This window comes from Cervus canadensis, chromosome 14, assembly GCF_019320065.1.
Source record: "Cervus canadensis isolate Bull #8, Minnesota chromosome 14, ASM1932006v1, whole genome shotgun sequence".
Classification (NCBI taxonomy): domain Eukaryota; kingdom Metazoa; phylum Chordata; class Mammalia; order Artiodactyla; family Cervidae; genus Cervus; species Cervus canadensis.
The window spans coordinates 13,364,056-13,477,156 of record NC_057399.1 but is presented as its reverse complement, the minus strand read 5'-3'; the positions used below and the strand labels follow the sequence as shown (position 1 = coordinate 13,477,156).

At 49.8% G+C, this 113,101-nt stretch overlaps 8 protein-coding genes across 18 annotated transcripts; 2 read left to right on the top strand and 6 right to left on the bottom strand.

The window, feature by feature from the left end:
* The first annotated feature begins 23,087 nt into the window (after window positions 1-23,087).
* On the top strand, window positions 23,088-40,723 carry NPR2 (natriuretic peptide receptor 2). 8 transcript variants are annotated; one of them, XM_043486843.1, is made up of 23 exons: window positions 23,088-23,764; window positions 24,133-24,234; window positions 24,602-24,807; window positions 30,681-30,794; window positions 31,087-31,222; window positions 31,463-31,557; window positions 31,790-31,922; window positions 32,149-32,233; window positions 32,817-32,937; window positions 33,100-33,174; window positions 33,386-33,463; window positions 33,697-33,801; window positions 33,918-33,989; window positions 36,602-36,761; window positions 36,935-37,090; window positions 37,168-37,336; window positions 37,496-37,642; window positions 38,135-38,258; window positions 38,450-38,518; window positions 39,562-39,736; window positions 39,808-39,906; window positions 40,158-40,249; window positions 40,380-40,723. In XM_043486843.1, the coding sequence occupies exons 1-23, from the start codon at window positions 23,098-23,100 to the stop codon at window positions 40,443-40,445; spliced, it is 3,246 nt and encodes a 1,081-aa protein (XP_043342778.1). In that variant the 5' UTR covers window positions 23,088-23,097; the 3' UTR covers window positions 40,446-40,723. The 8 variants fall into 8 exon arrangements, with proteins under 8 accessions (XP_043342778.1, XP_043342777.1, XP_043342782.1 ...); XM_043486842.1 differs by having other exon boundaries at window positions 32,808-32,937; XM_043486847.1 differs by lacking the exon at window positions 24,133-24,234.
* A 99-nt stretch (window positions 40,724-40,822) lies between these two features.
* Window positions 40,823-43,487, bottom strand: SPAG8 (sperm associated antigen 8). 2 transcript variants are annotated; one of them, XM_043486851.1, is made up of 7 exons: window positions 43,099-43,486; window positions 42,166-42,991; window positions 41,890-42,064; window positions 41,652-41,697; window positions 41,453-41,567; window positions 41,247-41,309; window positions 40,823-41,138 (listed from the first exon to the last, which is right to left on the bottom strand). In XM_043486851.1, exons 1-7 carry the CDS (start codon window positions 43,134-43,136, stop codon window positions 40,962-40,964), a joined length of 1,440 nt encoding a protein of 479 aa, XP_043342786.1. In that variant the 5' UTR covers window positions 43,137-43,486; the 3' UTR covers window positions 40,823-40,961. The 2 variants fall into 2 exon arrangements, with proteins under 2 accessions (XP_043342786.1, XP_043342785.1); XM_043486850.1 differs by having other exon boundaries at window positions 40,823-41,309; window positions 43,099-43,487.
* Window positions 43,488-44,166: 679 nt separating this feature from the next.
* Window positions 44,167-46,381, bottom strand: HINT2 (histidine triad nucleotide binding protein 2). The gene is made up of 5 exons (XM_043487295.1): window positions 46,232-46,381; window positions 44,853-44,993; window positions 44,651-44,755; window positions 44,474-44,546; window positions 44,167-44,352 (listed from the first exon to the last, which is right to left on the bottom strand). The coding sequence occupies exons 1-5, from the start codon at window positions 46,310-46,312 to the stop codon at window positions 44,261-44,263; spliced, it is 492 nt and encodes a 163-aa protein (XP_043343230.1). The 5' UTR covers window positions 46,313-46,381; the 3' UTR covers window positions 44,167-44,260.
* Window positions 46,382-49,631: 3,250 nt separating this feature from the next.
* On the bottom strand, window positions 49,632-56,704 carry FAM221B (family with sequence similarity 221 member B). Its single transcript, XM_043487014.1, has 7 exons — window positions 56,518-56,704; window positions 53,970-54,621; window positions 53,678-53,821; window positions 50,697-50,807; window positions 50,371-50,568; window positions 50,060-50,179; window positions 49,632-49,704 (listed from the first exon to the last, which is right to left on the bottom strand). Exons 2-7 carry the CDS (start codon window positions 54,619-54,621, stop codon window positions 49,682-49,684), a joined length of 1,248 nt encoding a protein of 415 aa, XP_043342949.1. The 5' UTR covers window positions 56,518-56,704; the 3' UTR covers window positions 49,632-49,681.
* Window positions 56,705-57,284: 580 nt separating this feature from the next.
* TMEM8B (transmembrane protein 8B) lies at window positions 57,285-81,353 on the top strand. Of its 3 annotated transcripts, none has more exons than XM_043487010.1 (13): window positions 57,285-58,049; window positions 62,356-62,545; window positions 62,912-63,119; window positions 69,456-69,589; window positions 69,883-70,151; window positions 70,750-71,075; window positions 73,954-74,047; window positions 74,203-74,326; window positions 74,423-74,565; window positions 74,774-74,952; window positions 79,842-79,988; window positions 80,121-80,237; window positions 80,486-81,353. In XM_043487010.1, the coding sequence occupies exons 1-13, from the start codon at window positions 57,524-57,526 to the stop codon at window positions 80,957-80,959; spliced, it is 2,931 nt and encodes a 976-aa protein (XP_043342945.1). In that variant the 5' UTR covers window positions 57,285-57,523; the 3' UTR covers window positions 80,960-81,353. The 3 variants fall into 3 exon arrangements, with proteins under 3 accessions (XP_043342945.1, XP_043342946.1, XP_043342948.1); XM_043487011.1 differs by having other exon boundaries at window positions 57,287-58,049; window positions 80,482-81,353; XM_043487013.1 differs by lacking the exons at window positions 57,285-58,049; window positions 62,356-62,545; window positions 62,912-63,119; window positions 69,456-69,589 and having other exon boundaries at window positions 69,901-70,033.
* A 3,029-nt stretch (window positions 81,354-84,382) lies between these two features.
* LOC122453297 (olfactory receptor 13D1-like) lies at window positions 84,383-85,222 on the bottom strand. The gene has a single exon (XM_043487283.1). The coding sequence runs from the start codon at window positions 85,220-85,222 to the stop codon at window positions 84,383-84,385; it is 840 nt and encodes a 279-aa protein (XP_043343218.1).
* Window positions 85,223-96,015: 10,793 nt separating this feature from the next.
* On the bottom strand, window positions 96,016-96,831 carry LOC122453298 (olfactory receptor 2S2-like). The gene has a single exon (XM_043487284.1). The coding sequence runs from the start codon at window positions 96,829-96,831 to the stop codon at window positions 96,016-96,018; it is 816 nt and encodes a 271-aa protein (XP_043343219.1).
* Window positions 96,832-105,271: 8,440 nt separating this feature from the next.
* On the bottom strand, window positions 105,272-106,249 carry LOC122453302 (olfactory receptor 2S2-like). Its single transcript, XM_043487289.1, has one exon. It carries the CDS (start codon window positions 106,244-106,246, stop codon window positions 105,272-105,274), a length of 975 nt encoding a protein of 324 aa, XP_043343224.1. The 5' UTR covers window positions 106,247-106,249.
* Window positions 106,250-113,101: the final 6,852 nt, after the last annotated feature.

The following is a 113,101-nucleotide window of genomic DNA, read 5'->3' as shown; positions in this document are numbered from 1 at the left end:
AGAATTACATTCCCCCGAGAACTGATGAGATTACAAGCTTGGAGTCAGGCTGCTTCCATTTATTTGTATTATTTATACTTGTTTCTTTGGAGCTTGAGTCTTAAATCTTTTTGAATCCCTAGCTAGATGTTTTCACAGTTTGCTTTGGGTTAAAAGATTTAGCAATCTACTTCTGATACACTGGGACCAGCTAATGTTTCAGTTCAGTTCAGTTCAGTCGCTCAGTCGTGTCCGACTCTTTGAGACCCCATGGACTGCAGCACACCAGGCCGCCCTGTCCATCACCAACTCCTGGAGTTTACCCAAACTCATGTCCTTTGAGTCACTGATGCCATTTAACCATCTCATCCTCTGTTGTCACCTTCTCCTCCTGCCTTCAATCTTTCCCAAGATCAGGGTCTTTTCAAATGAGTCAGCTCTTCTCATCAGGTGGCCAAAGTGCTGGAGTTTCAGCTTCAGCATCAGTCCTTCCAATGAACACCCAGGACTAATTTCCTTTAGGATGGACTGGTTGGATCTGCTTGCAGTCCAAGGGACTCTCAAGAGTCTTCTCCAACACTGCAGTTCAAAAGCATCAATTCTTCAGCACTCAGCTTTCTTTATAGTCCAACTCTCACATCCATACATGACTACTGGAAAAACCATAGCCTTGACTAGATGGACCTTTGTTGACAAAGTAATGTCTCTGCTTTTTAATATGCTGTCAAGGTTGGTCATAACTTTCCTTCCAAGTTTAGTAAGAAAATAATGGTTTCCAGATAATGAATGTAGGTTCTATTTACACTTTATTATAAAGCTAGTCATTTGTTTCAAGGAAGACCATCTGATTTGATTAACTCTTTAAAGCCTTGAAGAAGTGCAGATCTCCTTTTAGGTAGATGCTTAGAAATTGCTGATTTGATCCAGAAGTGGAGCTGGCCACCTCTGTGGAATATTCCTGGCAGGCCAGAGCAAGAGAGAATAAGTGGGGTGGTGGGGGGCGGAAATAAAGTAGACTTGAGAGCTCTTCTCAAACAACTGAAGGACTGTCCTATGGGAGAGAGCTTAGATTTACTTGGTTTAGCTTCACAAGGTGGAATAAGGACCTTCATTTCAGATGACAGTGATGGGGAACCAGTTTTGACTTAACAGGGAAGAACATTTGAACAGTTAGAGGACCTCAAGTGGAAGTGAGCTGAATTGTTAGGCAGTGAATTATTTGTGACTGTATTGCTTGCATAGAGGTTAGATTACCATTTGCACAAGATTTAGATGAGATTTTGGAAATTAAGCTGGATTTGACCTGTAAAGAGAAACAGGTAGATTTATCAGAAGTCAGTTCATCCTTTCTAATTTGATTCTGTGGTAACTATTAAAATCATTACTGTTTTTCTAGACATCTCTGCCAAACTTACCCCCTTGAGTCATTGAATATTAGAGTTGATAGTAGAGCCTTTAAAGATTTCTCAAATGTTGTATCCTAGTCCTTTCTTGATTCCTCAAGAATGCCTCAGAGTTGCAACAAAGTGGCTGGGAGGTATAATGAAGGAGAGCTGGGGCTCTGAACCTTGTCCCTATGTAAGGAGCGGGTGTTTTGCTGGGGAAAAAATCCCTGAAACTTAAAGCCCTGATATTCCAGGTTCTTCATTTTATTGACAGAGAAAAAGATATGGAGCAAGGAAATATATTACCAAATATCACATAGCTAATAAATTTCAGTCTTGGAATTGAAATCTAGCTCTTCTAACTGCAATCATTGTTTTTTCCACTCTACTAGTCTACCTTCTTAATATTCAGTAAAGTTTCTCTCCATTTTTCTGACCACCACTGTAATATAGAGTGTTATTTCTTTAGATCTACTCCTCTATTAGCCACTGAACTAGTCTCTCTGCTGTCCAGGGTCTCTGTCTTGTCTCTTATACTTGCTGTTGTGATGTTATTCTTCATGAAACATTGTCTTCATCATGAGATTTCTCTGCTCAAGAACCCTTATGTTGCCTGTAAGAACTTCAGAGCCTCACACATAGTTGGCATTCTTTAGAATCCTTGTTCAGCCAGATGAACTTGAGCCCATTCTCTTATTAGTAATAAATGGGCTATGTAATAGATTAACTGAGTCCCACCCTGTCCATAGACTCCAACTTTGGTAAGATTTTTGTGTACATCTTTAATCAGAAATGATGAGACAATACAAAAGAAGTAGAAGATCACAGCTCAGGAAAAGCATGTTGTGTAACAACATGTATAATATAATCCAATTTATATGACACATACATGCATTTTTAAAAAATGGATATATAGAAAATGGGATATATAGAAATTGAAAAAACCACCACCACCACCACCAAACCAGACATTAACTCTGATGGGGGGATATTAAAAAAGGATGAGGGGTAGGGGAGGGAGGTGGGAAACTTAAAATATGTATTTCTCCACGGAAGAAAGCCTCACAGGATGGATGGGAAACCTAAGGATCCAGGCTTGGAACTGACAAGAGAAAGAAACTGCTTGGTTGTCTTGCCTGGCTCCACTGCAAGCCATGTCTTTGCCTCTTGCATCACTCTGAAAGAAATAAATTTCCATGAGATTATTTGATTGGCCAAGCTTAAGTCAAGGGCCATCTATGGCTCCATCAGGATAGAGAGAGAAAGGTCTAGGGGAAGGAGTCCCTAGGATGTCCCTTGGTTTCTGGCAAGGGAGGTCAGACATTTCATTTTATTCTCCCAGCAGGGCTTTGCACAGAGCAGAAGAGTTAATCGCTGGATAGGACATTCGTGTGCTATTAAGATGCTGGAACTAGAAATGAGAACTAGAAATGGAACTAGAAATGAGAGTTCATTGAATGCAGTCACCCTCCCCCACTTCTTATCTATCAAGTCATCCAGATCCTAGGCCTGCCTTTTCTTTTGGTTCAACCAAGCCCCCTGGTGTGGTTTTAACCTTTGCTAGTGATTGAGGGGTATTGAGTTAAGGGGATGGGGGAAAGGAGAAGGGTAAGGGAAGGCAGCTGGAGAGGGAAGTTGGCAGATTTACTTTGCTTTCTTCCCTTTCTGTGTTTGCAGAGAAAGCCTTTTCAGTGACTGACAGTTAAAAAAAAAAAAAAAAAGACCATAATAATAAACGTTTGTGAGCCCACTTACAAATAAAAACCTTATCCCTCTGGCTGTTCTAACAACCTGCTCCTCTGATGGAGAGGCTATTCTTCCACTGTGTGCCTCATAGAGTGTGGTCAGGGAGGCATTTCTGTCCATCTGCCTGCCATGCGTGTGTGCTGCCCTCTTTGGAAGGTCCAGACACCAATCAGAGTACATGCCAGAAGTTCTTTGTTTTCTCACAGTGGGAATTGTTTACTTTTGAAGCATTAACCTGATAAAAAATACCTTTCTTCACTTTTTAACATGGGCTTCCCTGGTGGCTCAGCTGGTAAAGAATCTACCCGCAATGCAGGTGACCTGGGTTCGATCCCTGGGTTGGGAAGATCCCTTAAAGAAGGGAAAGGCTACACTCCAGTATTCTGGCCTGGAGAATTCCATGGACTCTATAGTCCATGGGGTCGCAAAGAGTTGGACATGACTGAGCGACTTTCACTTTCACTTTAACATAGCTTAGGCCTGACTTTTTGAAAATTAATTCCAGTTAATCACAAGAGGGTGTACAAATTCACACTCTAACTTCTGTGAATTGCAAAGCAAATTCCTTGATTTTCTGCTGGTAAGAGAAGCTGTTCCTCTGATATGTTTCAGAGGCTGATGGATCAAGGATACTCTTATCCTACAATGGACTGATTAACCTTTGTAGTAACTTGTTGGCCAGCCACTATTGATAACAAAAAAGACTTAACTCCTTAACTGTTGTAAAATAATTATTTTTTCAATTTTATTGAAATATAATTTACATAGAAGATGTGCCCATTTTATTTATTTTTTAATTTTATTTTTTTGCTTAAAAAATTTTAAATTGTCTATCAGGTAAGTTTGACAGAATTATTGTTAACTTTGTGACAAAAACATGCTAGTAATATCTGGTGGCTCATAGCCAACTTTTAGTGATTATAGTCTGTTTATATAATTACTCACAGTAATCCCTTTTATATAAGCATCTTAAAAACCTGCTTCTCTCACTAACCAAGCCTGACCAGTTAGAAGAGTTTTAAAAGGACAACAGATCTTTTTAAACTACAGAAGTAATACACATCTGTGAAAAATTCAAACAAGATGAACCCATTTGAAATGTGTGATCAGTGAGTTTTGACAGGTATCTACATCTGTGTAATCATCTCTGCAGTCAATATGTAGAACATTTCTGTCACCCTCCCAAAATCCCCCTTTGCCCATTGCAATCATCTCTCTCTACCCACCCCAGACATCCAGTGATCAGATTTCTCCATAGATCAGTTTTGCCTACTCTAGAGCTTTGTATAAATGGAATCGTATGGTATGTATCCTGTGTATGGCTTCTTTAATTCAGTGTTGTTTTTGATATCCATCCATGTTTCTGTGTATATCAATGGTTCATCCCTTCTGTTGTGGGGCAGTATTTCATTGTTGAATAAACCACAGTTTATCCATTCACCTGTTGATGGACATTTGTTTCCACCTTCCAGTTTTGAACATTCCCATACAAGTCTTTGTAGATATGTATGCACTTTCCTTGGACAGATACCTTGGAGTGAAATCTTAGGTCCTGTGGTAAGTGAATGTTTAACTTGATAAAGAAAAAACTGCCAAATTTTTCCAAAGTGGCTGTACGATTTTATAGTTACCAGCATTCTGTGAAAATTCCAGGTTTCTGCATCTCCTTCAGCACTTGGTATTGTCAGTTAAAAAACAATTATTTTAGTAGGTGTGCAGTGGTATCTCATTGTGGTTTTAGTTTGCATTTTCTCAATGACTAATGATACTGAACATCTTTTCATGTGCTTGGTTGCCACCTATCTTAAATTTGGTGAAGTCTTCTTAAATCTTTTGCCCATTTAAAGAATTGGAATGTCTGGCTTCTTGTTATTGCATTGTAAGAGTTCTTTATATATTCTTTTTATTATAAAGGTTTTAAAATAGTTTGGATACAAGTCTTCTGTGAGTATATGAATTGAAAGTATTTGCCCATGTTAGTGACTTGCCTTTTTTTTTTTTTTTTATGGTATCTTTTGAAGACCAGAAGTTTAAATTTTTGATGAAGTCTAATTTCTTACTTTTTCCTTATCTAGTTAGTCCTTTTTGTGACCTGTATACATTTTTTTGTTTATACCAAAGTCACAAAGATTTTCTCCTGTGTTTTCCTCTATATGTAGACGTTTTATAGTTTTAACTTTCACATTTGAGTCTGTTTATGTTTATGATCCATGTTGGTCACTTTGTCCTCACTGCACAGCAGGTGCAGCAGGAAAGGAAGAATCTAAAATAAAGACCTCTCTCAAAAACTGATACACTCTAGAACAGAATTATTAAACTTTTCTTCTGTGTCTTCTCTTCATCTAATATTGTGTACTATCTGTTCACTAGTAAAATATGTATCATCACCTGCTGTGTGAATCGGGCACTAGAGATACATTAGTAAACACACTAGACAACATCCTTGCTCCACAGAGTTCACGTATTAATGGGAGAGGCTGTGTTTTAGTGAGTAGCCACTGTGTGCATGGCAAAGTCAAGAAAACATTACTGCCTCTATCTCTGATTCCCCAAGTAGTAGATCCTTGGCAATATACTCATTATATGATTGAGCAAGAACCTCTTTGCACAAAGGGTCACTGATCTGTAGAGAAAAGGGAATCTCAGGCTGTGTACAGCCTGCTATAATGCAATACAGGAAGCGGTGTCGCAGTACCGGATGGAAAATCGTAAGTGGGCTCGTGCTCCTGGTACTACTAAGGTACAGAGACTGTGTTTTACGTTATCTTCCTTGGTTTGAGCTAAACAGTATCTTGGAGTATCTTTGTCTCCAATCCTACTTCTGATGTCTTTGCCAAAAGAGTTCAGTAATTGTATCTTCAAAGAACTCCTCAATCTCTTTCCTGATAACCAGAGAGCCAGATATCTTCTATAACGAACCATTCATATGTTCTTTAAAACTAGCCATAATTTATTTCTGTTAACTATTCCACCATTGTTCAAGCCACCGCAAACATCAGTAATAATCACTGCTTACTATGAACATTTATAAACTAGTACTAACACTGGATAACCAGAGAGGAAGTGGTGTTAATCCAGAGCGGAATGAGATCAGTGTGGCTTGTTGTTGTTTAGTCACCCAGGCATGTCTGACTCTCTGCGACTCCGTGGACTGTAGCACGCCAGGCCTCCCTCCCTCACCATCTCCCGAAGTCTGCCCAAGTTCACGTCCATTGGGTCAGTGATGCCATCCACCCATTGCATCCTCTGACACCCCATTCTCCTCCTGCCCTCAATCTCCCCCAGCATCAGGGACTTTTCCAATGAGTTGGCTGTTCACACCAGGTGACCAAGACACTGTAGCTTCAGCTTCAGCATCCGTCCTTCCAATGAGTGTTCAGGGTGGATTTCCCTTAAGATCGACTGGTTTGATCTTCTTGCTGTCCAAGGGACTCTCAGGAGTCTTCTCCAGCACCACAGTTCAAAAGCATCAATTCTTTGGCACTCTGCCTTCTTTATGGACCAGTGGCTTAGGCTGATCTTTAAAGAAGAAACAAATCTTGAACTAGACCTGAAAGGTAAGTTGGAATTTGGCAGATATGAATGAGGAGGGTTGATTAACTTGGATAAAGGATTCAAGAAAGAAGAGATTAAGGACCAGCACACACATCGTGTGTATCATCAGTCACCTTCATCTATCAATAGCGGATGTCTAGACCATCATGGCCCTCGTTCTTACTGAGCCTGGACGCAGCCCAGTAAGACTGGAACTGGATAATAAGTGGAAAAATGTAGACATTAAGTGGAGAGAAGCATCAGTGAAAATGTTTGACCCTGGAGGTTAAGATGTGGGACAGGGAAGCCCTTGGTACAGAGACTGTGAAGGGTTCCTGTTGCATCTGTGCTGAAAATACAAGCATCTGAGAAGTGTGATAGGCTTTACAACGAGGTTCAGGAAGATAGTGCTGGGAAAGACAGTGCGATTTCATCTGCCAGAGGGTGCTACCCAGGCTATTTCTAGGCTCAGGATGACCCAAGAGTTGTACCAGCCAGCAGAATATGCAGCAAACAGGGGCAAAGGAACGTTGTCCTAGAGATGCAGGAAGCCAGAGGATCACCTGCTCAAGGAGTTCAACTCTATCCTGCTGCTACGAAGTCCCCTTCCCATCTAGCATCCAGATCCATCCCTGATTAGAGAAGCAGGGTGAGGCAACTGTGTGAGAGACGGAGATATTTTCATTCAAGAGAGTCTCAGCAGTATCTTTGTCATTGCTCAGTCGCAAAGTCGTGTCTGCCTCTTTTGCAAACCCATGGACTGTAGCCCACCAGGCAAGAATACTGGAGTGGGGTGCCATTATCTGCTCCAGGGGATCTTCCCCATCAAACCCGTGTCTCCTGCATTGGCAGGCGGATTCTTTAGCCCTGACCCACCAGGGGAGCCTGAGCAGTGTGGGACAGTGTGGAATGATGCAGGCCTGCGTACGTGTTTCTGAGAGGGGCTGGTGCGGCCCCTCCGAGGGAGGTTAGGATGGATGCTCTGTGCACTCAGGTGCAACGGGACTGCCTTCCCATGTGCGCCTGCCTCAGCACCACCAGTGACTCAGCCCTGGGGCACCCATCTCCAAGGAAGAGCCAGACAGCTGGAACACATCCACTCACCTAGCCTGGTCAGACACGGGAGGACAGAGTCCTGTGATCTGCTGTTTCCCCTGGCATCTGCCTTTGATCTGATCTGACTCACCTTGAGGAGCCCATTTTTTGAGGAGTCATATCCAAATTACTTGGATTTTGTCACTGACTCATTTTCTCATTTATTCTAATACTAACTGAGTCTTTTATGCCATACAGTGTGCTGGGCGCTGAGGATATAACCTTTAGTAAGAAATAAGGGAATAAGCACAAGTAACTATAATAAAGTTTGAGCAATATTAGGTTTGGAAAATATTACCGAGAAAGCACAAAACATTACTGGAAAACACATTTTTGGGGGGATCTTGTCCACAAAGGAAGCAGTGATGTTTACTCTGTGATCTTAGGAGTGATTCTGAGGTGATCGGGTGAGAGGTGGAAAGAACGTTTCAGGAAGAGAGAACAGTATGTGCAAAGGTGACAGATATGAAAAGAATGAAAGAAGTTCAGCGCATCTGGAGCCTAGACAGGGAGGGAAGGGATGTGATGTGAGATGAGGCTCAAGAGGTAGGCAGGGGCTGGATCATGGTGTGCAGTGAAATCCATGAGTAGGTGTTTGTAGCTCATCCTTGTTCTACGCAGAGGAAGGACATTGCCAGCACTGCATTTTGGCTGTTTTACAGACAGAGGACTGGAGAGGAGCAACACTGGATGCTGGGAGACAAGCTGAGGGGCTGTTACGTCAGTCCATGTGAAAGATGATGGTGGTTTGGACTCTATAGGGTAGAAGCAAAGGAGAAGTGGGTCGATTTGAGGATATATTTGAGGGTATATCCAGCAAGACATGGATTTGGAAAGTAAGGGAAGTGGAGAATTCAAGGATGACTTGGGTTTTTGGTTTGAGCATGTGAGTGGATGGTAGTAAAAGAACCATCCTTTTTTTTACTGAGTAAAAGAACACTGTGGTGGGAAGATATCTGGGGAAGAAATCACATGTCAGGTTTTGGACATCAGAGTTCAAAGTGCTTGCAAGGCCATCAAGCGAAGAGATCCAGTATACAACTGGATATGTTAATTTAGATCTGTCAGAAATGGACTGGTGATTCATCCTTAAGATGTAGAAATGGTCATTGGATTTATGAGTATAGATATAATTGTAGACAGAGGGTTGGGTAGAGAAAATCCAGAGTAGAGCCTCAAGAAACACTAATTGACCCGAGAGAAGGAAGAGTCAGTTAGAAACTGGGAGATAACTGCCTGTCAGTTGGAAGAAGCTCGAAGTGTGGTGTCACAGAAGGTGTGCTATTATAGTTTACTCTAGAGACGTGTTAGCGTTTGGCTGGACTTGTGATGGTGCTGAAGCTACCTATGATGTTTGATGGGGTAGGTGGCCGACAGAGGACCAGGGGAGCACAGCTGGAGCTCCTTGGCTGCCTCAGTGACCTGGCAGCCTTCTGCCTGTCAAATCTGAAGCTAGCAGGGACTCAGGAGAAGGAAATCGTTCCCACACAGATGTGTTCCTCTCAAGGCTCTGCCTTCAACCTGGTGAGACATTCAGAAGAATCAGAGTGAATCCCAGTCAATGGACCTGAGACCTCCCACAGATTTTGTTGTGTTCTTATCACTTCCTAGAATTTTATTCTCATGTTTTTCTCTGTCTTCACCACTCTGATTCTGATGCCCAGTTGGTTCCCCTTGATTCTTTTTTTTTTAAAATAATTTTATTTATTTATTTTGCACACGGGCTTAGTTGCTCTGTGACATGTGGGATCTTCCCAGATCTGGGATCAAACCTGAGTCTCCTGCATTGGCAGGCAGATTCTTTACCACTGAGGCACCAGGGAAGTCCTCGCCTTGGTTCTTGATCTTTAATTTAGTTTAGCTAGCTTGCCCTTTCTGAGAAGTAGCCTCCATATATACATACTTCCCTTTTTTAAAAAAAAATTATTTTATATTGGAGTATAGTTGACTTACAATGTATTAGTTTCAAGTGTACGGCATTCAGTTATACAGATACATGAATCCTTTTTCAAATTCTTTTCTCACTAGGTCATTAACAGTGAGCAGAGTTCCCTGTGCTAGACAGTAGGTACTGTTGGTAGTCTATTTTAAATGCAGCAGTGTGTACAGATATACATATTTCTAATAACCCCTCTGCTTGGCCTGGCCAGCCCTGGAAGGCACCCCCTTATGCACCCCTAATGAGCAGTCACCACAGGGCACTGCCCAGCTTCATAGGCCGAGGTGATGTAGGTGTTTCCTTTACCCTCTCTGGGGCGCTGGTGGCTCTGGGCCTTGACAGTTCTATTCTCAGTCGTCATCTTCTCTTGCTTGACTGAAACATATTCATTATGTTAAAGTGGTTCTACCTTTCAGTGAAGCTTGGCTTTTATATCTGTTATTCTGGACTCGTATCTGGGCCCAGTCTTCATTTCTTTTTTCATTTGTTTCTGCTCTGATCTTTGTGGGGGGTGGTGTTGCGCTTTTTCTAACTGCTTTAGGTGCAAGGTTAGGTGGGCTCAGTCTCGCTCATGGCCTTAAGGCTTTTGACGACTTTTCCTGTGTAGTAGTATTCTGTGGCACTTTCTATCATGTGCTTTCTTTCCTGCCAGGATTATTCAAAAATTGGCCCCAAATTGCCATCCTCCTATTCCAAAAGTCTATAACCTCTATGTTCCATGTACTGGGTCTGAGGGATGCTTGTAACCCTTAGCTTATTTCAGGACCTATGATCTATACATACTCTGGGTCTAAATAATGAATCTATAAGCCCAGTGGTGGCTTGCAATTTCTATATAGAATCTTCAGGGAAGAAATCTGATTGGAAGGGGAGGGAGGCAGTTAAGGAGATTTGTTTTGAAGCTGAATCCATAAGAGTAAGATGGTCAGCCAACTAGGACCAACCACCAGAAAAATAAAAAACAGAGTTATGATTAATAAAAATATATACTTTGTTCATATAAGTGAGTTTTATAAATAGAGAATCTAAGGCCTTTAAAAAATATTTTGTTGGCTAATTGTTTCATTTACTTAGTTTCTTCCTTCTCCAAACAAAGTATGATACCATTATCCTGAGAGTTTTAAACGCATGCTTTGCTGACCTCTTCTATTTGTGTATTGTTATTTGGTTTACTTTATGGCATGGAGGAAGGAGTTTACGGCCACTGATGCCAACAACTCCTCTTCAGATCCTCCAAACAGTCTTCCCCTTGGTGAGTTACACTGTAAAATTCTAATCATTAGTGTTGCACAATATCAAAATGCCTTGTATATGTCACAATGACAGCACACTAGCGCACACCCAGGGAAACAAGGTCATGTTCCTCCTGAAACTCAGGTGGTAGATAATGCCATGACTGTGGATGAACTCACCGAGGAAATGATTTATGGGGAGAAGAATGCAGAAAGCGGCAGGCTAGTGCATGGGGGTAGTGTGGAGGGGACGACCACAGTTCCGAGGAGGAAGAGGATCCCCAGCACAGTGAGTGATCAGTGGACACTGAAACGGAAGGATGACTGGGAGGATGAGCTGCGATGGAAGCCATGGTAAGAGATTTAACAAGAAGGTGATGCTGACAGACAGTGCCAAGTGTGTCTGAAGTAGAATGGAGGAACTTGCTTCATCTGTAGAGTATGAACTTCACTGGGCTCTTCCTCCTCTCAACCATTTATAAAAATTTTACACTAGATGATTCAGTTCTAGTCAACAAGTATTTATTGAACTGCATACTAACTGTGGTGGGGTTGTATAAAAGAGGCGGAAGGTGTCTTAAAGTAATATGTCTTTTTTTAAAAAAAAAAAAAGGTTATTTTTACTTATTTATGGGCTGTGCCAGGTCTTAGTTGTGGCATGTGGGATCTTTAGTTGTGGCATGTGGGATCTAGTTCCCGGACCAGGGATTGAACCCAGGTTCCCTGCATTGAGAGCTCGGAGTCTTAACCACTGCACCTCCAGGGAAGTCCCAAACATATGTCTTTATAAATAAATCTCCTGGTTAACTTGTAAATTAAAAACTCCATCAATTTTGACTGGTGTATTGGTTAAATGCAAACTAGAGACATAGTTCAGTGACATTTAAAGAACATCTTTTGGTATCCTTTCATCCCTATGATACCTTTTTTTTTTTAAAGAAAAGCCCTCATATAATTTTTTCTTACTACAAAAGTGATACATAGTCATTGAAAGTTAAGTTATACATAAAATTATAAATTATAACATAGTATCCCCCCAAAATAGTCATCCTTAACATTTTGATTTATTCATCCCGCATTTCTACTAGATATGTATATGTGTGCATGTTTAATGAAACTGGGCTCATTCCATACATTTTTCAACTTTCTGTTTTCATGTAGTGATGTATGGTCAACAATTTTGATATCATACATCTCTGAAACAGTGTTTAGTGGGCTGTGTGGATTTTAATGTTTGAGTATAGTATACTTTTTAAAAATTTTTATAGGAGTATAGTTGATTTACAATGTTGTGTTAGTTTCAGGTATAGAGCAAAGTGGATCAGTTACACATGTATCTACTCTTCTTTAGATTCTTTTCCCATTTAGTTCATTACAGAGTATTGAGAAGAGTTCTCTGTGTTATACCATAAATCATTATTAGTTACATACTTCATATTTTAATGTATTATATTATACTATTATATTAATAGTATTGTATATATGTCAATCCCAATCTCCCAATTTACCCCTCCTCCCTCCTTTCCCTCCTGGTAACCATAAGTCTGTTTTCTACATCTGTGACTCTGTTTCTGTTTTGTAAGTAGTTCGTGTGTCCAGCTGTGTTTTAGATTTCTCATATAAGCGATATGATATGATATTTGTCTGTCTCTGTCTGACCCATTCCACTCAGCGTGACACTCTCTGGGACCATCCATGTTGCTGCAAATGGCACCATTTCATTCTTTTTATGGCTGAGTACCCGTAGCTGATTCTAAGAAGATGACGGTCAGTGGTAGTTTGATGGATGGTGCGTGGATAACCTCTTGGAGACACAGCCGCTGTCCACCTCACCACCAGCGGATGAACCCGTGCATCCTCTTGCTCTTTCAGAGACTCCTAGGATTAGTGCTGCAGCTCACTTTCCCTTCTAAAGCCTTCAGTTTTCCTGGGCACATATGAATTTAAGAATTCTCTACACTCCTGGGTCCTCAGGACACTCAGCCTCCAGCACCCTGCATCCCCGTAATAGCACATGTACCATCCCTGAGAGGCTGGCCACTGGAGCTCCGGACAAGGCAGGCTGCCCAGGCCCGTCACTGGATGGGCCACATCCAGTGGGCCCACTAGGTGTGTGCTTGGGACAAAGCAGGGCCCCCAAACAGATTTGGAGGAAATTATTTTGAGATAGAGATATATATATATATGTATATATATATATATATATATATATTTATTTTAATGTGCAAGCAGTTACTATGGGCAAAAGTCAAATTTATTGTACTTAATATTTACACTTACATTGTGCTGTATTATAAGTATAAAGGATTGACTTTATTTTCATTGATTTTTTGGCAGGTGGAATACCATAATCTAAATTTTAGTTTCTAAAGACCCTAAGCTAGCTGTATGCAGGTCCATTCTCCTCTTTAATTTATCGGAATTTTAGGAGGGGGGAGGATATTCCTTGTCCTTGTCAGCAGCCTTTTCCCCATATTATCCTGAAGACAGGGAAGTAGTCAGTCCATAATGCTTCTTCCTCTCTCTTTCCCCCAATTCTTTTTCTCTCTTACTCTTGTGTGTTCTTTTGGGAGAAGAGGAAAGTCAATTCTGTCTCTTCGTTCCTCTGTGTAATTCAGTCTGGACCTGTACCAATAGCAGTGGGTTTGAATTTAGCAATGGTGACATCAGGGTCTTTGCTCTTGATAGCAGTCAGTTCACTTTTGGTTTAGCTGCCACATGTTGTGTTCAGCCAGGAGAACAGAAACTACTGTAAGTATTTAAATTAGAAGGAATTTCATCCAGAGAACTAGCTATACAAGTGAAGAGAGACCTGGGAAGTTATTCAAGGGAAGGCAAGGCACGCCAGAGACTAGCAACAGCAGGAATCTTCTGTCATCCCTAGGCTGGGGGAACAAGGATGAGTTGGAAGCTGGAACTCGGGAGCGCCTACCTGAGGGCAGCAGCAGCTACCGGGAACACACAGCTTCTGCAGGAGATGCTGGCCAAGGTGGAAGGAGAAGGGGAGGCAATACTCTCGCTCTCTCACTTCTGACTGAGTTCTGTTCTTCTGCCAGTGCCCTTTGTTGACGGGATTCAGCGGGGACTCCAGGAGCCAAGGGCCCAGTCTGTGAGTGTCAGACTTGCTGGAGAGGGGGAGGCGTGGATCTGATAAGAAACAGGCCAAGGACGAAGGCGTGGGTAGGGCAGGAAGGAGCCTGTCAACACTTTGCCACGGCAACTGGTGTTTGTCCTTCCTAGTCCGTACACTTCTTGGGGGGTGGGGGTGGTCAGGCAGGGAGCTATATTCTGACTTATTTTTGTGTCCTCTGAAGACCTCTCAATAAAATATTTGTTATACTGAACCAAATTTAAACTAGAGTTTCTAACTCCTGGTCACATATCACTGACTGGCTCCTCTTCTTAGGCTTTTCAATGAAGAGATGAACATTTTGAAAACCTTTGCACATTTGTTATGAAAACAAGCAGACACATTCTTTTCAAAGATTTCACCTTTCCAGAATATGACCTCAAACTGCTGATGCTGGGGTCTAGTTCCTCTTCTTTGGGTAGGAAACATCTGTAATGATTACATAATAATGAACATGTATATCGTGTTGTACAACTTACAACACACTTTTACATTTATTTTCATCATGAGTAGGTTTTAATCTGGGGATCCTGGAATCTGTTTATTTGTCCTCTGTCAGATTACCATAAAGTTTGGTTTGAAAGAAAAACATCAGGGTTCTCTTCTTGTTTTCTTCTGAATCACAGGTACTGGACCATCTTCTTGCCCTTTTGGACAGACAATCTGGTTACTCTCAGTAGTTGGTGGGTCATGTCCTCAGCTGCTGTTTGGTGGGAGAGACTGGCATCACATTACCGCTCCATCTTTCTCTCTCAGATCTAGCAGGTGTTTGAGGGCAGTGACTGTCTCATATACTCACATAGAGTCTCTGCAGTCATATATAGCACACCTGTTGTTTTTAGAGCCCTATTCTCATCCAAATATGTATATATGTTGACCCTTGAATAATGCGGGGCTTTTGAGCGCCAACCCTGCAGGCAGTCTAAAATTCATGCATAACTACATAGTTGGCCCTCTGTATGTGGTTCCTCATCTGTGGTTTCAACCAACTGTGTAGTACTGTAGTACCGATATAATTGAAAAAAAAATCTGCGTGTAAGTGGATATCATGGCATGATACTGAAAAATAAGTTGAATAGTGTTAAGTAATCAGAATAGTTTGGATTAAACATTTCATTTAGAAAACTGACATCTAGCACAGACTGCTTCTGAGTGTATGCCTGTCGCTAAATGTCTGACCTTCCAGGATTTGCTTTATCTGCACAGATACTACTCCTTCCTCTTACATTACAACAGTGAACTGTCTCTTCCTGACTGCTTTCTCTTAGCTTAAGACTTGTTAATCTGGGGTCCTTTGGCCTTCAAGGGTTTCAGAAGATCCTGGGTCAATGTGTCCCCAAAATGATAATGCAAAATTTTGTGTGTAATATGTATATGTGCCTTTTTGGGGAGGGTGGGGGTGAGGAGAGAAAGTGTCCATGGCTTTCATCCAGTGTTCTGCCCCCAACCTAGCTCTATCTTCTTTCTTTATTCTGCCTAAACCTTCAACTCCCAGTTCTTTCCCTCACTCAGAAGATAGCTTTGCACCTTCATCTTGGAATGCAGTTGAGTTCTTTCTTTCGTCTAACTTTTCCTTCACTTCAGCATTCTGTAGAAGATATTGAGTTCCTATTGCCCTGGAGTTGGTGACAAGGGTCTAAAAATGAGGACAGAGAAACACTAAGCATCACACATTCTGGAGAGAGCTGCTAATGGCCTGGGTCAGTCAGCCTCTCGAGGTAGCAGAACTGGTCCTGGTACCCCTAAGCACTAACCCCACCCATCCCTCATCACCTCATCACCTCACCTCGTTTCCAGTCTGTGCAAATTGTATGATGACTCAAGGGAGGGAGTCATGAGCCTAGCAGCAAGTACCTCCCCCTTCTTTTGCCCCCCAGACCAAGCAGGAGGGTATCAAAGAGAGTCTACAGAAAGAGACTAATTTCTGTTTCCCTGGCTAGACTCTCTGTTTGGACAATGGACTTATTTAGCTCTGCATTTATCTAAGAAGGAAGGCAATTAAGCGTGGACAGACAGAAGGGGCTTAGCAGTAGAATAGCCTGCTTTCCTCCTGTTTGTCTTAGCATGGGAATGTGAGTTTCTTGTGGTTCTGGGGACATGGAGGAAGATAGCTGGACTTGAGCCATTCTGCTGGTAGTCCATGCAAGAGGCTCCCTGCCGGACAGAGGCTAAGAGGGTTAAAGGGGCAGGATGGTCTACACTGGGGCACAGCTCAGTGGAGAGGCCTCGCAAGTGCCATAAGAGATCTGGCATTTTGATGTCTGTCAAACAACAGGCTGGGCTGGCCTGTCACCCACAGCCAACAGTGGTTTGTAGTAACAATTACCTAGAAGCTAGACCCCCTTCTAGAGAACCTTCTAGAGAAGCAGAAGAGAAGATGGAGAAGCCATAGGAGGGAACAGGCTCTCCACTTCAGGCTCCTTCAGCCATGGCTCAGGTTGGGCTGGAAGAGGGAAGGACATGATTTCTGTGTTGGATCTGAGACTGGAGTTTAAATGAGTTGGGTTGGACCAATCTTTCACATAACTAAAAGGGAGCAGAGAGACGTGGAATCTGTTTGTGCTGTTGTGAGACATGTCAAGGCACAGAGGAAGACTCTTATGGGGTGGGTGGGAGTGTTTATACCCATCTAAGTTCAATGCTCAACCAACAGTTACATTGATCTATCACTAAACCCATCCCTGAATCCACTGTCCCATCTTCCCCTGCAGTCTAAGAGGAAATAATTCTTTTCCTGTAAAGTGAGTTCCTTCACCTGTACTCTTGTTTATTCATTGAGAGAACATTTATTTGATGTCTTAAATTTATTGCCAGTGTTGAGGTACAAAGGTTGAACATGAAGGAATTCTTTCCCTTGTGGAATGCACAGATTAGTGGGGTAGAGTACAAGGTAACTACCTGCTGTAAAAACAATGTGTTAAGAGTTATTAAAAGGGGCCTGGAAGGTCTCAAAGAAGAATAATAGTCAGAAAGCAAAAGAAGACAAGACATTTCAGGCTGATGGAAAAACAGTGGGTATGGACTACAGGGACTGTGTCCACTTGGGGAACAACAGACGGCTCAGTGTGTTGGGAAGGCAGACTTGGCAGCAGACGAGGATGGGGAGAAAGGCAGGAGGCAGATCCTGATGGGCTGACCTGCTTGTTCTCTATCCTGTAGATCATGGTGCTTCATAGCAATGGTACTGCCCCGGGAGGGGCATCATGGACATTTGTGGGTCATTTTTCACTGTGATGTGATAGAAGGTGGGTGCTGCTGGCATTTCAGCAGTTAGGGGCCACAGATGCTAGACTCTACAATGTGAGAATAGTTCCACACAGTTAAGAATATATTGTTTTAAAGTAGATATCTGCTTATCCCCCTAGGTCATATATTTTATGAGAGAAGTACTTTTTTTTTTTTTTGCCACACTACACAGCATGTGGGATCTTAGTTCCTGACCAGTGATCAAACATTTGCCCCCTGCAGTGGAAGCCTGGAGTCTTAACCACCAGGCCACTAGCACAGTCTAAGGACTTTTATCCTGTTAATCTTTGTACTTCAACACTAGCAATATGTTTTTGATGTCAAATGTGCTGAGTTCAGCATAATTTTTGAATCTGGGCTATTGTTACTAAGCCTAATATTGATGTATAATCTAGTACATTTTTAAATGATATGGTTTCTGATCTTACTTCTTTTAAACCCTAACTTACTCATTCCGTACAATTAGGTACAAGAAACTGAGTGTTTCAGTAAGTCTTCCGTATTTCATTATAAGCTATTGTTTTTTATGTCTCTTTTGTATTAGATTTAGGGCATTGTAGTGGTGTTTTGAAATTATGTGTATAGACCACTTATGTATTCCATTCTAGGATAGTAAGGGTGCTATTATTTAAAATATTTATTAGAAGAAGGGAGACTTAGGTCTGATAGGATCAAGAGCCACCATCATTGGTAGCCACTGGTTTCCAAAGTATTGTTTGAAGCCACAGAGCTCAGATGTTTTGCTCATGAGCTCCCTAAAATAGCAATAACCTCCTCACACAGCTTTACACTGAAATCTAACATTTACTATTCAAGTTAATAGGAGACAGAAAATATTAATCACTTCATAAGTTGAGGACTGATTGTAATCATAAAAAATATTTCATGATGATTTGATGAAGTAGATTTTAACTATCTTATGGAATAATGCATGCCAAATATAAAATAAGTTACTGGATTTTTTATCCATGGATATTTTTCAGTGTATCTGCATTTTTTGGTGGCCCATAAAACTTTCCAATTACATTTTTTTTTTAAGTCAGGTTATTGAGGTATAATTTATAGATGGTAAAACCCAAATGTGTACTCTGGTTACTTTTAGAAGAAAGTATGTCACTAATGTATTTTCCTTTGCCTATGCCAATTGTAGGAAATCTCAGAATGGGCTTAACACCCCATTTCCAATGCCAGGTTTTACCCATAATAGAAGTCTGTATCTGGTGGGAAAGACAGGAAGCCCCAGTAGTTTAAGGCATTAGCTAGCCTTTAAATGTCTCCCTAGACCAATGTGTTCATTTATATATCTGTTTGTTGGGTGTATTGACACTCTAGAACAATTCATCCTAGTAAAGTTTGGTGGAGTGAGGGACAGGCCTTTCTTTGTCAAGTGAGGGAAGGACTGTGTGAGTACCAGTTCATTCTCCGGCAGGTGAATTTTTGGCAACAGTACATGTGGACGACGAGGATCTGGAAATGAGTTCCCTTGAACCATCTGTAAATACATGGCCCGTGGAACATCCTTCTGTTCTCTCCCTGTTCAGAAGCTTCTGCCCAGGGGTTCAGGGCCTAGGAGCTCTGTCTGAGAGAGTGCCAAGGGCAGAGGGTAAGGATTGGGGGCTCACCTCTGCTACTTCACTGGGGCACCTGGGCTGCTTTTCTGTTTTACATTTAAACTTGTGTTTGAAGGCAGGGTTTTGCTGCTAAAAACAACATGTTGCAAAGCACAGCTTCCATGGAGAATCAGAGATCAAAGCGCATGGTGGCTTCTCCTGACAATTCTTAAGTGGCTTCTTAGGAAATCACTGGCTCTCCATGAAAAAAACTACTCTTCTGCGCCATCTTTTCACAAAATTTGTGTTTGTGACCCTCGCAGTATGTACCACTTCAGCTTTTAGGATACATATCCTGATAGGTAAGTTAGAAGCCGGGATTTGATTTGAAAATATTTTAAAACATTTAACTTAGAAAAATGTGTGTAAACTCAAAGTAAAAAAACCTTTGACCCTTTAAACAATAATAGCAGCTCTTTGAATATTGAATATGATGAGAAGGTGACCTCAAAGTCTAGAACCATGCTGTATGGAGGGGCAGGGGAGTCAGGAGGGGGATGGGAGTGGGCCACATAAGCAATAATGGGGGTTTGACTTGTTTTCCGGATTGTCTCTTTCCCTCACTGGGGCTATAAGAAATAATGTAGAATTTTAGTGAGGTCTTTTCTGCCTTTAATATGTTTCACTATTATTTTTTTTCTTTTTTTTGGTTTTTCACTGCAGCCACAAGGCGTGTGGGGTCTTGTGGGATCTTTGTTCCCTGACCAGGGATTGAACCCACACCGTTGCAGTGAAAGTGTGGAGTCCTAACCATTGGACTCCCAGGGAATTTCCACCATGTTTCTTTTTTATACTGCCTTCTCCTCTCCCTTACTGAAATGCTGCATTTGCAAATGTATCTTTCCTGTCTTGTTTTATCTTACTTTCCATAACTGCTCTCTGTCCTCTGTTGGCAAGTTCCCTCGGACCTGTTTTGTGTGCAAGCGACAAGCTAGTATAAGTCAAAGCCTTTTTCCGCAAGTGAGGTTGGTTAAGCAGAGAAAAGGCGGCAAGGTGTTTCATTTCTCTGGTATCCTATGGGCTTGGAGGCACAGTCTGGTGTATAGCAAGCCAGAGGGTCCAGAGTTAGCTGTGAAATCAGGTAAGTTACAAGTGTTACAAGTTCGGTACTAAACCGGGAGTCTGTTTGGGGCATCAAGGCTTAACATGGAGATTGTCATGAGCCCAAATCCCATGTTGGTCTCAGAACTCAGCAAGGGTCTTGAGGCTCCTTTGGCCAGAGTGTGACAGGCCTCAGGATTTCTTCGTGCTAAGGAACAGAGCAACTTGGAAACTACCTTAACTTCTGTTGCTGTTTAGTTGCTAAATCATGTCCGACTCTTTGCGACCCCATGGACTGTAACCCACCAGGTTTCTCTGTCCATGGGATTTCCCAGGGAAGAATACTGGAGTGGGTTGCCATTTCCTTCTCCACTAGTTGGGGAACTAGATCCCATATGCCATGCTAAGAGTTCACATGCTGCAACTAAAGATCCCACATACTGCAAGGAAGATGAAAGATCCTGTGTGCCTCAGCTAAGACCCTGAGCAGAAAATTAAAAAAAAACAAAAACAAAAAACCATGTAGGGTTGGGGGAGAGGGGCAGGAGAGGAAGCTATGGGATTTCTCTCTCAGAGACTCAGTTTTCAATTATCTTTAAATAATTGAAGTGAAATATCTTGAAATATTTGAAGAGGAGTGAACAATATATTTATAAGATTCCTCCTAGCACTGAAATTCTGTGATTCTGGCAGAGACTGTGTCATTTGGATTTGCTTCTCTGATTAAAATGTGTGTAGTTGCTTGAAAAGTATTTGGTTGATTGTATGTGAAGTTAAGAGTCATGTCTTTTTCGGGTTGTCTCATTACCCGTTTGTCTGGTCTATCCTTTTCCTTGCTCAGATAGGATGAAGTTTCTTTGCACTAACAGTGTCAGGAGCTGGAACTGGAGTTACATGTCTGTATTAAAGAGCTATCCAAAGGTTTCCATTTCTACTGGCTTGAGGGCAAAAGAGGTTGTTGGGGGGCTTGCCTTTGGCCTCTGAGCCCAAGGGGTTCCAAATGAATGCTCCTCAAAGGTAAGCCTGTATCATTCAGCTTTGTGCATTCACCCCCATAGCTTGTGCAAGGCAGACAGTGTTCAATAAAGAAATATTGTACCTGAGAATAAAATGGCATTGTTCTTTAGTTCCCTCCCCAAACCACTAGGTGTCGCCTCCACCTCAGAGAAACTGGGCCCCTCCTCCCCCTGCACACCCACCCTTCTGGCTCGTCCGGGAGCTCTCAGCTTCTTGGCATCGTGATTGCTGGAGAAGTGGCCTGAAGCAGGAGATGCCCTGTGGCTCTCGGCAGGGGGAGGGAAATGGGTTGATGTGCATCTCCTCAATGACAATGTGAGGAAAACGCCCTAAGGTCCCATGGCAGTTCCTCCCAGCAACCGCGATTTCACCCCTCCCAAGCTGGTCCTCGCAATCAGATCCAGCTCCTCCAGATCTGGGGTGTCTGGGGTGAGCCTTCCACGCTGGACGCTTAGGAGGGAGGGTGGAACCCGAAGGGGACACAGTGGGCTTCTACTGCTGGAAATGCTCTGCTGAGTCATCCCCTGAGGTTTTCTCTGGTGCGAGCCTGGGCCGTGAAGGGAGACAAAGAGAAGAGGCTGTTCTGGGGTCCTGCCCAGGAGCAGATGGTGTGATGGAAGCCCCGTGGGCTGTGGTGGCCTCTGAGGACCCGGGAGGGCACAGACGGGGCGTAGGGCCAGCAAGAGAGAGATTGGAGAGTTGAGTCTTAAGGAAAAGGGAGACTTATGGACTTCGCAAGGACTCAGGAAAAATCGGTCCTTGGGACGCCCTGGTCCTGGAGGGGCCTGTTCTTCCAGAGAGCAAGCATGTTTTGCTGGTGACGGGGAGAGAGCGTTCCCGGCAGTGAGAAGGGTGGTGTGGCTCGCTAGGTGGAGGACAAGTGAGGATACCAAATACGTGGGGGTTCCAGACTTCTTCCTGAGACTGGAGTGTCTGAGGGACTCGGGGGCATTGAGAAAGGAGACCCTCAGAAGAGCAGGATGCGCGAGGGCCGTGTAGAGAGGCCCCGGCTCCTGGGAGTGAGATGGACAGCGCGCGCTGGGGTGGCCCGGGGGGCCTGGAGGAGACCGGGCAGGCCTCAGAGTGAGGGGACGCCCGGAACCTCGCCGGCCTGGGAGGCCCTTGCGCGGCGCCCCCTGGGTGGGCGTGAGACCTGGGAGGGCCCCGGGCGGCCGGGTAGGGGTGGAGGGTGCGGGGGGCCGGGGGTGCGGGTTGGGGGAGACAGCAGGCGCCGGAGGGTGGGGCCGGGCGGGGAGAAGGAGGGGCCGCGGGGCGGGGGCGGGGACGGCGCGGGGCGGGGGCGGGCGGCTTGCCCGGGGAGTCGCACTCGGCCGCCGCCGGCGCAGCGAGCGGAGACGGCCGGGCCGCGGCGACCTGACCCGGACGAGCGGCGCGCCCGGGGGCCCAGGCAGGGGGCGGGAGGAAGCGCGGGGCTGCGCGGGCCGCCCGGGCCCAGGAGAAGCGGAGCAGAGAGGAGCTGGGACACGGGCGGGGCCGCCGCAGCTCCGGATGGGACCAGCGCCCTGGGCCCGTTAGTCCCAGCAGGAGCTTCGGGAGAAGCCTTCTCAGGGAGATTCACCCCTGCCTTCCTTCCCCTCGGGCCCAGGCCTCGCTTCGCTCCCCGCCGCCCATGGTCCCAGTCCTTCCGCCGCGCCAGCCCCCTCCCACCTTATCCCCCTGGTCCTCCTTTCCGCAGCTCTCTGCCCTCCTAGCCCCTTCGGCTGTGAGGTGCCCCCCAGGCCTTCTCTTTGTACCAGCCTGCCCCCCACCCCCACCCCATCCCAGTCTCGGATCCCCTTTTCCTTCTCAGCTTCAGATTCATCAGCCGACTTCACCCCTCACTGTCCACATCCCAGTCACAGGCCCCCTCGGCCCCTCCGTCCCCCTGCCACCCTACCCTTAGTCCTCCTCAGCCCGAGCCCGGGGCTGCTGGACCCAGTCCTCACCCGCTCCCCGGGGCTCCCTTCCTCCGTCCTCTTCCTCGCCCATCCCTGCCCCTCTCCTGTGTCCCAGCCCTCCTGGCTCATCATCACTTCTCTTCTGGCGGTCTTCCCCTGGTTCCAGGCTGGGTGGTGCTGGGGCCTCCCCCGTAGGCCCGCCTGGCCCCGGCTTCTGGGGGCGGTGGGGCCCCCGCTTGCTCCCCATGGCACTGCCATCTCTCCTGCTGGTCGTGGCAGCCCTGGCAGGTGGGGTGCGCCCTCCCGGGGCGCGCAACCTGACGCTGGCGGTGGTGCTGCCCGAACACAACCTGAGCTATGCCTGGGCCTGGCCGCGGGTGGGTCCCGCTGTGGCCCTTGCCGTGGAGGCGCTGGGCCGGGCGCTGCCCGTGGACCTCCGCTTCGTCAGCTCGGAGCTGGACGGCGCCTGCTCTGAGTACCTGGCCCCTCTGCGCGCTGTGGATCTCAAGTTGTACCATGACCCCGACCTTCTGTTGGGCCCGGGTTGCGTGTACCCCGCCGCCTCTGTGGCTCGCTTTGCCTCACACTGGCGCCTTCCCCTGCTGACCGCCGGTGCTGTGGCCTCTGGGTTTTCGGCTAAGAGTGAGCATTACCGAACCCTGGTGCGCACTGGCCCCTCTGCTCCCAAACTGGGTGAGTTTGTAGTGATGCTCCACGGGCACTTCAACTGGACCGCCCGTGCTGCCTTGCTGTATCTGGATGCTCGCACAGATGACCGGCCTCACTACTTCACCATCGAGGGCGTCTTTGAGGCCCTGCAGGGCATCAACCTCAGTGTACAGCACCAGGTGTATGCCCGTGAGCCGGGGGGCCCTGAGCAGGCCACCCACTTCATCCGGGCCAACGGGCGCAGTGAGTGTGGCCGGGGCTGTGTTAGGGCTAGGCGAGGAGGGTCGCGGTGTCCCTGGGGCTTGGCACTGGGAGGCTGTAGATGGACACGGGTGTTGAGGAGCTGATTGATGCTGGTGGTTGGGATCGAGAAGCAGATGTGGATGGAGCCCCTGGGAGAGGCCTGAGGCATTGTATTGGGTGGCAGAGGGGGGCTGCTGGTGGCTGTTCACAGGTAGATGTGAACAAGGAAGAAGATAGCATGGAGGGTGACGCTTGGGTCAGGGAGAGTGTGGGGCTGGGGGAAGTTGAATCTGGACAGCAGTGTGAGTGCCCCGGAGTGGTGAATGTAGTGGATGGTCACTCCAAAATGTGTGCCTGTCTGTGAGCAGAGACTTCTCAGACTGGGCTGCCAGGACCCCTTGGAGGCATAAGAAGAGTGAGGACTCTGTTAATGGGCTTTGAGGTACAGCAGATTTGGTGGGGAAAGACAGGTAAAGCTCACACTGAGAGAAATTCTGAGCCATCCGTGCCTTTGAGCCTAGGGAGAGGCAGGGCAGAGTGGGGGAGTGAGGAGGTCGGGTGGGAGGCAGACGGCGGGGCTCTGGGAAGAGGAGGGGCTTGAGGGATAGCTCCCTTCCTTTGGAGTCTGGAGTCAGGCTCTGACTTCTGCCAGATGGTCCTTATGGCCCCAGGGTACTTATGACATAGACTCCCAAGGGGAGGGCTGGGGGACATCTGGTGGGTGGTTGGTAGGTCAGGGCCTCTGCTCCTCGCCAAGCACGGAGAGGCAGCTGGTCAGAGGGGGGCTGTCGGGGCCCTGGCCCCTCTCTCAGGCCCCCCCCGTGTGCCTGCTCCCAGTTGTGTACATCTGCGGCCCTCTGGAGATGCTGCACGACATCCTGCTGCAGGCGCAGAGGGAGAACCTGACCAACGGGGACTACGTCTTCTTTTACCTGGACGTCTTTGGGGAGAGTCTCCGCGCGGGCCCCACACGCTCCATGGGCCGGCCCTGGCAGGATAATCGCACCCGGGAACAGGCCCAGGCCCTCAGAGAAGCATTTCAGGTATCATCTGAACCAAACTTGAAGCAGGAGAGGAACTTTTGGGGGAATTCTCTTTCACAAAACCCCACAGAAGCCCCAGCAATAGGGCGAGAATTGTAAACCATAGGGGTGAAATGGACAGGGGATTTTCTAGCCTAGCCTCACCTTTGTGGCTCTCTCTCCGTGTGCCTGCCAAGGCAACCTCTTAAGATCCTGGAATGGCTGGCTTTCCTAAGTACCAATGGTAGATATACTGTCAGGGAGAAAAGTTCAGGAGAAGACTTAGTCCCAGCCCCTAGGAGGGCTTCCACCCTTTCTGCAGAGGTGAGGCATGATTCCAGTACGGTTAGATATAAGTAAGAGATAGGATGTGATTACAGGTCCTGGAAGAGATGCTAAGAACATGAGTGGTTCAGAGGAGAGAGTCACTGTGGGCTGGGTTTAGGGAAGGCTTTGATAAAGGAAGCAAGACTCTATTGTGACTTTAAAGACAGATGTTGTTTTCCTAGTTAGAGTGGGAAAGAGGATCCAGGCAGCTAAGAGAAAAAGACAGGAATGGATCTGTTTGGGGGTTCAAGGCAAACTGACCTGACAAGAAAGAGTGGTTCACTTGGGGACAGATTATAAGAAATAATGTTGCAGGGGTAGCCTCAGATTAAGAAGAGCCCTGAATCTAAGACTGAGGTGCTTGGACTTGAATGGCCAAGTTTTCGAGTTTTTTTGGTGTGTGTGTGATGAGAAGTATACTGACAGAATTCAGGTTGGATTGGAAGAGGAGAAGACTGGACGCAGTGAGACCACCTGTATGTAACAGGTTAGAATGAGGCACAGAGGTGTGGCTTGAGCTGTGATGATGTGTCTGTGCTTATTTGTGTCTGACTCTTTGCGACCCCATGGACTGCAGCCCACTAGGTTCCTCTGTCCACAGGGTTTCCCAGGGCAAGAATACTGGAGTGAGTTGCCATTTCCTTCTCCAGGGGGTGGTGATGGTAGCAGGAATGAAAAGAAATGGATGTGAGAAACAACTTGTAGGGAGAACTGATATGACTCTGTTCACGTCTCTGCTCAGAACTTTAAATGACTGATTTCCCACTGAATGAAGTCCTGACTCCTTTTCATGACCTTTAAGATTTCCTACAGTCTGTTCTCAACCCACTTTTAAAATCTTACTTTCCAGTACGGCTGAGTACGTCGGCGGCTAGACCTCTCTCAAACCCGCGACCAAAAGCTTCCCCTTGTCTTGATGCTCCCTGCTCCTTCTGTTCACAGGGCTCTTCCTGCCTTCACCCCAAATCTCTGCCTGTTAAAATCATACCCGTGAACTGCTTCCCTCTCCTCCCACCAATTTTTCACTGATTTGTGTGCATAAGTATTTTTTTAAACTTATTTCTGCATATCCCTCCTTTTCCCAAAAGGATTTGAGGTGGCATATGGGATAACCTTAAGGTCCTTTCAGCCCTTAGATTGTCTGACTGTAAGTAGGTATGTATAAGTGCTGGACTTGTTTGGCCACCTTCTCCAGTAAGTGAGGTTTTAACATGACTGTTTTTTTTTTTAATTGGAGGATGGTTGCTTTCGCTATTTGTGTTGGTTTCTCCCACACATCAGTAGGAATCAGCCGCAGGCAGACGTGTATCCCCTCCCTCCTGAACCCCGCTCCCATCTCCCTCCTCAGCCCACCCCTCTCGGTGGTCACTGAGCGCTGGGTTGAGCGCCCCGTGGCTGTGGCTGTGATTTTGTATTTGGTTGTGTCTGACTGTGAATGACATATCTGTGTGCACTTGTGAGCATGAGTCTGTGACTGTCACACGTGAACACAGGCAGGGGCAGGACAGGTTTTGTTGATGCTGTAACTTTTGCCTAAAATGGCCCTCTCACCTTTTGTCTGTCTGAATAAGGCGTTCTTTAGGACTCGGATCAGTTATCTTCCCTTCTGGAAACAATCCCTGAATCCTCAGGCTGGACTGAATTTCCCACTCTTGTGACTAACTTTATCTCCTCTGGAACTTACTCTTCAGCCAATGTTTGATTCATTTGAAGACTGACTCATTCTATTAGAGTTTATTGAGCACCTGTTACGTCCCAGTCACTGTGCTAGGTACTAGTATACAGCAGAGAACATAACAGATATAGTCCCTGCCTTTTTGGAGTCTACATTCAGTAGAGTAGACCAACATAAACAAATAAGCAACAATACTAGCATAGAACAAATTGTGATGTAGTATGGTACTTAAAAAAAACCAATGGAGTGGTTTGAGAAGAGAGTAACAAGGGAACTGTGCTTTAGCTACCGTGGTCAAGGAACGTCTCCCTGACCCTCCCAGATAGCAAGATTCCACAGCCTTCTGGGCCACATTTTCTTTGTGGAGGGAACAACTTTCTCTCTTGTGGGAGAATTTCTACCAGCCAAGAGGCCCCAGCATTTAGGATAGGGGAGGAGGGATATAGTCCACTAACAATTAGTTACAGACAATTGATCTTTGAACGTTGTGGGAATCAGGGACACCCACCCCTCCATGCAGTCAAAAATCTGAGCATCACTTTATAGCCGGGCCTCCCCATCAGAAGTTCCACATCTGTGGATTCAGCCGACCATGGATCATACAGTACTGTGGTCTGTGTTTACTGGGAAAAAAAAAAAAAAGGCCGCATTATCAGTGGACCCATGCAGTTCATACCCATGTTGTTCAAGGGCTGACTGTAAATTAATTCTCAGCTCTCCCACTCACTGTAGGCGTTATTCAGACAGAAAAGCAAAGAGGGAGGTTTTGCTACAGTACAAGAGAAGGGGCAGTCAAGAACATGCCGAATGGACCATCAAGGTGGTGAGGTGGGGAGCGGGGGTGATGGGGTATCCTCTGACAAAGCTGTTCTTTGCCTTTTCTGATCCCAAAGCCGGGCAGGGGGTTAGGGAGGTTGTGTGGTCAGTTTCAGACAAGGATGAAAGAGCAGAGAGGCCTCACCCCAGACATACCTGGCCCACTGTGGTCCCAGACTGGGCTAGCCTGGAGAAGGTGGCAGCAGAGATGAGGAGCCCCTGATACAGATGTCCACAGCCTTTCCAGGTGGCTGTCGTGCCCGAGGAAAGGGTCCCAGCTTGTGCCGGATACTAGCTAGCGTGGGGGAGAGGACCCTAAAATTGAGTCTGTTGCTATGATTTTTCTCCCTCATTAAACCATAGCTGTTAAAGGGCAGGGATCATGCTTACCTGTGTAGTGTGTGTGCCCAGCACATGTTTGCTGAGTTAAATCAAGGTGTGTGTTGGGAAGAGGGGGACAGAGTCAGGAATTCTTCTAGATAGAAGTAGAGCTGGCAGATACTATAAACCGAGATGATCAGTCAGGAGAGGGGAAAAATAAGTAGATATGGTAGAGCTAAACAAGTGACTCAGCTCTAAGGACCCAGAGCCTCTGTCTGGACATTTTAGAACATTGGACAGACTGGCCCAGAAATCCAGGCAAAAGCCACCACCTAGGTGACCAGCATGAGACTAGGTTACAGAGTGGGGACTCCAGCATCTAGAATGGACGCCAGCACTAAACCAAGGGCTGTGTGGGGCAGCATCTCCTCTGGAGACCACCATTCTGTCCATTGATCGGGGTTGGGTGCGGGTGGGCCCATGGGCTGGGCCAGGCGTCTGCTGCGCTTCCACATTTCCTGGGTGCCCTTCGGGCTTCCATCACTGCTGCACTCATTTTTGGCAGCCTTTGCTTGTTTTTTTTTTTTTTCCCAGCTGGGGTCCCCTATGAAACGGGACAGTGACCTACCTTTACCTTCTCTCTAGCCCCTGAGCAAGAACAGCAATTCTTTGGCGGTTCTTCTGCTTCTCTCTCTCTTTTTTAGTAGCTAGTAACCACAGCAGAAGAGTCTAGCAGAGCAGTTTTCGATGTGTGGTCTTGGGATCCTGGGGGCCCCTGGAATCCTTTTATGGGGACCATGAGGTCAAAACTATTTTAAAAATACTGAGATGTTATTTGTCACTCTCATTCTTCCATGATTGTACAGTGGAGTTTTCCAGAGGCTACGTGATGTGAGATGATGTCATCACTCTGGCAGCTATAGAAGGTGTGCTTGTGTATTCTTGCGCTTTAGAACTTTGTCAGTTTTTATTTCTCCTCTGGCAAATATTGATAGATGTAATCCACATTACGGACTCCTGGGGGTCCTCCGTAATTTCTAGTAGTGAGGGGTTGTGAGACCAAAAACATTTGAGAACTGCTGGTCTAGCAAACAAACCAACCTAGGGAATTACTTTTTTAAAAAGCACTGGAAATCTATCATCAACATTTGTATTGAAATATAAATTGTGTGAAGCCTGATCTTTTCAAGGTTTTTTTGGTAATGTTTAAAAAATTGTATTTATTTATTATCTTTGGCTGTGCTGGGTCTTCATTGGTGCGAGTGGGCTTTCTCTCGCTGTGGCGAGTCGGGGCTGCTGTTGAGGTGTGCAGGCTTCTCATTGCAGTGGTTTCTCTTGCTGGGGAGCACGGGCTCTAGAGCGTAGGCTCTGTAGTCGTGGCGCGTGGACTCAGCTGCTCTGTGGCACGTGGGACCTTCTCGGATCAGGGCTCAAACCTGTATCTTTTGCATTGGCAGGTGGATTCTTAACAACTGGACCTCCAGGGAAAGTCCCTCGAGTCTTTTAACTAACTTTTTACATTGTCAGCCATGTCCTACCTTTCTGTTCTTATTTTATTCATTGAATACGTGTTCCTGAATGAACCCTTCCAGCCCCACCCTCAGTCTCCCTCTCCTTTTTAATTCTGTCTGACAGTGGAAGAGTGTTAGCAATGTGCGGTCAATCATCCGCACACTCCAGTAAGAATAACTACCTCAGTAGGCAAACTCTAGTCTGTATACTGAATATGTGTTATGAGCTGACTTCACTATTTCGTACCCGGAGTGAATTGATCTAGAATGGATCATAAGTAATATATCTAGTATCTCTATGATACTTTAGGGATTAAAGACACGGATTAACACAATTGCTAGAAATGACTTGTTTTAATCTACCATTTCAGAAAATATATTGATCTACAGTCTTTCCCCAAAGTTGTCATGCCGGTTTTCTGACCAAGGCAGAGAGGCTAGTGATTGTGGAGGCCCGAGGTGCAGGCAGAGGCCAAGAAGGGGGACGTGTGTGAGGGCGGTGGGAGCCAGGCAGGCACCCCCGTGGAAGATGGAGAAATGCTGACTGTGGCCAGGGAGAAGTGTACACAGCTAAGACCACATGTGTCACTGGCTTACCTGTGAGGTGTGTGTGGGCGTGGGCCCGTGTGCTTTCCTTGTGACTCATGACTTGTGGGACTAGGCTGGTATGCAGGGCAGTACTACACACAGTGGGTGTTCTGCACACGTTAAAGGGATGGGCTCGTGGCTTTTTGCAGATGGAATCATTCTCTCAAAGTATTTCCCCCACTTGTCACGGGACCTGAAATCTCTTTAACTCGCTGGGTGGAAGCACTGGGCCAACATTCTGCTGATAGCATTAGCAGTATTAGCACCAGGGAGAGGAGCTGTTGCTCAGGGTTGTCCTTGCCGGTAACAGGTACCCAGAGGGGAAGGGACCGAGGAGCTCTGAGGGACAGCAGGGGCTTCAGGGAGATGAAGAGCCCGCCTGGTGGGTGGAGTCGGCTTTGTCTGTTTCTTAGTCTCCACATTCCCGGAACCATCCACTGACAGATGGTTCTATCTATCTTGTGTGAGGAGTGCCCCCCTTCTCCCAGATGTATTAACCACACACACACACAGTGTTTAGCATCCTCTCAGCCTTCAGGGTCACCCACGTACATTTTATATCATGTGTATTTCACCACGTTTCTCTCTCCTGCCTCCTCTCTTCCCCTAATTCCCATCTTGAATCCTTTTCACTCTCCCATGTGCTGTGGGTCCAGACGGTATTGGTCATCACATACCGAGAACCCCCGAATCCTGAGTACCAGGAATTCCAGAATCGTCTTCTGCTTAGAGCGCGGGAGGATTTTGGCGTGGAGCTGGCCCCTTCCTTGGTAAGCAGATCTCTCTTTCCCCGAGAGTCAGGCCAGGCTTTGAGGAAAGGCTCTTCTCCCTAACTCAGAATACAGCCTTGGCCACAGAGCCAGCCCTCCTGTGGGGGCTGACGGCTTCCATCTGGGTTTTTCCCTTCTGCCCTGGCGAGGCAGGGATGGCCCCTTAGCTATGGGAGGAGGGAAGAAAGCGAGCCAGGAGGAGGGGAAGAAGGAGACCCCAGAGATGGGAGGGGGGCTGGAGAAGGGGCCTGGCGGGACCTTTGGAGAGCACTGCTGAAGTTACCACCCCCAGATGAACCTCATTGCTGGCTGCTTCTACGATGGGATCCTTCTGTATGCCGAAGTCCTGAATGAGACCATACGGGAGGGAGGCGCCCGGGAAGATGGACTCCGAATTGTCGAGAAGATGCAAGGACGAAGATACCGTGGTAATGGAGAGGGTCAGATGAGGGCCAGAGTGTGGCTGGCGGGCTCAGCAGTGGAGTGGGCAGAGGCAAACGGACATCAGGGGCAGGAGAGAAAGTTAGCTGGGGTCAGAGCACCGGGCTGAGGTGGACACATGCTAGAACGGGGGCAGGGGCGGACCGCCAGGTAACTAGAGGGCTTGGGAAGATGGGAGAGGGGCCAAGGGCAGATCTCCAAGTAAGGGGTGCTCCTTTCTGTCTTAGGTGTAACTGGACTGGTCGTTATGGACAAGAACAACGACCGGGAGACCGATTTTGTCCTGTGGGCCATGGGAGACCTGGTTTCCGGGGACTTTCAGGTGATGGGGGAGGAGGCAGGGAAGAGTGTGGGGCCTACAAGCCCAGCTTTTAGGGTTCTTACGGGGGCAGAACCAAAGGCATTGGAGGCAGGGCCTTACTTTCTCTCCTGGAGCTGCATGACGGTGGTGGGGGGAGCGGCAGGCTGGGGAGAAGAGCAGCTGAGGAGCTGGGGATCGGGGGAGGAGGCTGGTGGGAGCAGGCCCGTGGGCCCCGTTCTCTCCATCCTCACAGCCTGCAGCTCACTACTCGGGAGCTGAGAAGCAGATTTGGTGGACAGGACGGCCCATCCCCTGGGTGAAGGGGGCCCCCCCCTTGGACAATCCCCCCTGTGCCTTTGACCTGGACGACCCGTCCTGTGATAAAAGTGGGTGTGTGCAGGGACTGGGAGCAGCCCTTCCTCTCTCTGCTTTCTGTTCCCGTATTTCCTGCTCATGCCCGCCTGCCCCCGACTCTCGGCTCTGTCTCCTCCACCCGCTCCCTCCTTCTCTACCTCAAGAGATGGGTCTGCTCCCTGCACCCAAGAGCCTCGCCCTCTTCTGGCTCACAAGGCCACACACAGTCTTTCTCAGGGACCCCCCTCTCCCCTTCAGCTCCACTTTCAACTCTGGCCATTGTGGCGCTGGGCACAGGGATCACCTTCATCATGTTTGGTGTCTCCAGCTTCCTCATCTTCCGGTGAGTTCTGGGCTTTCCGCTGACAGGCCCCCTTAGCTGTAACTCCGCCGCCTCTAGCCTCTCTTGTCAGTTGTCTTTCCGCCTTGGTCTTGTTTCCCCCTCCCCGACTTTGGTTCTAGACTGGGTGCACTAGCCTAGAATTAGTGACTTTGAGTGGGGTCTTCTATGGGCAAAGGTGAACTTTCCATGGATGCTACCATGGCACTAGTGGTAGAGAACGCACCTGCCAATGCAGGAGACGTAGGAGATGTGGGTTCGAGCCCCTGGAGGAGGCTATGGCTACCCACTCCAGTATTCTTGCCTCGAGAATTCCATGGACAGAGGAGCCTGGTGGGCTATAGTCCATAGGGTTGCACAGAGTCGGGCAGCATTTTAAGAAGGTACTTTATCTTCAGTCTCTGTGTTTTTACCTAAGCACAGGGCTTGTGTCCGACCCACAGAAGCTCTTCACTCTCTCTCTGTCCTGTCTCTCGGGTGTGACAACTGCAGCCTTGAGAGCTGCCGGGAAGCCCCCGCCACCCCGCAGCTGGCTTCTGGGGTAGGATCGGGCTTGCCAGTCAGCTGAGGGGTGCAGTCCTTACAGAAAACTGATGCTGGAGAAGGAGCTGGCCAGCATGTTGTGGCGCATCCGCTGGGAAGAGCTGCAGTTCGGCAATTCAGAGCGATGCCACAAAGGTGCAGGCAGCCGCCTCACGCTGTCGCTGGTGAGCCCTGGTCTCAGCTGTCCCTCCGCTTCCCTCTGAGTGCCTGTCCTTTCGTCCCCTGGACCTTTCCCAGCACATCAGCCTGTAATGATAGCGCCTGCACCGCCACCACCTCCTAACGCTCCTTTCATCCTTCCGCCTCCATGTTGCCCTTGGCCCCAGCGGGGATCCAGTTACGGCTCGCTCATGACAGCCCATGGGAAATACCAGATCTTTGCCAACACCGGTCACTTCAAGGTGAACAGTCATCCGCTTATTCTGGTCCCCACCATTTCATCCTGTCTCATCCGCATCCTTCACCTCTTCCCGTGGCCCTCTGTCCCTCGCCAGCCTCCTCTCTCTGTCTGGCTGAGCTCCTGGGTGCTCCCACAGTTCTCTAGTCTTTCCCAGCACCCAGAGGCTCCTTCGGAGATTAACGTTCCTCTTCCCCTTTCACTCCCACCCTCAGGGAAATGTTGTGGCCATCAAACATGTGAATAAGAAGCGCATCGAGCTGACCCGGCAGGTTCTGTTTGAACTCAAACATGTAAGTCACGGTGTATGGATTGAGGGCCCAGGATAAACACGGATGTGGAAGGGGAAGGAGAGGACTAGGGAATGGTAATACTGGCTGGGAGGGCAAGTGGCTCATTTATAAATGACTTTGAGTTGTGAGTACAATTAAGAGAAAGGTCCTCTCCTGTAGTGATAGATTTCTGTATCTAATTTTTAGCTCTTTTAATTCTCTTTTCTTCCTTTCTTTTTTCCCTCTTTGGCTAGATGAGAGATGTTCAGTTTAACCATCTCACTCGCTTCATTGGCGCCTGCATAGACCCTCCCAACATCTGCATTGTCACCGAGTATTGTCCTCGTGGGAGTTTACAGGTGTGGGATCTAGGTGGGGATTATGGGGGCAAGGGACACAGACCCAAGATTACATCAACTGTGCGGGTGACGGTGGGCTGGAATAGTCACATCATCTATTCCATGTCACTTACCAGGATATTCTGGAAAATGACAGCATCAACCTGGACTGGATGTTTCGTTATTCACTCATTAATGACCTTGTTAAGGTGAGTCTTCCCTACTCCTTGAGCTCATCCACTTTAATAATACCTCCTTTTTTCTGTCTTTGCTTAGGATTTCTCTTCCTGGTCCTCTAAAAATTCTATTCTCTCCACTTCCCCTTATTCTGAAGGTTGGGTAATAATGGGTAAACAAGGGATCTGGGGCTTTTAAATTGGGAGGAATGAGTTTTACTTGCCACAGAGAGTCTTTGTAGCAAATTTTTGTTTTCCCACACTAGACACCTCAAATCTCTCTCCATCGTCCTTTTATTTTTTTAACCTCCAAGAGTTTATATTAAAATCTCTTAGCAGGGAAAAATGAATGTGGTCTCCAAACATACTTATCGTCTGGGTTTTTTAACCCTTATTTTTCTCTGTCATTTACTCTCTAGCCAATATTTGGCATATCTGCTCTTTTGTTCAGAAAAACTGAACATTTTCAAAAAGAACATTTTACGAAGTAAATGTAAAGTTTACATTTACATAAAAAAGTAAGTTTTACTTACTTCTCTAAATAAAACTGAGAAGCCAAGGAAAACTATGCTAATCATTTGGTATCTTCTAAGATACTAGGCCGGAGAAGGCAATGGCACCCCACCCAGTCCTCTTGCCTGGAAAATCCCATGGATGGAGGAGCCTTGTAGGCTGCAGTCCATGGGGTCGCTAGGAGTTGGACACGACTGAGTGACTTCACTTTCACTTTTCACTTTCATGCATTGGAGAAGGAAATGGCGACCCACTCCAGTGTTCTTGCGTGGAGAATCCCAGGGATGGGGCAGCCTGGTGGGCTGCCGTCTATGGGGTCGCACAGAGTCGGACATGACTGAAGCGACTTAGCAGCAGCAGCAGCAGCAGCAAGATACTAAGCTTCAGCTATTTTCAAGTGACCCAGAGGTCCATGGATTTGTGGAGGTATAAATTTACATCTTGCCCAGGTGTTTAGAAGCAAGTCCCTGGGTTAGTGAGCTAGCCTAGTGGATCACCTGTACAACACCTGAAGCTGGCTTTGGTTATTCTGCTTAGTTCTAATGAAGTTATTTTAAAAATTTTGTGTGTAATGTAAAGTTTGCCATCAAATGAGAGAGAAATTATTAGGTAACGTTGATGTGGTGCTCAACGGGAGGTGTGATGATAAATTATAAGAAAAACATGACTCTTAAGAGAACAATGATTTGATGGAAAGGTTTTATAACAAATCCAGAAGCCTAATCATATCTACATTCACGAATTTGGAGATTTCCAAAGGTTTGCTGATGTCAAGATGAAACAAATAAGAAGAAAGAGTTGACAGAGACTAGAGTTTTGAATTGTTTAGGCCCAGAGCTAACCATTTAGAGGAGTTTTGGTTAGCGCTGTGTCCTTTTTCTATTCCACCCGAACTGACTTCCCAGGGGAAGCACCACTGTGTCTTCTAAGGACCTGCCTTAGAGTCCTTCACAGGCAAAGGTTCTCTCCGCTCTGGCCCTGTGGGGTCAGAAGTTTCAGGCTTCTGCACTGACTTGGCAGCTACCTCCTACCTTGGTCCATTTTCCAGGGTTTTTTAAAAAAAACTATTTATTTATTTTTGGTTGTGCTAGGTCTTTGTTGCTGCCTATAGGCTTTCTCTAGTTGCCGTAAGCAGGGGCTACTCTTTATCGCAGTTCATGGGCTGCTCGTTGCAGTAGCTTCTCTTGTTGTAGGGCCCAGGCTCTGGGTGCTCAGGTTTCAGTAGTTGCGGTTCACAGGCTTAGCTGCTCTGGGTCATGTGGGATTTTCCTGTACCAGGGACTGAATCTGTGTCCCCTGCCTTGGCAGACAGATTCCCATCCACTGTGCCACCAGGGAAGTCCTAGGTTTTCCTAATTTACCATCCTCTCCACTTTCTCTCTGGTCCTCATTCCCTCTAGTAGATCACTTTTCTCCTCCATCTCGACCTGCCTGCCTGTTCACGGTTATACGTTAAAGTTTCCAACTGGCTTATCTTCCTTGGTGCATCTGGGTACTCTTAATATCTGAATCTCAAAGCACGCCTTCCTGAGCAGTGGCCAAGCATTTGAGGCCATCGTGGGTGTAGTATTCTTGGAGTTCACCCTCATAGTTCTGTTCCCTTCATTGCTCGGAAGACAGACTGCCCTTTCCAGGGTAATGACTGATAGCTCCCTTCGTCCCTCTTCTTACGCATGTCTCCTGTCCCTGGTGCTTAGGTGCTGACATACTGCTTAAGGTACCAGGAAGACATGGTGGTGGTTTAGTTGCTAAGTTTTGTCGGACTCTTGCAACCTTATGGACTATAGCCTGCCAGGCTCTCTGTCCATGGGATTTCCCAGGCAAGAATACTGGAGTGAGTTGCCATGCCCTCCTCCAGGGGATCTTCCCAACTCAGGGATCAAACCCAGGTCTCCTGCATTGCAGGCAGATTCTCTACCATCTGAACCACCACGGAAACCCATGGAAGAGATGACTCTCCTATTTTTGCCTGCTTCTTTGAGTGGAAACTGTACAAAGGATGCCTTCCAAAATTAGCATATTGTTTTTATGGCCCCGAGATCTTTAGACAGCTAGCTAATGCCCATCTCGTGGAGAGGGGGTATCCTAAGCCAGATATGATCCGATCCTCTGACTTGATCTGTGTCCTGCAGGGCATGGCCTTTCTCCATAACAGCATTATTGCATCCCATGGGAGTCTCAAGTCCTCCAACTGTGTGGTGGATAGTCGTTTCGTGCTCAAAATCACAGACTATGGCCTGGCCAGCTTCCGATCAACTGCTGAACCTGATGACAGCCATGCCCTCTATGCCAGTGAGGCCTTTCCCCACAACCCACTTCTGCATTGCCCTCCCCGGCCCTGATCATTTCCACCTAGGGAGGGTGGGAGAGGGAGATGGAGTGACAGCACTGTGGCGAGCATTATGCGAATGAGCCCACGTGGGCTTGGGGATTCCATCTTTGAAGACCTGGTTTCCTCTTTTCAGAGAAGCTGTGGACTGCCCCAGAACTGCTCAGTGGGAACCCCCTGCCGACCACAGGCATGCAGAAGGCTGATGTCTATAGCTTTGGGATCATCTTACAGGAGATAGCACTTCGCAGTGGGCCTTTCTACTTGGAGGGCCTGGATCTCAGCCCCAAAGGTAAGAGTCAATCTACTACCCAGCGCTTCCCCTACCTGGAGGACCTGTTCTTCAACCAAGCCTTTGATCACTCTCAGAGATTGTCCAGAAGGTCCGGAATGGTCAGCGGCCTTATTTCCGGCCAAGTATTGACCGGACCCAACTGAATGAAGAGCTAGTTTTGCTGATGGAGCGATGTTGGGCCCAGGACCCAGCTGAACGACCAGACTTTGGACAGATTAAGGGCTTCATTCGCCGCTTTAACAAGTGAGAGGGCATGACGGGGCAGGGGCTCCCCAGGGATAGAGGCCTCATCAGTCTTAGTGGATGAGGTGGGGCTGGAGGGGCCAAGAGGGTGGGCTGGGTAGAAAGCCCTGGGAGTCTTGAACATCTTGGAGCAGGTACCATATCCTGGCCTCCTTCCAGGGAAGGTGGCACCAGCATTTTGGACAACCTCCTGCTGCGCATGGAGCAGTATGCCAACAACCTGGAGAAGCTGGTGGAGGAGCGCACACAGGCTTACCTGGAGGAGAAACGCAAGGCTGAGGCTCTGCTCTACCAAATTCTACCCCAGTGAGACTTCTGACCCCTTCCTGAATTTTCCTTTGGTATCTGCTCTATTGCTTTCTACCTCATCCAGCTTCTGACAACTCCCTTCCCAACCCTCAGAACAAACCCTGCTTTGTCACATCTTGCTACTGTGAGCCCATTCTGGCTCTAGACCGTGTTTTTCATTCTGTCTCCAAATGAGCTGTGCTGCCTTCTTCCTGGCCTCCTATCCCTTCTTCTTAGGATGCTGCTCTACCAGAGCTTCGCTCCAGTGAATGTAGGCAGAACCGTCCCATCTTAGGACATTTGGCCTGCAGCCCAGGGATCCTCTTCCAACCCCCACCACGTGTCTACCCTATCTTGCTCTGGACTGTCATGACTTCCCAGCCACCTTCCTTCTCCTCCTCCAGGCTCAGCTTTCACGTTAGAACCCATCTCTGCTCCAGCCATGCACTCCTTTCCTCTCCCTTTGCCCCCTTCTCTGAGTCTGGCTTGGACTGTACCCTTGCCTCCTAGTTCAGTGGCAGAGCAGTTAAAACGGGGAGAGACTGTACAGGCTGAGGCCTTTGACAGCGTTACCATTTACTTCAGTGACATCGTTGGCTTCACAGCTTTGTCGGCAGAGAGCACCCCCATGCAGGTGAGAGACAGGTTAGGGGCCAGGGGCAGTGGGGGGGCACCTAGGGGAGCTTAACTGGGGCATAGAGATCCTTGATAATAGGAAAGACTAGCTTGTTCTGGAGTTTCCATATCTTGTCACGGCTCGTATGTTAAAAATTCTTAGAAAGTCAGTCACAAGTTTTAAGCCCTCTTCTTTCCCATCCCTGTTAGGTGGTGACACTTCTTAACGATCTGTATACGTGTTTCGATGCCATAATTGACAACTTTGACGTCTACAAGGTGAGAGCTGGGGCTGCCCTTCCACTGACACCTTTAGAACCCAGTCTCCCGAACCCCACGTGCCTTACCTGCCCCGTGGTCAGTTTTCCCGCTTGAGTCTCTGGCATTGTAGTGCTGGAGTGCCCTTTATAGACAGCTGAGGCTCTGGCACTGTAGTTGTACATCCCAGTCTAATCCCTTGTGAATCCTTGAGCCTTCCCTAATCAGAACCATCACAAGATCTAGTCTGCCACTTTTTGACTGAGGGTATGGTCAGTCTAGCCATCTTTTCTCTTCATCCCCTCCAGACCTGGAGGAAGTATACAGGATGTGGGTATAGAATGATATATTGGGGTGAAGGACAAGATACATAGTGAAAGCTTTTTGTTGAAGTCATTGAGTCATTTAAGGTAGGCTTTATGGTGCTTGGGAATAAAAAACGATCCGACTTTGTGGCTGTGTGGCCTTGGGCAAGTAAGAGAAGCTCCTTGAGCCTCAGATGTTTTATCTGTATGATGGGAATAATAGACTTATTGTGAATAAGTGCCTAACATTGTGTAGATAATAAATACCCACTCTTGTCCCTTCCCTTTGGATTCACTCTGCCATCTCTTATTTACCATAATGAAGAATTCCCATAAACCCTTTATTTGGATTTACCAATTGTATTTCCCATTTGCTTTATTTTAAAAAAATCTATCTATATATCCATATAATTATTTTCTGAACCTTGTGCAAGTAAGTGGCAGACACAGTGGCCCTTCATTCCTAAATAAGTCTCTGTGTAGTTCCTAAAAACCAGGGCCTTCTCTTATACAGCTTCAGTACAGTTAACAAAGCCAAGTGCCTGCTTTCTTTCCTTTGACACTTTGGGCTTATGTAGGGCTCACTTCATTGGGCCTGCTTCTCCCAGATTCTCAGGACCGGGGCACTTATTTGCCAGTCAGTATCTGGCTTCCCAGCTGCCAGGATGACTCATGGTGGTACTCAGCTTGTCTCCTCTTACTCTTCCCCACCCCCATTGATACAGATAGAGATGACCTTTTTATCCCCCTCTCAATCAGGTAGAGACGATTGGAGATGCCTACATGGTGGTATCTGGTCTCCCAGGCAGAAATGGTCAGCGTCATGCCCCAGAAATTGCTCGTATGGCCCTGGCGTTACTGGATGCAGTTTCTTCCTTCCGCATCCGCCACCGACCCCACGACCAACTGCGGCTGCGCATAGGGGTCCATACAGGTAGCGCTGACTCTTCCTCCTGCCCTCGTACCCACCTTCCCCAGGCTCTTCCAGCCTGTTTCTTCTAACAGGGCCCGTCTGTGCTGGGGTCGTCGGCCTGAAGATGCCCCGCTATTGTCTCTTTGGAGACACAGTGAACACTGCTTCCCGAATGGAGTCTAACGGTCAAGGTGAGACATCAGCCTCAGCCTCCATCTGGGTTGGCCTTTTCTTCCTTTCAGACTTCCTCCAAATCTCTCAATTGGATAGACTGCAGTTCCTGATTGCCCTGCCCTTGGACATATTTTGGTTCTAGTGCATGTGCCCCGGGAACACTGAGACCCCCCTGAGGGATGGTGGTCGGGTAAAGCTCTGATACTGCAGTTCTTCGGTTGCCTTTTCTTTGATTCTTCTTTCCGTCATCTCTCCTGTCCTGCCCCAGCCCTGAAGATTCATGTCTCCTCTACCACCAAGGATGCCCTGGATGAGCTCGGATGCTTCCAGCTAGAGCTTCGAGGGGATGTGGAGATGAAGGTGATGGCAGGCCACAGGGAGGGAATCATGGAAAGGGAGGATCAACGTGACTGTGGAGGCCATGGGGGAAGAGAGGGAGGTATGAGGAATAACAGAAGAATCTGAATTATCTCTGCTCCCCCAATTCCAGGGAAAAGGAAAGATGCGAACTTACTGGCTCCTAGGAGAGCGGAAAGGACCTGCTGGGCTCCTATAAACCCTACTTCTTCCCAAGTCAGACAATCCCCTGCTGCTGGTACCTGGGTGGGCAGTAGCCATCATCTCTCCACACATCAGAAGTGGACATTGTCACATGAGATGGAAACCAACATGCATAAAACCCCCACCTTATATGGAAACTGTTGCCCTTTGCAGCTCAGTCTTGTACATATACCTGTCCCTCTCTGGCCTGGTCCCCTTCCTCCCTACCTTCTGTAAATATCTGTATCTAAACCAGAATATTTTGGCCAAATATAAAACAAACAAACAAAAACAGTTATGGGTGACACAGTCTGCGTTAGGGGTGGCTCCAAGGAAAGGTTCTGGGGTATGGACACAGTAACTCACAGAATCACTGAATCAGCAGTCTCAGGATGAGAGAGAACACTTTTTATGTAAAACCCTGTCACCAAGTACAGACCAAATTCACTTCCTCCCCACCTCTCCAGCACAGAGAGAAGGAGATTCCATATTCCATAGCTACCTGCCTCCTCAGCCCTTAGACAGAAGTAGTTCAACCCCCTCCACCACCCTGCCCCCCTCCCTGACAGGCAAGGGAAGATATTTCTCCCTGGTGGGAATAACTCTCAGGTTCAAAGGGCAACGGCTGCCCCAGCGACAGAGGCACGGGCGTTGAGAAACTGCAGTTCTTCCGGAACGGCGTGTCTAGGGTCCTGATGTTACTGACACCCTGGAGGGGTGCCAGAATGAGGACGGGGCCCGCTCTGCACCACGCCGGGACAGAACAGCCCCCTTCCCTCCTCTCACCCGCACCCAGCACCCGGTCACCCTCACACACTGGAAGCTGTGGTGCCCTCTCCAGCCAGAAGGTTTCAGGCTGCTCTGTCCGGTAGTCGTGGAGCTGTGAGGGAAATACCGCATAACTCCGGGCCTGAAGAGTTAACTCTTCAGCGTCGGGGCTGGCTACTTTCCCACAGCCTGTCAGGGCCGGGCTGTGCGGGGGTGGGGGGTGTGGGGTGGGGGGTGGGGTGCGTGCGCTCTCACCTTTGTCGGCGCAGGAGGCCCTGCCCGCACCAGCTCCTTCTTGTAGTCGTGGTGTGTCACAGACTCGACCTCAGGCTCCTTCCTTGTGGGTTCCTGCTCTGCCTGCACCTCTTTACTACACAGGCCTGGGGGGTGTCAAGGGCATTCTCCCCTGACTTTTGTCCTCCCCCTCCCCATTTCCCTTCACCCAGCCTCTCACCAGATTTGTTGGCGCAAGAGCATCTCCAGTATGGCTTCACGCTTCCCTGGGGGAGGTCAGGGAATGGACAGAATAGAGGAGGCTGCTTAACAAACAGACCCAGAAGAAACAAAGTTGGGGAAATGAGGAAAAATTGGGTTTTGTCCTTATACCCCTCGGACAACCACAGGCCCACCTGATATTCCCCTCTTTTTTTCTCTATTGGACTCATTCTTGCCCATTCTCTCATGTTTCATTCCTCGAATTGGCTGAGAGTGGCTTGTTGGGGGCTGGTATGAGTCTTTCTGGGTGGTGCAGGAGCACATAGGTGACTGTGGCTGCAGGGTCAGCAGTCCCCGGTGTCCGTGTCGGAAAAAGAAACTCTCAGAGCCATCCTGCATGACTGGGACTTGATCCAGGTAGTTGGTGGCTCTCTGTAGGCCCCAAGTTGAGTGACAATGATATCCTTCCTTGTACCCACCCCCATCAACTGGGGGCAGCCTTCAAGAAAAGGGAGCAGGTCAAACCTTAATACCTCCTCCTCCCAGTTGTAGAGAAGGCACTGGCCCCGTGGCAGTGTTTCACTGAGAACTGTACTCTTCCCTTCAACTTCGGGGGGCTTCCACAGTCCTCGGGCACCAGGTTCTGAGACTTTCAAAAATTTCCAGGATTGTTTCTGCGGCTCCCAGTGACAGTGGTGTTTGCAGCCGGTATAATTAGGGATAAGATCTCCCCTGGGGTTTCTGTAGCCTACAGGAGCAGAGAAGTTGAACCCAGGGCCATGCCCATGGCCTGGGCTGTGCCTGGAATCAACAGCAGGACCAAGATCAGTGCCTTGACCAGAGCCACCACCAGGACCCTGACCAGAGCCACCACCAGGGGTACCACCAGGACCAGAACTGGAGCTAGGTCCAGGGTCAGAGCTGGAGTCAGGACCAGGGCTAGAGCTGGAGCCAGGAACAGGGCCAGAGCTGGAGCCAGGAACAGGGCCAGAACTGGAGCCAGGAATAGGGCCACGGCTAGAGCTAAGGTCATTTGTAGTATACGGATTCCGAGCAATACGGGAAACACCGACAGGCTGAAAACCGAGTCTCCCACGGCTTGTCTTGTAGGTAAATCTGGGTGCAGTGTAGCGCTCTGTCTGACTGTCAGAGGAGGGCTCCGCGAGCAGGTTCCCATGAGAGTAGGGGGCTGGGCTCTTGGTCGATAATGCAGCTGCTCTGGCAGTGGAGGCGGCTGTAGCAGCTGCTGAAGCCGCGGCGGATGCAGCTACCAGGGCCGATCTCTGACGGCCATCCCAAGAAGAAAAGCGATCGGAACTGGACCCTAGTCCGTCCGAGCTGGGCTGTAAGTCTAAAGATCTGGAAAAAAAAAAAAAAAGTGAAAGCGACAAAGCTGTCAGAAGCGCAGCAAAGTCTGTTAACTTTCCTTGTCCCCTTCCACCCACAGCCAGAGCTGTGGCTCTCACCGCGACTGCGATCTGTCAGTAGACTCAGAGGTCTCCATCTTCCAACGCCAGCTACCGGGTTGCCATAGAGACGGCAAATCATGCCAGGAGACTGCGCAGAACTAGAGCTGGGCGGACGTGGAGGGTGAGCGTGCTGGCAAGTTCTCTGCGGGGCGGAAGTCTTAAACCCGCTGTGGTTTGGGAGGGCTGCCTTCCGTCCGGATTCCCTTCCGCGTCAGCCCGGCTCTTAAAGTTCCGCTGGCTTCAGTACCTAAGCAGACCTTTTTAAGGTTTTCTAAGGTGGTTCTTTCGGAGAAGGCAATGGCAACCCACTCCAGTACTCTTGCCTGGAAAATCCTATGGACAGAGCAGCCTGGTAGGCTGCAGTCCATGGGGTCGCTAAGAGTCGGACACGACTGAGCGACTTCACTTTCACTTTCATGCAGTGGAGAAGGAAATGGCAAACCACTCCAGTGTTCTTGCCTGGAGAATCCCAGGGACCGGGGAGCCTGGTGGGCTGCCGTCTATGGGGTTGCACAGAGTCGGACACGACTGAAGCGACTTAGCAGCAGCAGCAAGGTGGTTCTTTGTGTTTTAGAACAGGCACAGGGCTATGGTATCAGTCAAAAGCCTTCTTTGTGTGTTTATGCAGGGGCATTTTTTCCAAGCTTTTAAGGATGAAGAGACATCAGACAGTAGCTCAAAAACAAAATGGTGAGACATGGAGATTAGCCAAAGGGTTGCCACTTTTTTTTTTGGTGTGATTATTTCTCTTCCAGTAAAAGGTTCTCACATTGATAATCCTCCTTACAGACCCCCCTTAGAATGTGGCTTGGTATGTGAATTGAGCAAGTCTTGGGATTCAATCTCTTTCTATTCATTCAGGCGTATTCCTACCACTACTTTTCTAGAAGCCTGACCCAGGTAGACCACGAGTCTTGAGCTCACAGATATATAGGCAAATGCTCCTTTACAGAATGGGCTTCCTTAAGTGTTTCAGACCATAGTCAAGGGGGATCATAGCCTTGAATCAGTTTTCTTTCCTATTTGTAGTATAAATCTTCTTATATTTAAGACAAGGATCCAGAATTGACAGAGAGCGAGTTTATTAGCATCACAGGGTGCTATTTTCCCCCATCCCATCCAAACATCCAGGTCTGGAGTCCCTGGTCATTTGGTAGGTTCAACCTGGAGGCCACTGGAGCTGTCGGCCCCCAAGTACATGAATGTGTAGGTGGTACACAGACTGTGCACCCAGCTTGCCATCGTTGATCACTGAAATGGAGTTTTGGGTTAGGGGGTGAGGATTATGGGAAGGTCAAAGAATGGTCACAGAGAGGGGCAGGTATGAGAATTCACCGTCGAGGGAGGGGCTCAGGGGCCAAACATCACTCACCAAGTCGGTATCCATCACCCAGCCCCTCAGCCTTTGCTGTTTTCTTGGCCACAAGGAGAAGGTGTCCTAGAAGCTGCAGGGGAAGGGGAGGGAGACAGGTTGCTTCATTTACAGGGAGCAAAATTTCTAGAGGAATACAGGGCTCCCCCAGCCAAACCCTGGCCCTGTCCTTCCCACCTGTTGGTCTTCCTCTTCAGCCTGGCTAATCCGAGGAATGGGCTTCTTAGGAATGACCAGGAAGTGCACAGGAGCCTGAGGGGCCACATCCCGGAATACGAGACACTGGGAGCAGTGACAGGCCAGAGGCCACCATGTTAACTTCCACAGGCTAGATGGTATTTATGAAATTCCTAGGGAGTGGGTCCTAAGGGCACCGCACCTGCTGGTCCTCATACAGGATGTCAGCTGGGAGGCTCCGATCCAGGATTCGGGAGAAGATGGTTGGGGCCGCCCCCCCAGGAGCTGCCTGCTGGGCCTTGGCAACTTCATTCCCATCAGTCACACCTGCAGCTCCTCGGACCTGCGGGCGGGTCAGACACACCCAAAGGAGGAAGCTGGCAATACCTCTCTCATGTCCTCAGGTGGGGCTGGCAGAGGCTGGACTCTGACAGCCATTAACTTCACCCTTCTAAGAACCTATTAGTGGCTCCCACTCAAGGGGAGAGTTCCTCACTTTCAGAGTATCAGCAGCAGGGAGTGGGTCCAGAGAGTGCTGGGCCTGGTTAGATAACAGGCAGTATGACAGGGCAGGACTCAGCAGTGTGACCGAGTGCTACTCCTGAAGCACTAAGGAAATCTATCCCAGTTCAGGGGAAAGGGTGCAGAGTGAGAACCCCGGAGGCTTACGTCCTGGTTCCTATTTTACTGCTTTTTTTTTGTTTAGTAGTGTGTGTTTAATTGTGTGTTTAGTCACTCAGTCCTGTTCACCCCATGGACTGTTGAATTACCTTAGCTAAATCCCTTCTCTCAGCGTCAGATATAAAGGGGGTGATTTGTACCATCTCTTAAGACTACTTTGGATCTCTTTGTAATAAGTTTCCACTTCCATTACTTTTTGTCTGATCTTTATGCTGCGTTACCTGTTTTATTTAGGTTTAATACAACTGCCCTGTTTGACACAAGGGCGTCTGGGTGTCACACCTGACCTCTTACTGTGAATTTTGCCTCCAGTCTTCCTGAGTCAATGGAGGGAGGAGTTGAGCGCACACAACCCCAGCCCCAGGGAACTGAGGGTAAGTCCCAGGTTCCCAGGGGCTGAGAGAAGGCTGAAGTCATAGGTGTCACACTGTGGGAGAAAGGGGATGAGGTGCATCTGACTCCTTGAAGCGTTCTAGTAAATGGGGAGAAGAATGGCTCCCAGGAGAAAAAAACGAATGGCTCCCTCTAATTCTGCAGGGCGCACTGAGGAGCTGCGGGCGGGTAGGCCTTCGGTTGGCTGGGAGAGGGCAGCACATCGTGCAGTGACCTTGTGTCGGCCTCGGGGTCAGGGCCTGTGTACGGCATCGGTCATCGCCGGCTCGTTTCTCCCGCGGCGAGGTTTTAAGGGAGGCCACCGCGACCATCAGTCCGACCATAACTCCAGAGCCCTGGAGCCTGCGCTTCGGGAGGGGCAACGTACCCCGCCGGGCACTCAGGCTGCAGTCCCGCGAGGCCTTAGGGCTGCGCAAGCCGGGGGGAGCCGAGGAGGAATGCAGTCCCCGGCCCTGGAGGGAGTCAGAGCTCGCGGGACCCCGTCCTCGCCCCACAGCCACCTCTCACCTGCACCCCCCGAGGCCCTGCCACCGCCACCGCCCGACGCGCCACGCAGAGCCCGGCGGCCAGCACCACGGCCGCTGCCATCTTTCCCTCGGCCGCGGGAACCTCCCACCTGGGCCAGCACTCGGGCTCTGCAGCCTGCTGAGGTGGGGCGGCGGGGAGCCGGCGAGCCACTGCCATTGGCTGCGGCCGAGGCCGGAAGGGAACTCCGTCATCCCATTGGGTAGGGTTCCTGGGCGCACTCCGCTGGCTCCGCCGCCAGGGTCGACGCGGAATCTTTTCATCCCATTGGCTTCTTGTGCCAACTCGAAGGTGAATTTTTTACTCCATTGGCGGCGTCCTCTAGTCAGAGTGAAAGTTCATTTACCATTGGGTCCCCTCACTAGTTTTCGCTGTGAGATAGTTTCTCACTCTATTGGAAGGATTGAGACACCTGGAGGTGGGATTTGCCTCCAATTGGCTCTCAATACAAAGTCGGCCCATCTTAGGTTGCGGCTCCGGGGTAGTGGGGCTTTTACCGTATTGACACTGCCTATTCGGGTCGCGGGCCCCTATTGGTGGGCTGAGAGGAAGGGGGCGGTGCTCCGTCACCTGCCGCTCAGAAGCTCATTGGCCAGTAGGAGGGCAGGGTTTGGAGAGGTGGCCACTCGGTGCTTATTGGCTCCAGGACACTAGTCCGGAAGTTCCAGACCGCAGGAGTACCGGGGAAAGAAGCGGATGGGGGACGCCTGGCGAATAGGGCTGATGGTGAATAGGGACGTGGTCTTTTTTTAACTGGTGGGATAATTACCCAGCATTTCCTCCACAGTTTCAGCCCCTTGACCATTTCAAAGATTTAAAAAATTTTTTTTTCCTTTATTTTTATTAGTTGTACAATATTGTAGTGGTTTTTGCCATACATTGACATGAATCAGCCATGGATTTAAATGTGTTCCCCATCCTGAACCCCCCTCCCACCTCCCTCAAAAATGTTAACTTACTCGTCTGAGGGCAATTCCTCCTTAGTTTATGTGCTTGTTCACTTCAAGACTAAGGGTTCTGCAGTTTGTTTTCAGAGCGGTTTTGCATTTTGCTTTCTTTTTTTTTTAACGGGTGGGGCAGGAATGTCCTGTCTTTGTTGCACGACTAATAAGCAAAGGACTATGTGTCCAATGTCCTTTCCTGTTCAGAATAAGTATGTGATACGGTTCACTCCGTGCCTGGCATTTTCAGTGAGTCAGGCGTGTTCGAAAGATGAGGGGAATTGCCTTAGGGCTAGAAGTATATTTTGTTCTGCTGGAATATATATTTTTTGACATCAGAAACATGGGATCACAAAATGCTAATATACTCTAATATACTCAAACCAAGTAAGTTTTAGTCTGATGTTTAATACAGGGCAAAAGTCACCACTGTGTCTTTTTTGTTTTAATGCGGATGGCCTGAATTATTTGGAATGGATAACATTTGGTGTTTTCTTTCATTTCCTTTTCCATAATATATAATACATATGTATTATATATTACATTCTTATTCTCCTTTTCACAATTTCCCATAGTATTACATAGTCTATATAAATACTTTGTAATGGCTGCATAATATTAATACCTCTTTAAATGAGTTTATTGCAGTAACCATTTTTTTTATTGTTGACTGCTAGTTGAATTGGTTTTAATTAATGGTCATCATGGTGCTAATTCCATAATAACTAGTAATAAGAAATTCTACTTCTGGAGATAGTAATGATTTCTTTTGAATAGCCATATTAGAGAGTCTTTTCTCCTTCCAAACGCAGACGTTTGACCCTGCGATTGCCCCCAGGAGTTCTAGCAGTCAAAGTTGCATTCCTTTCCTTGGAAGAATAGATGATCTCACTAAATGTGGAAATGTACATTAGCCTTTTCTGTGCCCTGGAGGCTGCAGTAGTCTGTGTGCCTGTGGAGACCGGCAGGAGATAAGAGGTGCTGGGATGTAGGAAGAGGAAACCAGCCAGGACTGGTAACACGAGTACAAAACACTTTGAAACTGGTTATTTCTTTGGGTTCTTAAAGACACAGGTAGCACATAGGTTATCCTATTTTATAGACCCAGAAACAGAGGCTCTGAGAGGGAAAGTGACTTGCCTAAGATCATAGAGCCTATTACTGTCAGAATCTGCTATTCTCCATTAGAATCATGTATGGGCTTCCTAGTCTCTCCCATACACTCACCCATTCTGGCCCCTGGCCCCTGGATTCTCTGCTTCAGGCTCTTGTGATCACTTGTAGCTGCTCTCTGAAAGCTGCAGCACTCTGTGGGTTCTGGCCACTGTCTCCTGTACTTTGATCCCTACCACTGCATCTGCTACTGGGCCTCATTAGAGACTTCTGTTCCTTTTTAAAAAAATCTGTTGATTGCATCCTGGCTTTACTTTTTTTTTCTTATTTGTGTGGTCACCTCCCTCCACATCCTCAAGCCTTCTTTTGGCTTTTTTTCTTCCTCCCTGACGCTCTTCCCATCACCACCATTAATCTAAATATTTTGCTTCTCTGCTTCTCTGACTTGGTTCCAGTTTCCAACTATACCTGAATCCTCAGTTACCCACCCATCAGATTTCTCTCCAGTTCCCTTCATTAACCTTCCCAAGCCTTTATCCCTCTTCCTGTCTTCTACTGCTCCCCCCCCCCCCATCCCTTTCCTCTCCCACCAGAAACTGACCTTGTCTCCTGTGTTCACAGGGGAACTTCCACAGAATTCTACTCCCTGCAACTCAGTGAGGGCCCCATCCTTTCTTCCTTCTTCCTGGTCCCAGGAAGTGGTGTTTCTCCTGTCCAGACTGAATCCCTTCACCTCTGCCTTTACCTCATCCTCTCCTTCTGTCTTTGGGATCTGGCTTCCCTAGGCATCTCTCTTTTTCTACTGTATCCTTCAAGGTCTTTTTCTCTACTGGTCTCTCCTAACTACAAAAAATGCTTTTTTCCTAACTAAAAATTGCTTCCTTGATTCCACATCCCCCTGTACATATTGTCTGACTTCTTCCCTGCTCTTTTCATCTAAGCTTCTTACAGAAATTCCTTCACACTTACTGTTGTTTGGTTCCTCTCTCCACTGCACCACCGAAACTGCACTTTCTGAAGTCACCAGACTTTCTAATTGCAGATCTGATGGACATTTTCAGTATTTATCTTCCTGGAGCCCCCAGCTATATCTGAAATCACTGCTCCTTCTTGAAATCCCTCCCTCCTTGGCTTCCTTGAAGCCATTCTGTCTTCCTGATGCCAGAAATAGCCTTTTGAATGTAGGTGTGGTGGAGGCAGATGGTTAGATCTACCCTGTCTCCTGCCTGGAGCTCTCTCTTGCCCTCCTGGAGGTGCTAACTCCAAGGTCTTAGGGTGTTTGCCCCAGGCTGGGCTCTATCTGCCTCATACAGAGTCAGTCAGATTCCAGTGGTTTTCTCTTTATTGCTGATCTGGGCCAGGCTCACAGAGGCCTGCGTCAGGTGTTGACAGTGTCTGTCCCTGGGGGAGGGAAGAGCAGAGGTGAAAGGGTCAGATACGGGGCTTAGATGGAGGGCCAGGCTGGACATCGCGTGGGCTAGGGAGCCCTGGGGGACTACGGTGAGAGCTGGGATGGCCAGAAAGCCCCTGCTTCTGGAGGGCCTCGAAGTCGGAGTTGTTGATGACAGCTTCTCGGAGGGTAGGCATCTCTGCAAAAGGCACATAGTCTGCTCCTGGGGGTATAAGTCAGTGCAAGTGTGGGCTGCAGGAAGGAGGGGCAAAGTAGTCCTGGGTGGGATGGCGGAGGGCCGGAGTGCCTTCAGCTTGGCTGATTACAGACCCTTGAGTGGGCCCTGATCCTAGGTGTCCCTCTCACCGTGTGGCCTCCCTCCTCGCCGCCGGGTCTCCTCAGTCTCAAAGAAAGTCTCGTGCTCCTCCCAGCGCCGGTCACAGGCCGCACAGAGGAAATTAGACTCAAAGCAGCTGCAGCAACAGCCTAAGGCGAGGGGGCAGCCAAGGAGGGTGCAGGCAATTGGGGCTCCCCCAGGGGCTGCCCACATCCTCACATCCTCCCCACCAACTGCATGCCCAAGTCTCTCCTCCCAGCTCCCCATCTGCATCCCCAAACTACGTGCAGCCTATCCCAACCCATGCCCACCGCTGCACGCCGCTTGCTTGAGAAGATACCTTTGACCCTGCAGGAATGGGACCCGGTAGCTGTGTGGTCTTCGTGGCTGTGTTTGCAGCGACACTGGGCCCTCCAAGCGTTGGGGTCAAAAGTGGCCCGTCTCTTGAGCCAGAACTCACCCACCTCCTCTGGGCGTGACGGGATGAAGCAGAACATGAGGCAGCGGCACTGGCCCACGTTGCAGGGCACGGATATGTCTGTGAAGAGGGTTAGACCAGCAACTGACAGGGCTTGGCCTTCCCATGTCAACCTCTCCCCAAACCAACACACACACACATGCTCTCACACAGCTCAACACAGGACAGAAGACAGTTACCCTCCACACCTGAGATGATCTGGTGCTGTCTCAGCAAGTGTCCACAAAAGCACTTGGACTCATCCCCAATCCGGAAACAGTCCCATAGATAATGGGGGCAGCGCCAGCCAATATAGAGACCTGGGTATGGAGGGATTGAGTACTAAGGGAAAGTAACAGGGAAAAGTAGCCTAAGCTCCCCCCAAATTGTTCTTATCTCTCCCCCGATGTGTCTCTGTCACCACCCACACATCCTCCTCCCTGCCCCTTTAGACTTTTTTTCAAGGTTTGCTCATCAGCCTGCGAATGTCTTCAGAGCCCGTCCCACCCGAGGATCCACTCCACCTGTGTTGGCCTGTGACTGCAGACAGCCTTCATTTCTGAGCAGGAAGATTATTATAAGTGAGCTTCTGTGTGATGATGCCCATGTATCTAGCTGTGTTCTCTGTGACTGTGGGATTCTCATCTCCTCCCCTCCCAATGCTAGAGCACACCTTTGTTTAGTTTCCTTGAAGTGTCTAAGGCAAAAGGAAAGGAAGATGATGGGCCAGGTGCAGAGCAGGTGATGGGGATTGGCTCCTAAGGAGCGTGGTGTTGAAAGGACCTGAAGAGGAGGTGAGGCCGCCCCAGTGCCACAAGGAGGCGGGCTTCCCTCACTTCTGCAGGCTGGCACCATCATACGTCCCTTCCACATTCCTGAGATTACTGAACGAATGCCCTCTGTGAACTTGAGAAGGGCTGCCTCTGGTTCTCCAAGGTTCAGGAGAAAACAGGAGGCCAGAAGTCATGAGTGGGGTGAAGAGCAGAAACAGAGGCTTGTGAGGCTAAGAAAGGAGGCGTGGGAAGGAGGAGGAGCCCAGGATGTATCCCTGAGAGCAGGCACCGGCCAGAGGCTGCTGCCCTTGAGATAAGAAACTGTCTGGCTTCACAGTTAGTCTTACCACCAGGCAAGGGTGGTGCTGAGTAAATGTGGGAGGAGACCCAGAGCATTTCCCACTCAGGTTTTCTCATCCTCTGTGAGAGCTGAGAGTATCCCAACTTGAAGTCAACAATCCTGGGTTCCCCCACCCCCCACCCCCCAGGAGTGGGGCCTTCAGCTCTAGGACTCTTAATCCTATTCAAAAGCTCCAGTGAACTGTCATCTCCATCAAAAAGTTGTCCCTGACTTCCCCTTCTGTCTAGGAGTCCCTCCTCCTGCCTTCCATGACTCTTGTCAGAGTACAGTGCGTTCTGGTGGACCTGTTCACTTGTATTCTCCTTCAGCTGTGAGTTCCTCTAAGGAAAGGTCAGTCTTTTCATCACTGTCTTGAATCCTCACACAGGACCTGGTACAAAACAGGTGCTCAGAGAACATAGACGCTTGACTGAATAAGTGATTGAGCAAATACCTTTAGGAGGGAAGAGAGACCCAGTATTCCAGGTAAAGCCCTGAAGTTCCATAAGGAGAATGAAAAAGAGCCAAGTGTCCTCTGGTCTTTGACTCTGGCCAGGACCACAATCCACAATTCTGCGCCTGTCACACTAGGTTTTCCTGTCTTACCCATGGTCTCTTAGGATCTGAAGCCTGTCCAGATGTGGCTTTTGGCTTCGATGCTTCTGACTTATACCGCCAGCCCGTGGTATTCGTGCCCCATCACACCAGGGAAGCTTGGTTGAAAGGGAGCAGAGTTTAGACCGAGTCACAATGGGGTTGGTGGAGGCCGGGATTCCACTGGAGGAATTCTGAGCTCTGTTTAGAATAGCAGGATCCAGTGCATGAACAGGTGAGGTGCAGAGTTGAGCAAGGGTTAGTGCCCCATAGATCAAGGCCTGGCCTGAGGGCCTGGGAGAGTCAAGTTTAAGCACTGTGGTTGGAGTCATTGCTCATTTTTCAGATGAAGAAGACTGACGTTTGAGCTAGAGGAATGGCAATTATACCTCAGACTCTATAATCCCCTTAAAGTGGGACAATGCAGAGTGGACTGTGCATTCCAGAGTAGGGCCTTCTACTCTGCCTTGATTCCACACCCTCTTCCCGTTATAAATGGACAGGGACTGGGGAGGAGACATTATCTGGGATGCCATTTTCACTGCACAACACATTCATTTCCATGATCACACAGTCTCATTTGCATGATAACATCTCTTATGGTTAGAACACAACTCTATTCCCATCATTAGGGAAAGTGAAGTATCAACCCCCTTCCTCCAAAGGCAGTGATACCTATTGAATTCAGTCTAGAAATCCCAGAATCCTCATAACAGGTCAGGTGGCCTTCTTACCCAAAACCTATAGACGTGAAGTTCAGTGACGCATGCACGTGCTCACACACAGAATGGTGTGTGTTCACATGGTTCATATGCACACCCTTTATATACAGACACAGAGAAGCCCGGCATGCCGTTAACAGGACCGTCTACAATACTACTTCTGGACCGAGAGGACTAGAAGACATGGCTCTCTTTGGTGAGGAGACTCAGAGCTTTGGATTTCCAGGTGATCATGGGTCTGGCATGCAGGGATCACAGCCTTCTTTTAAAAAATTTTTTTAGCTGTACTATGTGGCAGGATCCTTGTTCCCCCATATCAGTGTCAGGGGTCAAACCTGCGCCCCCTGCAGTGGAAGTGCAGAGTCTTAACCACTGGACTGCCAGGGAAGTCCCCATTACAGCCTTTTAATACATTTCCACCAAGGGGACTGAGGCCTTTTGCCTTGTTAGAGCAGCAAGTCACCTGCAAACTGTCCAGGGTCCTGGGCCATCTCTGCTTTAGGATCTGTTTGGTGCAGGCTCCCTGAGCCCTAGTTCAGCCACCTGTTCCTGCCTGGCTTTATATGAATATCCTCACTTTTTGTCTGCATCCACCCTCATCTACTTTGGCCTACCCATCTGCTCCCCTCCCAGATTCCAGGAAGGTGGCATTGCCATTTTCCACAAGGGCTATCCACTGAAGGAGCAGGTTCCTAGATCCCACTGGATAGAGGGATGGCCACGGGCCTGTCACAGGCCCCTGAAAGGCTGCCTGGGCTCACCTGTTTGGATGGCATTCAGGGCTGCATCCTTCTCCCATTGGAAAAGATAATTCACTTGTGTACCAAACTTCTCTCTGTGCATCGCCTTAGCCACATCCACCAGGTCTGCCTGCTTAGCAGGGACCACTGGGTGGATGGTGTAGCCTGGGGAGGGAAAGGCTGAGTAACTAAGGGGAAGTGAGGAGGCCCCAAACCTAAGAGAAGGGGCCAGGTCACAGAGTAACCCAACCTCCTCCTCCTGAGGCAGGTCAAAGACGGTGCTGAGAAAGGGGGAATGGGCAGGAGCAATTACGGCTGACTCCTTTCTTCGCCTTCTTCTTGCCCAGCTGGTGTACAGGCTGAGCCGCATGAGCGTTACTGGCAGTGGCATCCATCTCTTTCTCGCCCTCTTCTTCCTCTTCCTTCACTTTTGTAAATGTGTCCAGGTGGACCTGGGATGGAGAGCCTGAAAGGGACTGCTTTGGAGAGCCTTCGAATTCAGAGGTCTGGACGGGCCTCTTTACCCATGAGCCCTCGCTGGAGGAAGACTCAGAGAAATCTTCCTTTGGATTATCAGAGGGAGACCCAGGGGCACGGCTTAGTGACGAAGTCTGAAAAGCAAGTGGTTGATCTAGGACCTTGGGGATGTGGGTTTCCAACTGAGTCTCAGGGGTAAGGGTCTCCAAAGGGACCTCAGAGGCAGAGTGTTCTAAAGGGGCGGTGGAGGTGGAAGGCTCTACAGGGGTTTCAGAGGTGTGGATGTCTAAAGGGGTCTGGGAAGTGGAGGGCAACACAGGAGATTCAGAGGCAAGGGACTCTAACAGGGCTTCAAAGAGGGTGGGCTCTAAGGGGCTTTCAGGGATGGGGAGCTCCTGTGCATCCTCAGGAGAGGGGTCCTTTGAAGAAAGGCTCTCTTCTGCATCCAGGGCGGTATGAGGCTCTTCTGTGATCTTGTCTGCTTCCATCTAGTGGTAGAACAGGGTACATGTTTCATTAGGTCGGGATTAGAGGGTCTTTGAGTCAGGATTCGCAGGGGGCTATGGAATTTATATAAAGTTTTTAGTGCACCTGAGATATGACTCGGGGGAATCCAGATGAGCTCTGGGCCAGAGCTTGGTGCTTGGAGTTTCACCCATGTGCCTAGACCCAAACTGCGTACTGAAAGTCTGAAGCAGTCAGAATCCCATCAATAGATGGTAGCAGAGAAGGGATCCTGAACATAGCATCTTGGCTAGTCCAAGAGCAGGGTTCTGGGTGTAATTTAGGACCATAGAGGTCAGGCTGTGAAGTTCTAGAGACTGGGAAGACCAAGGCAAAGTGGGGGTTTGCTCCCGAGAGTGTAGAAGGATGCAATGACCACAGTCTAGTCTTGTCTAAGGACCCTTTCCTGCCCTTGGTAATGTTGTTCACGTTCAGTGCTTCAGCTACTTCCAGTTGTATGTTGATGACCCCTAAATCCATATTTCCAGCTCAGACCCTGAACTTCACAGTCATACCCAACTGTCTGTTAGACATTGCTAAATCGATGTCCCACAGGTCATCAAAACTGAACTCTGGGAATTATTGTGGTCTTCTCCTTTCCTCTCAGCCCACATCTTAGAATGGGCACCAAAGACTATATTTCCTATCTTCTAAATATGGCATGAGTTTGAGTAAACTCCGGGAGTTGGTGATGGACAGGGAGGCCTGGCGTGCTGTGATTCATGGGGTTGCAAAGAGCCGGACATGACTGAGCGACTGAACAGAACTGAACTGAAATATCCCACAAGTCCATTCTCTCCTCTCCTCTCCCTCCAATTTGGTTCAAATTCTCATTATTTTCTGCCTGGATTATGTAATACCCTTGCTCCTCTGCTGCCTTCCCTAGCATATTAATCCACTCGTCCATTCTTTCATTGGTTTATATAACTTATGCTTTTAAAGAGCCTAATCTTAACACTTTTACTCAGGCACTGGACTCAGCTGAAAGAATCTGGAAAGCAGACCAGTTAACCAAAATGACAATACAAATGAGTTGGTGTTGTGCTGGGGTAAGCCCAGGATGCTGTGGGGACTGGGGTGTGCCTAATTTATCTTGGAAAGATGTCCAAAAGGGGTCATGCATGCTAAGTCACTTCAGTCATGTCTGACTCTATGTGACCCTACAGACTGCCAGGCTCCTCTGTCTATGGGATTCTTCAGACAAGAATACTGCAGTGGGTTGCCATGCCCTCCTCCAGGGGATCTTCCCAACCCAGGGATCAAACCCACGTCTCCTACGTCCACCTGTATCAGCAAGTGGGTTCTTTACCACTAGTACCACCTGGGAAGCCCAGGTCCAAAGGGTGTCAGTCCTTCTTAATGACCCAGGTGAGACCTTTCTGAAATGGCATTCCTTTGCCTAAAAACAATCAAGTGACTCAGCCTAAGGATTAGGTCCAAATTTCTTGGCCCTGACATTCAAGGCCTGTCATCATTTGCAGCACTGCCTAAGGTAATTCCAGCCTTACCTTCTCCTGCTCTCTACTTTGGTCCATGCTCCCCAAATACTACATTTATCATTTCTTAAACTCATTAGGGCCTTTCCAAAGAGGAAGTTTGTGTCAGAAAGTAGGGGGAGAAGTAGGATGATGGAGAGGAAGATAGCCAGACATTCAGCAAGAGGAGAAACGGGGCCTGAGGGTGAAGAACCACAGGATGGGAGGAGACCAAAGGGAAAAAGGGGGAGGAGGGAACTGAGTGGAGAAAAGAGGGGGAGGGAGAGGATAAAGATGAAAAGCAGAGGATGGGAGGGGGCTGGAGTGAGGTGGGAAGGGACAGGAAGGTATTAGGAGGGAGTGGGATGTGGATTTGGAGGAGGGGCCATTTGAGAGACTACATACCTCTAGGCTTTGTCTTACAAGTCCTTAGGTTAGGATCTTGTCTGAAGCGGGACGGGGAAGTGTTTGCCCCGGGGGAGAGAAGGCTTGGTTGTGGACTAGCCCTGGCAGCAGGCGCTGTAGGCTAGGGCCTTGCCTGCAAGTTACAGCTTGGGGAAAGGACTTGGACACCTGCAGAAATTCGTGAAGGAGTTCGGGTCGGGAGGAAGGGGGAGGGGAAGGGACGAGGCGGTCCAGGGCCGAATAAGGGAGAGGCTTGATTGAAGCCTGTGGAACCCTGGCCGGGAGTGGAGGATCCGTCACCAGGGCAACCGGAACGTTTAGTAGTCTCCGTGGCAACAGCAGTCTCGTCACCCCCTCGGTGAGTGAGGTCTCCTAAGGGGGCTGCGTTGATCCGGAGGAGACAAACCTAGAGGGTTCAGTTCTGCTAAGGGGGTTTTGCCGGATCTCTGTGAGTGGTTTTTTGCGGGATCTTTGTGAGGCTCTGAGAGTCTCTGGGTACGGTCTGCGGATATCTGTGGGGACGTCCGTGGGTGTCTGGGTTTGTGAAGGTCTCTGTAGGGTTCCTATGAGATGTCAGTGAGGCTTGTGAGGACATTATGGGGGTGTCTGGACTCGGTGGTTGGGGTGAGAAAGGCGGGGACTCGGGCAGCGGGGACTGGGGCGGAGTCTGTCCTCGAGCCCCGCGGGGCCAGGTAGGAGACCAATAGAATAGGGCCGGGGGCGGGCTTTAGTGAGAAGGACCAATCGACCTAATCGGAGGGCGGAGCGTCGTACAACGTCAGGCCGAGGCCGCAGCCGCGGGGCCTGGTTATCGCCTGTCCAGCGCAGCCCGGAGTCGCCCAGGCCTGAACTCCTACCCAGTCCCCGACCTGGCCCCAGCTGGCTCGACTCCGGCCCTAGGCCCGCGAGGACACCGGAGGCCACCCCCGGGGGGTGGGAGCGGAGCCGCGGGTCAGCTCAGCGAGCGCCCGCGCTGGCCTGTCCGGCCCCGCCCCCGCCCCGGGCCATGGCTCAGCCCTTGTCCCGGCCCCTTGTCCTATCCCGTTCTGGGCCTTGGCCCCCGACCCCGCCCTCGCCCCGCTTCCCAAATCGGTTCCAGTTGCCGCCTGGGTCCCAGCGAATGTCCAGATCCGGGTCCCAGCTCAGGCGCCCCCTCCAGTCCCTGACCTGGGCCCCATCCCAGTCCCAGCCCCTGTTTCACCTCTTTCCCCAAATCCCAGCCCGGCCCCTGTGCCAACCCCATTCTCAAAATTTGGTTAAGCCCGGGGCCCAACGCCTGCCCTTGTTCCAGTCCCCACCACAGCCCCTCCGTCCATCACACCCCATACCCTTGCATAAGTCCCTGTGTCCGGCCCAGCCCAACTCTTTATCCCCGTCTGCGCCCTCATCTCTGTGTTTACCCGAGTCTCTCCCACCGCCCACCCCTCTCTCTCATACCCCGCCCCTCTGCCAGCCTCGACTCAGGTCTGGGCTCCAGCTGCCGTCAGCCTTACTGCTGCTCTTGCTGTTGTCTGTCCTTGGCCCGGGGGCTGGTGAGTGCAGAGCAGGAGAGAGTGAGGCAGGGATGGGGTTCTGGCAGGGAGGGGCGGCCTGGAGGGATTCAGGAGGGGTGGGATGTTGGCAGCTAGATGGCTGGGGGAGAAGCAGAGGGAAACAGGGAGGAGGAGAGAAGTCTTACGTAACTGAGAGGAATTGACAGGGTCAGAAGAGCGGTAGCTGTGGGCTTGAGGCTCAGCAGGTGGCTGACAGAGACTGCAGGGTTTTCTTTCTGGGGGTCTATCTGGACTCCACTTTGACTCTTTTCCAAGGAAGTCTGGAGTGCTTTGTACCTGCTTGTGAAGTTTGATGGGGGTGAGAGTCCCCCACCCGAGAACTTCTAGTCAAGTGTGGGAAGATCTGGCCTAAACCTTTGACGTACTGGGCATACATTGAAGCAGGGTTAAGAAAGCGGTTTTGAAAATAACATGTAGCAAACAGATGGCTATGGGTTAGTTGCCATTATAATGAGTTTTCTTCTTGTAGTGAAATTTGTTCCAAATAAACTTGATTTGCTAAGGAATTATTTCTGACACTTTTAGAGCAGGGTTGAAACTTGGAGACTATTTTACAGATGGGGAAACTGAGGCACAGCAAGGGATCAGTTGGCCCGAGGTCATACATGTTGTCAGCGACAGTGTGGGGCTGGAAAAAGGCTTCCTGATTCCTACCCTACCCTAGTGGTGGTGGTGTTTTTTACTGTAATCTGTGCCCAATAGGAAAACAGATCCTAGTGCGGAAAGGCTGCAAGCACAACCTGTCCTCTCCCGTCTGCCCACAAGGGGGCTTCATCCACAAACTTCCCTCATTTGCCAGCAGTCTGCCCAGGGCACCATCTAGTGAGGAGGTGACTGGGACAGGAGAAGGAGATAACCAGCTTCCTAATGGGTGGAAGGCGGGTGGAGGAAGGGATTCCGGCTGTAGGACATGTGCCATAAAGATGGCCCCGTAATAAAGAGTCTTCATGGCCCCAGCCCCCAGCCGTCTCTGGTGGGTAGCACTCTAGAGGGGATGTGGAGGTGCTTGAGGAAGTCTTTGGCAAAAACAGCTAGCAGAGCAATTGGAGGTAGTGGGCTGCATTCAGGGTATAATCTCGAGGAGACGGACGCACGCCAAAGGTCACTGCTCCCACAGAGGTGCGAGCTCTGCGTGGATTCTCACGGGTATCTGGGTGCTTATGTGTCTGTATGTGTACCTGAGGGATCTGTGGGAATGCTGGGCATGTGTAGTGTATACATGCTTGTGAGCTGGTAAGCACAGGCATATGTTTGTTGTGTGGTGTGAGCCTGTGTGTCCTGGTGTCTGTGTTATTGTGTGAGGGAGAGGTATGTGTTGTGGCCCATGCATGTTCCTCTTCAGCTCTTCTTGCTCCTCCTGCAGACAGATCACCGAAGGGTCACCCCCAAGTGGATAGTTCCTTGGTTGAGGCGGTGTTGGGTGCCTCCCACAATATGTATAAGTAATCCATCTGCCCCCAGCCAGGTTCCTTGAAGGGCTCAGTGCTGGTAGCTGCTCAGTGTTGATTACTGCTGCTGGCAGAGCGGGCACTCAGCCGAGACAGAAGCCAGGTCAGTTTTTCAGTTTGGGTGAGGGGGAATCCACTCTGTTGAGCCCAGTTCATAGTTTCATGGGTTTCAAGAACCCCAGCTTCTTTGTTCGTGAGCCCATTAGGAGAGGAAGGTGATTATCAGTCACAGAGCTATAGAAAGTTGAAAGATGTGGATTAAAACATGATTGCCCAGAAGCAGTTCAAGTGCTTTGGGAGGATGGTAATGAGGCTGAAAAAGAGCACTGACTGGGCCGCACCGCAGGCAGGGACACCCTGAGTACAGTTAGTGGTCACTGGCCCGCAGGGGTGCTCTGTGACCTGGTGCGGGGAGGGTTTCCCCGAGGAGACAGCGGCAGTGTCACGGGCCTGTGATGGCACTCAGTCTCAGCACACCCTCGGATCTTTTCCTTGGACTTGTCTGACTGCAGTTGCATAACCCAGGCACGCCTTGCCGATACAGGAAATGACCTTTTTGTTCTGAGTGCTGTCACTAGCAGGGCCAGCCTGAGCCCACGGGTGTGTGTCTGTGTGTGTTTCAGGTGGTGATGGAGAATCACCCTAGCCTCATTTGGAAGTGCTGGTGCATCCAGGACAGGTTCATCTGAGCTTGGTGAGGGCCTTCCTCCTGCTTCCTCTGGGTCACAGAGCTGTGGGCCTAGTGACACCCCAAACCAAAGCCTGCAGTGAACAGGGCTCTAGGTGCTTTCTCAAACATCTGCCCTCAGAACTTCTCGTTTCCTCCTAGCATCCCCAGCTTCTTTTTACTCCCCTTTCCCACCAGCCTATTCTGTGACCTTTGTAGGCCCTAGCCACTTGTGGGTGGCTTAACTAGTTCCCAGTTTTGCAGGCCATGCCATTGTTCCTTTAACCACAGGGCTCTTTGTGCATATCTGTCCATTATTTCCTAAAGGTCACTAGCTACTTTCACCATCAACTCTCTGAGAACCTGCCCTGGGGGGCCTGGCCACCATTTTTTCTAACACTGGCAATGGCCCATCCAATGACCCATCCCTGGTACCAGCCTTGAGAAGGAGAAGGAGGAGCCCTTTCCTAATTCCAGCAGGGGGTGCTCAGTACTCCGCTTTCCTGTAATAATAGTATCCAGGCTGTTCAGCTCTTGGCTTTCTGCCTCACCATTGTCACTGCCAGGGCTCCTAGGAGACCTTTCTTCCCCATCACTTGTTTCATTTCCCTTCATCCCTTTTGAATACATCACTGCTGCTCTGTGAGCCTCTTCGGTTCCTGGGCAGTGCTCAGCTTGCAAGGTGGCAGGTCTTTCTTCCTGACAGTTGAGAGCGATTATGTGATCTGAACTGCACAGACTAGCCTTGGGTGTGACTGCGACTTTTGAAGATCACAGGCCCATCTCGGGCCAGTGACCTCCACCTACAGAGGATGGCTCTCTGCAGGGTGACTTGAGGTTGTTGAAATTCAGTAGGGCCAACCTGGACCCGTGCTCCCTCCATCAGCAGCCTCCCTTGCCAGATGCTTCTTTCTCTGTTATTTCACATGCCTCATTTTGGAGTTATATCTCCCATCTCCAGAGGGAGAGACCGTCAGCATAGGCAAGGCCCATGGGTGTTTCCTCCGTGGCTAAAAAATCCACTTCAGGGTCTCCCTTACCCACTGCCCTTACTCTTGCTCTGAAGCTGCTAAAGTCCCCGACCTTCTCATCTGTCCTGAGGGCATCCTTCTGTGCTTCTCTGGGGCTGGTGTTCAGTCTGCAGAGCAGTCAGATTCCCCAGAACTTTTTGTCCTTTGGGGCCCTTTTTGTCCTTTTGGACCCTTTTCTATCCAGCTGAGCCACTGGGTTCTTTTCATTGTGATAGCAGCCCTGGTGCCTGTGTGTTTGCCTGGCAGTTGCTTATACCAGACTGTCCTGCCCACCTGTTGCACTCTGCTCCTAACGGCCACGATCAGGTATCTAGGCATTTCAGCTACGAGCACCACATCCTCCCCACCTCCCGCCCCTGGCTTCGCTGGATATGAATGTTCCCAAGCAGTTTGAGCTTCCATTGTCTCACCACTTGACTGCCTCCCGGGGCCTCCCTCCAGGAAGCGCCCCCAGCCCTGCCTTCTGAATCCCGGAGGCCCTGAGGTCCTCTGCTTTACTCCTCTGCCGGGGCTCTTGTGTGGCCTGCCAGCTCCTGTCCTTGCCTCTGCCACCCAAGCTTGCCTCACCACACTTTCCCCTCCCCACTGCCACCCTGAGCCAGAGTACAGATAGCTCTTGTGAAGCTTTTGAGAGTTTTTATTGCTTCTGACCACAGGGGAACAGAAAGGGGAAGAGAATAAACAAGGAAGTTTCACAGTTCCATGCTGACTCCCAAGCCCAGGTGGCGTTCCAGGCTGCTCAGTAGCCCGAGAACCCACGTCACTGTGTGCACGCACACGCATGTGCATAACGCACGGACTCATGCCCACCATCCACACCTGCTTTGTTAGGCTTGGTAAGAGGAGAGCAATGGCTTCTAAGTGAGGGGCAACCGTGGGGATTGTAAAAAGGGTTCTGGTTTTGGACTGAGACAGATCAAGGTTGGAGTCCTCAGTTTGATCTAGGTTTGAGCCTCAGTTTCCTTACCTGTAAAGAGAGGTCACTTCCCCCAAGGTCAGTGTAAGTGTTAAAGCAGATGATGGCAAGGGCAGCACAACACCCTTGAATGGGTGCCATGCGGGGTTCAGCCGGGTGGGCCTGGGGGTGGCTGGGAATGGCCTGTCCTACTTTGCTCCTTTCTCTACCATCTGCTCCCCAGGAGGCCTCTTCCTGACCGACTACTCCACCTGCTCACCCCGCAAGCTGAGTCCCTTCCGCTCCTTTGCCAGCACCGAGCTCTTCCACTTCCATGTGCCTGAAGACACGTTCCTGGCCGTGTGGAATCTCATCATCTTCAAAGAGCAGGGAGGGACCTTTGGGGACCACTGCCCAGACCAAAGTGTGACTGTGTGAGTGTCTGAGTTAACCTCCTGACCCTGTGCCAACCCCAGGCCACACTCCATACTAAAATGAGACCTTATGAGCATCTAAGCTGCCCTCCTGACCCCTGGCCTTTGTCCAGATTGAAGTGTGACTGGCTGAAGGCCAAGACCTCTGTCTCCTGACCATTCCTGAGTTCTGTATGACTACATGAATGCCCAAGCTGATCTTTTTCCCCTTATGTCTGACCCCTGACCTGGAACCATTTTATTGTGTGGGTCAGTAGAGGGAGTCCATTTGTTGTACTGGAGATGAGTGACATTTCTTTCTTTTTCCCGTTTCCCATCTCCCACCCCGTTGCTTGCTCTCCCTCTCTCTCCATTCTGGTCCCCCAGGTACTTCCGGTCTGGAGCACCCCCCGTCATCAATCCCCTGCACACACACTTCCCAGGGGACACAGCTGTGCCTGGGGTCTTCTCACTGACTCTCAGCTGGACACTGCCCAATCGCACCTCCGGCATCTTTAACGTCAGCAGCCCCTTACCTGGGGACTGGTTCTTGGCTGCCCACCTTCCCCAGGCCCATGGCCACATCTCTGTCAAGGTGGGTTGATGCTGTCCAGGGCAGGAGGGGCCAGAGCTGCTTCTCCATCTCTGGGCTGCTTGGCACTCCAGCCTTGTGCCAGGGTGGAAAACAGCCTCAGGGTGGCTGGGGTGGGGCACAGCTAGAGGTCAGCCGGTCACCTGGTGGGTCAGAGGCCATGATCTGCAGGAGGCACTTTGGGAGCCTTAGGAGACACCATGGGTCCAGGTAAGCTAGAGGGAAAGTCCAGAGCCTGCCGCCAGAAGCCTGGTACTGGGGAATGGTATCCCTTCCTATTGGAAGATGCAGGGTTAATCACGGCGGTCAGAAGCCAGCCAGGGACCGGTCAGATGCTGTGGCACAGACCCAAGGCTAGCCTTGTTCTACATAAATCTTGGTTGGTGATAGCCCTGCAGAGTCTTGGAGGCTGCAGCCCAGTCATTAGGCCCTCTGGGAGTATGTGTTCCTCTTCTGTCATAATTTCAGTCCCTACACCTTAGGGAAGAGGGTAAGAGAACACTCTGTGGTAGGCGAGCCCTTTCCTGTTAAGAGGAGGCTTTGGGCAACTGGTGTCCAACCTGGCTGTTACCCTCCTTTCCCCCAAATACCAGTGACTGCATAGATCAGAGCCTCTTAAAGTCTGCAGTATTGTGGGGTCAGGGTCAGGTCGCTTCTCTGTTCTCGTTTGAAGGGAAGGAAATGCTGCTGGGTTTTCCTGCCACTCTCAGATACTGGGCAGGCTGGCCCTCTTCATCACAGGGAGAGGATTTCTTATTCCTGTCTGTTAGCAGGGAGGGAGGTTGGGACGCGGTGGCCATGTCGGAGTGGGATGGCCAGGTGTGTGGCGCCCGCGGTAACGGCAGGGGACCATGCGCCAGCGTGAGCTGGGCAGGATTTAAAGAACAGGACACAGAACAAGACAGGGAGTGGCGTGTGGCCTCTGAGAACGGGGAGGAGCGGAAATCCCCGGTCAGGAGGGGATTTGACCAGATGTCTGTCTCCAGGGTGAGTTCCTTGAGGACAGGCGCTCTGGACTGTGTCAGACTCCCCTTCCCCTCCCGCTGAGGCCCGGCATTCAGAGGTGTTAGAGTGCTTTTGAATGAGCTGAGAATTACCAGGGACAAGTGTGCTGGCCCTGCTGTTGCCAGAGATGGGAACTCAGGCTGAGGGAGTGTCTCAAGCCCTCAAGCGATAGGTTTCCCAGACAGTGGAGGACGGGAGGACTTCCTCTCCAGGCCTGGCAGCATCTGGGTGAGAACATGCTGGGAACTTGCCCGGAAGTGGCTCTGGGCTCTAAGTTCTGCACTCCTGTCAGATCCAAGGTCTCTTATATTAGGAGGAATATCTTCTTAGGTCTTTGGCCAAATCCCAGAGAGCCTGTTTGTGATCCCAGCTGTGATCCTGGACTCTCTCCGTGAGAAGAGAAAATCCTCCGGGAGCCATGCTGTAGTTACCCAACAACCTTTATGATTAAACCAGAGGAACTTTGGCGCCTCGGCCTGGGCCGCGATAGTGGGAGCTGAAGCCTGGTTAGGCGAGGTCAGAACCGGGCCTGATGTGCCCGTGTGCATCCAGATAGAGCCAGTGGGGCCTGAGGAACTTGGTACTGCAAGCTGGAGTCCTCGCCAGGAGAGATCTCTGGGTGTGGTGAGATGAGAGAAGAGGGCACAGTTACCCCTTACCTGGGAGTGGCAGCTGTGAGTGGACCCCATGACAGACGGAGCTCCCCAGTCAGCCCTGTGTTAGAGGTTGGGGGAGGTGGGGCTAGGATCTTCTTTATGTTTCCTCTAAAATTTGATTATCTTTTGGAATCTCACTTGGGCCTGTAGGATTCTTTTTTCAAAAGTGTACTTTAAAAACATTTTGATTTGTTTTGGTTGTGCTGGGTCTTGGCTGCTGCTCACGGGCTTTCTCGAGTTGCGGTGAGTGAGGCCACACTCTGTCGCTGGGCATGGGCCCCTCTTGCTGCGGTGGCTTCTCCTGTTGCAGAACACAGGCTTCGGCAGTTGTGGCTCTTGGGCTCAGGAGCTGTGCACAGGATTAGTTGCTCTGAGGCATGTGGAATCTTCTGGGACCAGATTGAACCCATGTGCTCTGCATTGGCAGGTGGATTCTTATCCATTGGACCACCAGGGAAGTCCTGGGCCTATAAGGATTCTTAAGTTCTCTGGTTAATTCTCTAGAAGCAAGCCTATTGGAGGGTTGTCCAGGGCATTCCGCCAGAGCTCCAACTTCTCGCCTTGCCTCCTCCTTGTCCCGTGGCCCTGACTTCGCATGAGGCTTGGCAACCCCAGGAAATTATGTGGTTTCAGGAATATCCTTGGGTGGGTACTGAAGGGTGCCAGCAATAAGAAGGCAGCAGTGTTCCTCAGCTTTGGGATGAGCTCCCTTTAGACCTTAGTCTTTGCGCACCAGCTTTATCCCTGGCCTTGGGTTGGGTGCTAGGGACACAAATAAGATGTATATTAGTGAGATATGGAAGGCATTTCTTTTTTTTTATGGAAGGCATTTTAAGAGGACAAAGGAGAGGTTTATAACTTAGCTGGGTGGTGTGGTGGAGAGTTGGTTTTAGGTTTTAAGAAACTGTTAGGAAGTGAGATCTGATGTTGAGAAAGCAGGGAAGGGGTCATTCCAGGTGCTGGGAGTAGCATGGGCTGCAGGTGAGAAGGGAAAACTGAAGTGGTTCAGTGTGAGGGTGAGGGAGGGAGCTGGGGTGGTGAGCAGGGGCCAGATCAGCAAGGGTCTAGAAGTTAGAGCTTTATCCTGAGAGCGATAGGGAGCCTTAACCTGTTGTAGAAGGGAGGTGACTTATGTGGTCCAGGCCACTCTCCTGGGCTCTGGTCCCACACTTCTGTGGGCCTTTGTGTGTGTTATTTTTACTTTGTTACTGTGTTACTGTGTTCCTAGCACCCAGCACAGAGCGTGGCACATAGTAGGGGCTTGGCAAATTTTTGTTGCCCTTCTGCCGTCTTCTCAAACTCATGTTTCCGAAACCGGTTATCATTTCTCCTTCTTTCCGTCCACCTCTTCTGTCTTAGCCTCTGCCTTCCATCTCCTGGCCTGTCTTGTGTTGGAGCATGTGTTCATCCTGTGGGGTCCAGCTGCCAGTCTTCCTGAAAGGCTGGCCTTTGGGTTTGGGGTAACATCTGACACCCAAACGCCTTATTAGGAGAAGTTCTCCAGATGCTTGGGGCACAGCTCTTGTATGCTTCCTCTTCCCAGCTCCAAGATTTGAAAGCAAATGAAAGCAGATAAAATAATAAAAACAACCATAAGGAAAGAAAAGGAGCAGATTCAGTTGACTCCACCAGCTCAGACTTAAGTGTGGCTCACTCAGCATCTCAGCTGAAGGGGTTCAGATCTGCTAACCGTCTTCCTTCCGCTCTTCCTCCTCCTTCTAAATTATTTTATTTGTATTTCAAATAGGTAATATATGCACCTGGTACAACATTCAAAAGGTACAAAAGGCATACAGTGAAAAGTAAGTCTTCCTCTTCCCTTCATCCCCTTTCGGTCCCCATGTTCTCTCTCCAGAGTTAACTAGTAACTAGCTGTTACCTAGTACCTCTTTCCTCTTGAAATATTTTCTCCTCTTGCCCTTTGTGACTTTATAGAACCGTCCTGGTTTTCTTCCTGCCCACCACCCCCTCCTCTGTCTCCTTTCCTGGCTTCTCCTCTGCTTGATCTGTTTGTGTTGTGGTACCAAAAGCTTGGTCCCGGGATAACTCCTTTTTATTTCTCCATTCTCTTACTAGGTGTCTCCAGCACAGTAGTTTTAAATCACCTATAATTTCATGTCTTCCAAGAGTTTTAAGTGAGCCCTAAGTTATTTGAATCTCAGATTTTACACCCAGTGGCTTACTTGACATCTCCGACGTCTAAGACCTGTCTCAACAAGTACATATCCAAACAAAGCCTGAAATCAGGAATCTCTTTAATTCCTAATTCACGTCTCCCAAGTCTAAGCCTCTGCATTCTCTAATCTTCTCAGTAAATGGCACAGCCAGTCCCCAGTTGCTCAAAGCCCCACATTTAGGGGTCATACTTGATTCTTCTTTTCCCCTTATTTCCACACAACTAATCCATAGAGAAAAAGTCTTGAGACTCTCTTTCTAAAGCATGCCCGGATACATCTACTTCTCTGCCCACTCTTAGCACCTTCCCTCAGCCATCTGCGGGCCATCACAGTCACCTCCTGAGTGGCCTCTTTGCTTCCACTCCTGCCCCCTGCCATCTGTTCAGCACTCATTTATTTCCATGTTGATTGGTGCCAGCTTACTGTGGGCTGGAGCTGTCCTGAATGCTGGAATATTCCCACAGAGATGGCCACAGAGACCAAGATCTTTGGGCATCTTCAGCCTGCAAGCCTCACCCAGAGGCTCAGGCGCTTCTATAGAAACTTAGCCCACCCGTACAGTCTAGGAATCAACTGAAGGTCTTCCATGCCAGCTTCTTTCAGATCACTTCTCACTCCACTTCCCACTCTGGGCCCTCCTGGTTTCTCAAGCTGCCTCGCTTTGGCCCGGTTCTTCCCATGACTGCGGCTGTTCACTGAGTTTGGGTGCTCTTGCTTGACTTCTGCCTTGGCAGCTCCTGAGACCTGACTTCTGGTGCCCTTTCTGTGGTTCTGTGTCATGGTGAAGGTTTGTACACCTTCCCTGGTCTCCACTGATTGAACACTTGCATCCACAATAAGGGAGGTGTTGGACATGCACATAATACAGTTTCAGGAAGAAGCACATCTTAACCAAAGAGGTCATGTCCACTGATCCTTTGTTAGGCCAACAGCAAGCAAGACATGGAACAAGGTGTTTCCTCCTTCTGGACCATCTAGTAAGGATGGGGGGCTATCTCCTGAGTGTGAGTCCCCACCCTCAGGGTCATTAACCACAAGATTATTATGGTGGTGATTCCTACCTTAGGAAGTGGGGTCAGTAAAATAACTCATGAGAGTATTTCTGGTCCTCACCAAAGATGAGGGACCATCTGCTTTGTATATCAGAGATGGAGGTTTCTGAGCAACAAGGTGGGTTCAGGAGCTTTCTGAAGGGACCTCTTTTGACACTTGTTCTTTAACTCAGCAGATATTTTCTAGCACCTAGTATGTGCCAGGTGGTGTGATAGGTGTTGGGAATGCAGTGATAAAAAAGGCACAGGAAAATTCCAGGCACAGGGTAAGAAGGTGTTCCGGCCTGGCACCCATCAAGGCCCCCTTCCAGCCTTGTGGAGCTTTGCTACAAGTCAGCAAACAAGACTTGGCTGGCTTGTTCCATGGCAAGGAACTCAGTGCGATGTCAGAGCCTGGAATTCTTGTCCCAGATCAAGGCTAATGGTTTGTCTTGGTCAGAAGAGCTACAAAAGTGAACAGTGGCCTCTAGTTTATTGGGCTAGTGTAAGGCCATTTGTCCAGAAGATGAGAGAAACCTAGTAAGCACCTCCCCCCACCCCGCCACCCTGCTCCCCTGAACTGCTGGGACTGAGGGCTCAGAGACGTGCAAATGCTGGAACTAATGAGCCCATCCTCACTGGAGATGCTGCAGCTGCCTGGGCCCGGGTATCCCCCAAGATTTTATCTAGAAGAGCAGCTTGGGGAGACGTGGTAGTTCTCCTCCAGTGACAGAAGGAACCCAGGCTTAGACAGAAGAAGTGGATGTATCCGGGGCCCCTGAGGCAGAGCAATATGGGGAAACAGAAGATAGGCTTTGGCTTCAGAAAGGTCACAGCTGCCCCAGCTGGGTTGATTCGTTTATTCAGCAAACATTCATTTGTGAGGTGTGCACTTTACATTAGGCTTTGTGTCTGTCTGGAGTTTGCCTGGGGAGGTAGGGTGACTCTTCCCTGGGGGTATTAAAGCAGAGGCTGGACAGGTAATACTTGGGAAAGGCAGGTGGAAAATAAAGGAAATGAGAGATTCAGATGGGGGAAGTGGGGCGGTTTGGACTGAAGGCCTTTAAGGAACTTTACTGGGGGGCATGCTAGTGCCCAAAGAGTGCTTGCTGGTTCCTCTGGGCTTGGTAGGGGAATGGGCTGGTTTGAAATGACCTTAATGGGCTGTCCAGGGGTGTGCAGGAGGGGTTTTACTGGAGGAGGAGCAGGCGGGGCTTCTCAGGAGGGGCTTGGATTTGCGCCCCCAAACCTCAATGGGGTTTGAGGCCCTCAAAACCCCAATCCTCAGCCAATGCTGAGGATCACAGCAGACCCTGCAGACCGAGGAAGGACCCAGAGCTTAGAGAGACCGCATCACAGCCCCAGAAGCAGGAGGGCCAGAGGAGGTCTGTCCGCCCCCGCAGGCCGTTGGCCTCGCTTTAGTAGCGCGTTGCTGTCTCTCCCCTCCCGCCGCCCCTGCTTGTGCCTCAGGGTCTCCAGGATGAGTGTCAGTACCTCCTCCAGCCGCAGCTGATTGTCCGGCGTCTGCTGGACGTGGCCGTGCTGGTGCCTGGGAGACCCTCCGAGCAGACCCTCTCCGTCCACAATCGCTCAGCCCTGTACAAGTAAGTCGAGTGCTCCCCCAACCCGGGCCCTTCCCGTCTCCCCTCCCTGGCCTCAGCTGCCTGCTGGTCCTGCCCTTCCCCTGGCCAGCCTGGACTGCTGGGCCACCCAGAACTCCAGGGTGGGTCTGACCCCTGCCTCCCTCCCTCCTAGCATGGAGGGGAAGACCAGAAAAGGTCTCCTGTTCTGCTCTGTCCCCCCACCCGTCCATTCTTCCCAGTGTTCCCCTCATCCTCTGACCCTCTCTCCTCTATGTACCCTGTCTTTTCTCATGTCCACCCTCCCCTCTGCCCAGGGTCTTCGTGCCCAGCTTCACTTACAGGGTTTCAGCACAACTGGTGTGTGTGGGGGGCCGTGGGGCATCCGCCTGCCCCCTGACCCTGCGCCTACGTCCCAAGGCCCCACCCCTGCACAACTCAAGCTCTGTGGCCTGTGGAGGAGCCTCGGTATGCCAGCTGGAGCTGGCACTGCCCCCCTGGGGGCACTGGGTCTACGTGCGCGTGGAGACACCATCCCGGGGCCCCGGCAGGACCGTCCGCTTCCAGCTGTGCGTGTGGCTGCAAGGTCAGAAGCCCCGCGCCTGCCCCAGCCAGCTGGCCTGTGCTGGCATCCGTGGCTGGAAGAGGCGGGCGTGAGGGCTGTGCTCACTGGCCCTTGGCCATGTCCCTGTTACCTCCCTGACACCACCCGGCTCCCTTTTTCCCCAAAGCCCTCCCACGTGGAGCTTCAAGTCACGGGAAGGCCATCAGGTCACTTCTGGTACCTAACTTAGGCTTACGGAGGGACTTACTCTCCTTGATCTAACCTCCCAGTGTAATGGGGCAGGCAGGGACAGCTAGGACCTTTGGGACATGGTTCTTGCCAGAGCCCTCGCAGGTCAGTGAGAGGGTCCATCCTCTGCTTCAGCAGTGCCCTCACTGCCATTGGGGAGGGAGAGATGACCTTCAGTCCCTCCAACATGACATTCCACTAGCTGTGACCACTAGGAAGTGCCTGGACCCAGTCCTGTGACCTTAGATGCCAAACTACACAGGGATGTTTGATTCGAGTTCTCTCCCTCCCCACCCTCTCTTAAACCCTGTGTGGCTCAGACCCAGTGTGTGGTGGGGCTGCAGGACTGGGAGGGCAGCAGGCCACAGCTCCAATTTTCTCTGCCCCACAGAGTGCCCGCAGCCCAGCCTGTCCCGTGCCCTGGTCCCTGGAGCTGCCATGAACATGCCCCAGTCGCTGGGCAACCAGCCGCTGCCCCCAGAGCCACCATCCCTCGGGGCTGCTGCCGAGGGGCCTGGGGCCACCTCCCCGCCCGAGCACTGCTGGCCGGTCCGCCCGACACTGCGCAACGAGCTGGACACCTTCTCCGTGCACTTCTACATCTTCTTCGGCCCCAGCGTGTCCCTCCCGCCCGAGCGCCCGGCCGTGTTTGCCCTGAGGCTGCTGCCACTGCTGGACAGCGGCGGTGTGCTCAGCCTGGAGCTCCAGCTCAACGCGGTACTCTTTGTGGAGGGCAGGGAGGTCGCCCTGTGGGGGAGCCTGAAGGAGAAGGGGTCAGGGGTGAAGGGGCCCTGACCTCCTCCAGGAAGCCTGTCCAGGTTGCTTCCAGTTTATGGTTTAGAGACCATGCCTCAGCCCACTTCTGGTCAACAAATGTGCTCCGAGCATTTACTGCAAATGGGTTGGGTCAGCCAGGGCAGCTCAGAGGGGTCCAGATTTCCCGTTTTATAGGCTCACCTGCCGCTCACTAAAGGCCTCTCTCTGGCACGTGTCCATTGTTTCTCACGAATCTCTTGGGAGCTTACCACCTGTTGAGGCCATGCAGTCCATGTTTAGACAGCTCCGATTGCTAGAGGCATTCTTGGCATTCCATCAAAATTTGTCTCGTGGATTTTTACTCACTGATCTTTGTTTTGTCCTAGAAGCTATATCCAGTAGTCTACTCCTGTCCTTTTATAAAAAAAATTAATAGACTTTATTTTTCAGAGTAGTTTTAGACTTACAGGAAAATTGAGGAGAGTAAATCGAGTCCCCCTCTTTCCCCATGCAGTTTCCCCCTATTACTCACATTTTATATTAGTGTGGTACATTTGCTGCATCCCTATCCAGTCTTTCAGATGCCTCTCAACCTTGCCAAAGCTGAACCACCTCCACATCTGAGACTTCTCTTCCTCTGCTGTCTCCTCTGGTCATCATGCCTCTGAAACAAGTGACCCCAGGTGGTCTGACCTGGGTGGCAGGCAGCGTTTGTGCAGCCTGAGATCAAGCTACCTCTTTCAGCTGCTGCCTCACCTGAGGCTTGTGGTAGACTAAGACCTCTGGATTGTTTTTCTTTACTTCCTTTTTTTGCTTCAAAACAATTACATACATTTGCTTTTTTATTATAAAAATGATAGGATCACATATAAAAGCTTTGGAAAATAGAGGAAGATACCCCGCGTAACACAACTGCTTAGCTTTTTGGTTATATGTCCTCCTGGTCCTTATCCACAGTAACTGATGTGTGTATCTAGTTGTAACCAAGGACCACGCACATTTTCATGCTCTGAGCATGGTTCATGTGACCAGCTGCCAATTCCTATCTTGTATTTTTGCAGTGCACTTTTTAACCTGAGTGGAAGAATTTATGTTCATCTTTGAGGCATTGCCTAACATTGGTTTGAACTGTGGGTCTTCACTACTTTGTGTAATTCACACACTTCTAAGCCTCTTAGTCATTATTTTTAGCACTGAACAAGACTGGGCTGAGAGCAGAGCCCTTTCAGGCCTTTGGCAACTGTCTTGGGTTGGCATTGATATAATTATTTATCTGGTAGCTGGTCTGTGACTTGAGGTGGTAGCTTGTGGGACATGGCTCAGAACTTTGTAGTGGCCCTGCTGGTTAGGACAGAGCTGATTCTTCAGCCCCGGACAGTGCTTGTTTTCACACTCAGTTTTCTCTGATGGCGCTATCGCTAAGACTGTACGTGTTTTGTGTTGGCTTATTCCCATGCCTTCGGGCAGTGATGGTGAAGCCTCGATTTGACCTTGAAACTGTAGAGCCTGTGTCAGAGCCGAGCCTCACCCATTCTCTTCCTCCATCTCTGCAAAGGAGAGGCCTGCCTCCCCTATTGTCTTGCACTGTCACTCTCTGCATTCTTGTTTATTTTCTCTAAAGGGCATCTGCTTACATTCTGTCATCTGCCTGCTATGACACTGCTACATACCTCAGAGCACCTGTTCTATTTATTCTGAGAGGTATATTGGCACACCTACTCTGATCTTTCCCCCTAGCATTTTGATGTTTTCCCTTGCATCAAGAACTGGACATTTGGAACAGAGAACTGCATACCTAGAGGACATTTTCTGGTTCCCACCAGAGTGGCTTTTGCTGAATAAAACTTCGGCATGTTGTTCTGGGCTTGCATTGAGGGAAGTTAGGAGCAAGTTGTATGAAATCCACACTTGCAGCTAAGCATTGGAGACAGGGCAGCACACAGTGCTTCTTTGATATGAATTTAACTGAGAACCATCCCTTTGGGTGCAGTGCTTCTCCCAAGACCCTGATTAACTTATCGCGTGGACTCACAAATGTGGTAACTCACGTTTCCTTGCTTTGGTTGCTTGAAAGTCAGCATCAAATATATGGCCCACATCTAGGTACAGACTTTCTTTTCCTCTCCTGATGTATAAATTTCCCTCATGCATTTATTCTGTCCTGTTATTTGTATTTAATAAGCTGCCCCAAATCCTTCTTGAATGATGTGAGCTTATGGAATCCTGTTACCTTTATTCTTGTACACAGCCCTTTTCATTTAGTCCTGTGGATATCCAGTTTCTTTTAATCCCAGCCAGGCTGCTACATTTAATCCTACAGGTGTTCTCTTACCACTAGCAGCTAGAATCATTTCACCTGAGGAAGCGTGCATATCTTTACACACCTCCTGCTTTCAGGTTTATGTGAAGACGTGATGATGATTGATGAGCCGTACAATTGCAGACCTTTTTTTACAGCTAGTTTCTACATCCAGCGACAGTGCTCTTCCTCTCCCCCCACCCCCCAAAAAGCTAGGTAGGACTGAAAAAGTGGGTGTTGTCTTTTGCCTAGACAGAATTTAAACAATTCTGCCCAAAGAAAGTGTTTAGAAGTGGCCTTGGCTTCTCATCAGTCTTTGAAAGATCTCTGCTATGGAAGATCTGGTGATGGTGTTTCCCTGTGTTTTGGTCGTAAGAATGAAGGGGTGGTTGTGCTTCCTGTGGGAGCACCTACAGGACCAGCGGTGTTAGGCGAGGGCCTGGAGGAGCTTCTAGGGAAGGGTTAAGAGGTGGAGGAACCTGGGGGTGGCGGGAAGGCCTGGAGGAGGTGACAGCCTCATGTTTCTATCTGCCTGCCCAGAGCTCCCTGCGCCAGGAAAATGTGACAGTGTTTGGATGCCTGACTCATGAGGTGCCCTTGAGCCTGGGGGATGCCGCAGTGACCTGTGCCAAAGGTAGGGTGAGGAACTGGGGAAGAAGAGGGGCTGGAAGACCGGGGCAGGGGTAGGGTATGGAGGACAGATGGGCTAGGGCGTCTGGGAACTGGGGGCCGGCGGGTGAGGGTTCTTCAGGCCCTGACCCCACACGGGCTTCTCCCTTCTCCCCTCAGAGTCCCTGGCCGGCTTCCTCCTCACGGTCAGTGCCGCCTCCAGAGTGGCCAGGCTGAGAATCCCGTTTCCGCAGACAGGGACATGGTTCCTGACCCTGCGCTCCTTGTGTGGGGCGGGGCCTCGGTGAGAGGGGCGGGGTCTCGGCGAGCGGGGCGGGGCCTCGGTGGCGGACCGGGAAGGATGCGCCTGAACGCCAGGTGACAGCGAGTTTGTGCGCAGGTTCTTGCGATGCCGAAACGCGACCGCGGAGGTGCGGCTGCGAACTTTTCTGTCCCCGTGCGTAGATGACTGCGGGCCCTACGGCCAGTGCAAGCTGCTGCGCACGCACAACTACCTGTACGCGGCCTGCGAGTGCAAGGCCGGTGAGCAGACTGGGCTGGCGAGGGAGCCCTCCTGGGGCGCGGGGGAGGGAGGTGGCAACCTGTGTAGCAGGGTGTGGAGAGGGTGGTGCGGGGTCAGGGTACCCTTCCCTGGCAGTGACGCAGGGCCTGACCAGAGGGGCCAGCAGGAGTGTCTGCTGAACCCTGGGCTGCCTCTGACCCCTTCCGCCCTGTGCCCGTGCCGTTGCAGGGTGGCGGGGCTGGGGCTGCACAGACAGCGCGGACGCGCTCACCTACGGGTTCCAGCTGCTGTCCACACTTCTGCTCTGCCTGAGCAACCTCATGTTTTTGCCACCCGTGGTCCTGGCCATTCGGAGCCGATATGTGCTGGAAGCAGCTGTCTACACCTTCACCATGTTCTTCTCCACGGTATGCGGTGCCGTTAATGTCTGCACCGAGTCCTTAGTGGTGGTGGTGGGTGAGGGTCTGCATCTCCACCATGGGCCTCCCCGGGTTTGGAGCTGTCTCTCTTCGCTGTTCTCTACAGCAGGGCTTCCCCACCGCTTCCTATCATGGCATGCATAGAACACGATAATTTTTAGAAGACACATGGGAATAAATGAACAAGGCTGTTTGCGACTTAAGATAACAGCCACTGCAGGCAGCATGGGGTCTTCAGCGTCCCGCACCCTACCTGTCCACTCTAAGGGCTGAGGAGACCTTTACTTCAACACGCTGGCCAAGAAGCTCTGACCTACAATATGGAATTGTGTCTACACAGTTCCCCTGAGGTGCTTACATCTCGGGATCTGTTCACCTCAGCTGTGGGCTCTTGGCATCTTGTGATGTCAGTGCCTGCCTATGAACACTGCAAACGTCTTAGATGGATTCAGACTTCCACATTTCTTAGGAACAAGGATATCACAGAAACCAGTCCATGCCTCCCTGTTGTCCAGTATTAATAGATCAGTGTGTTAATCACTCAGTCGTGTCTGATTCTTTGCGACCCCATGGTCTGTAGCCTGCCGGGCTTCTCTGTCCATGGAATTCTCCAGGCAAGAATACTGGAGTGGATTGCCATTCCCTTCTCTAGAGATTAATAGATCAGACCTCTGTCCAAATCACAAGAATTCTACCTGTCATCTTAGGAGGAAGTGGGGACAGGCGGGTGGGGGGGGGGCGGGGTCGTGTTCTAAGGCCCGGGATACGTCTCCACAGGTGAGGAACAGTGGTGGTAACGGTGCCATGCAGTGAGACCTTGGCCCCTTAAGCTGTGTGAGAACAGTGCACCCCAGTTTTGTCTGAATGCCCCCCCTTAGACCTGTCCTGACAGTGCTCCATTATACTTTTATTTTCAGTATTCTCCTTTCTCTTTTTTTATTGCCAAATGCCCTTTATACTGTTGCTCACCAAATCCTCTAGCAACAGCAGTTTCACCAGTATATTCTTAGTTGTGTGCAGATATAATGTGGTTCACAAGTAGTAAGAACATCTAAGTGAGTCCGGAGCCTAGCGCACTTGAGGAGAGTTTATCCAGTCTCCTGCACTTCACAAGGCATCCTGAAAACTGGCTCCAGGGCGTTCAGTACCAGATGACTCCTCATCATCTGGGTTTGGTGGCATATCATCCTGAAAAGAAAAGACCTTCCCCCAGAAGGAACACTGTCAGAGCCAAAAGTGCCTGGTCCCACATACAGTGCCTCCACTTTTGTAAATGAGGCAGTAAGCAAATGATCACAGAGAAGATACTGGCTCTCAGGGGTTGCCTAAAGTCCTGTTCTTTTCCCACTTGTGCCAAAGTGTAGAGCTACTTGTGATTCTGTTTTCCCAGGCAGGATCCTTGTTGTCCCTCTCTCCTGTTCTTTATTTAGTGTAGACGTCATTCATTTCTCAGCAGTCTCCGTGTAAGGTCCTACTGCAGGTGTCCGCACCAGCACCAGAGGCGGCAGTCTTTGCCCGTCTTTAAATCCAGGACAGTCTATACCTGGGAGTAGTGTGTTGATTCCTGTCCAGGGCCTGGGAGCAGACAGTAGCTTTGTTATCCAGGAGTTTAAAATGAAAAATGTAAATGTGTTAAAAAACAACAACAACAACAACAACAAAATCAGCCTACAAACCCAGCACTTGATTTTGTATGTAGCTGATAGTTCAGATAACGATAACAGAAAAACCGCATCTGCTGATACATGCTGTGTGTCAGACACTGCTCATCAAATCCTTCCCATAGCACTGTAACAATGGAGAAGTATTGCTATTATTATTATCCTCCCTTTTTTGCAGATGAGGAAAGTTTAAATACTCTGGTTAAGGCCTGAGCTGAGCGGAGGAACCGGACTTGTCACTCAGCCTGCCTTCTGGTCCCTCTCATGTCATCACTGAGCTGTAGGGCTCTCCTTGCCCCAGGCAATGAGCATGCGTGCATACATTCCCAGCCTGAATTTAGCTTCTCAGAAGTCCAGGAGTATGTGGAGATACTAATGACCTCAGGTTAGTAGTTCTTATTGAAGGAGAGCCAGCCAAAAGGTCAGAAATTATAACCAAGCCTCGTATCAGAAAGGACAGGGGAAAGTATCAGACATGGAGGTTGTACATCTCTCACTCAAGCCCAAGCCACGTGTCCTTTCCGGTGCTAGAGACCTCATAACTGGATCCCGTGAGACCCAGACAGAGCTGGCATTCTGGGGTCCCCGCAGCCTTCCTTGCTGATGACTGAGATCCTGGCTGAAAGCCCGCCTCCTCATTATTCCACCCCCTCTTCTATTCCTCACATCAGCACAGTCATTCTCAGTGGCCCTTGGCAAAATGCCATGATGTTTCCAAGAGGAAACAAGCAGAAAATAAGAGAAGAGCAGTAAGATTCAGTCTATCCTGAGTACAAATATTCCAGTCTTCGTACAGATTGAATATATTTGCATCTCCAATTTAAAATTCTGTAGTGCCAGGATACTCTATTTGGAGCATTAGATGAGCTATATAGTTATGTTATAAAAATATAAAATTCCACAGAAAAGAACAATTTAGGATAATTTTCCAAAATTACCTTATAAGTAAAGAAATGGCCAAAATTGAGGAAGATGGCAAATTAGATTATGCTAATGGAAGCCAGTTTATAGTCTGAATTTGTTTTCTTAAATCTCCCAGTCTTTCTGTGTTATTTCTACCACTTCTTTTTATTGGTAATGCAAAAGGAATACTAACCTAAAAATTAGTCCACAATTTTCTGTGAGACAACAGTAGTACTATATAAATATATATATATTTTTTGTATAGGGGAAAGTCTGTTAGTGTGGGGATATTATCCCATGAATATACGTGATATAAAGTATAAGATGACTAACATTTATTGAGCACATACTGTGTGCCAAACATATAGGAGAATATTCCAGACTTTCAGGGTAGTCTCTCCTTGGTGCCACCATACATAACCCAGCCTTCAGTTCAGTTCAGTTGCTCAGTTGTGTCCAACTCTTTGTGATCCCATGGACTACAGCACACCAGGCTTCCCTGTCCATCACCAACTCCCAGAGCTTGCTCAAACTCATGTCCATTGAGTCGGTGATGCCATCCAACCATCTCATCCTCTGTCATCCCCTTCTCCTCCTGACTTCAGTCTTTCCCAGCATCAGGGTCTTTTCCAATGAATCAGTTCTTTGCATCAGGTGGCCAGGCTATTGGCATTTCAGCTTTAGCATCAGTCCTTCCCACAAATATTCAGGACTGATCTTTAGTGTTGACTGGTTTGATCTCCTGCTGTCCAAGGGACTCTCAAGAGTCTTCTCCAACACCACAGTTCAAAAGCATCAATTCTTCGGGACTCACCTATCTTTATGGTCCAACTCTCACATCCATACATGACTACTGGAAAACCATAGCTTTGACTAGATGGACCTTTGTCGGCAAAGTAATGTCTCTGCTTTTTAATATGCTGTCTAGATTGGCCACAGCTTTTCTTCCAAGGAGCAAACATCTTTTAATTTCATGGCTGCAGTCACCATCTGCAGTGATTTTGGAGCCCAAGAAAATAGAGTCTGTCACTGTTTCCATTGTTTCCCCATCTATTTGCCATGAAGTGATGGGACCAATGCTATGATCTTAGTTTTTTGAATGTTGTAGCTCATTCCAATATTTGGTACAGCCAGTTGCTTCTAGGTGATGGGTAAATGGTTACACCAGTGAAGTTTGCTTAACCTTATTTACTATAAATTGTGTCTCCTGGTTAGAGATGGCAATGAATGGGTGCCATGGCAATCGATAATGGATTCTGCTCCATGCATAACAAAGCAGGCTGAAGCACTGCAGGTAGAAGAGACAGATATATGCCTAGAATATATGATGACAAGACGCTGTCTTCTCCAGGTTGAGGAGTTTTAATGAAGTGAGCTGCCACAAGTTATTGGCTTGTTCCTCTAACAAATTGCGCTGCATGATGGAGTCAGTGGTGGACTTTACTGATGGCCTTTTGGACATTGAGAGGTGACAGTGGCCTGGTGAAATGTAGATGATGTTGTTCACCTCACCCTGAAGCTGTAACTCTAGCCCTATGGGTTTTCTGCAACTTAAACAATCTCTTTGACTTTTTGGTGTACTTGGATCAGTCATAGGTCAGTCCTAGAATACTAGAGAGCTCATTCCAGCTCTGCTTGTGTCCCCGGCACGCTCTCCTCTCAAACTCCTCAGTACTGTATTCTCTGCTGTTTCCACAGTGTAGGGTAGGTGCACACTGCCCCTTCCCCACGGTGCAAAGTGCCATGCCCTTCTCCACGGCTTTAGAGACTGCCCTTCTTATTACTGCCTCCTCCTCCATGTTATTGGGTGGGAAGGGATGCAGAGGGCCAGTTAGTCCAAGATCTGAAGGTGCAACGTAACTCAAGAGTCTGAGCTATCAAATGAGGCTTGGGGTTTGGATTGGCCAAGAGGTCAGAGTCTAGCCCCAGAGCTTGGGTCAGGCTGAGGATTACATGTGGGACCCTATGTGAGCACAAGGAGAGATAGAGGCAAGGACTGGCTTGAACTTGAGAGTCCTGCCCGCCCCCCCCCCCCCCAGACCTGGTGCTCTCACAGGACATTCCGGAAGCAGGAAGATTAGGAAGGTGAGGCCGAGGTTCAGGGCTGCCAGGTACATGCAGAGTAGAACACGGACTGGGCCTCTTTACTGCACTCTCAGGGCGGGGGAGTCAGGCATTTCCCAGTGCTGCTCAGCTGGGACCCTGTCCCTCTGCTCTTCTGACAAGAGCATCCCACCCCACGGCCTGCTTCTCCAGCTTTGCAGACTGGCCTCTGCCCTGGGTTCTCTCAATGCTTGTCCTTTCTTCCTCCAGTTCTACCATGCCTGTGACCAGCCTGGCATTGTGGTTTTCTGCATCATGGACTATGACGTGCTGCAGTTCTGTGACTTCCTGGGCTCCCTCATGTCCGTGTGGGTCACTGTCATTGCCATGGCTCGCTTACAGCCTGTGGTCAAGCAGGTCAGTCTGGAGAGGGCCCGGGGGAACAACCATCGCCCAGATCTACCTTAAATTCACTTCCCGACCTCTCCCGGGGGCATGGCCAAGCACCCTCACCACCCTGGCGCAGCCCCTGGAGACCTCTTTCTCTAGGTGCTATACTTGCTGGGGGCGATGCTGCTGTCCATGGCTCTGCAGCTTGACCGGCATGGACTCTGGAACCTGCTTGGACCGAGTCTCTTTGCTCTGGGGATCTTGGCCACAGCCTGGGTAAGGCTGGGAGGGCTGGGGGAGGGGAGGTCCCAGCAGGACTTGGGGACAGGTACGTGGGTACCTGCTTTCCAGTTTACGGTGGGCTCGGACCTTGTTGTCATCACTGTGCTGCTCACAGGGCCGAACTCCAGCCTCGGCAGATGCCGAGGGTCACCACCAGGGCTCGGGGGACACCTGAGGGCGCCCGGCTCTGGCCGGGTTCCGGGGTCCTTCCTGAGCCCCGCTCCTCTGCCTCCCCCAGACAGTGCGTAGCGTCCGCCGCCGGCACTGCTACCCGCCCACGTGGCGCCGCTGGCTGTTCTGCCTGTGCCCGGGCAGCCTCATCGCGGGCAGTGCCATCCTGCTGTATGCTTTCGTGGAGACCCGAGACAACTACTTCTACATTCACAGCATCTGGCACATGCTCATCGCCGGCAGTGTGGGCTTCCTGCTGCCCCCTCGTGCCAAGACTGACCGCCGGGTCCCCTCCGGAGCCCGGGCTCGGGGCTGCGGGTACCAGCTGTGCATCAATGAGCAGGAGGAGCTGGGCCTTGTGGGCCCGGGAGGGGCCACTGTCAGCAGCATCTGTGCCAGCTGAGAGGGGCTTCGGGCCGGCCCTGGGAGGACTGGAACCCTTCCTCAGGGCACAGAGCCCTTCCTGGGGTTCCTCCTGGGAGCATGGAGTCCGCTCAGGGCTAAGAGACAAGTTGTGTTTCTTGAGGACATGGAGTCTTTCTTAAGGACATGGAACTCTTCCGGGGACCTGGCAACCTCCTGAGGGCCAGGAGGCCTCCAGCATCTTCAGGACTGGAGCCTGTGCAGGGCCCCCGAGCCCCCTCAGGACCGAGGGTCCTGCCCAGGGTGTGGAACCTGCTGAGGACGTGGAGACAGAGCCCTGGCAGGACACAGCCTTGACCCTAAGGAGATGGAGTCCGTCTTGGGGAAGCTGAGTCCCCACGTCTCCCGGCCGCTCAGCCTCCCTGGCCTTAGCTTCCTTCCCGGGAGCAGGGTCAGGGCCGTGCGGCCCTGCGAGGGGGTGCAGGACCGACAGGGCGGGGGCTGGGCTGGGGGCGCTGGGATCCTGACGCGATACAGTGGAGTCTGGTGTGTCTCCAATGAAGAATTTCCTGGTTCCGTGCTGCCCTTCTTCCTGCGGGCAAGGGTGTGGGGAAGAGGAGGGGAAGGTGGACCCTGAGGAGACGGGCACGGGTGAGGCAGCCAGCTGGCGTGAGCCGCTGGAGCAGCTGCCGGAGGCTGTCGCCCTGTTGTGTCAGGCTGCGGCAGCTTGGAGGACAGAGTCGGGAGTGTGTGTGTGTGTACGTGATGAGATGGTACAAATCCGTGAGACAGACGTCCTCTGTGGTACCCTCACTCTACAGGGAGGGAGCTGAGGGCTCAGGGGATGGGGTGAGCTGGTACCAATCGCAGGTGTGCAAGAAATACCACAAGACTGTAAATCCTTTTTCAGCCCCTATTTTGCCCCAGAGCCAGAAACATAATCTTTTGTCATTTTGGATATACTTATCTTTCCACAAAGGTTACAGCCAAGTCCCAAGGGTTTTGTATAATGCTGAGTTGTGGAGAGGGTGTCCTCTCTGGTCAGAAGTGTCCATATCCCATACGTCCCCTGAGATTTCATCACCCCATCTCATCCCCCGCCGGTAAAGCTCTCAGAACTCTAGTATAGTGCCTGGTGTGTGATAAGTGTCCAATATATGATAGCTAAAGATCCAGAGGTGTTTGAAAATGAGAGGCAACAGCAAGGGGGAGGCAGAGGGGCGGGAAAGACTGATACTCACGGGGAACTGGGTCTGGAAGGTGTCCGTGGGTGGAGTGGGGTGGAGATAAGCAGCCAGTGATGAGGTTGGGCAGGAGGATGGGATCTGGCTTTTATCCTAGGGGAGATGAGTAATGGTGTCATTGGAGGGGTTTAAGCAGATGAGTATCATGATCAGATTGGCGTGGCTTTTTGTTTTCTTTTTTTCAGACAGGGTTTTTTTTTTTTTTTTTAAGTTAGTATAGAGGATGGATTTTAGAGTTTGGCACAACTGTTGCACTATCTGAGAGAGAGAGAGAGAGGAGGTGTTGGCAGCATCAGAGGAAGGAGACGACTGACCAGGAGCTGCTTGAGGTGGACGCTCTGGGCCGTGGTGAGCGATTGGCTGTGTGGGGCGGTGAGGGTGAGAGGACGCCCCTGATGACTGCCCGGTTTCTGGCTGGGGGACTTAGGGAGTGTGGGTGCTGTTCCCTGAGAGGGTGACAGCCCTTTGGGGGCAGAGGGGTGAGTTCAGCTGTGGGCAGTTTAAGTGTGAAGTGACTTCGAGTTTCCTGCAGAGGAAGGGCCAGCAGGAAGACCACCCCGGGCAGAGCAGCAGAACCAGGTCTGGAACCCTGGTCTCCTGGCTGCACACATGGGGGTCCTTTGTGTCTCCTCACTTGTTTCGGTGACGTCCTGGAAGGCAGGGCCGTGGCCACGAGATCCTGCTGCACCCACTCGTGTCTGTCCACACATTCAGACTAAGCCCCTGACTGCCTGGAGCAGCACAGGATCCAGTCCCCAGGTGTGACAGCTGACAGCTTCTGAGTGACAGTTGAGGTCAGTAACCCTCTCTCGAGAAAGCTCTGTGTGAGCTGAGGAGACAGGCCCCCATGGAGTCCTGCCCTCGAAGCGCCCACATTGTTGTGAAATATCATGGATGCAAAGGAGACAGGGATAGATACGGAGGGAAAGGTTCCAAGAAAGTGCAGTGGGACGCAAAGGAGAGAACCGCTTTAAAGGGCCAGGAAAGGCTGTGTGGGAGAGACGGGGTCTAAGCTGCCTTGACAACAAAGTCCCAGGTCTCACCAGAGAACAGCATGAGCAACCAACCAAGATGCCACACAGTCAGACACGAGCGAGGGGTCGACTGCATGCAGAGGTGAGTGGGATGTCGGGCTGAGAAAGCAGAGAGCCCGGTTTTTGAGTTCTGAGGACTCAGCTGAGGAATATGGGCTTTCTGCTCTGATAATGGGGAGCAAACCTAGGTTCTGGAGCGGTGAATCGGCCAGGGTCTGGCCAAAGGAGCAGGCCCAGCGTGAGTGACTTAAGGCTTCGCTGTGGAGAGCAGGGCTGCCGCCCGTGGAGCTGCAGGAGAAGCCTGAGCCAGGCTCGGCCTCTGCACCTGGGGTCGGGGCTGAAGCTGCTCGCGGTGGGTGAAGGGGGAGGTGAGGACAGGCCAGCACCAGGGGGGACACACGGAACCCGTGTCTGGCCTCACCGCCGTGGACTCCCCGACACTGGTGACGTGCGGGAGGAGCTGGCACTCGCTGCGTTGGAGGGCCCCTCGCTCGGGGCTCGGAGCAGCTGCAGGCGGCCTGGCAGGAGCCCGGGGGCTGCAGTGACAATGGGGGAGGCCCCGCCGCCTCAGGCTGCCTGCCTCGGCCTTCCCGTCTCCTCCAGACTCTCTCGTGCTCAACCCGAGCCAGAACCTGAGAGCAAAGAGAGCTCTGTGAGGCCTGGATCCGACCTAGTTGGAACGCCCCAGTCCAGAGCCTCCACACGCCTGCTTACCAGCACTCTCTGCGGTGATTAACTTGACAGCAGCCGGTGAGGGACAACTGATCAGAAAATGGAAGCTCTAGCAATCTCTAGTAGCTCCTGGGTGAACTGTAAGGTTGGGGTCCTCACCAACCCGTTCAGGATTCCTCAGTCTTTCCCCTCCTTCCAGATGTGTGGGGTGGGGGGCATCCCCTCCCTCGTGATCCTCCCTGGCCTGTGCTTGCATTAGCGTATGTGCTGGAAGAGGAAGTAACACATCATCTGAAGGGAATTTAAGAATCCTCAAATGGCTTTGTCATTTTTCCCTTCATTTTTGCCATTTACCATTAATGTGGTAGTTACTTTATCACCCGAGGGCCAACAAAGATGAAGATGATGAGGTACATGCCCCAACAACCTCTGAGGACCTCAGCGCTAAGGGAGAAGAAAAATCTTGTGGTTTTTAAACCACTTAAATTTTGAAGTCACGCCACAGTGTAACTGCCCTGTCCCGCCTGATGGACTTAGAGAACAAGAGGAAAGCGGGACATCTTCCTGGAGAGAGAGATCTCCCCTCAGCAGAGCTATGGCAGCAGCTTTCACTCTGCATTCCTCAGGCTGTAGATGATGGGGTTCAGCGAGGGGGTCACGACCCGTAGAACAATGCAAGAAGCTTATCCAAAGTGAGGTCCTTGGCTTTGGGCTTGAAGTACATGAAGGAGATAGTCCCATAGATAATCACCACCACTGTGAGGTGGGCAGAGCAGGTAGAGAAGGCTTTGTGCCGGCCGGCAGCAGAGGGCACCCTCAGGATGGCAGTGAGGATGAACACGTAGGACAGGAAGATGAGCAGCAGCGGGGCCAGCGTCAGGACAGTTGAAGCCGCCATTATTAGCAGTGCATTGAGAGAGATGTCCCCACAGGCTAGTTTCAGCACCGCCAAGATCTCACAGAAGAAGTGGTTGATGATATTGTGGCCACAGAAGGGGAGGCTCCAGGTGAGAATGGATTGGAGAAGGGAGTTGGCAAAGGCTGTCCCCCAGCTCAGCGCTGCCATCCACATGCAGGTCTGCCGGTTCATGAGCTCTGAGTAGCGAAGCGGCTGGCAGATGGCCACATACTGGTCACACGCCATCATGGCCAGGAGCACGCACTCCGTGGAGCCCAGTGCCAGGGTCAGGTACATCTGCAGGGCACAGCCAGGGAAGGAGATGGTGCTCTGGGTTTCCAGGAAGTGGACCAGCATGAGAGGCACGAAGGAGGATGTGCCACAGATGTCCATGAGGGCGAGGTTGCTGAGGAAGAAGTACATGGGGGTGTGCAGGCGGGGGTCCAGCATGTTCAGCCCGATGAGGAGGGCGTTCCCCAGCACGTTCATGGAGTAGATGCCCAGGCAGAGCACAAACAGGACCATCTCTAGGTTGTGGTGGTCATGTAGCCCCAGCAGGACAAACTCTGTCACAACCGACTGGTTCGCCCCATTCATCTCAGTCTCCATTCATCTCATTCTCCCTCTTTTCCCACCTGCACCATGAAGGTGTTGGGTAAAGCACCAGGGGGCCTGGGAGCCAAGCAGCGTGGATGTGTGGCCTGGGGCCAGTCAGCCTTGCATCTGGAACTCAGGTTCACGATCGGAACAATGAGAGAGGGGACTTCAGGTCTTCAAGCCAGCCCCCTCAGTTCTATAGTTCTGGTGTAACTTACAGGAGATGGGGTCCATTCTAATCACCTAGGCTCTTCTCTCTTTTCCCCAGGAGGGTTCTGTGGAGACAATAGAGTGGAATTCACGTTTCCCATACTCCTTTTTTGTGTGTGTGTGTGTTGTTGGCAGTTAAGAGGAATCATGTTTACTAGGTTATGACTTCATGTGATTGAATGATGCCCATAGGACTTCAGGTGCATTCACTCACTGAGGATTTGATGAGTACCTGCCTTTTTCTGGGTGTTCTTTAGATGCTGGACTATAGCAGTAAGAGAAATACATGGACAAAAAGAGGCCACAATTGTGAGAAGGGCTGCTCCTCTTTCTCAAATTAAGTGAGATGAACTTGGGAAGGCAGGTGGGTGATTAGTGATGGTCACCTCATTCCTTCGGGCATAAAGGTTGAACATTTCTATTGCATAGGATGCACAAGCCTTATTTCTGGTATCCCTCCTTAAGATCAGAGACCATGCATTGATTTTTAAAAGAATATACAAGAATATACATATCCCAATAGAGCCACAGGTCACAACATTTAACCCTGGTCCTAAAACCCAAGTGAGTCTCCTCTTGGCCTCCATATAGCTTTTTAGGATGAATGATATTGACAGTAATATTACACAGAAGGGAAAGGCAGGTTGTAATCTGGCAGAGGTGTCCTGGGTCACTGACCAGCTCTATAAAGGGAGCAGGGGAAGAGGCCGCAACTTTGCCCAGGAGCCTCCATCTCTCTTCTGAGCTGGTCCCAGCCCATTGGGAAATGCCAGTGTCAGGAGGGAGCCAAGTGTCAAGTGTTAGATGGAAAGCTGTCTTGTGGCCCCTGTGATCCCTGGTCTGAGGGACACATAGGACCCCTCCCTCCGTCCCTTCACAGCCACCCCGCCTGTGAGGCCAGTGTCCTGTCCGCTTGAGAGTCCTGTCTGTCCTCAGGCTGTGTCTGTCCTCCACGTGCGTGCTCAGTCATCCAGTCGTGTCCCACTCCTTGTGACCCCATGGACTGTATCCCGCCAAGCCCCTCTGTCCATGGCATTTTCCAGGCAAGAGAACTGAAGCGGGCTGCCGTTTCCCCCTCCAGCTCCCCTTCATTCCTCTTGCTCAATTGCATCTATCCCTGTAGGGCCGATGGGCTCACCCTCTTCTGAATAAACCACGTCCTTTCCCAGAGCTGCCTCTTTGCGCAAGAAGTTCCCTTCTGCAGGCCGGTCCTCCGTCTCTTACCCAGCAAAGGGGCTGCTTCCCCTCTTCAGAGCGCGGTGCATCTCTTCTCCTCTCCCCTTGAGCCCTGCCGAGTTACCTCTCCCTTCCTCCTCCCACAGCCCTCGGCCATCCTCTGTTCCTGGCCTGCACACCAGTCTCCTCTGCCACACGTGAGAGCTGACTCCATCACCTCCTTCCAGCATCTCACACAGTGATGCTGCCACGGGCAGTCCCCCAACAGATCGTCAGCACACGACTCAAACCCAGCATTGCATGACAGGTTCAGCACTACCCAGACGTGTGATGCTGACCAAGTCACCTGGGCTTTGAGACTCAGTTTCCTTTGGAGCAATGGGGATTCTGTGTAGTCCAGATGAGACACACAGAGAAAAGGTCTGGGGAGTCTCCTAGCAATGCTGCAAATCAGAGACTACACCTTCAACCATGGGCACATGATGGATCTGTCTCCCCACCTCCGAGACAAGACCTCCAACATCTCTCATGACCCCCTTCTCCCTGGAGCCTATGCTGTTTGTTCCTCTCCAACCTAAATCAAGATCATTGTTAAGGGAGTTCATGAAACATACAAGGGTAGTTGCTTAATCTGGGTCAGTCATTAACCATAAATCTAATCCATGTAAACATTTTAAGGTAGGGATTCTCTTGCTGAAATTTGGCAAAAAGGTAAATAACTGCCTGTGTGATGGCTTCTTCATTCACTCATTCAGGAAATTATTATTGAGCCCCTACTATGTGCTGGGTGCTGGGAACACAGAAGAGGCAGATGTGCCTTCTGCCCTCACAGTCTTTACACTCATCCCCTTGCCTCTTGGTGACCTTGGTCATATCCCTCTCTCTGGGCTTTAGAAACATCTAGATTTTTGTTGAATCTGGCATATAAAGACAAAATTCAACTTGAGGTCAGGAAAGCAGAACTTAAAAGGAAGCATTTCTCCTAGTTCATGACTTCATGTGGCTGGATTAAGCCTGCAGTTTAATTTAAGATTTCATGATAAGAACTTGGTGTTTATTGGGTGTGTTGCTACAGAAAGAACTGGCAACCTCCAATTGTGACCCTGGATACAGGTGTGGGGAGAGTTTTCAGGCAGATAAAAGATGGGATACCACCTAACTCTGCTTTTCTCTGCCCCACCCTTGTCTCCCTCAGAGAGACCAGGTGGGAATGGCATGGACATCGGAGGGCTTTGTCATGAGCCTCTGGCCTGTGCCTGCCCTCACCTCCTACACATCTCTTTGTGCGGGCCTGCTCCAGCCTCAGCAGACCAGTCCCCGCTGGTGGACAAACCCCACAGCTCCTGTTCCCTCCCTCTTCTGCTTTCCTCAGACTGGAGCACCCTTTCTCTCCCACCCATCCTCCAAGGCTCAGCTCATACACACCTCCTCCGTGGAGCTGCCTTCTGAGACGTCTCCACAGCACTGACCATCCTGACACCATGACGCTCACACAGCCATTAGCACAGTTGGTTTCTTGTGTTGTCGTTCCCTCTCACACGATAGACTGTGAGCCACGGAAACCAAAGGGCTGTGTCCCATTTACCCCCAACCTCTCCCGTGCCCCACCCAGGAGCTGCCGTGTGGGACCCAGTGCTTTCCTTCTGATACAGTCCTGAGCCCAGATTTCTGACCTTAAAATCACCCTCCTTTCCTTTTCTCCACAGGCACACGCAGGATGTGATTGCCGGGAGGACTAAAACAACAACCTCTCATGACTGCAGGTTCCCATGGCACCATTGCCAGGATACACCCCATTTCAGGGCCCAGGATGCCCCCCTGTGCTCACAGGGTCCCTGCATGGGGGGTGCAACCTTGGGGGTGCCATCTCCTGCATGTGAGAACTTCTCTCTGAAGAGCTAGATGAGGACAGCAGTGGGTTTCCTTGCAATTTAAGAGTCTTATCAGAAGACATTCTTTCAGACATTAGGAAGAGCCCATGAGGCAATAGGCTTATGACCCCAAAGAAATGAGATTCTGTGTTTAGGAAATGCCATGCTTCCAGGTTACTGACAGCTCGGACGGCAACACGGGCTCAGTCTGGAACCAGAGGCAGCAGCTGCAGTCCATTCAGTCCATCAGTGAGGATGAACTGGGTTTTGGCTATATTCAAAACGGATACCCAACAAGGACAGATTGTGCAAGACATGGAACTCTCCTCAACGGTACGCGACAGCCTGGATGACAGGAAGGGGCTGGGGATGAATGGCTACATGTGTGTGTATGGCTGAGTCACTTCCCTGTTCACCCGAGACTACCACGATATTGATTATCGGCCATACCCCAATACAGAAGTTTAAGGTTTGAAAATAAAAAAAGATTTTACAGTGGAGCAAAAAAAGATGAGCACAGTTTTCCTACAGTAACACACAAACTCATGATTTTAGTGTCTTACCAGGACAGAGGTTTAGCTCTCACCCTTCATATGCATGGCAGGTTTTCAGGGGGCTCTGTTCCAGGTTGTCACCCTCAGAGATGCTGGCTCCACCCTCTGGGACATCGTCAGTTCTCACAGCTGGGGAAGAACACAGCAGAACACCTCACACCAGCAGGTCACTGCGCCGACCCAGAAGCGAGATGCGCCCCCTCTGTCCACAGCCTACTGCCCTGTGTAATCCTACCGCACACCCAGAGGCATACCAGACGCACTGCAGGGCGGTGGGTACGATGGAGTTTGCAGTAGACTCGGGAGACTACTCTCACATCTGTCTGCCAGGTCTCACGCTCCATCATAGCCTGGATAATCAGGTTTACAGAGTGATAGGAGCCTGCGTGTCTCTGAGAATCACTAATTCTCTCCCCAGTGTTACTCCTCCTGAGAGGCAGGGTGATGCCATGGAAGGAGCCCCGACCTGGGAATGAGGATCCAGGTTTGATTCTTGCTCTTGTTCCCTTTCTCCTGAATGACCTTGGTTGAGTTTCTCCTTGTGTGAAATGGAGCCATTCATTATGTGATCTCTGGTACTCTGGACCATCTCCAAAACTTTCCCTCTCTTTCTAGGAACTTTGGACCCAGGTAAATATCATGTCAGGTTCATTGCTTGGTAAATCTAGTTTGAACAATTTAATACTCATTTAAGCTTCAGAAATGATTTTAAAGGAAGGTGAGGGGCACAAGAAGAAGCAGCTCCTGTTACGATGTCCCAGAATTGCCCGCATCTGCATTCCCCCATCACTTCTCCTCACTGTGATGGCAGAGCCGGTGAGGGTGGGCTTTGGAGTCAGACCACCAAGCCCAGGTCTGAGACCTGCCACTTGCTCATGGCTTTCTCAGCCTCAGCCTCCTTACCTGTAGCAATAAGAGTAGCATTTCCTCATGGGATGATTTTGAGGATCCAGTGAAAGGTCCTAGCACAGAGCTTGGCCCAGGGTGAATATTCAGTAAGTGGTAACCAATATTATTAATATCATTATGTTCCCTTCTCCACGCAGATATTCTGGTCTCTGTATGTTTAAAAAAGATTTCATGAGATGAGTCAACATGCCAGATGGATTCTCCTTGCCTCCTACCTGTTGGCCCAGTGACCTGGGTGTCAGCAGGTGGCTGAGCAGATGACAGGTGTGGTGACCCAAGGCTGGGACGAGCAGAGTGAGAAGTGCTGAGTGCATTCCCAGCAGACGCGCTGTGCTGGGGTGGGCCAGGATCGAGGCCCCGAGGCCCTGAGGCCCAGCCTCCTGGTCCCCTGCCACGGAGACATCTCTCCTGCTCCCTGCCCTCAGGGACCTTGCAATCCCTGCCCAATTTAAAGTTCAGACTCTGCAAAGACACAAGTTTGCAGACTTGGCACAATGTGTCTTCAGAGACCCCGGCTTCCCTGTGCTGCCCCAGGAGGGCCCAGGTGGGTGAGGTGGGCACAGGAGAGACCCTGGACAGGAATCTGAAGACCGGGTCTCCCTGCAGCCCTGCCCCTTGGACCTGAGGCTCAGGGGCTGTGACTCCTGTGTCCTTCAGGTGGGCGTCCTGGGCTATGGAATGGGGTGTCCTCACACGAGTGCTGTGGGAACCTGCACTCATGAAAGGTTGTTGTTATAGTTTATTTGTAAGTTGTGTCCGACTCTTAAGGGACCCATGGACTGTAGCCCACAGGCTACTCCGTCCACGGGATTTCCTACACAGAAATACTGGACTGAGTTGCCATTCCCTTCTCAGGGGCTCTTCCCGACCCAGGGATGGAATCTGTGTCTCCTGCATTGGCAGGCGGGTTCTGTACCACTGAGCCAGCAGCGAAGGTTAAGAAAAGGGATTGCTGTCAGGGTGAGGCCTGGACCCTTGTGGCGGCGTGAAGTCGGGGGTTTATGGTCGTGTGAGTGTCTGCAGGTCCCTTTCTGTTTGCCTTCCCGTGCCATTCTCTCTCCTTCACAGGAAACATGACAACCTGAGGCAGCTCGGGGACTAAGGATCAGCCTCAAATAACACCGCAGCTGTTGCAGATTCTCCCATTATACTATGATTTGTCTCTTGGAACATTTTCTCAGGAGCACAGGTCAGAATCAAATATTGGAGGATTGTCAGCACTCATTCTCCAGGTGCTCAGGACTGGGGCCGTCTTGCCATCCTGTGGATGCCCCAAACAGGGTCCTAGCCAGCCCTCCCACCTCCCCCAACCTGCTTGTCTCATCTTGCCCATCTCTCAGAGCGTCTCTCAGGGTGATGCGATACCCACCCAAAGAACCCAGAAGTTCAAGCGCAAACCACAGTCTCCTCCTTCCTCCGCCATCTCTGCCGTCAGCCCAATGTCCCCAGGAGCTCTCAGCTCCACCCTCTCTGTCTGACCGCCGATCTGGGTCAGGCTCCATCCGGGCCGCCTCACTTCCTGGGCTCGGGCAGAAGCCCTTCTCCTCTGTGCTATATCTGGAGCCACATGATCTTCCATTTCTCAAAAATAATAGTACTGTTAAGTTCAAAGTCATGTTCATTTTAGAAGTATTGAACAATTTTGGAAAGAATAATTGAGAAAACAGTACTTATCTGGAACCCCATCTCCCAGAGGAAATAATTGTTAGCTAATATTTTGCCCTATTTTTCTAAGATTTTCTTTTTGTTCCCCCCCATTTATTTTTATTCGTTGGAGGCTAATTACTTTACAATATTGTAGTGGGTTTTGCCATACATAGACATGAATCAGCCTTGGATTTACATGTGTTCCCCATCTCGATCCCCTCTCCTGCCTCCCTCTCCATTCCATCCCTCTGGGTCTTCCCAGTGCACCAGCCCTGAGCACCCATCACATGCATCCAACCTGGGCTGGTGATCTGTTTCACCCTTGATAGTATACTTGTTTCAATGCTGTTCTCTCTGAACATCCCACCCTCACCTTCTCCCAGAGAGTCCAAAAGTCTGTTCTGTTTATCTGTGTCTCTTTTTCTGTTTTGAATATAGGGTTATCATTACTATCTTTTTATATTTTTTATTTTTTGTTACCATTTTAAAAAATTCCATATATATGCGTTAGTATACTGTGTTGGTCTTTATCTTTCTGGCTTACTTCACTCTGTATAATGCTCTCCAGTTTCATCCGGCTCATTAGAACTCATTCAAATGAATTCTTTTTAATGGCTGAGTAATATTCCATGGTGTATATGTACCACAGCTTTCTTATCCATTTGTCTGCTGATGGGCATCTAGGTTGCTTCCATGTCCTGGCAATTATAAACAGTGCTGTGATGAACATCGGGGTACACGTGTCTCTTTCAGATCTGGTTTTCTTGGTGTGTGTGCCTAGGAGTGGGATTGCTGGGTCATATGGCAGTTCTATTTCCAGTTTTTTAAGGAATCTCCACACTGTTTTCCATAGCGGCTGTACTAGTTTGCATTCCCACCAACAGTGTAAGAGGGTTCCCTTTTCTCCACACCCTCTCCAGCATTTATTGCTTGTAGACTTTTGGATAGCAGCCATCCTGACTGGCGTGTAATGGTACCTCATTGAGGTTGTGATTTGCATTTCTCTGATAATGAGTGATGTTGAGCATCTTTTCATGTGTTTGTTAGCCATCTGTGTGTCTTCTTTGGAGAAATGTCTGTTTAGATCTTTGGCCCATTTCTTGATTGGGTCATTTATTTTTCTGGAATTGAGCTGCAGGAGTTGCTTGTATATTTTTGAGGTTAATCCTTTGTCTCAGGATTTTCTATATACATACTTATTCAAATATGTTAAGAATAATTCCTTTAAAATTAGGATTATACTGAGTACAAGTTACATGTACTACTTTTTTCTATTAATTACAGTGGGAGCATTTCAAATTATCAAATATTCTTCAAAAAGTGAGATTTCTAATGGCTGTGTCACAGTCTATCATTGTCTCCACCAAGACTTATTTAAACATTCTGCTATGGTTGCACTTTAAGAATTACCAATTTTTGTTACCACAGATAACTCTGTGAGTAACATCCATATATATACTTTACATACATCTTTGCACCTCTAGTAATTTTGTCCTTAGAAGTAAAGGTGTCGGGTCAAAAGGTATGACCTTTAAAATCTCTTGCTTCATGCCCATAATCTAAATAGCTGGGATTCAGGACCCAGTTAGCTGAGCACAGAAGGCCCTGAAGAGGGAGACAGAGCTGAGACAGAGCCTGCTCGGGAAAGAGGGGTCAGAAGGGGCTTTCTGGAAGGGGGCTGGGTGGAGGCATTGAGAGAGGATTGAATGAGTTATCACAGCGCTAAGATGCTGAGGGACTGGTGTCTATGGTCCCCAGTGTCCATATTGCATTCCTCACCTGTATTTCCATCACCCCATCTGATTCCTAGCCGGGAAATCTCTCAAAACTCTAGTATAGTGCCTGGCCTGGTGTGAGATAAGTGTCCAGTGTATGTTAGCTGAAGGTCCAGAGGTGTTTGGATTTGAGAGGCAAGAGCAAGGGGGAGACAGAGGGGTGGGAAAGACTGATATTCACGGGGAACTGGGTCTGGAAGATGTCTGTGGGTGGAATGGGGTGGAGATAAGCAGCCAGTGATGAGGTTGGGCAGGTGGATGGGATCTGGCTTTTATCCTAGGAGAGATGATCAATGGTGACCTTTAGGGATTTAAGCAGATAAGTAGTAATATTGGATTGGTGTGGCTTTTTGTTTTCTTTTCTCAGACAGGTTTATTTACTTTTTCTCTTTTTTTAGTTAGTGCAGAGGATGGATTTTAGAGTCTGGCATAGCTGTTGCACTATCGGAGAGAGAGAGGAGGTTGTGGCGGCATCAGAGGAAGGAGACGACTGACCAGGAGCTGCTTGAGGTGGATGCTCTGGGCCGTGGTGAGCGATTGGCTGTGTGGGGCGGTGAGGGTGAGAGGACGACCCTGATGACTGCCCGGTTTCTGGCTGGGGACTTAGGGAGAGTGTGCGCTGTTCCCTGAGAGGGTGACAGACCTTTGGGGGCAGAGGGGTGAGTTCAGCTGTGGGCAGATTATGTGAGGTGCCTTTGGGATTCCTGGAGGGGAAGGGCCAGCAGGAAGACCTCGCCGGGCAGAGCAGCTGAACCAGGTCTGGAACCCTGGTCTCCTGGCTACACAAATGAGGGTCCTTTGCTGTCTCCTCACTTGTTTCTGTGAGTTCCTGGAAGGCAGGGCCGTGGCCACGAGATCCTGCTGCTCCCCACTCGTGTCTGTCCACATGTTCAGACTAAGCCCCTGAACTGCCTGGAGCAGCACAGGATCCAGTCCCCAGGTGTGACAGGGGACGGCTCCTGAGTGACAGTCAGTCCAGTAACCCTCTCTCGGGAAAGCTCTATGCAAGCCGAGGAGACAGGCCCCTACAGAGCCCTGCCCTCGAAGCGCCCACATTGTTGTGAAATATCATGGATGCAAAGGAGACAGGGAGAGATACGGAGGGGAAGCTTCCAACAAAGTGCAGCGGGACACAAAGGAGAGATCCGCTTTAAAGGGCCAGGAAAGGCTGTGTGGGAGAGACGGGGTCTAAGCTGCCTTGACAACAAAGTCCCAGGTCTCACCAGAGAACAGCATGAGCAACCAACCAAGATGCGACACAGTCAGACACGAGCGAGGGGTCGACTGCGTGCAGAGGTGAGTGGGATGTCGGGCTGAGAAAGCAGAGAGCCCAGTTTTCTAGTTCTGAGGACTCAGCTGAAGAATTTGGGCTTTCTGCTCTGATAATGGGGAGCAAACCTAGGTTCTGGAGTGGTGAATCGGCCAGTGTCTGGCCAAAGGAGCAGGCCCAGCGTGAGTGACGTAAGGCTTCGCTGTGGAGAGCAGGGCTGCCGCCCGTGGAGCTGCAGGAGAAGCCTGAGCCAGGCTCGGCCTCTGCACCTGGGGTCGGGGCTGAAGCTGCTCGCGGTGGCGTGAAGGGGGAGGTGAGGACAGGCCAGCACCAGGGGACACACGGAACCCGTGTCTGGCCTTCACCGCAGTGGACTCACTGACACTGGTGACGTGTGGGAGGAGCTGGCACTCGCTGCGTTGGAGGGCCCCTCGCTCGGGGCTCGGAGCAGCTGCCGGTGGCCTGGCAGGAGCCCGGGGGCTGCATTGACAAGGGGGAGGCCCTGCAGCCTCAGCGCTGCTTGCCTCGGCCTACCCGTCTCCTCCAGACTCTCTCGTGCTCAACCCGAGCCCCAAACCTGACAGCAAGTAAGCGCTAGGAGGGCCGGTTCTAACCTAGCGGGATACTCCAGTCCAGAGACTCACAAGCCTGCTAACCAGTGCTCCCCGGGGTGATTAACCTGGACACAGCCAGTGAGGGACGGCTGGCCAGAAAGTTAAAGCTCTAGAAATCTCTAGTAGCTCCTGGGTTGAGTGTAGGGTAGTGGCATTGTCACCAGGCTCTTGAGGAAATCCTCAGTCTTACCCCTCCCTTCAGATGTGGGGTCTGTGGGCATGCCCAAACCTTGGTGTCAGCTCTGGGCTGTGCCCTGAATGATTGGCCAAGGAGGTAGAAGTGGAAGCAAGAGGTCATTTCTGAGTGGAAGCTGCAAGAATCCAAACAGGCTTTGTCATCTTCTCTTCTTCTTTTGCCATTTTACCAGCAGTGTGCCATACGGCAGATGCTTTATCAACTTGAGGCCTACAGGATGAAAAGATGAAGTAGATCCCTCATCCAATCTCTGATGGACCTGCAGTATAAGCAAGAAAAACAACCTGTGTGTTTTTAAGCCTCTCCAATTTTGAAGTCACGCACTGTACAACTAGGTTTCTCAGGTGGTGCTAGTGGTAAAGAACACCCCTGCCAATACAGGACATATAAAAGGTCCTGGATCGATACCTGGGTCAGGAAGATCCTCTGGAGGAGGACACATCAACCTATTTGAGTATTCTTGCCTGGAGAGTGCCATGGACAAAGAAGCCTGTCGCGCTAGAGTCCATAGATTTCCAAAGACTTGGACAGGACTAAAGCGACTCAGCATGCACGCACCTGCCTGACGGACTTAGAGAACAACAGGAAAGCGGGACATCTTCCTGGAGAGGAGATCTCCCCTCAGCAGAGCTATGGTGGCAGCTTTCACCTCCGCCTTCCTCAGGCTGTAGATGATGGGGTTCAGCGAGGGGGTCACGATCCCATAGAACAATGCAATAAGCTTATCCAAGTTGAGGTCCTTGGCCTTGGGCTTGAAGTACATGAAGGAGAGGGTCCCATAGAAAATCACCACCACTGAGAGGTGGGCAGAGCAGGTAGAGAAGGCTTTGTGCCGGCCAGCAGCAGAGGGCACCCTCAGGATGGCAGTGAGGATGAACACGTAGGACAGGAAGATGAGCGGCAGCGGAGACAGCGTCAGGACAGCTGAAGCCGCCATTAATAGCTGCACGTTGAGAGAGATGTCCCCACAGGCTAGTTTCAGCACTGCCAAGATCTCACAGAAGAAGTGGTTGATGATATTGTGGCCACAGAAGGGGAGGCTCCAGGTGAGACTGGAATGGAGAAGGGAGTTGGCAAAGCTTGCCCCCCAGCTCAGCGCCGCCATCCACAAGCTCGTGTGCCGACTCATGAGCTCCGAGTAGCGAAGCGGCTGGCAGATGGCCACATACCGGTCACACGCCATCATGGCCAGGAGCACGCACTCCGTGGAGCCCAGCGCCAGGGTCAGGTACATCTGCAGGGCACAACCAGGGAAGGAGATGGTGCTCTGGGTTTCCAGGAAGTGGACCAGCATGAGAGGCACGAAGGAGGATGTGCCACAGATGTCCATGAGGGCGAGGTTGCTGAGGAAGAAGTACATGGGGGTGTGCAGGCGGGGGTCCAGCATGTTCTGTTATGTCAACTATCATGACGTGGGCATCTGCAAAGCTGTGGCTATGCTGTGGAAACTCTGACCTTTTAGACTTAATACCTTGAGAACTGATTGTACACCTCCTTGCCTCTGCTCTGTCATGCCATTACAGCTCACAATAAGAAGGAAAAACATTGGTGAGACAAACCTCTTCTCCCAATCACCTGATTGTTTTTAGCATTTAATCTTTGAACAAAGATTGAGGGAAGTTGGATCTTAAGAAATTATAAGACTGAATTCTGTATTCTGGGGAGCTAATGGAGTGTCTCAGCTTTTCACAAGTCTCATGGTATAACTGAACATTATATATGAGCTTTTTGTCTTTTAATTTATCAAACTCTTAAAGGGAATTCAGCTTTATAACCCTCAATATCTGATCAAACATCTATATTTGTCCTAGGATGATGGAGAAAGGGAAAGACTTAATTCGTAAGTAAAGACTGCAGAAAATTAGGCAGTGTTTAGTTTTTGTAAACCTCCCCCTCTGTTCAGTTGATACCAGTTACTGAGGGTTACATGTCTTAGGGAAATTTGAAAATTAGAAATGCTGATATTTCACATTACTGATTTCTAAATCCTAGGAAGAAGAGCCTGGAGAGCTTCTGAATGTATAGAAGTTCCATTTAGGGAAGAGGTCCCTTTATAGATGCTTCAAATTGTTACAGATTCTAAACCAAGACTTAATGCTCAAATGTGTTTATTTCACTTGTCCTAAAAAATCTGTCCACAAATATAAAATTATAAGTGATAAGCTGTTGTTTTCCCACTGGGAATTTCTGATGTGAAAATGTATTCCATGAAGATAATTTTTAAAAAAATATAAAATGCTGCATAATAAAACAAACAAAAAAAGGGAGCCTAGGTCATGACTTCATGTGGCTAGATTAATCCTGCCTCTTGAAATGGCAGCCCACTCCAGCTACTCTTGCCTGGAAAATCCCATTGATGGAGAAGCCCAGTAGGCTTCTGTCCATGGGGTTACAAAGAGTCAGACCCGACTGAGCGACTTCATGTTTCAACTTAATATTCAAATCTCAGAAGTTGCTCTTTCTTGATGTGTTGCTGCATAAAGAACTGGTAACCTCCAGTAGTGACCCCGGATACAGGTGTGGGGGAGTTTCCAGGCAGATAAAAGACGGGATACAGCCTGACTCTGCTTTTCTCTTCCCCACCCTTGTCTCCATCAGAGAGACCAGTTGGCAATGCCATGGACATGGGAGGGCTTTGTCATCAGCCTCTGGCCTGTGCCTGCCCTCACCTCTTAAACATCGTTTTGCGCGGGCTGCTCCAGCACACCAGTCCCTGCTGGTGGACAAACCCCACAGCTCTTGTTACCTCCCTCTTCTCCTGCTTTCCTCAGGCCGGAGCCCCTTTCTCTCCCACCCATCCTCCAAGGCTCCGCTCACACCCACCTCCGTTGCTGGGTCACCTTCTCAGACATCCCCACAGCACTGACCGTCCTGACACACGATGCTCACAGCTGTGAGCTCGATCAATCTGCTGTGTTTGTGTGACGTCTCACCGTGAGCTGCAGAAATCACAGGCTCTGTGCGATTTACCCCCAGCCCCTCCAGCACCCCACACAGGAGCTGCCATTTGAGATCTAGTGCTTTCCTTCTGCTAAAATCCTCATCCCAGATTTCCTACCTTGAAATCACCCTCCTTCCCCTTTCACCCATGTTCACACACAGGATGAGATACAGGGACGAGAGATTTGGGGGTTCCATTTTCTCCATGCAAGAACAACTGCTCTCTCTCAAGAGCTGAATGAGGAGACAGGTGGGTTTCCTTGCAATGAAGCAAATCTGATCAGAATACATTCATGGGAATCAGGAACAGCCTATGAAGCTGTAGGCTTGTGACCTCAGAGAAGTAAGGCTGTGTCTACAAAATACAATGATGCCAGGTTACTGACAGCTGGGACTGCAACACGGCCTCAGGCTGGCCCCACAGACAGCAGCTGTGGTTCTCTTGGTCCATCGATTAAGATGAGCTGAGCTTTGCCTGTTTTCAAAATGGATAACCAACAAGGACATATTGCACAACACATGGAACTCTATCCAATGTTATGTGCCAGCCTGGATAGTGGGGAGGGGTAGTGGGTGAACCGGCACACGGATCTGTATGACTGAGTCCCTTCCCTGCTCACCTGAAACTAGCTCAATATTGTTTATCAGTTATACCCCAAGACAAAATAAAGAGCTTAAAGTTTGAAAATAAAAAAGATCTTACATTGAAAAAAAAAAAAAGAGATGCGCAGAGTCTTGCTGCAGTAACACACAGCCTCATGATTTTAGCAGCTTACCAGGACAGAGGTTTAGTTCTCATCCTTCGTGTAGATTGCAGGGGGCTCTGTTCCAGGTTGTCATCCTCAGAGAACCTGGCTCCACCCTCTGGGATATCATCCAGTTCTTACAGCTGGGGAAGAACCCAGCAGAACTTCTTACACTGACAGGTCACTGTTCTGACCCAGAAGTGAGGTGTGCCCCATCTGTCCACAGCCTGCTGCCCTGTGTAATCCTCCCGTTTGCCCAGAGGAGGAGGACCAGACACGCTGTGGAGCATTTTGGTACAATGGTGTTTTGCAGTAGTTTCAGGAAACCACTCTAGCATCTTGTCTGACAGGTCTCTCATTCCGTCATGTCCTGGAAAGTCAGGTTTACAGAGTGATAGGAGATTTTGTGTCTCTGAGAATCACTGTCTACTTCTCTCCCCAGTTTTACTCCTCCTGAAAGGCAGTTTGATGCCATGGTAGGAGCCCCTGGCTGAGAGTGAGGATCCAGGTTTGATTCTTGCCCTTGTTCCCTTTCTCCTGAATGACCTTGGTTGAGTTTCTCCTTGTGTGAAATGGAGCCATTCAATATGTGATCTCTGGTACTCTGGACCACCTCCATAACATTCTGTCAACTTTCTAGCAACTTCCGACCCAGGTAAATATCATGTCAGTTTCATTGGCTGGTAAATCTAGTTTGAACAATTTAATACTCATTTAAGCTTCAGAAATGATTTTAAAGGAAGCTGACGGGCACAAGAAGAGCAGCTCCTGTTACAATGTCCCAGAAGTGCCCGTATCCACAACCCGCGTCATGGAACTCACTGTGATGGCAGAGCCAGTGAGGGTGGGCTTTGGAGTCAGACCACCAAGCCCAGGTCTGAGACCTGCCACTTGCTCATGGCTTTCTCAGCCTCAGCCTCCTTACCTGTAGAGATAAGAGTAGGATCTCCTCATGGGATGATTTTGAGGATCCAGTGAGAGGTCTTAGCCCAGAGCTTGGCCCAGGGTGAATATTCAGTAAGTGGTAACCGATATCATTAATATCATTATGTTCCCTTCTCCAAGCAGATATTCTGGTTTTTGTATGTTTAAAAAAGATTTCATGAGACGAGTCAACATGCCAGATGGATTCTCCTTGCCTCCTACCTGTTGGCCCAGTGACCTGGGTGTCAGCAGGTGACTGAGCAGATGACAGGTGTGGTGACCCAAGGCTGGGGAGAGCAGAGTGAGGAGTGCTGAGTGCATTCCCAGCAGACGCAGTGTGCTGGGCTGGGCCAGGATCGAGGCCCCGAGCCCCCGAGGCCCAGCCTCCTGGTCCCCTGCCACGGAGACATCTCTCCTGCTCCCTGCCCTCAGGGACCTCACAGTCCCTGTCCAATTTAAAGTTCGGCCTCTGCAACAACACAAGTTTGCAGACTTGGCACGATGCAGATTCAGAGTCCCCAGGCTCCCTGTGCTGCCCCAGGAGGGCCCGGCTGGGTGAGGTGGGCACAGGAGAGACCCTGGACAGGAATCTGAAGACCAGATCTCCCTGCGGCCCTGCCCCCTGGACCTGAGGCTCGGAGGTTGTGACTCCGTGGCCTCGGCCTGGGTGTCCTGGGTGTCTCCTGGCAAGAGTGCTGTGGGGACCTGCCCTCATGAACGGTTAAGGAAAGTGAATTGCTGTAGAGGGTGACGCGCCGGACACTTGCTGGGGAGGCGAAGTCAGGGATGAGGGGGTGGGTGAGTTTCTGCAGGTCCCCTGGCCTTTCTCCCTTCCCCTCCCGTTCTCTCTCCTTCACAGGAAACAATGAGACCTTGACACAGCCCAGGGCTTAAAGAGCAGCCGTAAGTAACACTGCAGCATTTGTAAACTCCCCATTTGCTGTGATTTGTCTCTTTAATGTTTTTTCTTTTTTTTTTTTTTTATCAAAACACAGGTCCAATAAAATATTGGCATTTGTCACCGCTTATTTTCCAGCTGCTCAGGACCGGGCCCATCTTGGCACCCCATGGATGCCCACTAACATCCAGACAAGCCCCTTGACAGCACTCCCGCACCCCCCGGCCTCCTTCTCGGATCTTCCCAATCTCTCAGGGTGTCTCTCAGGGTAGGGCGCTGTTCACCCAACTCAGCCAGAAGCCTGTCAGGGCCCCTCAGTCCCCGCCTCCCTCAGCCACCTCTGCCATCAGGTGACTGTCCCCAAGATTCTCAGCTCCACCCTCTCTGCCTGACCGCCCACCTGGGTCCCGCCCCATCCACGATTCCTCACTTCCTGCCCTCGGGCGGGGGCCCTTCTCCTCTGTGCTCTATCTGAAGCCACATGATCTTCCGTTTCTCAAAAATAATATTTTTAAAATTTCAAAACCATGTTCATCATAGAACTATTAACCATTATTGGAAAGAATAATCAAGAAAACAGTATTTATCTATAATCCCATCTCCCAGAGAATCAATTGTTAGCTAATATTTTTTATAGTTTTCCACAATTCTCTATATACATATTTATTCATATATCCATAAGAAAAAAACCTTTAAAACTAGGATTACACTGAATACAAACTTATTTGTTCTGCCTTTTCCTATTAATTACAGTGTGAGCATTTCAAATCATCAAATATTCTCCAAAGATAAGATATCTAATGACTGTGTCAGAATCTGTCATTGGGCTCCACCAGAATTTATTTAAACATTCTGCTATGGTTGCACTTGAAGAGTCTTACAATTTTTTCTTCCACAAATAACCTCGAATTAATACCCATATATAAACCTTTGCACCTCTGGTAATTTTCTCAGAGTAATTCCTAGAAGTATAGGGGTTGGGTCATAAGGTTTGACGTTTTTAAATCCCTTGATTCATAGCCATAACTTAGAGAGCTGGGATTCAGGACACAGTCAGCCCAGCACAGAAGGCCCTGAAGAGGGAGACAGAGCTGAGACAGACCCCGCCCAGGAAGGGGGATCAGAAGGGGTTTTCTGGAAGGGGGGTGTGGGCACCGAGTGAGGACTGAGTGAATTTCCATAATGCCATGATGCTGGGGAGGTGGTCTCTCTGGTCCCTGGTGTCCATATTGCATTCCTCACCTGAGATTGGCATCATCCCGTCTGGTTCCCAGCCAGGAAAGCCCTGAGAAGACTAGTACAGTGCCTAGCATTGAAAGGTTGTTGCTGAACGATAGATAAGACGCGGGATTCTTGGCCTCCGGAGGAGATGAATTCAATCCGGCGCCAAAGACGAGGCTGGATCGCTCAGAGCTTTTGTGTAATAAAGTTTTATTAAAGTATAAAGGAGATAGAGAAAGCTTCTGACATAGGCTACAGAAGGGGGCAAAAGAGTACCCCGCTCCTAGTCTTTAGCTATATGTCATATAGTCATTCACAGTGTGTTAATGAAAAGAAAGGAATGTCATAAAATTTAGAATGGCACCAGAAAATTCATCCCTGGCCATAAAACGATTGACTTGAATCTGGTAGAAGGGCAGAATACCAACAAATAGTTCTGTTTACATAGATTAGGGGAAGAATACCTGAGTAAGTAAGTTAGGCCGTTTGGCGGAACCAACTTGAAGATAGAGTCTGGGGTTCATTAACATACCTTAAGACAACATTTCCATAAGAAAAAGAAATGTATTGGTTAACTCAAGGTTTGAGAGTAGTTAGCTTTAGGTGAGACCAGGTGTCATGGCAACACAGCATGTTAAGAGAAACCTCCTTTTAAATTTGTATAGAGAAGGAAAAACAGATCGCTGGTTTTTTCCTCCTGCCGCTTAAGAGAGATAAAAATGTCTGGCACTTGCAGCCTCTTTCCTCCATTTGGAGACCCCTGCCCTTCCTGCCTCTTAACCGCTCAGCATGGTGTGTGAAAAGTGTCCAGTATATGTTAGCGAAAGGTCCAGAGGTGTTTGGACACGAAAGGCAACAAGGGGGATACAGAGGGGCAGGCAGGGGCATGATATTCATGGGGAATGGGACGAGTTCAGAGTGTCTGGAATGTGTGGGTGGGTGGAGTGCGGTGGAGATAAGCAGCCAGTGATGACATTGGGCAGGTGGATGGGATCTGGCTTTTATCCTAGGAGAGATGATCAATGGTGACCTTGAGGGATTTAAGCAGGTGAGTAGTGTGATCGGATTGCTGTGGTTTTTCCATTTTTTTTTTTCAGACAGGTTTTGTTGTGTTTTGTTTTTTTAGTTAGTGCAAGGACGGATTTTAGAGTCTGGCAGAGCTGTTGCACTATCTGAGAGAGAGAGGAGGTTGTGGCGGCATCAGAGGAAGGAGGCGACTGACCAGGAGCTGCTGTGAGGTGGACGCTCTGGGCCGTGGTGAGCGATTGGCTGTGTGGGGCGGTGAGGGTGAGAGGACGCCTATGATGACTGCCCGGTTTCTGGCTGGGGGACTTAGGGAGTGTGGGTGCTGTTCTCTGAGAGGGTGATAGCCCTTTGGGGACAGAGGGGAGAGTTCAGCTGTAGGCAGTTTATGTGAGGTGCCTTTGGGATTCCTGGAGGGGAACGGCCAGCAGGAAGACCTCGCCGGGCAGAGCAGCTGAACCAGGTCTGGAACCCTGGTCTCCTGGCTCCACATATGGTGGTCCTTTGTGTCTCCTGATTTGTTTCAGTGACTTCTTAGAAGGCAGTGCTGTGGCCATAAGATCCAGCTGCACCCACTCGTGTCTGTCCACACGTTCAGACTAAGCCCCTGACTGCCTGGAGCAGCACAGGATCCATTCCCAAGGTGTGACAGGTGAGGGCTTCTGAGTGACAGTTCAGTTCAGTTCAGTTGCTCAGTAGCATCCAACTCTTTGTGACTCCAAGGACTGCACCACACCAGGCTTCCCTGTCCATCACCAACTCCCAGAGCTTACTCAAACTCATGTCCATTGAGTTGGTGATGCCATCCAACCATCTCATCCTCTGTCTTCCCCTTCTCCTCCTGCCTTCAAACTTTCCCAGCATCAATGTCTTTTGCAATGAGTCAGTTCTTCACATCAGGTGGCCAACATATTGGAGTTTCAGCTTCAGCATCAGTTTTTCCAATGAATATTCAGGATTGATTTCCTTTAGAATGGACTGGTTTGATCTCCTTGCTGTCCCTTGGAGTCTCAAGGGACAGTCTGGAAGTCTTGAAGACTCAAGAGTCTTCTCCAACACCACAGTTCAAAACCATCAATTCTTTGGTGCTCAGCTTTCTTTATGGTACAACTCTCATATCACTACATGACCACTGGAAAAACCACAGCTTTGACTAGACAGACCTTTGTTGGCAAAATGATATGTCTGCTTTTTAATATGCTGTCTAGGTTTGTCATAGCTTCTCTCCCAAGTAGACAAGCGTCTTTTAATTTCATGGCTGTGGTCACCATATACAGTGATTTTTGGAGCCCAAGAAAATAAAATCTGTCACTGTTTCCATTGTTTCCTCATCGGTTTGCCATCAAGTGATCGGACTGGATCTTTGTTTCTTGAAGGTTGACATTTAAAGCAGCGTTTTGAGTCTCCTCTTTCACCTTCATCAAGAGGCTCTTTATTTCCTCCTCACTGTCTGCCAATAGGGTGGTGTCATCTGCATTTCTGAGTGGCAGTTCAATAACCATCTGTTGGGAAAGCTCTGTGGAGCTCCAGAAATAATCCCCTAAAGAGTCCTGCCCTCGAGGCACCCACAGTGTAGTGAAATATTGTGGACACAAAGCAGAAGGGCTTCACTTCACTTCAGTCACTCAGTCTTGTCCAGCTCTTTATGGACTGCAGCATGCCAGGCTCCTCTGTCCAAGGAATTTTCCAGGGAGGAATACTGGAGTGGGTTGCCATTTCCTTCTCCAGGGGATCTGCCCAACTCAGGGATCGAACCCAGGTCTCCTGCATTGTAGGAAGGCGCTTTTACCATCTGAGCCACCAGGGAAGTAAATTTTGAAGTCACTCCACAGGATAACTAGTTCCCCAGGTGGTGCTAGTGGTAAAGAAACCCCTGCCAATATAGGAGACATAAGAAGTCCTGGTTCGATACCTGGGTCAGGATGAACCCATGGAACAGGACATGGAAAGACACTTGAGTATTCTTGCCTGGAGAATACCATGGACAAAGAAGCCTGGAGGGCTAGAGTCCATAGATTCCCAAAGACTTGGACAGGACTAAAGCGACTCAGCACCCACACACCTGCCTGACAGACTTAGAGAACCACAGGAAAGCGGGACATCTTCCTGGAGAGGAGATCTCCCCTCAGCAGAGCTATGGTGGCAGCTTTCACCTCTGTGCTCCTCAGGCTGTAGATGATGGGGTTCAGCGAGGGGGTCACGATCCCATAGAACAATGCAAGAAGCTTATCCATGTTGAGGTCCTTGGCTTTGGGCTTGAAGTACATGAAGGAGATAGTCCCATAGAAAATCACCACCACTGTGAGGTGGGCAGAGCAGGTAGAGAAGGCTTTGTGCCGGCCGGCAGCAGAGGGCACCCTCAGGATGGCAGTGAGGATGAACACATAGGACAGGAAGATGAGCAGCAGTGGGGACAGCGTCAGGACAGTTGAAGCCACCATTAATAGCAGCGCATTGAGAGAGATGTCCCCACAGGCTAGTTTCAGCACTGCCAAGATCTCACAGAAGAAGTGGTTGATGACATTGTGGCCACAGAAGGGGAGGCTCCAGGTGAGACTGGAATGGAGAAGGGAGTTGGCAAAGCCTGCCCCCCAGGTCACCGCTGCCATCCACATGCAGGTTTGCCAGTTCATGAGCTCTAAGTAGCGAAGCGGCTGGCAGATGGCCACATACCGGTCACACGCCATCATGGCCAGGAGCACGCACTCTGTGGTGCCCAGCGCCAGGGTCAGGTACATCTGCAGGGCACAGCCAGGGAAAGAGATGGTGCTCTGGGTTTCCAGAAAGTGGACCAGCATGAGAGGCACAATGGAGGACGTGGCAGAGATGTCTATGAGGGCGAGGTTGCTGAGGAAGAAGTACATGGGGGTGTGCAGGCGGGGGTCCAGCATGTTCAGCCCAATGAGGAGGGCATTCCCCAGCACGTTTATGGAGTAGATGCCCAGGCAGAGCACAAACAGGACCATCTCTAGGTCGTGGTGGTCGTGTAGCCCCAGCAGGACAAACTCTGTCACGACCGTCTGGTTTGCCCCATTCATCTCAGTCTGCATCCATCTCACTCTCCCTCTTTTCCCACCTGCACCATGAAGGTGTCAGAGAAAGCACCAGTGCTCCTGGGAGCCAAGCAGCGTGGATATGTGACCTGGGGCGTGTCAGCCCTGCGTCTGGAACTCAGTTTCACCAAGGGTACAATGAGAGAGGGGACTTCAGGTCTGCAAGCCAGCCCCCTCAGTTCTGTAGTTCTGGTGTAGCTTACAGGAGATGGGGTCCATTCTATTCGCCTAGGCCCTTCTGTCTTCTCCCCCGGCTGGCCTATGGGAGACAAGAGAATAAATTCATGTTTCTCGAGCTCCTTTTCAATCTACAGTGTTCTTGGCTATTAAAAGGAAGCACGTTTTCTAGGTTACAGCTTCATGTGGCTGAATGATGCCCATCGGATTTCAGATTCATTCACTCACTGAGGATTTGTTGAGTTCCTACCCTCTGCAGGGCGTTTAGGTGCTGGGCTATAGCAGAAAGAGGACCACGTGGACAAAAAGATGCCACAATTGTAACCATTGCTATTCCTCTTTCTCTGATTAAGTGGATTGAGCTTGGGAAGGCAGGTGGGTGATGTGATGGTCACCTCATTCCTTTGGGCATAAAGGTTGGACATCTATGGCATAAGCTGTACCAGCCTTATTTCGGTGTCTCTACTTAAGATCTGAGAGCATGCATTGCTTTTTAAAGAATATACAAGAACATACTTATCCCAATAGAGCCACTGCTCACAACATTTAACTCTGGTCATAAAAGCCAATTGAGTCTCCTCTTGGCCTCCATAGAGCTTTTTAGGATAAATGATGCTGCCAATAATATTACACAGGAGGGAGAGGCAGGTTCTAATCTGGCAGAGGTGTCCTGGGTCACTGACCTGCTCAATAAAGAGAGGGTGGGAAGCAGACACAGTCTTTGCCCAGGGGCCTCCATGTCTCTTCTGAGCTGGTCTCAGTCCCTTGGGAAATGCCAGTGTCTGGAGGGAGACAGGGTCAAGTGTTAGATGGAGAGCTGTCTTGTGGCCCAAGCGACCCCCTGCTCTTAGGGATAAATAGGAGCTGACAATGAAATTTAACTTGTCAGAAGATCAAATTACCCCTCCCTCCATCTCTTCACACCTAGACTGACTTGAAGCCAATGTCCTATGACAACACTACAATCCACTCTCTCCTTCAGCAATGGTTCCCTCCCTCTCATTCTTCCTGTAGATTTGCATCTATCATTCATATCAGCGGTAAGCTTACTCTTCCTGAATAAACCTTGTTTTTCCCCAGAGTTATAACTTTCCCATGAAGTTCCCTTCTGAAGGCTTGTCCTCCCTCTTCCCCAGTAGGGAGATGCTTCTTCTCCTCTGCAGAGCCAGCTCATCTGTCCTCCTCGCCCACCTGCCCCCTGCGCAGTGACCTGTTCCCTCCTTCCTCCCTCAGCCCTTGGCCATCCTTCCTCTTCTTGTGCTGCACGCCGGTCTCCTCTGTTACACCTGAGAGCAACCTGTCTACTTCCTCCGGGAACCTCATCCTGCGAATGCTTCCACGGCCAGTCAGTCAACAGACAGTCAATTCAAAACCCAGCTCTGCAGAACAGCTTCATAACTAAGTGGAGCTGTGCAATATTGACCAAGTCTCTTGGCCTGTGAGGCTCAATTTCCTTTTGAAAAGTGGGGATTCTCTGTAGTCCAGATGAGACTCACATAAAAAAGTACCAGTAAATGACCTAGCGGCAAGGCTTCAGGTCAGAGACCGCAGCTTCAGCCACGGCACCTGCTGGATCCGTCTCCCCTCCTCCCAGACAGGACCTCCAGCATCTGTCAGGACTCCCTCTCTCCCCAGAGCCTGTGCTGGTTTTCCTCCTCCAGCCTAAATCAGGGTGATATTGTTAAGGAAGTTTCTGGATCATAGCGGGTGGGTGATTAATCTGGGTCCGTCATTGACCGTAAATGTTACCCACGTAAACACTTTAAGGTAGGGATTCTCTTGCTGAAGTTTGGCAAAAAGGTAAATAACTGCCTGAGTGTGATGGCTTATTAATTCACACATCCAGGATATTATTACTGAGCACCTACTATGTACTGATGCTGGCAACACAGCAGAGGCTCATGTGCCTTCTTCCCTCGCGGTGTTTACAGTCATCCCCTTGTCTCTTGGTGACCTTGGCCTATTCCTTCCTCTCACTTGGCTTTAGAAACATCTAGATTCTCTTTGAGTCTGGAATGTAAAGACAGAGTAAAACTTGAGGTCTGGAAAGCAGAAGTTAAAAGGGCAGGTCTGTCCTTTAGGTTACGACTTCATGAGGCTGGGTTAAGTCCACAGCTTCTATCCAGATTCAAGTATAAGGCCTTTGTCTGTGTCCAAGAGTCCTGATAACCTCCAATTCTGGCACTGGACACAGGAGTGGGAGTGTTTTCAGGCAAGTAAAAGGTAGGAAACCACCTAACTCTGCCTTTCTTTCCCACCCTTGTCTCCATCTGAGAGACCAGGTGGGAATGGCATGGATTGGAGGGCTTTGTCATCAGGCTCTGGCCTCCCCCCAGCCCCGCCTCACCTTCTGTACCTTCGGGCAGGCCTCCCCACCTCAGCACACCAGTCCCCGCTGGTGGACGAACCCCACAGCTCCTGTCCCCTCCCTCTTCTCCTGCTTTCCTCAGGCTGGAGCCCCTTTCTCTCTGTACTCATCCTCCCAGGCTCCGCTCACACCCCGCTCCTCCCTGGGGCTGCCTTCTGAGACGTCTCCACAGCACTGACATCCTGACACCGTGGCGCTCACACAATCGTCAGCACGCCTGGTTGTGTGTTCGTTCCCTCTCACCCAGGAGACTGTGAGCCACGGAAATCACAGGGCTGAGTCCAGTTTACCCCCAGCCTCTCCAACGCCCCACCCAGGAGCTGCTGTTTAAGATCCAGCGCTTTCCTTCTGCTAAAGTCCTGATCCCAGATGTCTGACCTTGAGATCACCCTCCTTCTTCCCCCATGTGCACACACAGGATGTGATTACGAGGACCAGAGCTCTGGAGGTGCCATCTCTTCCATACAGGGACAGCTGCTCTCGCTGAAGAGCTAAATGAGGAGACAGGGGGGTTTCCTTGCAATTTAAGAGTCAGATCAGAACACATTCATGGGAATCAGGAAAGCCCATGAAGCTGTAGGCTTGTGACCCCAAAGAAATAAGACTCTGTCTAGAAAACACCATGTTGCCCGGTTACGGACAGCTTGGACTGCAACAGGGGCTCAGGCTGGCCCCACAGACAGCTGCTATCATTCTCTTGGTCCACCAAGACGGGCTGAGTTTTGGCTACACTCAAAATGGATAACCACCAAGGACATATTGCACAACACATGGAGCTCTAACCAATGTTACATGCCAGCCTGGATGGTGGGGAGGGGCAGGGGGAGAATGCATCCTTGTATCTGAATGACTGAGTCCCTACCCTGCTCACATGTAACTACCTCAATATTGTTCATCAGCGATACCCCAAGACAAAATAAAAAGCTTAAAGTTTCAAATGAAAAAGATCTTACAGTGGAAAAAGAAAGATGAGTAGAGCTTTGCTGCCGTAACACACAGCCTCATGATTTTAGTGACTTACCAGGACAGAGGTTTAGTTCTCACCCTTCATATCCATGGCAGGTTTTCAGGGGGCTCTGTTCCAGGTTGTCATCCTTAGAGACCCCGGCTCCACCATCTGGGACGTCACCAGTTCTCACAGTTGGCGAAGAACCCAGCAGAGCATCTCACACCAGCAGGTCACTGCTCCGACTCAGAAGTGAGATGTGTCCCATCTCTCCACAGCCCACTGCCCTGTGTCATCCTACAAATGCCCAGAGGAGGAGGACCAGACATGCTGCGGAGCATTTTGCTGCAGTGGAGTTTTGCTGTAGACTCAGGAAAACACTCCAGCATCTGTCTGACAGGTCTTTCATTCCATCGTGTCCTGGAAAGTCAGGTTTACAGAGAATCACTGTCGAATTCTCTCCCCACTTTTAGCCCTCCTGAGAGGCAAGGTGATGCCCTGGAAGGAGCCCTAGACTGGGAGTGAGGGGTCCAGATTTGATTCTTGCCCTTGTTCCCATTCTGCTCCATGACCTCCGTTGAGTTTCTCCTTGTGTGAAATGGAATTATTCAATATGTGATTTCTTATACTCTGTCCCATCCCTGAAATATTCCCTCATCTTTCTAGCAACTTCCAACACAGGTTAACATCATATCAGTTTCATTGGCTGGTAAATCTAGTTTGAACCATTTCATTCTTATTTTAAGCTTCAGACATGATTTTAAAAGGAAGCTGAGGAGCACAAGAAGACGTTCCTGTTAGAATGACCCAGAAGCTCCCGCATCTGTATTCCTGCATCAGTCCACACTGTGATGGCAGAGTTGGTGAGGGTGGGCTTTGGAGTCAGACCGCCAAGCCCAGGTCTGAGACCTGCCACTTGCTGAAGACTTTCTCAGTCTCAGCCTCCTTACCTGTAGGGATAAGAATAGGATATCCTTGTGAGGCAATTTTGAGGATTCAGTGAAAGGTCTTAGCACTGAGGTTTGCACAGGGTAAGTGTTCAGTTAAGTGGTAGTGGATATTATAGTATCACTTTGTTCCCTTCTCCAAGCAGGTATTCTGGTGTCTGTATGATTAAAAAGATTTCAGGAGACGAGTCAACATGCCAGATGGATTCTCCTTGCCTCCTACCTGTTGGCCCAGTGACCTGGGTGTCAGCAGGTGGCTGAGCAGATGACAGGTGTGGTGACCCAAGGCTGGGGAGAGCAGAGTGAGGAGTGCTGAGTGCATTCCCAGCAGACACGCTGTGCTGGGGTGGGCCAGGATCGAGGCCCCGAGCCCCCGAGGCCCAGCCTCCTGGTCCCCTGCCACCGAGACATCTCTCCTGCTCCCTGCCCTCAGGGACCTCACAGTCCCTGTCCAATTTAAAGTTCAGACTCTGCAAGGACACAAGTTTGCAGACTTGGCACAATGTGTCTTCAGAGACCCCGGCTTCCCTGTGCTGCCCCAGGAGGGCCCAGGTGGGTGAGGTGGGCACAGGAGAGACACCGGACAGGAATCTGGAGACCGGGTCTCCCTGCAGCCCTGCCCCTTGGACCTGAGTCTTGGGGGCTATGAAATGGCGTGTCTCCTGCCAGGAGTGCTGTGGGGACCTGTGCTCATGAAAGGTTGTTGTTATAGGTTAGTCGCTAAGTTCTATCTGACTCTTTTTGTGAGTTTCGTGACCCTGTGGACTGTACCCACCAGGCTACTCTGTCCATGGGTTTTCCTACAAAGAAATACTGGAGTTGCCATTCCCTTCTGCAGGGGATCTTCCCAACCCAAGGATCGAATCTGTGTCTCCTGCATTTCAGGCGGGTTCTTTACCACCGAGCCAGCAGGGGAGGTTAAGGAAAGGGATTGCTCTACAGGATGAGCCCTGGGCCCCCATGACGGATGTGAAGTCAGGGGCTGAGCTGGCTGTGAGTGTCTGCAGGTCCCCTTTTCTGTTTCCCTTCCCATGCCATTCTCCGTCCTTCACAAGAAAGAATGACAACTTGACAGAGCTTAAGGACTAAAAACAGCCTTAAATAATGCAGCAGCAATTGCAAATTTTCTGAATAAACTGTGATCTGTCTTTTGGAATATCTTTTTGTCAAGAGCACAGGTCAAAATAAAACATTGGAAGATTGTCACCACTTGCTTTCTGACTGCTGAGGACCGGGACCATCTTGCCCACAAACAAGCTCCCCCCTAGCCCTCCCGCCTCCTCCAGCCCACTCTTTTCTTCCCCATCTCTTAGGGCAGCTCTCAGGGTGGTGCGATACCCACCCAAAGAACCCAGAAGTTCAAGCGCCAAACCACAGTCTTCTCCTTCCGCAGCCATCTCTGCCATCTGCCTAATGTCCCCAGGAGCTCTCAGCTCCACGCTCTCTGTCTGACCGCCCATCTGGGTCAGCCTCCATCTGTGCTTCCTCACTTCCTGCCCTCGGGCAGGTGCCCTTCTCCTCTGGGCTCTGCCTGGAGCCACATGATCTTCCATTTCTCAAAAATAACATTATATCTAAGTTCAAAGTCATGTTCATTGTAGAAGTATTGAACAAGATTGGAAAGAATAATTAATAAAGCAATATTAATCTCTGACTCCATCACCTCTAGGAAACAATTGTTAGTTAATATTTTGCCATAATTTTCCAGGAATTTCTATATACATACTTATTCATATATCCCTAAGAAAATATCATTAAAAAATTGAGATTATATTGAGTACAAAGTTCCTTGTTCTACCTTTTTGAATGTTAATTACAGTGTGAACATTTCCCATCATCAATTATTCTTCAAAAAATAAAATTTACAATGACTGTGCACAGTCCATCATTGGGCTCCACCAGAATTTATTTACACATTCAGCCCCAGTTGGAGATTATGAGTCTTAACAATTTTTGTTACCAAAAATACCTCTGTGATTAATATCATATAGAGAGATAAATAGATAAATCTTTGTACCTGTAATAATTTTCTCCAAGTAATTCCTAAAAGTAGAGGTGTTGGGCCAAAGGGTATGAAGTTTTCAAGTCTCTTGATTCATACCCACAACTCACTTGGCAGGAAGTTCATATAAATTTATTCCCACCCTTACCAGGTGTGTATGATAATACCTGCTTCACTGCACTATAGTTAACAATATATGTTAGAAAAATTGTTTGCCAGTTTCATGGGTGAAGAATGGTGTCTAATCAGTGGCCCTGCTAAAAGGAAGTGTGATTGTAAACTCCCAGTCCCCACAGAGTAAAGTCCAAACTCCAGTCATGGCATCAGAGGCCTGGCAGACATCTCTGCAGAAGCTTCTCCCTGGCTTGGTCAGCTGCGGGCTGCGGGCTCTGCTGCTCTCTGCGCCTCTGTT

What these genes read in the sequence shown, in the direction of transcription:
- NPR2 (XM_043486842.1), top strand. Translation starts at nt 23,098, where the DNA reads ATGGCACTGCCATCTCTCCTGCTGGTCGTGGCAGCCCTGGCAGGTGGG. An exon ending in CGACCCGTCCTGTGATAAAA is followed by an intron (nt 31,923 to 32,148) that starts GTGGGTGTGTGC and finishes TCTCCCCTTCAG; the next exon opens with CTCCACTTTCAACTCTGGCC. An exon ending in TTCATTCGCCGCTTTAACAA is followed by an intron (nt 37,337 to 37,495) that starts GTGAGAGGGCAT and finishes GCCTCCTTCCAG; the next exon opens with GGAAGGTGGCACCAGCATTT.
- SPAG8 (XM_043486850.1), bottom strand. Translation starts at nt 43,136, where the DNA reads ATGGAGACCTCTGAGTCTACTGACAGATCGCAGTCGCG. An exon ending in ACTGACAGATCGCAGTCGCG is followed by an intron (nt 42,992 to 43,098) that starts GTGAGAGCCACA and finishes TTTTTTTTCCAG; the next exon opens with ATCTTTAGACTTACAGCCCA. An exon ending in CTCTTGCGCCAACAAATCTG is followed by an intron (nt 41,568 to 41,651) that starts GTGAGAGGCTGG and finishes AGGCCTGTGTAG; the next exon opens with TAAAGAGGTGCAGGCAGAGC.
- TMEM8B (XM_043487010.1), top strand. Translation starts at nt 57,524, where the DNA reads ATGGCTCAGCCCTTGTCCCGGCCCCTTGTCCTATCCCGTTCTGGGCCT. An exon ending in CCAGACCAAAGTGTGACTGT is followed by an intron (nt 62,546 to 62,911) that starts GTGAGTGTCTGA and finishes CTGGTCCCCCAG; the next exon opens with GTACTTCCGGTCTGGAGCAC. An exon ending in TTGTGTGGGGCGGGGCCTCG is followed by an intron (nt 74,327 to 74,422) that starts GTGAGAGGGGCG and finishes GTTTGTGCGCAG; the next exon opens with GTTCTTGCGATGCCGAAACG.
- LOC122453298 (XM_043487284.1), bottom strand. Translation starts at nt 96,831, where the DNA reads ATGCTGGACCCCCGCCTGCACACCCCCATGTACTTCTTCCTCAGCAAC.
- FAM221B (XM_043487014.1), bottom strand. Translation starts at nt 54,621, where the DNA reads ATGGAAGCAGACAAGATCACAGAAGAGCCTCATACCGCCCTGGATGCA. An exon ending in GGCGAAGAAAGGAGTCAGCC is followed by an intron (nt 53,822 to 53,969) that starts GTAATTGCTCCT and finishes TTCCCTCCCCAG; the next exon opens with GCTACACCATCCACCCAGTG. An exon ending in GCGAGGAGGGAGGCCACACG is followed by an intron (nt 49,705 to 50,059) that starts GTGAGAGGGACA and finishes TCCCTCCCCCAG; the next exon opens with GGACAGACACTGTCAACACC.
- HINT2 (XM_043487295.1), bottom strand. Translation starts at nt 46,312, where the DNA reads ATGGCAGCGGCCGTGGTGCTGGCCGCCGGGCTCTGCGTGGCGCGTCGG. An exon ending in CAGGGCCTCGGGGGGTGCAG is followed by an intron (nt 44,994 to 46,231) that starts GTGAGAGGTGGC and finishes ACCCGCCCGCAG; the next exon opens with GTCCGAGGAGCTGCAGGTGT. An exon ending in CTGAAGAGGAAGACCAACAG is followed by an intron (nt 44,547 to 44,650) that starts GTGGGAAGGACA and finishes CTTCCCCTGCAG; the next exon opens with CTTCTAGGACACCTTCTCCT.
- LOC122453297 (XM_043487283.1), bottom strand. Translation starts at nt 85,222, where the DNA reads ATGAATGGGGCGAACCAGTCGGTTGTGACAGAGTTTGTCCTGCTGGGG.
- LOC122453302 (XM_043487289.1), bottom strand. Translation starts at nt 106,246, where the DNA reads ATGCAGACTGAGATGAATGGGGCAAACCAGACGGTCGTGACAGAGTTT.